Source organism: Lepidochelys kempii, chromosome 4 (genome assembly GCF_965140265.1).
Source record: "Lepidochelys kempii isolate rLepKem1 chromosome 4, rLepKem1.hap2, whole genome shotgun sequence".
Taxonomy (NCBI): Eukaryota; Metazoa; Chordata; order Testudines; family Cheloniidae; genus Lepidochelys; species Lepidochelys kempii.
This window is the reverse complement of record NC_133259.1, coordinates 104,341,950-104,486,128: the sequence shown is the minus strand read 5'-3', so window position 1 is coordinate 104,486,128 and position 144,179 is coordinate 104,341,950.

The following is a 144,179-nucleotide window of genomic DNA, read 5'->3' as shown; positions in this document are numbered from 1 at the left end:
AGTTAGGTTTGTCTATGTGCCAGACTCCGCAGCAGGACTGAATCTCCCATGATATACTGTGACCATGGGGTTACCCTGATGGACTCCCTCTCCTCACCAAGAAGGGAGACTGTGGTTTATCATGGGAAATTTAGTTTGAGAATAATGGGAGCATGAGGCACTCACATTACAACTCCTAGGAAGTACCACACTGGTATTTCAGAATCAAACTATTTCAGTTTTTGGTTGAAATATTTCATTCTTTAATATTTTTCCAAAAAGTTGAAATTTTCTATGTGTAAAAAAAATTAAAAAAACATTTTCTGGTCAGTTGTAGATCCAATATCTTGGGTTCTACCAGGAAACAAATGCTTTATTCCATTTGAAAGTAGGGATTCTTTGTTTCCTCTGAGCCCCAATGTCTCCTTGAGATGGCAAAACTTTAAATGTGTCCCTTGTCCCAGGCTGAACATTGCCTGGCTGAAAATCAGCACGGTGTACTTTTTGGAGGAAATTCACAATTTTGACAATAGTAGGCAACTCTTACCTAGAAGGTTTAAAACCAGCAACTCTACAAAGAATCGGAGAAGTCTGACGTATTAGAAGTAACCCCAGTAGTGACAGATTCCAGGGCGTAACAGAGCTGAGGTGGTCACAGGTACATAGTAAGTACCATTTATCACATTGTTCTGCAATGCTCACAATCACATACATGGTATGTGCTCCATCCCAGTTACATGATGAGCAGATTGGAGCATATAAGTTAATATATGAGTTTTTCAGATGTACATGGTATAACAAAAAATATACTTTATATTTTTAAATTAGATATTTACTAAAATCAATGAGAATAACCAAAATAATTGGGCTACTTTACAGTGTGTAAATGAAGATTAGTGTAGTGGTTTTGCTGGCAGACACTACTGGTCACTAAAGCTCTGAGAACTGCATATTCTAGAATGCTTTGAAAGAGAGTCCGATCTTCCATTAAGAGAAGTTTTTGTGTCAAAATTAGAAAGGGTATATGTTTAGTATTATTCCGAGGTGCTAAGAGCAGAGCTGTGAAAAATATTTGATGCCAAATTAAAATCTGCAGATTTTCCACTAAAATGAACTATTCCATGAGACATTTATAGTGAAAATCATTTAGTGGAAAATTTTGTTAAAGTTGGACATATCATTTTTCTATATTTAATTTTAAAAAATCTGAATGTCAGCTAAATTTATGAGGCAGATTTTCATGATGAATTTCAAATTCCTGTGTCACAGCTGGGTTTGCTCATCAAAGTGGAAATTCCATGACTGAAGTTCCTTGATATTTCTTTTGTTTACCCTGATTGGCTGAGCTAACCTCATGTGAACAAAAAGGTTAAAAAAAAGCCATTTTGACCTGTTTGTTCAGACGGACTATGGGCATTTTATATGCTCTTTCTCATTCAGAATAAAACCAGTAAGCTAAATTCTTCTCCCAGTTATTCTGTATATTGAAAAAAACTGTAATATTGAAAAAAAACTCCTGGAGATAACCAGGATTTTGAACTTGTGCAAATGACAGCAGATTTTCTTTAGGGTCTCTTATTTTTCCATGGCCTTGTGTTTCTTTAGCAACAACAGAAATACACATCACAGTTTTACCATAGCTATAAAAGCATGTTTTCTTTAGCAATTGTGTTTCTTTAGCAATTGATCACAGAGTCTTATGAGTGTATCTAGCCAACAGATTCCCAGTGGCAAATAAGAAGTAGTTTTCTACTACTCTTCAGGGGAAGCATTTTTTTTTCAACCTATACTGCGGGTGGAGAAGTGACTCTGCCCTGTGGTCAGTTTGAAGACATAAAAGAGGGGAACACGCTACAATTTGCCGAAGACGCCAGGCGGAAGATGACAGGTGGACTACAAACCCCTTGGTGGTACTTCCCCAAGAAGACAATTCAAGGTAAGGTGATGATGGGCCTGTTGCAGGAGGTGGGCTGTCTGGGGTGGAGGGCTGCATGCCCTTGTAGGCACCTCAATAGGTTTGGGTGGTTCTAGTAAGTATCCAAATTGTGACTGCTTTTCCAAACAAAAATCAAAACTTATTTGGGATTTCCCCTTATGAGATTAAATATGCTTTTGCTATGCTAAGGCTGGTTTGTTGCATGCTTTTATAGCTATGGTGAAACCGTGATGTGTATTTTTGTTGTTTTACTCACCTCATAGTATAAGGAGCAGAGACAAGCAGGAGAAAACTAGGCACTGGCTCTTAGGACAGTGGCAGATTGGCCTATGTAAATTCCCATCCCACACATGTACTCTTAATGCCTGATTCTCCAGTGCCTTGTAATCATTTTTACTCAAGCAAAAGGGGAGTTAAACACAGCACTACCAAATCCAAATGGTTGCATTTCACATCCACTCTGTACATGTGTATAAGACATAAGGCTGTGCAGCGTAAGGGCCTGAGTTTATTTTTTTAGTATGGCACGTGTCATTTGGCCTAATGGATAATGCTCTGAACTGAGACCCAGTAGAACTGGTTCTGCTACTGGTGGGATAATGGCACCTTTTGAAAGCACTTTGAAGTCTATGGATGAAAAGTGTTCTATAATAAGAGCTAGATACTATTATTCTTTATTAAATTTTTGCACTGTTTTATAGCTCTAGTTAATATACAGCAAAGAATAAAGCTGTATTGGAACAAGTCACTGAGAATGCTCATCCAATTGTTGGGGGTCAGTTTCTAGCACTGCTTCACAATTAATTACCAATTACTTTGCTTCAGTGACTGAACTAAAATTTCCAACTTTACAAAACAAAAATCCTTACAAAGCTGTTCCTTGTAAGTTTGTAATAGAATTATTTTTTTCCTATCCTTCAGACATTTCCCCCCATTCTTGTTTGTTCCTGTTTTCTTATGCAGGGGAAAAAAGAAGAATTCACAATCTGTGATCTCTCACCCACATCTTTTTTACACCCAACCCTACAAGCATATGATTTAAAAAGCTCATTCTTAAGAAAAAAGAAATGTAACTGGTAATTGAGATTTAAAAAAACTTTGTGAACTGAAAAGGACACTTTATATTACTTAACTCTAACTGACAAACTGCATTCTTTAATTCTACTTAGGAGCTTGCCTTCCTCATTAACTGGAAAAGAATCTGCTTGACATTTAAAGTTTCAGAGATACGCAACATGTTGCCAATACATTGTTCTTCAGTATAAATTAAAATATGTTAACATTACGTTAAACTGTCTAATGTTGAAATAAATGGTCCTCAGGGACTTTTTTAATGTGGTTCATGTATAAATAAAGAAACTCAGTATTTTCTTTTTTAACTGAACAAACAAATTTTCAGAATTAATAGAATATATTGTAACTGTTCCCAATTGGTCCATCTCATTGTCATCATATCCACATATATTGCAGAGTAAATAATGTCTTATATTTTCATGAATTCCATATATTTTTACTTTAATTAGGAATTTGAATGGGATGTAGGGGATTGGAGTTTGGTAGACACCGTAGGTTGCAAAATTTGCCTATTGGCCTTGACTTTGAACTGATAGATGCTGCCATCTTGGATGTTGTCTTTCATTGAAAGAACATACATTTGAAGTAGTACTTCCAAAAATGATGTTCACAGTATAGAATTTCTATCAGGTGTCCCAGATCTGTTTTTTAAAACGCCTGTACATCACTGTGATTCATATATCCAGAATACATCGACACTGAGATTTTGAAAGCCACATAACAGATTTAGATGCTAATTCCCATCTAATTTTAATGATAATTGGGTGTCCAAATCACTCAGGTGTCTTTGATAATCTCAACCTGAAGACCCACTGTGGAATGCAGTGTTAGGATATAGATATTCAGGTCTGTCTGTAAAGGCCTATACTCTAAGAATTTAGGTGTATTCTTATCACTTGGCTAGTTAGAGAGAGATAAAAGAAAGAATCAAAATCACTGTCTGCTGGTGTAAGGGCCTTCTCTTAATGTGACAGTCTGAGGCCCTGTTCTTAGGCTAAGGCCTTTGGCTAAGCAACAGGCAGCCATAAACTGAGAAGCGACCCGTCACATCCTCACATTCCAAACTAGTCCCATTGAAAGAAGGTGCTATTGGGCTGTTAGGAATACAATCCTGTCCTGATAGTGCCTATCACCTCCAGAGAAAGGGAAGTGCCTAGAAAATGTAAAAGGAAACTTAGTTTGATAGCATCCTGTCTGGCAAGAACTCACTTATCAATAGCTGGGATGTGAAATCCTCACTTCTGTATGGTTTTGTCATTATAGTTCCCACTTTGCTATTGTTTGTCTGCATAATCTCTGTCTGGTTTTGTGAGTGTTCCTGTCTGCTGTATAATTAATCTTGCTGGGTGTAAACTAATTAAGGTGGTGGGATATAATTGGTTACATAATCATGTTACAATATGTTAGGATTGGTTAGTTAAATTTCAGGAAAATGATCGGTTAAGGTAGAGCAAAGCAGAACTCAAGTTTTACTATATAGTCTGCAGTCAATCAGGAAGTGAGTGGGTGTGGGGGTGGGTGTGTGGGTGGGGGAGATGGGAACAGGGAATAGGGGTAAGAAAATTGGAATCATGTTTTGCTAAAGGGGGAAATGGGAACAGGGAATGGGGGTAAGGAAATTGGAATCATGTTTGGCTAAGGGCAGGAATGGGAACAGGGACACAGGTGTAAGGCTCTGTGGTGTCAGAGCTGGGAAGAGGGACACTAAGGAAGGAAACTGGAATCATGCTTGCTGGAAGTTCACCCCAATAAACATCGAATTGTTCGCACCTTTGGACTTCGGGTATTGTTGCTCTCTGTTCATACGAGAAGGACCAGGGAAGTAAGTGGGTGAAGGAATAAGCCCCCTAACATGCAGGGCCAACCTCTGAGAGCATGAGTATGACCATTTAAAGGAGACTGCTACTCCCAGAATATCTATCACTAAGCATGGGAGATGCTCCTTTTAATCAACTAAACCATAGACACACTTCTCAGAATTTAGCAAAGTATTTGGGTACAATCCTGTAGTCCTTACCAAGAGAACATTTTCTCTGAAGTCAATGGGGAGCTTTGCCTGAGCAAGGGCTGTATGGTCAGGTTCAGGCTCCCTGTTTGGGAGAAAATAAGTAGGTTGCCAGACACATCACTACCATGGGAGCTAACACAGTGACTGCTGCTACCTTAAATCAACACAAGATTAGAGGAAGATAATTACAAGTTAAACCCAAGACAAACTCAGAGCATCTTTCAAGGGATGCTGTCATAAAAATCTGACCTACCTTTTGCCAACTGTCCCATGTTGTAGGTCTTACCTTACGGATTGAAAAATGCAATTTCTTTCTTCAATACATCTTTACAGTGGCAAACAGAAAATAAACTTGTCAAGAGATTCCTTGCAATAAATACCCCTATACCCCTGTGCTATGACAGGAGATCTCATTTCAGCGCCAGCTTGTCTTCAGCAAGTGGCACAACAAGTCTGCCTTGACTGTGTGCTCTTCTAATTCCTGCTCCAATAAAGATCAGTGGATAAAATATGATACATGTTTGTTCTTCTTAAAGAAGAACCTTTCAGATTAAAGCAATGTCAAGAGAGAGCGAGGTGTAAAGAGAGATCCATGGTCCAGTGGTCTGAATTGCTACAGTGCCTGGCTGGGTACTTGATCAGTTCTGTTATGTGTAAACTTTTTTTTTTCATCTTTTCACATGTGAATAATGAATAAGAACGGTAGTTCATTGCATTATTCACATTTCAGAATAAAGGATATAGATCCAAAACTTCCCAAATAAATATCACAAACTCTTTAGGTTTTACCAAATGAAAATACAGCTTTTCAAACTCATCTTTACTCTTAATAGGACAAATTCTTAAAGTAGTGCTGGGCATCTGTAACTGCTACTGAACTAGGGGACTGGAACACATGACTTATGAGGAGAGGCTGAGGGGACTGGGATTGTTGAGTCTGCGGAAGAGAAGAATGAGGGGGGATTTGATAGCTGCTTTCAACTACCTGAAAGGGGTTTCCAAAGAGGATGGATCTAGACTGTTCTCAATGGTAGCAGATGACAGAACGAGGAGTAATGGTCTCAAGTTGCAGTGGGGAAGGTTTAGGTTGGATATTAGGAAAAACTTTTTCACTAGGAGGGTGGTGAAACACTGGAATGTGTTACCTAGGGAGGTGGTGGAATCTCCTTCCTTAGATATTTTTAAGGTCAGGCTTGACAAAGCCCTGGCTGGGATGATTTAGTTGGGGATTGGTCCTACTTTGAGCAGGGGGTTGGACTAGATGACCTCCTGAGGTCCCTTCCAACCCTGATATTCTATGATTCTATGATTAATGGCTGTTGCAGACTCCCGGTACATTTCAAGAATTAGTAAAGTTAATTTTGGGTTTCCTCTATGTCCTTTATTTATTCCTCTGTCATTTGCTGGAAGGAGAAAGCTTAAAATAGATTACTGTCATCTTGGCATATAAAACACAGAAAATGAACCCGTATTCCAAGAGTGTGCTAGAACAGTACCATGGTTAGACTCTGGGTTGGATTTACAACCCATTAACCTACTAACTCATGCAGTTTGGGGAGGATGACTACCTGTCATGGAGGCTGCCTCCTTTTTCTCCCCACAATGCTGTGTGAAGCCTGCATTATCCATGTATTGGTGCTGTGCTGCTCTTCCCTTAGTCTGAATTTAAGAGGGAAAATGTATGCTACAGTCTAGCTTCATTTGCAATATTAGTCAAGCACAGGCAAAGTCTAATGATCAGATATTTATTTATAGAAAGCCTAGCCCTAAGCCCATTGAAGCTTTGAATCAGACTCATATGGATACATTCAAAAATGTTCCATTATATACAGGTAATGCACTTGGGGAGGTGAGGAGAAAGAAGGATCATTGCACATTAGTTACAAATTCTTCACTCTGAAGTCCTGCTAATATCATTGTTACAGATGTCAGTAGGAGTCCCAAGGAGAATGAATGTAAAATATACCACTAAATATTTAAATACTGTATCATTAGATGTCTAATTTGTTATTTACTGTTATTTCTTCCAGTCATTTCAAAGACTAATTCATTTGCATAGTTTACTCAAGCACCTTTGTTCTACAGATGTCATGATGGACAGGAGCGCATAGAAAAAAATTGAATTCAAACTGCCCTGGCAGTATTATTTTCACAGTTGATGTGTTTGGTTTCTGTTCTGTTCTTTTGCTGCCCCAAGTATTGTCATTTGATTTGCAAAAACTGAGACTTCAGGAAACGGAGTGATAGAACTGGCTAGTATAATTTTATAAGAGCAGATTTACATAAAATGCAATTTATACAAAGAGTGTAACACAGCTGCAAACCCATGGAGGTTGCGTTACCTTTATAACTGTCTTGAATCAAAGGAAGGTTAATAACTATTCCTGTATTTGATGCCCATTGACATGCATGTGAGTCAGTGACATTCCTTAGATGATCTCTACCACAAGAATAAGAATCTTCCACAGAACTAAAAACAAATGGAACATTAACATATTCCAATTCAGACAATATTATTCCACTACGTACATCCAGCAACTGCTACAACAATAGGTTTCAAAAAGAAAATAAACTATCAAGCCAACAGCGTTATTTCAACTTTTCTCTTACAGATGCATACATATCTAAAAAGGTGCCAGGACTAGTGATTCAAATTCAGGTCCTAAAAGGATTTGAGAGCAACACCAATATACCCAGTTACATAGCATCACTTTATTTGTAATTTCCAGTAATTGGGCATGATTCGGGAAGGTGCTTCAAAACATGCTTAACATTACACATATGCCTGAGTCTCACTGACTTTAATGGAACTTAAGCTTAATGGGATGTTTTTCTGAGCTGACATCATGATCAGATTTTCTATAAAGGTATATTTCAGAAAAATGTTTATATCTAAATTTCCACAGTATTGTTTTGTGTTAGGTTAATTAACTTCTCCTATAAAGTAATTTTAGCTGCCTTGCACTAGGAATAGCAAGAGAAGTACATGTTTTAAAAAAAGGAACTGGGATGAATAGAAGGAAGTAGTAAATTTGAAGCATAATAGGTTACATTCACCGTGTTATAACTTCATTGACTTTAATGGAGTTACACTACAGATGAATTTGGGCTGTCAGTGGTCAAGTTCTGACTGCATACAATAGCATAATTTAGTAAAAGTTTATTAAATTTGCAGTTTAGGCATAGTCCCCAACATCACACTCTGAACGCTTTAGAGAGCCTCAGTAGCAACCTTGAAGCACATATGGTAAATTGCTTCCTGGAACCAACGACCTGGTTTGATTGTTGTCTATGTGATTACAAAAAGTAGACTGTTTTTGAAATGTTAAAGGTAAACTGTGAGAGCTGATAAGCTTCTTAAAATACTGTATAGATGGGCTATTGGTTTGATCTGATGTGTCAGTTCCTATGTTCCTGGAAATAGCTTTTCAGCATATGAATGCCAAAAAGAATTTGGCCTCCAGGATGGTGTAGAACTAGTTAATTTTATTTTAAGGTCTCCTAGTTCCGGAATATTAAACAGAACATCAATTTTAGCACATACATTTTAATGCATAAATCCAATATACTAAAGTAAGCACAATGACTTCACAATCTTACTTTTATGTCAATGGGGGTTGTGGGAACTCAGCTATTCCCAGAGTGAAATTTACAGTTCCTGCAACTTCTGTGACTGAGCCTAAGATTAGAGAGTTTAGAAAATAAATATAGAGCCCAAATATATTTTGAATTCATAGTTGTGCTTATTTTATTTATTGCATTTGGGCATCAACATCTATGTGCTCTCCCAAAAGTGATGATGTGATGTTTCTGATTCCAAAACTGTCCCTTTTTTGTAATCCAGTTGACAACTATCAAATCAGCCCATTCATTCCAGTGAGCAGTTTGTGTGCATATGACTTTTCCTGAGGCTTTGTAAAACATTCAGTGTTTTAACATTGGGGAATATGTCCACAGGGTAAAACTTAGCCCTGTGCAGAAGGCAAGTACAATGCCTGTGCATTAAAATCTATTTAATTCCACAAAGTGGGATTTAAGTGCTGCATAGCCCCTGTGCTGCCCCCCTGCATAGGGGTGAATTTCAGCCACACTGCAGATATTACTGTCCAAATTGACTTGAATGTGAGTTGATGGTGGGTTAGACTCTTTATAGAGATTAATTTGATCACAGATACAGAAGAATATCATCTAAAAATGTCGAGAGATCAATCAACAATGGTATGGGTTGAGAGTAGAATTCGGTACCTTTGTTATACCTTGGCTGAGATCTTGGTTGACCCTATCCTGTGCTCAACCCGAGAAAGTTTGTTTTCTTCCCATGTCTTGTATTCTCTCCCATCACAGCTCTCTCCCCCTCCCCCCTGCCCACCCACATCAGCTTACTTCCTGTGGAAGTGATGAGAAGCATCATTTTGGGGGTTTGTTTCAGCCAATATGAAGGTTTATGACAAAGATTTGCCACAGCCACTACAGTGCAGTAGACTGGGTGATGAAACCATTTTCTTCACAGTTGTCATATGTTTTATTCCACAAAGTAAGTTTGCTACAAACCCATGAGCACTAGGATTTGCCCCTGTGAAGAACTTTATGATTTATGTCATCAAATTTGCAAGTTGCCCTAGAAGCCAACAGAGCTACTTTATCATTTTTGTTTCCCCATGGTAAATTCCAAATGTGCCCTTGCATTGCTGTGACCACCTGTTCTCCCACACCTGTTTCAATTTATAAACCATATGTTGCAGTCACAGACTAGAACCACTACAGGCATGATGTACTTGCTCATAAATATTTCATAGACTTGCTGCTCTCTGCACTTCAAAATAATTTGAAAGCATTAATTTTGCTGAAAATCTGAACAGAGACTGGATATTCATTCGTTGTTACCACTATTTGTTAGGCAATGAGGTATAAAGGTTGCTGAATCATAAAGTAACCCATATCAATAGTATTGTGGCCAGGTATTAGCACTATCATTTTAAAGTGAAACCTCTCTCACTGACAATTTTTTAATTAAGATTGGATGTTGTTCTAAAAGATATGGTGTAAGAGTTATTTGGGGAAGTTCTAGGGCCGGTGTTATCCAGGAGGTCAGACTAGATGATCACAATGGTCCTTCTGCCCTTGCAATCTATGAATCAACTGTGATCTATGGTTAAAAAACCCCCACAATTGTATTATCTCTTTCCACAATGTATGTGTGTTTAAGCAAATTTGATAAATAATTTATGGCAATATATTACCATAATTGAATAAAAGATGAGCACAATGAGCAATCAAAATAAACATTTAGATGATGGGCTACATCCGTGACTGGTATAAATTGGTACAGCTTCATTGACTTCAATGGAGCTATAGTGATTTATGTCAAGTGATGGTCTGGCTCGTTGTCTGAGAATTTTGAATAAAATTCACTCAGCCTCCTCTGATGTAAGAACTGTGCAGGGTTTGGGATAGGATGAACCCTTCCTCCTGTGGGAAGACTGGGGGATACAATAGGGCCGTTGCATGGCTGCTATTCCACCTCTAAAGCTGGAATAATAACGATACTGTCATATATAGGCCTGATCCAAAGCCAAAGACTTTTACTGACATCAGTGGACTTTGAATCAGACCCTGTAGGTGGGCTTTCAGAGAATGGATCTCATAAGTGTGGATTCCATGGCCCTCCCCAGGCGCATCTCTGCACCAGCCTGTTCTGGGTTTTTCCGGGAATATACAGGATGTGCTGAAGCTCCCCTGCATTTACTCTTCATCTGCAGCCACTTCCTCATGGTAGGCCTAAATGGCCTTGTGAAGGCCTTCTATGCTTGGTTGAATTGCATCCATTGTAAAGTATTTGGAGCAAATGGAATTGTTTTCAAAATTGTTTGTCATCACATGCACTCACAACTTCACTTTTTACCCTTTATAGGGGGTTTGGAATGTGTACCACTACCAAGGTAGTGTATCATCTTCAGAGATGTTTGTTAATGCAGAGCTGAATGTTTAATTAATGTTGTCAAGGTTCCTCCCCCACTCTGAACTCTAGGGTACAGATGTGGGGACCTGCATGAAAAACCTCCTAAGCTTATCTTTACCAGCTTAGGTCAAAACTTCCCCAAGGTACAAAATATTCCACCCTTTGTCCTTGGATTGGCCGCTACCACCACCAAACTAATACTGGTTACTGGGGAAGAGCTGTTTGGACGTGTCTTTCCCCCCCAAATACTGCCCAAAACCTTGCACCCCACTTCCTGGACAAGGTTTGGTAAAAAGCCTCACCAATTTGCCTAGGTGACTACAGACCCAGACCCTTGGATCTTAAGAACAATGAACAATCCTCCCAACACTTGCACCCCCCCTTTCCTGGGAAATGTTGGATAAAAAGCCTCACCAATTTGCATAGGTGACCACAGACCCAAACCCTTGGATCTGAGAACAATGAAAAAGCATTCAGTGTTTTACAAGAAGACTTTTAATAAAAAATAGAAGTAAATAGAAATAAAGAAATCCCCCCTGTAAAATCAGGATGGTAGATATCTTACAGGGTAATTAGATTCAAAAACATAGAGAACCCCTCTAGGCAAAACCTTAAGTTACAAAAAAGATACACAGACAGAAATAGTTATTCTATTCAGCACAGTTTTTTTCTCAGCCATTTAAAGAAATCATAATCTAACACGTACCTAGCTAGATTACTTACTAAAAGTTCTAAGACTCCATTCCTGGTCTATCCCCGGCAAAGACAGAATATAGACAGACACACAGACCCTTTGTTTCTCTCCCTCCTCCCAGCTTTTGAAAGTATCTTGTCTCCTCATTGGTCATTTTGGTCAGGTGCCAGCGAGGTTACCTTTAGCTTCTCAACCCTTTACAGGTGAGAGGATTTTTCCCCTGGCCAGGAGGGATTTCAAAGGGGTTTACCCTTCCCTTTATATTTATGACAAATGTCATAGATAAATCAGAGTAATATCACATTCTTTATATTTTATTGTCGAAAGAGCAGCAACTGCTAACATAAGATCAATTATATTTGTAATAGCTTGTATGATGAAAAATTCACAGGCTGGTGGAGGTGGAGCTCATCTTTCCATAGTCTCTCCCTTTTTCTCCTTCTTCACTTCTCTTTTTCCTCTTCCCTCTGCTGAGCAGTTAATTGTTAGGTGGTAGGATTGTGACATCAGAAGTAAGACACCTCTCTTTCTCTTTTTCCTTCTCCCTTCCCACTGGTTTTCCTTCTCTCACCTCCCACTCTCATCCTCACAGACCTTCCCACTTCCTTTTCATACTGCAGCTATAATGGTTGAAATGAAATCAGCAGATGTGGTAGTCCCAGGAAGCAGGGTACATTAACAAACACTGAGGAAAGTACAGATATACTGCCTTTGGCTATTTCAGGAAAACAATTAATTGCTAGAACCATGCACTCAAACGTCAGTAATTCTCAAAAATTTGTCTGTTCAACTCTAACTCAGTCTCCTTGTATGACCAGACATTTGGCCCACTACTTGTCAAATAATAATTTATTAAATACATTACAAATTAGAATGTATTATGCAGCTTTAACTACCATCCCCATACCAGGCTATACTGTTCATTTCATTTTGCAATTGGCTATTACTTTTCACCAAGGGTTTGATTGTGATATTATGAGTGTAGTCGGAAGTATGGGGAGCACACTGCTGTATGACCTCTGAGTAGTCCAGGACAGAGATTATCTCCCCGCTGCACCAGGCAGGGAGTCTATCCATACCTGTCACAATGTATGCTCCCTGGTGTGCTGGTGTAAGTACACCACTGGGTATGTTGGGAGGGTAGAGTTAACACTTTGCCCAGTCCTACCCATCTGTATGATTTGAGGATGCAGTGGCTCTATGGATTCTGCTTCTTCCTACGTGCAAGATGCAGCAGTTGAGCACACCATCAAAATGGAGAAAGAGCCTGGTTTACATCCCCTTTCTACCTTAGAACCATAGGCAGAATGGGCCACAGTCTAGCCCTAGCTTTGTCATTAACATGTACATCCAGCTGTATCAAACTCTTGCAACGAAAGCTCATCTGCAAAAAGCTCTACTTTCTGATATTTTTCACTTACATACTCCAGTGAAAGATTGCACGGTGTTATATTGGGAGTAGGTGGGGAGACATTAAGGGTATGTGCACCCTATTAGCTAGGGATGTAATTCCCCTGCTCATGTGCATATATTTGCCCTAGCTCTCATTGATCTGGCATGAGCATAAAGAGCAGTGTAGCATGGCTGAGCTGTACTGCGTACAAACCGGCCTGATCTGGTCAGTAAGTACTCTACGTTGTTCAGCTGGGCCTCTCTTGCCACTGCCAGTGCTACCGTGGCTACACTGCTGTTTTCACTTGCGCTGGCTTGATGAGAGCTTGGGCAGGTATGTGTAGGTGTCGCCTTAGCGGAGGCCTACACTGCAGCTGGGAGTGTGTTTCTCAGCTCAGGTAATCAGACACATGGTAGCTTGCTAACAATAGCAGTGTAGCGGGGGGTAGCACAGGTGAGGCTTGGGGTATGTAGAGGTTCAGACAGGTTTGCGCTCAGGCAGCCGAGCTGCTGCCCCTGCTCCCCCACACCCATTTTTCCTGTGGTAGCTTGAGCATAACAAGCACATGCCTGTCTACCAGAGCTGGGAAGCATGCGCCCAGCTGCAGTACAGGCATTCCCTAAAACTCATGTATCTTGAAACTGAAACTTACCCACTGCAACTTACAAGTTCTGTGGGCATTTTTCTTCAACAGCACAGTCGTTACAAAGCAGCTGAGGGCCAGACTCTAATGCCGTTACTCATGGAGAGGGTGCTACTCTACGTTAATGGTACTACTCAACATGAGTAGGGATATCAGCATCTGACTCAGAATTGGTAATCCCTTGATCCAGTGCCATTTTTAACTGATTTACAACTAAATCAGTCAGACTTTATAGAAAGGGTGCATTTATAAGAGGGGTAATGTTTGCCAGATCTATAAATAATGTCTTCTGAAATAGAATTACAGTATATAAAAAAGCAATTTCTGCTTGAAGTGATGAGAATACCTAAGAGATGGATTCAGACATTGCAATCCCCTCCTGATGCCACATTAATGGAAAGTCTCCCTAAGCAGGCTTGGCAACCTAAAGAATAAAGATATGTCTGGTATACGTAACCCACACTCAGATGGACAATGATGGGGTGAAGGGTTGGATCTTGCACTACTGAAGTCAGTGGAAACTTTGCCATGACTTCAGTAAGTGCAGGATCAGACCTTAAATCTCATTGCTGGTGTGAGAAAAGAGATAGCACCCAGCCCTGCAAATACTTAATGAGCTGCCAGGGCTGGAGATATCGTTTATTAAGAGGAAGGAAGAAAGAGGGTGAGAGAGCTGTTGGCTAGTAACTTCTGATCAGAACAAGCTGTACTTCTGCCGTGCTGAGCATAGAGTTCTAAGAACTGGCAGAGCTGAAGTCAATGGGCAAGACATGTTTCTCTTTGTTTAAACAACTTTGCAGACAAGGAAACTTTTTTAATTTGAATATTCTACTCTACCAAGAAGGAATGATTCTCTGACATAAAGAAGTCACAAATTAAATAGACAAGACAGATAAAGCCTGGGAATGGAAGCAGAGAGGCAAACAGAGGTGAAGTGACTTGCTTGCAGCAAGGTCAGTCAGAGGCAGAGCCAGGAAGGCTTAAGTGCTCTCTGTTTGATGCGCTTGAGACACCTACGGTTTGTCTTGATGTCTGATTTGTGTCCATTTATTCTTTTACGTAGGACTGTCCAGTTTGGCCAATGTACATGGCAGAGGGGCATTGCTGGCACATGATGGCATATATCACATTGGTGGATGTGCAGGTGAACGAGCCTCTGATAGTGTGGCTGATGTGATTAGGCCTATGATGGTGTCCCCTGAATAGATATGTGGACACAGTTGGCAACGGACTTTGTTGTAAGGATAGGTTCCTGGGTTAGTGTTTTTGTTGTGTGGTGTGTGGTTGCTAGTGAGTATTTTCTCCAGGTTAGGGGGCTGTCTGTAAGCAAGGACTGGCCTATCGCCCAAGATCTGTGAGAGTGATGGGTCATCCTTCAGGATAGGTTGTAGATCCTTAATGATGCGTTGGAGAGGTTTTAGTTGGGGGTTGAAGGTGATGGCTAGTGGCGTTCTGTTATTTTCTTTGTTGGGCCTGTCCTGTAGTAGGTAACTCCTGGGTACTCTTCTGGCTCTGTCAATCTGTTTCTTCACTTCAGCAGGTGGGTATTGTAGTTGTAAGAATAAAGTTACAACACAGTGGCTATTCTGGAGATAAAATGAAACAGTGCAATGACTAGTATTTTTCTTATCTTTCTAGTCTAGCATACCAACCACATTCACGTGTCCTCATCAAGGAAAAGAGCCACCTTTAGTGACAGTTAAGAATGTACATAAGAACAGCCGTACTGGGTCAGACCGAAGGTCCATCTAGCCCAGTATCCTGTCTTCCGACAGTGGCCAGTGCCAGGTGCCCAAGACGGAAGGAACAGAACAGGCAATCATCAAGTGATCCATCCCCTGTCGCTCATTCCCAGCTTCTGGCAAACAGAGGCTAGGGATACCATTCCTGCCCATCCTTGCTAATAGCCATTGATGGATGTATCCTCCATGAATTTATCTAGTTCTTGTTTGAACCATGTTATGGGTTCTTTGCTTTTCTTTTCCCTGAGGTTTGGGACTAAATCCACAATGGTCTTTTCTTACCTCAATCAAACAGATACATGTTATCGAATTTATTTTATAATCAGTGTTTCTGGCAGTATCATTTCAAAGAAGATAAAGGAGGCATGGGATTAAATAAGTAACTGCCAGAGAGGGAACTTGACTGAGAAAATTAGGATTATTTGTATTATATCAGATAGCTAAGTCTAGATGCTGATTGGCTCTTAATGCAGGCCTGTAATGTGTGGCAGGGGGAGGAAGAATTTTTTGCACCCTTTGTATGGGGTGCAAAAAATCAGCCAGAATTACAACCCTCATGTTTTGGGGAACACAAAACTATTACTGAGTTGCTTCGGTTCCTATGGAGATCAGTGCCCAAAAGGGGAGGGGTAAGGGATACTAAGCAGAGTCACCACTATCAGGCACCAAGGAATTAAAAAAAAAAAAATAACAGCAGGTGATTTATATTTAAATAGTAAATAAACATCTTTACTTCTGTCGTTCTTAAATCCTCAGGGGGAAAAAAATCCTTTTTATGCCCTATTTCACAAAACAGTTGGTTACTTAACTCAAACATTGGAAGGGGGTTGAAAAGAGGACTTAGAATGAAAGTTTATAGTCACCCTTAACCATAGTTACCACGTACACTTCCATATTATAGGCACTTGTCTGTATTATCTAATAAAGGTGATTCACTGACTGACAGTTAATATCAACAGTCTCCGTGAGCTAGGATTTTGAAGTTTGGTACATTTTTTTTCATTATGGGTTGCTGCATATGAAAATCTCCCCAGTTTGACCTTTCCATCCGAGGTCACTAAAAGGTCATTAGTCATTTTCATCAGATTTCAAGCATTCAAGTGCACTTGTTATGTTGGGTATGAGGACCCCAATATGGAGGAATGAAGGGCATCTGAGATCACAAACCATAGTTAAGGCTATGATTTTGTCATGGATATTTTTAGTAAAAGTCATGGACAGGTCACGGACAATAATAAAAAAAAATCACAGAAGCGCTGTAGGGGGGGCACTGCCAGGGGAACTGTGTGTGGGGGGGGGCTGCCAGTGGCAGAGGCTGGGGAGCTGTGGGGGCAGCCCCCCCCCCGCCCACAGCCACTGAGCAGATCCGGGGTACCTCTGCTGGTGGCAGCTGGGAGCTGTGGGGGGGCCCCGGCAGAGCTGCTGCAAGGCAGACCCCTGCCAGTGGCAGTGGCTGGGCAGCTCAGGGATTGCTGCCAGTGATGGCGGCCAGTCAGTTGCAGAGGAGACTGGGCTGCCCCAGGATTCCTCTGCTGTCAGCAGCGGCTGGTCAGCTGCGGGGGCCCCCAATGTCATGGAGGTTGCTGGAAGTCATGGATCCCGTGACTTCTGCAACCTCCATGACATAATCTTAGCCTTAATCATAGTTATATTTCAACCAAGAAAATCTTCATAAGTAAGTTTAATGGGTAGGTGGCTGAAATTTAATTTTTTATGTTTCAAGCTGCTGATTAACAGATGACAGGCCTGACTCGCCTCTCACACTGTTTTCAAACTGGTCTAGTTCCCTTGATTCCAGGCCTGGGCATTTGTGTATTTCATGAGATTGAATTAGATCATTGGCTAATAGGAATAAAACACAGGTAAGTGACCTCATCTTCCACACAATCAGTATAGGACTGCCGTAAAACAGACACAATTGATAACATGTTGGGATACAAATATATCTTGTCCCCCAGTTTCACAGAGTTTAAAGGTATGGTGAATCATTTCATTTCACTTCACCATACATTGAAACATGTTAAGCACTGTTAACAGGGGCTATAAAGCTTAATATTTTGAATAAGGTATCAGTGCTGAAGGTAAAAGGATCCCTGTAGTGTTCCAAACCACTCTCTTCCATTATAATCATACATAAAAAGTCAGAGCTTGTTAAGGCAAGCCAGTCCATTACCAGTGTTATGCTAGTAGCTACATGTGCTAAAAGAGAAGGCTGTGATAAGTTAATATCATATGTGCTCCAGTTTTGAAGAAATTGTTGCAACTGAAAGAACACCTACACAGTGTGCCCAGATAATGCAGTGATGAGGGCATTAAAAATGTATTAAATAAGTGTGTGTGTGTGTGTGTGTATTTGTATTGTGACAAAGTTCCTCCTCTGCCTTGGTGGGTCCTGCACTAATTGGCGGATTTGCTCGTCTCACAGGTTCACGGCAGCCCTCAGTTTGGCCACTTTCGTGGCTCAAATCTGCCGTTCACTCAGTTAGCCTCATCACTGGCCAGCATGGGGAAAAGGAAGAAGAACAATCCCCACAGTCTCTGCTGATCCACCTAGTGGATCAGGGAACAGGCCAGAGACCTTCCCCTCTGGTGGAACCCACAGTCCAGGTCAACTCCTTCAGTATCAAGTAGGGAGTTGCGGGGATGGAAGGATGGGGGGAACCCGGGCCCGCCCTCTACTCCGAGTTCCAGCCCAGGGCCCTGTGGATTGCAGCTGTCTACAGTGGCTCCTGTAACAGCTGCATGACAGCTACAACTCCCTGGGCTACTTCCCCATGGCCTCCTCCCAACACCTTCTTTATTCGCACCACAGGACCTTCCTCCTGATATCTGATAATGCTTGTACTTCTCAGTCTTCCAGTAGTACTCCTTCTTACTCTCAGCCTCTAGCACCTCTTGCTCCCAGGTCCTCGCACGCACACCACAAACTGAAGTGAGCTCCTTTTTTAAAAACCTAAGTGCCCTGATTAGCCTGCCTGTCTTAATTGATTCTGGCAGCTTCTTGATTGGCTGCAGGTGTTCTAATCAGCCTGTCTGCCTTAATTGTTTCCAGAAAGTTCCTGATTGTTCTGGAACCTTCCCTGTTACCCTACCCAGGGAAAAGGGACCTACTTAACCTGGGGCTAACATATCTGCCTTCTAGCACTCTCCTGTAGCCATCTGGCCTGACCCTTTCACACTATGTTCCACACCAAGAAATGTTACCGTTAAGATTTTTTAAGTACAATTCAAGAGAATCCTTTTAATTTTATTTCACAGATTATTTCAATGGTATATATTCTCTTGCATTGCACTTAGCATCCTTAAGTGTAATTTTAAATTTGTTCTTGTTTTGGGACTTCCTTCATTGTTATTAACTCTCCTGTTTAGCTAGTGGTGGGCTCAGCAATCCTCACCTCTCTGTTTATCTCTAGTCTTCCTCATGCTCCTAGCAAGCTTGTCATATGGGGGCAGCCTCACGTTGGCTAATTGGCTCTAGCTTCTTCGTCTTTCTCCTTCATCCCTATTGGGCTCTAAGAATCTCTCCTTAATGGTGACAGCAAAACCATTGAAACTGGCTGGAGCCCCTGGCTGCATCTTGCAGTAGCTACTAAGAGGTACTGCTCCTGTACAGCATTTTTCTCTGCACACAGTCTGACAACTGCAGCAGTTGCCTGTAGCGGTCACTCCAAGCATTTGCAGGCTGTGACTCAGTGAATGTGTATTGGAAGTTGAGGAGTCTTAATGGCTTTATGAAGGATCCATAGTTAAAACTGAATTGAGTTTTGCACTTAAATCAGCGGTTCAAACTCCTGGCTATGTATGAAGAATACAGCATGTACTCCTACAGCATGTACTCATTGAGTATGGTATGAATATCTTTAAATGTTGCTGACTCATATGTATATCTTTACAAACTTGCTTCCATAATGGGGTCTGTTTAATAAATATGACTATCAATAATTTCTTTTTTTATAACACACCCAAACTCTGATTTTTCAGAGTATTTTATGACTGAATATGTAGAGAAACTGTACATGTGCCAATACGGGAGTCTAAATTCTTATTCCTAGGGGTTTTTCTAGAGCCAGCATGGACCAGTAGATAATGTAGTCTGACCTCCTGCCTAACACTGGTTATAGCATTTCATCCAGTTGCTTCTTTATTGAACCCAATAACTTGTGTTTCACTAAAACACGTCTTACAGAAAGGCATCAATCAACAAGTGTACTCTGTGCTTGGAAACATGAGTAGCAATTTTTTTAAAACAGTGCCTATCTTTAATGAACTAGTATGGAGAAACTATGTCTTTTAAACTTATGAAATTTTCAGAAAAAATCTTCTAACTAATAGCAGAGAGATTTTCAGACAACTGAGATCAAAAGTTGGAGTGTGTCTTTGTGCCAAAACAAGGCTTAAAAAGAACTCTAAATACAACCTTAATTATGGAGTCAGTTCTGTGTTTCCATAATTATATAAACAGTTTTAATAAAATAATTTGGTATTCATTAAATTACTAATACTCAGTAGAATTCTTTTGTATTAAAATGAAAGAAGTATGCAGTTCCTTAGGAATTTCTTTGCATTATATAGCTATTAGTCATCCATTATTTTAAAAGGGTTATTGCATATTTTTCCTGTAGTGTTCATTTGTCAGATGAACCTGTAGCTAGTGACTTGAATATTAAACCACCTATCAATAAAAAAAAATACTTTTTCCCCCCCAGGAAAGCTGCATTCCAATTTTATTATTTTGCATGAAGTATGCAGTTTTGAACAGCCTATATTACTGCAGTATAACTTTGCGAATTGTAATATTTTGGTATGTGGCACTGATAAATATTTTTGTAATTGAAAAGCTGCTGTGTAGCTATGATGGAATAGCTAAGAAAAAGTAACACCTGTGCTTTTATATAATTTTCAAAGAAACTTGATCAGTAGTAAACATGACTCATAATATCTATCACTGCATGGAATGACTATTTTGGGAGGTTTTTATTATGTTACTTTTTATTGAAATAATTATCATTTCAATATAACTAAATATTTGGTACAGTTCTATGGATAGTAGAAATAAGGCCCACTTCTCAAATTTAAATAATTAGCTTTAAGTAATTAGCTGGAGTTAAGTAATTAACTAAATTCTGCATTTGGATGCTCACACTAGCATGTAAGCGCGCAAATACTCACTTTTAGCACCTAAAAACCCATTTGCATACCTGAATGCAAATTTGGGTGGCTAATTTACATGCCCAAATGTAAACATTGATTTTATAGTGTATCTAATGTAAGGGCCAAATCCAAACCCCAGTGAAGTCAGTTGCAGTCTTTCCATTGACTTCACTGGGGTTTGGATTTGGCCCTCTAATACTATGTACTTTATGCTTGTATAAAATATAGTTTTATGCAGCAGGGAATGGAGTCATATTATTGTTGTTATTATTTTTTTTGCATTTGGGCTGTTTTACGTATGGCTAGTGAAAAGTGTTTACCAAAAGTGATTGTACTTGGGCTCCCCTCTAAAGAGTGCTTGACCTTGCGGTATTGCTCAATGAACACATGATCTCTCTTCCCTGTCCCAGATACAACCTTTAGTGCTACAACCCTGGCTAGTTTATAGACTCATAAACTTTAAAGCCAAGAAGGGACCATCACGATCCTATAATCTGACATCCTGCACATCACAGGCCACAGAACCTCACCCATCCACTCCTATAATAGGGCCATAACTAGGGCCCTACCAATTTCACGGCCATGAAAAACACGTCACAGACCGTGAAATAAACCCTGCCCTATGAAATCTGAGCTCCCTGAAATCAACAGGGCTGGGGAGAGACAGGACTTGTCCTTCCCCTGCACAGCTCTAATGGGGGGAGATCAGACCCACCTCCACAAGCAGTGCTGCAGCAGCCCCAGAGCTGGGCTCTGGACTGCCAGGAGCTTGGAACACCTGAGATCCAGGGCTTCCGCTCCCTCTCCCCCATGGCTCCTGTCTGGATGCTGCTCCTCCTCCACACCTCGTGGCTCCTGCCAGGGCTATGGGCCACCCAGGGTCCAGGTGGGGCTTGGGCTTCTACCTCCTGTGGCTCCTACCCAGGCTCAGGGACCTGGGCTGGGGGCTGCCACTCCCGCACAGCTCCAGCCCCTGTAGCTGCCTCCTGTCCAGCTCAGGGCTGCCCCCTGCCCTGTGGCTCCTGCCAGAGCTTGGGATGCCTTAGCTCCAGGGCTGCTCGCACCCACATGGCTCCTGCCCAGACTCAGGGACCTGGAATGGGGGCTGCCACCCCACCCACCACAGCTTCAGCCCCTGCAGCTCCTGCCCAGGCTCAGGGATGCTGTCCCCCTCCCTTGCTCCAGCTGGGACTCGGGGTGCCCGGGCTCAGGGCTGCTGTCCCTGATGGCTCCTTGAATCTTGACTTCAAATTATAGAGAATCCATCATTTATCAAGTTCAATCCAGCAAGTGACCCATGCTTTAGAGGAAGACAGAACTCACGAAGGATCTCTGCCAATTTCACCTGGGTGAAAATTCCTTCCTGATTCCAAATATGGTGATTAATTAGATGCTGAGCATGTGGGTGAGACCCACCATCCAGACACCTGGGAAAGAATTCTCTGTTGGAACTCAGAGCCTTCAGCATCTAGTGACCCATCTCTGTCCATTTAAGATAATTGCCTATAGCAGTCACAGACGGGCCCTATGCCATTGTGGGCAACCTCATCATCCCATCTCCCTCACACATTTATCAAGCTCAGTCTTGAAACAAATTAGATTTTTTTGCCCCCACTACTCCCCTTGCGAGATTGTTACAGAACTTCAGTCCTCTGATGGTTAGAAATCTTCATCTAATTTCAAGCCTAAACTTGTAGATGGCCAATTTATACCCAGGCTCCATCTCCCTTTAACTTTCTTTGATTAGATCAAGGAAAAGGACCTCTGATTTGGTAATCAGTGGTGGAAGCATTTTTGTTGTTGTTCGACATCTGGCTACATGAGTGAGAGGTGCCAGGAACATTCTTTCTTTGTGCTAGCAATAACACCAAAAGAAACAAAATAACAAGTAAAGCCTTTACTGTGTTGTGTGCAATGCAAACTGCATTCAGTCAGTGCTGAGGATGGTTATAAGGCACGGATCTTAAGGCTTAATGGATACTGAAATCCAAAAGGGATATTTTTATTTTGTGGTTGTGTTGTGCTTTGTTTCTTTATATTACTATTTATATGTAAGAACAGCAGGGAGATGGATTTGGTGCTCTCTGTTCCCTACTAGATCCTTTAAGAGGTAGTGCTGCAGGGCAGTACTATTTTCTTTCCTATCTAACTTAAAAATATTCTTATTGTTCTTCTGGGGCTGCATGGTCCCATTTCAGGCTATCAAAGGATAATTTGTAGCAGAGGCCTACAGAAACACAAGCAGTTTAAGCATGCAGATCTGTGACAGTCTCCCTCTCTAAAATGATAGACTGTAAAAAAAAAAAACACTCACTAAAAGATTTTGCTAGAATAGGCTTGCTGATGAGTTGCACTGCTGATTTTGGACAGGTTTGACATACCATGACAGAACCTCATAGGTTCTATTTTTGTGTTGGTTTGCCCTACTTTGGATAGGAAGAGATGTCCAGGTCTGGAAGTTCTGGCCCAGAGAAATGTACAAACATAAAAAACATATTTTGCCCAGGCAGACTGTTTTTTTTGCTTATAGTTGTGAAGGAGCAGAGAGACTGCAGCTGGGCACAGCAGGAGTTAAAGAACACCTGTGCAGTAAGCTAGCCCTGCTCTGTTATACCTGCAGCCATTTCCAGGCCTTGAAGGGGAGAAAAGAAGGGAGACTGGCTCAGTCAGGGGTGACTGGCGAAGAGGCAGGAGCTCTCTGTATGCCTGCCTGAAGACCTGGAGGCTCAGCCTAGGCCTGTACTGAGCCCAGAACTTGGGGAGACCCGTCGTGACCAGACCACCTGGGTATCCAAGCAGGAAACCCAATGCACCACCCAAGATGAGGACCAGTGTTTCAAGTGTGGCCATTCTGGAATGCAGCTTTGGGAAGATCTGGATTCCGTGAGCACGAGCATGCCCTGGGGACGAGCAACACTGACCATACTGCTGCAGGTAAATGGGAAAGAATCATAGAATATCAGGGTTGGATGGGACCTCAGGAGGTCATCTAATCCAACCTCCTGCTCAAAGCAGGACCAATCCCCAACTAAATCATCCCAGCCAGGGCTTTGTCAAGCCTGACCTTAAAAACTTCTAAGGAAGAAGATTCCACCTAGGTAACGCATTCCAGTGTTTCACCACCCTCCCAGTGAAAAAGTTTTTCCTAATATCCAACCTAAGCCTCCCCAACTGCAACTTGAGACCATTACTCCTTGTTCTGTCATCAGCTACCACTGAGAACAGTCTAGATCCATCCTCTTTGAAACCCCCTTTCAGGTAGTTGAAAGCAGCTATCAAATCCCCCCTCATTCTTCTCTTCCGCAGACTCAACAATCCCAGTTCCCTCAGCCTCTCCTCATAAGTCATGTGTTCCAGTCCCCTAATAATTTTTGTTGCCCTCCGCCGGACGCTTTCCGATTTTTCCACATCCTTCTTGTAGTGTGGGGCCCAAAACTGGATACAGTACTCCAGATGAGGCCTCACCAATGCCGAATAGAGGGGAACGATCATGTCCCTCAATCTGCTGGCAGTGCCCGTACCAAGGTTCCTCCCCCACTCTGAACTCTAGGGTACAGATGTAGGGACCTGCATGAAAACCTCCTAAGCTTACTTTTACCAGCTTAGGTTAAAACTTCCCCAAGGTACAAATTAATTTTATCCTTTGTCCTTGGAATATCCACTGCTACCACCAAACTCTAACTGGGTTTACTGGGAAATGTAGTTTGGACACGTCTTACCCTCCAAAATCCTCCCAACCCTTGCACCCCACTTCCTGGGAAAGGTTTGGTAAAAATCCTCACCAATTTGCATAGGTGACCACAGACCCAAGCCCTTGGATCTGAGAACAATGAAAAAGCATTCAGTTTTCTTACAAGAAGACTTTTAATAGAAATAGAAGTAGGTAGAAGTAAAGGAATCACCCCTGTAAAATCAGGATGGTAGATAACTTACAGAGTAATTAGATTCCAAACATAGAGAATCCCTCTAGGCAAAACCTTAAGTTACAAAAAAGACACACAGACAGAAATAGTCATTCTATTCAGCACAATTCTTTTCTCAGCCATTTAAAGAAATCATAATCTAACACATACCTAGCTAGATTACTTACTAAAGTTCTAAGACTTCATTCCTGGTCTATCCCCAGCAAAAGCAGCATATAGACAGACCCAGACCCTTTGTTTCTCTCCCTCTTCCCAGCTTTTGAAAGTATCCTGTCTCCTCATTGGTCATTTTGGTCAGGTGCCAGCAAGGTTACCTTTAGCTTCTTAACCCTTTACAGGTGAGAGGATTTTTCCTCTGGCCAGGAGGGATTTTAAAGGGGTTTAGCCTTCCCTTTATATTTATGATAGCCCGTACTTATACAGCCCAAAATGCCATTGGCCTTCTTGGCAACAATGGCACTCTGGTGACTCATATCCAGCTTCTCGTCCACTGTCACCCCTAGGTCCTTTTCTGCACAACTGCTGCCGAGCCATTCGGTCCCTAGTCTGTAGCAGTGTATGAGATTCTTCCATCCTAAGTGCAGGACTCTGCATTTGTCCTCGTTGAACCTCATCAGATTTCCTCTAATTGGTCTAGGGCCCTCTGTATCCTATCCCTACCCTCCAGTGTATCTACCTCTCCTCCCAGTTTAGTGTCATCTGCAAACTTGCTGAGGGTGCAATCCCCACCATCCTCCAGATCATTAATGAAGATATTGATCAAAACCGGCCCGAGGACCAACCCTTGGGGCACTCCACTCAATACTGGCTGCCAATGAGACATGGAGCCATTGATCACTACCCGTTGAGTCCGACAATCTAGCCAACTTTCTATCCATTTTATAGTCCATTCATCCAGCCCATACTTCTTTAACTTGCTGGCAAGAATACTGTGGGAGACCGTGTCAAAAGCTTTGCTAAAGTCAAGGAACAACACGTCCACCGCTTTCCCCTCATCCTCAGAGCCAGTTATCTCGTCATAGAAGGCAATTAGATTAGTCTAATTAGTGATGGGACTAGTTGATTCAGGGTGTTCCCCGACCCTGGTATGAAGAACAGCGGTGCCTAATCCTGGCTATTGGCAGATCCCCCTCACACCTGAGTCCAGGGGAAAAAAGTGCTTTCTCTGCCCCCTTCAGGCTTTTCCAGTTCCAGACCATGCCATGTCCTTTATGGTACCATGGTTTAGCTGATGTTCCAAGTACTCTCTTAGGCTCAACAGAAGACCAGTCCAACCCCATAGGTAGTAAATCCAGCTGTGGGGTGTAGGGCTACCACACAAGGCACTAATCCCTGTGACACGTCAGGGCTAAGCTGCGTAGACTGAAGAGTTTTCCTGGTTGCACATGCAGGAGTTGGACATTGTCTGCTGGCTGTATGTGTTGGAGGCAAAAAGCCAGAAAAAAGGAGTTGTGTGGTCCTGAGAGGAGGCAAAGATACAGAGCACTGAACTCACTGTATTGGCAAGTGTGGGAAAGTCTGAGCAAGGAAACTGCCTGCTGTTTGTTTCTACTGTATTGAGGGACACTGTGTGAACAGGTGCCAACTTTTCAGAGTTCTGGGGGAGGGAGAGGTGCTAATAGGGAGGCTGCCAAGCACCCACCATTTTCCCCCATGGGTGATCCAGCCCCAGAGCACCACGGAGTCGGCACCTATGACTGTGCATTAGTTATAATCAGACAAGATCACACCAAGAATATACCCGACTCGTATCCCCAATTCCTTATCCTAACAGAAACAACAGGGGTTGTACTTGGGCCAATGGGGCAACAAGGGCAGTTTAAGTAGTGTTGTTAACTATTTCATTGTTGATCATTTTAGCAGAAGCTTTCCGCTAATGTAACCAATTTATTTGATGACCAGCAAACTTTATAATATGACTGTCTGAAGCAAACAGCCACTTCAGTAGAGTCCTTTCAAAGAGAACAAAATTCCCCTACCAGAGTCAGCGTGGCAGGTCACAGACACAAACTTGAAAATATAAAACTGAATACCATCATTCCAGACTAGGATGAAGATTTTTCTGCAATTCTCTAACATTTTGGCACAACTGGTGACTTAAGGACAAAGTTTTAACTTTAATTCTTTAATTTTTGTGGATTAAAAAGATTAAAAAGAAACAAGCAAACTAATATGCAGTTCTAGGTGTAATTGGGTGCTACCAATAGTGGGTATTCTTACATAATCTTAAACTATCATGAATACTGAAATGCTAGAATGTGGCTTAAGGACCATGTTTTAGCTTTAGCTCTTCTTTCCCTTGTTGTTATGAGTATAATCACACCACCTTATTTGAATTGTTTGCTATGGTTTAATCTTAGAAAACTTCTGTCTGGGAAAAAAATACATGTTAGCTGTGAAATCCTCTTTTGTGCCTACAGACTTTTTAATCAATAGCTGCAGATGCATTTTCTCTTTTCTTTGATACAGTACTGCTCTACTTGTCTCTCCCTCTGGACTGAAAGCTAATCCTTTGTGGTAAACAACAGCAGAAATTAAAATGCAAGTTGTTGTTTCTGAAAATTTGGGTTTAAGTATTTAAAGCTAAGCACCCAAAGACTGAGCTGTCTCAAACTAGAGGCGGTTTCTGAATACATTGGTGTACAGTAAGTGAATTGTCCAAGGAGACACAGAGTCTGGCAGAGCTAGGAAGAGAACCAAGATTGCTTGCTTTAACCACTACATTATTCCTCTGTCCCTGCTAGAAATAGGTTTCTGAAGTTACTGAACAATTATAGCAATATTTTGGAATGCAAAATGAATAATTTGTGTATACCATAGTGTAGGGAGCCAGGGTGGCTTCCCTATGAACCAGAGGGTAAGGAGCCACTCTCTCAGCCTGAGTGGGCGAGGCCAGACCAAGCTTACGCCAATCCCTGGAAGGGGAGGGGTGGGACATGAAGTACAAAGGGTGAGGCCCTTTGCCCAGTGAAGAGAGCACCAGGGAGGGAGACAGACAAAGGCTGCTGGTTGCTCCCTCGCGATCCTGCTGCTGACCAGGAGGCCCTGGGCCAGGAGAAACCTGACCGGGAGGAAGGCCTGTGGCGACCAGGACTGCCAGCCGCTGAGTACCCGGAGGACCTGGAGGGGCTCGGCTGTAGCCCGGGCCAGCGTGAGCCCGACACAGAGGGGGAGCTGGAGCTGCCAGCAGCTGAATACCCGGATGAGCTGGAGGGACCAGAGAGACCTGCTTGAAAGACCGGGTAGGAAGTAGCCCAGGGGCAGAACTGCACCGTGGGGTGGGTGTATTTGGTCAGCGGGCGCGGATGGCCCCCTGCTGACCGAGCGGCGGGACCTTTGCCTCCCGCCGCTGTCAGGGCCCTGGGCTGGAACGCAGTGGAGTTGGGTGGGCCTGCGTCCCCCTACCCCGGCCAACCCGCCTCGGGTAGCAGAACTGTGTGCTGCAGACTCGTGCCGGCGCTCCCCTGCCCGAGGGGCGCGCGGCAGACTCCGGCCAGCACACCTTTCTCACTAATTCCCCAGCACCCGAAAGGTGTGACTAAGGGCTGCCAGTGGGACCATAGCTCTCCATCGCCCCCTACGGGCTCGGAGGACCGATTGAAACCTGTCACACATAGATTATATACAATGCCGAATTCTATATTAATCTCTGTGTTTCAGACAGTGAAAGGTAACACTGTCTGAAAAGGCTCATCTTAGTAAGAATGAAATGGGTAAAATGAACATGCCAGATTACTGTTCATTTCTGGATTACTTTAATTTGCAAGCCCTTTTATCTAACAAATCTATGTGCAGCTATCAACAGACCAGAATACACAATGAATCTCATAGTAGGATTAAAACACTGATTCTTTAGCTCCAAACAGTTTCCTACTGCTTGAGATAAAATAGATCTTCACTAGCCAGCACTCAACTTCCATGAGAATTGGTCAGTTAATGACTAAAACTACAATGCAAATTCAGTAAGGATTTTTGTCCCTTGTGATGTGCAAAACTCATTTAATAAAAGTTACAATAAACGCACATTGTGTACCCTTTATAATGTTGCTTCTGAACACTGGTTGTGCTATGGTGCTTATTTTTGTGCAATTTTCCATAATAAAATATGAGCCTTGCTAGGTATGTAAGGAACATTTTTCCCTAGGCCAAAAAAATTATTTTACTGCAAATCTTTTGGTAGTGATAATACCATTATTTGTATTTCTATTTTTTGCTCAAAGATTAGCTTTCACTTCAAAACTGGAGGCTAGTTAAACAGTTAGTCTATCAAGGGGAAGAGAAAATTAATCTGTAGCTATTGATTAAAGTGTCTGTAGACACACAAGAGAATTACAAAGGTAAATATATATTGTTTCCAACAAATGCTTAACATGATAAAATGACAAAGAACTACATTCAGATAGCATGGTGTGATTTATACCCAAGATAACAAAAAATTGAAAAATGAAGGTTGAACCAAATGCTCAACTTGCATTCATGTAACAAATCCTAATGACTTGGGTGAGTGAGGTTTACCTCAGAGGGTAAGGACAGAAGCAAGACCATCACATGGTGTGTAACATTATCCAATATGGATCCAAACCTAAAATGCTGCATGCTTCTTAGAAAGCTCTTAGCACCCTAGACTAGATTCATAAAGGGACTTAGACATGTATCTTGTCACTGTTTTTCGATTATAAACTTGTTGGGGCAAAGAATATCCTTTGATTTATTTTTGTACAGCTCCTAGCACAATAAAGATCCAAACTGATTGGGCTACTGCAGTACAAATAATACAGTAATAGTAATCGCTTCACTGTGGTATTTATTTTTCATTTCCTGGTATTGTGTATCTTGTGTCAGTTACTCTAGAGAAAGTTCTGATCCACATCATAAAAACATACCAAATAACTGATAACAGCCATTTGGTGTCTTATAGCACAGAAATATTGACAGAATTCACTGCCCTAATTCTCACTCCGCTCAGAAACAAGATGCTCAACCCTGAGCATCTTAAATTCTGTACTGACCACAACTCCTAACTAGGTTATGGATTCACAGATTGATAGTATTTTTTTTTAAGGCCTGAAGGGACCATTATAATAAACTAATCTCACCTCCTCTATAACACAGGCCATAGGACTTCACCAAACAATTCCTTTTTCAGCGAGAACATATATCCTAGAAAAACATCCAAACTTGATTTAAAGACTACAAATGATGGAGAACCCACTACATGCCTAGGTAAATTGTTCCAATGGTTAATTACCCTCACTTTTAAAAATGTGCACTTATTTCTAGACTAAATTTGTTTAGCTTCAGCTTCCAGCCATTGAATCCCATTATAACTTTTTCTGCTAGATTAAACAGTCATCTTCTATTAGAAATTTCTTCCCCATCTTGGTATTTATAGGCAACTGATCGATGGACACTAGCTATATGCCACATTTATCCAACAATAGAACTTCAAAACCTGTAGTCTACATTTTAATTAAAAAGTTTCATTTTATGAGGACCATTTAAAAATATTTCTAGTCCATTGGATCTTCAGTGTGTCCTTGCTATGACATTATCTTAGAACACTTTTGTATTCCTAAGAAAGAATAACTTAATATTCACCTTCAGTCTTTGTTTGACACTGAATCCTGATGCACTTGACCCCAAAATATTGATGAGATAGTTATCTAGCTTCTTGTAACTCAGGTTTCTCTATTCAGGTGATGCTGATTGCCATTTAAAAGCCTTGCACCATAGCATTGTTGACAAACTGTAAGCACTAACTGATATCATGTGGAATTGAGGAGTCAAGAATTGGATTGACTTTCTATCGGTCTGAAATGGGAGAGAATTCATCATAGGCTGTCCGTCAAAGGCTGCATTACTGCCAAAAGAGCCCCCGATGAAAGGGTCAAATGCATAGTGCTTTGCTTTCATTATCTTTATCTCCTCCATGTGCATACACTAGACAACACCCTTGCCAAAGAGCTGCCTGCAAAGCTTCTACAAAAGAAAAGTAAGGTTTTAAAGGGCTTCTAAAAAAAAGAGTTGAACTTACAGAGAATTGCAAAATGTTCTGCTGTAGTCGTTGGCATATACTAATAGATGTCTATGGAATGTTATCTATTTAGGCACCCGAATCAGCTCTTCGCTACCTAAAATAGGTATATAGGCATCTAACTGTAGGCTTCCAAATTTAAATAATTTATAACTAATTTTCAATACTTTGTTGAGTTTTGGGCCCGTTACAAACATTTTTAAAAAACATCAGTCAGCAGTGCCCATGGTTGATGTGTATTATTCATATACACCAACAGTAATAACTGCCATTCCCAGGTTAATTGCCCCAACCTACAAAACATGGAACATGTCCAAATGGTTAGCTAGATATTAAGAAAATGTTTGGCATGAAATATGAGCCTTACACTAATCCCAAAAGCCAGCAAATTCAGACCCTGACAGACAACCAGAGGGAGGTTTCAGAGTAACAGCCGTGTTAGTCTATCTTCGCAAAAAGAAAAGGAGTACTTGTGGCACCTTAGAGACTAACCAATTTATTCGAGCATGAACTTTTGTGAGCTACAGCTCACTTCATCGGATGCATACCGTGGAAACTGTAGCAGACTTTATATACACACAGAGATCATGAAACAATACCTCCTCCCACCCCACTGTCCTGCTGGTTATAGCTTATCTAAAGTGATCATCAAGTTGGGCCATTCCAGCACAAATCCAGGTTTTCTCACCCTCCACCCCCCCACACACAAACTCACTCTCCTGCTGGTAATAGCCCATCCAAAGTGACAACTCTCTACACAATGTGCATGATAATCAAGGTGGGCCATTTCCTGCACAAATCCAGGTTCTCTCACCCCCTCACCCCCCTCCAAAAAAAACACACACACACACACAAACTCACTATCCTGCTGGTAATAGCTCATCCAAAGTGACCACTCTCCCTACAATGTGCATGATAATCAAGGTGGGCCATTTCCAGCACAAATCCAGGTTTTCTCACCCCCCCACCCCCATACACACACAAACTCACTCTCCTGCTATATTACCACATCCTGTGGGCATACCATAGATTTATATAAGGATAACATATATTCTCCATCTTATTCTCTATCCCCTTTTTAAAGATTCCTAACATCCTGTTTGCTTTTTTGACTGTTGCTGCACACTGCGTAGACGTCTTCAGAAAACTATCCATGATGACTCCAAGATCTCTTTCCTAATTAGTTGTAGCTAAATTAGCCCCCAACATAGTGTATGTATAGTTGGGGTTATTTTTTCCCAATGTGTATTACTTTACATTTATCCACATTAAATTTCATTTCCATTTTGTTGCCCAGTCTCTTAGTTTTGTGAGATCTTTTTGAAGTTCTTCACAGTCTGCTTTAGTCTTAACTATCTTGAGTAGTTCAGTATCCCTAGTAAACCTAGGGACCATCAAAGGCTGTCATTTAAATGGTCAGGTTCCAAATCACAGAGGCCTTAAAGTGGATCCTGAAGAATGAGGTACAAGTGTAGTGTGCTCATATCAATCTGCTCAGTTAATGATGCAGTTTGCCACATTCTGCACTGGATAAAACATCTGATTGCTCTTTTAGGGTAGCCCAAGCAATAGTCAAGCCTGGAATGATATGTCTCTAATAAGGTCAGGCTAAAGGCCATGATTTCTTGGCTAGCTACATGTGTTAAAAAAACTGAAAGCAATTTCAGTCACCATTTCTCTCTGGGAATCCAGGAGTAGATGGTAGTCGAAAAGCATCCAAGATTATGAAGCTCTTAGACAGGGGAAGGACACACTCAGTTAAGTCAGTCACAAAGTGCATCAAATCCTGTAGTTGTTTCTCCTTGCAAACTAGTATTGTCTCTGCCTTATCCAGATTAAGCCAGACATAGAAAGAAGTACTTAACAACCCTATATAGTTTTATTTATTTTCATTTCTTTTGTCATGTGACTATGATTTTTCCATTATTCTTCAAAAAATGCTACCATCAAGTTTAGACAGCTGAATAGTATTCAATTTTGTTTGTTCTGAGTCTCATAAATCCTCAGCTAACCTCATTTATACCAAAACCTATTTGAAAAACTTTACCAATAGGGCTTCAGAAAAATATTTGGAATCCATCTGATGATGTTTTTATCCTCCTAACTGATAATTTTATCCTCTAAACTTTTTAATCAGATAGTAGTGATATTTCAAATTTATCTATCTCCAGGCTGCTAGTGGTTCCAGATGTAGTACTGACCAGACATATGGTATAAAAAAAGTTTTATTTTTCTCAAATAACTCATAAGACCATAAGAATGGCCGTAATGGGTCAGACCAATGGTCCATCTAGCCCAGTGTCTGTCAGATGCTTCAGAGGGAATGACAAGAGCGGGGCAATTTTGAGTGATTCATCCCATGTTGTCCAGTCCCAGCTTCAGGCAGTAGGAGGTTTAGGGACACCTGAAGCATAGGGTTGTATCCTTGACCATCTTGGCTAATAGTCATTGATGGAACTATCCTCCTTGAATTTGTCTAAATATTTTTTTGAACCCAGTTATATTTTGGCTTCACAACATCACATGGCAATGAGTTCCACAGGTTGATTGTGCATTGTGTACTTCATTTTGTTTGTTTTTAAACCTGTTGCCTAGTCATTTAATTGGGTTTTTGTGCAGGGATAAATAACACTTCCCTATTCACTTTTTTCACACCATTCATGATTTTATAGACCTCTATGATATTCCCCATTAATCATCTCTTTTCTAAACTGAATAGTCCCAATCTTTTTAATCTCTCCTCCATACCCCTCATAATTTTTGTTGCCCTTCCTTGTACCTTTTCCATGTTTTATTTCCATATATGTAGCGACCAGAACTGCAGGGTGTATTCAAGGTGGGAGTGTACCATGGAATTATATAATGGCATTGTGATATTTTCTTTTATTATCTTTTACTTTCCTAATGGTTCATAACATTCCATTAATTTTTCTGTTTTCTACTGCCTCTGCGTATTGAGTGGATCTTGTCATGATGACTCCAAAATCTTTCTTGAGTGGTAACAGCTAATTTAGATGCCATCATTTTTTATGTGTAGTTAGGATTATTTTTGTCCAATTTGTAATACTTTGCACTTATCAACATTGAATTTCATCTGCCATTTGGTTGCCTGGTTAAGTGAGATCGTTTTGTAACTCTTTGTAGTCTTCTTTGGGCTTAACTATCTTGAATAATTTTATATCCTCTGCAAATTTTGCCACTTCACTGTACACCCTCTTTTCCAGATCACTTGTGCATATGTTGAAAAGTACAGGTCCCAGTACAGATTCTTGGGGGACATAGCTATTTACCTCTCTTCATTGTGAAAACTAATAATTTATTCCTATTTTTTGTTTCCTGTCTTTTAACCAGTTACTGATCCATGAGAGAACCTTCCCTCTTATCCCATGACTGCTTACTTTGCTGAAGAGCCTTTGGTGAGGGACCTTGTCAAAGCTTTCTCAAAGTCTAAGCATACTATATCTACTGGATTACCCTTGTCCACATGCTTGTTACACCCTCAAAGAATTCTAATAGATTGGTAAGGCATGATTTCCCTTTACAAAAGCCATGCTGACTCTTCCCTAACATATCGTGTTTATCTATGTGTCTGATAATTCTGTTCATTACTATAGTTTCAACCAATTTGCCTGGTATTGAAGTTAGGCTTACCAGCTTGTAATTGTCAGGATTGCTTCTAGAGCCTTTATTAAAAATTGGTGTTACTTTAGCTGTCCTCCAATCATCAGGTACAGAGGCTGATTTAAGGGATAAGTTACGTACCACAGTTGGTAGTTCTGCAATTTCATATTTGAGTTCCTTCAGAACTCTTGGGTGAATACCATCTAGTCCTGGTGAGTTATTACTGCTTAATTTATCAATTTGTTCCAAAACCTCCTGTACGAACACTTCAATCTGGAGAGTTCCTCAGGTTTATCACCTAAAAAAATGGATCAGGTGTGACACATCTGAGGAACTGTCCCAGATGAAGGTGTCAATTTGTGTCTCATCCTCTACAGTGAGGACTGAACCAAAGGAATTCAGTTTCACTTTATTATTTTTAAGCATATCTAGTGATTGTAGAAGTCTGCCATTAATAAGACACTTTGTGACTCATTTAGGGCTTTGTGCTTCAAATTGATTTTCAGTTTCCTATAGAAATCAATTTTTAATGTGTAAACAAAAGAGAGAATTTGAAAAATAGAATACATTATTTTTAGAAATAAAGATGATAAACTTACTGTGTGGGAGGTGATGTGACTGGCATTTTCTTGAGCGGGGAATTCAAACTTCTTAATTTAGTGTCACACCAGATTATAATTCATGAATACTATCTGTGAATTATAGTGTTGTCCATTAGTGCTGCTATGGTCATTGGTCTATCAGCTTCTTTCTAGGGCTTTAAAACTTAGTTATTGAAATTCATTGTAGTTTGAAACTTAGCATACCTCATGTCAGCTCATGCTTTTTCTTGCGGTTGCTTGCTTTTTTTGCTATTCAAAATAATCTGTGGCTACTTTCAAACTGATATAAACAAGAGAGGTCAAGTTCATAGAATCATAGAATCATAGAATATCAGGGTTGGAAGGGACCCCAGAAGGTCATCTAGTCCAACCCCCTGCTCAAAGCAGGACCAATTCCCAGTTAAATCATCCCAGCCAGGGCTTTGTCAAGCCTGACCTTAAAAACCTCTAAGGAAGGAGATTCTACCACCTCCCTAGGTAACGCATACCAGTGTTTCACCACCCTCTTAGTGAAAAAGTTTTTCCTAATATCCAATCTAAACCTTCCCCACTGCAACTTGAGACCATTACTCCTCGTTCTGTCATCTGCTACCATTGAGAACAGTCTAGATCCATCCTCTTTGGAACCCCCTTTCAGGTAGTTGAAAGCAGCTATCAAATCCCCCCTCATTCTTCTCTTCTGCAGGCTAAACAATCCCAGATCCCTCAGCCTCTCCTCATAACTCATGTGTTCCAGTCCCCTAATCATTTTTGTTGCCCTTCGCTGGACTCTCTCCAATTTATCCACATCCTTCTTGTAGTGTGGGGCCCAAAACTGGACACAGTACTCCAGATGAGGCCTCACCAATGTCGAATAGAGGGGAACGATCACGTCCCTCGATCTGCTCGCTATGCCCCTACTTATACATCCCAAAATGCCATTGGCCTTCTTGGCAACAAGGGCACACTGCTGACTCATATCCAGCTTCTCGTCCACTGTCACCCCTAGGTCCTTTTCATCTGGCTTCAGTAGACCATCTGGCTTCAATAGTTACACCTGGGATGAAGTTTGCATATTTTGGTGGAGAAGGAGAAGGGTCTGTCCTGTTGAATCAGTTGCACTTTGGATTAAATCTTAAAATCACTGGGTGAGAGAGAGCAAGCAAGAGAATGACTCTGTAGCCTGGTGGATAGGTCACTTGCTTGAAAGGTGGGGGAAGCAGGGTTTAGTACCCTGTACTAATGACTGTTTTATTATTTATAGAAAGTGCAACAGTTTCAGCAAGAGAAATTGAGAGACACTTCCCTCCTCCCAGTGGTTAGAGCACTCTCCTGGCAGGTGGGAGACTATTGTTCAAATATTTTCTTCCCTTCAAGCAGAGGAGGGAATTGAACCCATCTCTCCCACATCTCAGGTGAGTGGGGTAACTACTGGGCTAAAAGTTATAAAGTGGGTGGTGGGCGGCTGCTTCTGCTACATCCAAAAGCAGCAAGAAACACCTTAGGCAACTAGCTACAGGGAGAGGGTTCATAGGTGAAAATCCCAGAGATAGGTGCCTCCCTCCTGCCTGGATTTAGGCGCTTAACTGCCTGAGAGGGGCAGGATTTAGGTCACACCCCTCTCCTTGGCATCTCCCATTGGCTAGTTTAGGCAGCTCCTTGCTCAGCATGCTGGCTTTTGTGAATCCCATCCTGTAGGAGCCTGTATCTCTCCATTCATTGTATAAGGAGCCTCAGTGCCTAACTCATGCTTTGTGATTCCTGGTAATTTGCTTAGGTGTTCCTAGTGTGAACATCAATTTTCTATTTTGATATCACTGTAAATTCAGGTTCCTCTTTTCAATTCTTTTTCCACTCTTTCCCCTTTATTCAGTCTCCAGCCTTGACTAATTCACATTTCAACAATACTTTTATAAAATATTTTTTTGTGATGTGCTACTCTATACTTAATATAACTGCAGTGGTGTTGTCTCCGAGGCTTGCAAAAATTTGAATGCCTGTATTGGTTAGATGCCCTATCTTCGTTGCAATAATCTTTCGTTTAGGTTCACTATTCATTGGCTACCTTGGAGGCTCATCATGACTAAAGCTGAACCTATTGGGTGAACGGTAATAAGGAATCATATGAACACAGCATGCCTTGCTTTCCAGAGTTCATGAAATGGGTGAGCAGTTTGAGGCAGCTCTAAATTTTACATGGCCCTGAGGTGTGTGTGTGTGTGTCTCTGTGTGTGTGTGTGTTTTAAGATTAACCACACTACACAATCAGGCTGAATTTAAATAAGTGTTCTAAACTCATACATTCTCTAGCCTGTGTGTACTTGGCACTTTAATGAACCAAAAGAAAATGATCTGAAGCAGATGGTTTGCTTGATAATGTTTTTGTTCTTCTCTAAATCAAAGAAGAAAAATCACCAGCATTAATGAAGCCTCCTCACCGATAAGTCAGAATGTATAGTTTTAATTATAATTATCGCATGGAGTTGGCTTACTTCCGTCCATTGTGCTGGAAAGGTTCAGATTCAGAAGCATTGTTTCCCTGAGTTACGCCTACTTTAACATCAACATTTTAGTAAAGTTTTCCTCCTTCTCTTCTTAATTATCTTCATAAGATGTGCAGATTCTCTCACTGTTTCCATCTCTGCCTATTCTCACCTTTATTTACAACTTGTTTTTATGACAAACCCAAACTCTTAGGTCTCATTAAAGTTTAAAGCATTAAATTGAAGCTAGATCTACAAAATGTGTATCTCTGTAAATTCCTTCCTATAAATTTCAAAAGAAATTGTGACGGGGCAAGGCCAGATGGCTATGGAAAAGTAGTGGGAGATAGATATATTAGCTCCAGGCTAAACAAATCCCTGGTACCAGGATAAGTGAAATGGCAGCTGCTCCAGGTCAATCAAGACACCTGGGGCCAATTAAGAACTTTCCAGAAGGCAGGGAGAAGGCTAGGTAGATTGGGACACCTGAAGCCAATCACGGGCTGGCAGAAACTAGTTAAAAGCCTCCCAGTTAGTCAGGTGGGTGTGCATGTCAGGAGCTGTGGGAGGAAGTTGCACTGTTGGAGAGACTGAGTAGTACACACCATATCAGGCACAAGGAAGGAGACCCTGAGATAAGGGTGAAGTGGAGCTGGAGGAAGTGAGGGCTGCTGTGGGGTAAGTAGCCCAGGAAATTGTACATGTTATGGTTCTAAAAGGTCAGCTACCATAGCTGATATTATTAGGGTCCCTGGGCTGGATCCCGGAGTAGAGGGTGGGCCCAGGCTCCCTCCCACCTTTGCCCCCTGATTAATCATTGAGACTGGGAGACAACAGAGACTGTGCAAGGAAGGATAACTTCTCCTCACCTCCCTTGCTGGTTTATGATGAAAATGGCTCAGTAGACTGTGACCCTTGGAGAGAGAAGGGTTACGTGGAGGGTCACAGTGAGCCTCTGAGACTAGCAAAATCCGCCAGGAAACGCGGGACCCATGGAGGCAAGGACAGAGCTTTGTCACAAATGAAATTAACCTCACATTTAGATGGCATGAAGTACAGCTCAGTAGGAGGGATAGGGTAAATCAGAGACATTTATTGACACAACTGCATAAAAAATCCATTTTTACGTCAAAAAATCCATTGTGCCTAGGATTATTTGCTATCTGTACCTGCTTTTTCTTTTAAAAATATCTTATTGTTTTGGCTGGTCATATTTAATGAAGCAGGTAGAAACTTCATTGTGATCAGCCATGGAGAAAAGCTGTACATTTGTTATTTAGCATGGCATTTTGTTTCTACAAACTTACTAACTTGACTTCAGCTATGGCACCACAAACTGGCCCCACAAAGAGCAGCTCAAAGGAAGGAACCCTAAAGAGAGAATTTATGACAAATCTTGATAATATTAGTAAGTCAGTTCTAGACTCCCAGAAATATCAAATGCCATTGTTAATGCTTAATTCTGTTTCCATTGCAGACCCATTTCATGTACAAGGTAGTATATGTTAAGGAATGATCAAAGCTTTAAAACAATTGTATTCATTCTGTGACTAGCTCTACTGGGACTATGCCCAGAGTAAGGTATAGCTCACTGTAAGTAAGATAGCAGAGACAGGCCTTGAATACAAACATAAATGTTTCTAGCTACAATTTTTTTTTAAGTGGCTAGTGTTTTTGTGTACATCATAATTTGGATTCCTAATAAGACATGCCTTAAATGGACCTAATTTTCAGAAAGTGCTTAGTACCTACTCTCTGAAAATTAGGCCCCTTGGAGATATTACAAGTTGGACTCCCAAAATCACTAGTTATTTTTGAGAAACTTAGCTTTAGTCATTTTTTTAACATATGCGGTTAGCTTATTTAGAAATGTGGTCACCATGAACACGCAGTTAACCAGTACAACCATTTGATGCAGTAAGGTACGACTAGCCACAAGAAAGGAGTAGAATTGGTCCATTTGCTAATGTCTGTTAAAAAAAGATGTACTATGCAAGACACGTCAGTTTTGTGAGATGTCAGAGAAAATGTGCTCTCATTCATTTTACTTTCCTAGTTTTTAAAGATTCAAGCCCCACATTTCTCTACTCCAGGTTTTATCAGTTATGTGCCCATATTTTATACTGCATAGAGATCAATAGACAATTTGGAAAGTGTTTTATAATTTATTCATTGGATATTTCAGGCATACTGAAGGCATAATACACACAAGATCAAAAAAGCCTATATTGGTATTGATCTATATTTTTGTAATGATATCCAGCCTATTAGGAAACCAAGTAGTATAGACTTTGTGAAACCAGCTCATCACAGAAGACATATTGCAAAAGGAAATCCTAATGAAGCATACATTTGAACGTGTTTGGTGTGAACAATTAAGAGGATTTAAGTTTTTAAAATGTACAGACAGCAACTCAAAATACATTTTAAAACCCTCCAGGTTTTGAAGGCATTTCTCATTTTGTTCGAGGCAATGTTTGTGCAAATGACCTAGTTACTCATCCAAAGTGGTTCTCCTGTAGGATTCCTATAGTATAGTTTAGCTAGCAATCTGGAAAGTATCTTTGTATTTGGAAATGAAAAGTCTGGTGATGAAGGCACTGGAGTTGGACTTAGGCAATCTAAATTTAATTCCTCTGCCTCAGACTTAATTTGTGTCTTTATGCCATGCAATCTATCCTTGTCACAGTGCCCCATCTGCCCCAAAGAACTTTGTCTTACCTATTACAAATGTTTTCAGGCAGGGACTGTGTCTTACAATGCATTTGTACAATGTCTAACAAAATGGAACCCTGCCCTTTTTGGGGGTCTTTAGGTGTTACTGTAATACTACTAATAATTAATAATAGGGTTGTTTAGTTGCATTTCTCAATACAGAAGTATTCCAAAGAAAGATTATTTCAGCTACAGGTGAAGAGAACTATGGTCAAATTTTGACTATTATTTCAAATAAAAATCAGTTCACTTTTAAAACTGCTGGGGAAATGAGTTAGTTTCTTAAACCTAAACACTTTTCTCCCATTGCATGTCAGCCACAGTATGGCTCTGTGTGACTTTAAGGATCCAATCTACCAAAAATTAATAAATAAAAGCCCTTGCTGAATAACACTTTGGGAACTTTTCTTTTTTTCAATTAGTTGCTTGAGAAGATGGCAGTAACAACCTTCGCCAGAGCCCTTGGCTATCCTTAACTATAGAAAGTGTCACAATAAAAGAGATTGATATCAAGGTCTTTGGGATACTTATGCAGTGAGATGCATCAACAAGTAGCCATCAGATGCATGGTGTTTGTCAAAAGCAGTGTTAGGTGAGCTACAGAAAGTTGGCCAAAATAAAAGTACTTTGCATTTTACTGTTGTTAGTAGCATAATACAGGGCTGACTTTTCCAAGCAAGGAACAAGCATGGGTTGATTCACCCCAACCATACCCGCATGTCTTAAGAATTGTTGCTGTCTGTAGATGGAATCAACACTAGAAAACCAATGTTATTACCAGAGCGTTTTATTTACTGCTCAATGGGTTGATGGAAGTAAGGTCTCTGTCTCTAGTGATCTCCCTCTCTGCCTTACCAGGTTTTGTATTTTCCTCCTGAAATTCTCTGTCCATCAAAAAGCAAAACAAAATAATAATTAAAGCTTAGCAAGATCATCCAGAAATTCAGCCATTTTCTGAACAGCTTTATTATATTTTTTAAAATAAGAATCAAGGCTTACTATAGGTAACAGCTTTAGGGGAAAATGAATCCTGCAGAAGGACTTTTAAAATAATAGATAATTTTGGTGTTCTCAGATAATGCTGCTCAAAAGCCAGACTAATGTATTACTCCAACATTTCAAGGCAAATGTTTTTGATCAATTCCTGCCTTCCCATCCATTACTGGCAGTAAGACAGGTTGTAATGTCACCTCAGTGCCTTCTCTCAATAACAATCTCAGGAATGAATGACAGGAAGGACTGCATACTACCCTATCCCAGGCTAATGGACACACAGATGATAATATGCCACAGGGAGGAATTGGTTGTGAATCTGAACGTGGAAGGCAACTTGGGTGAATGTGATCATGAAATGATAGATTCCATGATCCTAAGGAAAAGAGTCAGTGCAGTAGAATAAGGATAATGCAGGTCAAAAAAGCAGTCTGTAGCAACTAAGAAAATGGTATGTAAGATCCCATGGGAAGAATATCTAAGGGGAAAAGCAATTCAGGAGTGCTTGCAGTTTCTCCAAGAGGCAATATTAAAGGCACCACAGCGAACTATCCCACACAAAGAAAGATAGGAAGAATAGTAAGAGGCCAATTAGGCTGCATCAGGAACTCTTAAGTGACCTGAAAATCAAAATGGAATCCTACAAAAAGTAGCAACATGGACAAATTACTAAGAATGGGTACAAACAACAGCACAAGCATGTAAGGGCAAAATCAGAATGGTTAAGACACAAAATAAGTTACACCAAGTATGGGACATAAAAGGGAATATAAAGAGGTTCTATAAATACATTAGGTGCAAGAGAAAGATGAAGGAAAGTGTAGGTCTACTTCTTTGTGGGGAAGATGAGCTAATAATGGACACCAAAAGGCTTCAGGATAGATTGTTGGTGACTAAATCAAAAGGATTGAAAAATTAGCTCTTTTTATCACTCTGAGTATTTGCCACATTGTTCTTCAATAATTATACCTCATGTGGACAGAAACTGATGGTAGTCTTTTGTGTTCCTTCTGATTTGTGTCTTGGGTTTATTTTAGTGACTTCATATGCTGTTCAAACTCTCTTCATGAAAGGGAAGCAACATCTACTCTATCAATATGTAGCTCTCCCAGAATTCAGTAATGGGGACCATCTCAGAACTCCCACGTCAGAGGGTCTTGGATTTCTCAGTGGCATTTCTGTATTTCACATGATGTTTCTCCTTTTAAAGATATCTCTTTACTTGTTAGAACTTGCCAGCATCCAGAGCCCACTGTCTTGCAAAACTTCCCCTAGAAATTCCATGTTTGCTGGATGAAATTAGGAACAAAAGAATGGTCATGTTACAGCAAAGCAATGGACTGTCTAGTCCAGTATCCTGTCTTCTGACTGTTGTCAGTGCCCAGTGCTTCAGAGGGAATGAACAGAACAGGGCAATTATGGAATGATTCATCCAATCCCATTTTATGGCAGTTGAAGGTTTAGGGTTGCCTGGAGCATGGGGCTGCATCCTTGAACATTTTGGCTAATAGTTAATGATGGACCTACCCTCCATGAACGTATCTATGGTAAGACTGAGATTAGCTAAAATGTACTGTTTGCTGGTCAAAGTTAGCTAAAATGTGTTAGCTGACCCTGACCGCTTTTCCTAGTCTAGCTCACCCTAAATCACAAGCTTATATACATGTCTCTGCTTCACCACCTCATTGTCCATGATGGGTTACATATCTTTTGATCCTCACTCCTTCCCCCAACAGTTTACCAACAGAAACACAGCTGTATGACACACAGTCTTAACCACACAGTCCACCAAATAGCTCTTGTCTTCTGTTGCTGATCACTCTATCATTTATAAAAAAGAAAAGGAGTACTTGTGGCACCTTAGAGACTAATAAATCTATTTAGTCTTTAAGGTGCCACAAGTACTCCTTTTCTTTTTGTGAATACAGACTAACACGGCTGCTACTCTGAAATCTATCATTTATTAATTTTATTAATTATTTGTATTATCTTAGTGCCTAGGAGCCCCAGTCTTGGACCAGATCCCCATTGTGCTAGGCATTGTAGAAACCCATAGCAAAAAAGTAGGTCACTGCCCTAAGCAGCTTTATGTTTAGTTTTCTATAATCACCCTTAAAGACCACTGTAAATGTCTCCATTCCTGGTTTACTATTTGATTTGCATCACTCTAATAACAGAAAAAAGTTTATTACTTAATTTTATTGTTAGGAATTGCATCTGAAGATGTTTTATTTCTAAATGTCAGATGTTATTTCGTGAAGTAGTTTTGGCTGATGTATACAGCATGAACGTAACATAGTGATGGAATGTTTAGAGTGAGTCTGACATACTGATGGCATATCTGCATTGAGTGTGTTATAAAACTAAATAATATAGTTTGAGTAGATGGTTATACTCGCTGATATGATAGAACTACTGTATATCTAAACCAGGGAGAGATGCAGATAAACAAAGTGGTGCTGCATCATTTGTTGAGTTACTATGAAATATCACATTCAAGCACTAGTTCAGTATCATCCCAAAGCTGATGTGAAACAAATCTCTGTGATTGATTTATGTGGTAAGGTTTTTATTTTCATTCGTGTGGCAGTCTATAATCTTCAAATTGTAATGAGAATGGGCTCTGTACCACTTCTGTCTTTGTTACCAGTATTACCATAACAATGGATTACTATTAGGACATCCATTCATGAGAATGGATTAATTCTGTGCAATCTTTGCCCTGTGTCATGGGGAAAAAAGACTTTAGAGTGAGGGTGAGGTCTTATTTTATGTTCAGCTAGCAATAAGAATGGGCCCTGTCTTCTCGGATGTAAATGTTGCCATAGTTATCCATGTCTTCATCATTTCCAGACTAGACTACTGCAAGGTATTGGGCTTGGGCCTGAAAGTGAAGGCCAGGGCATAGTGCTTGAAGGAACATGCTAGAGAAAGCACACATCCAGTGCACCCCCCTCTGCATGCATTTCCTATCCACTGCCATATCTAGTTCAAAGTACTGGACCAAATCTTCAAAGTTATCAGTGAGCTGGGGCCAGGATAGCCAAGCTGTGGCTGATGAAGCTCACAGTTAGAATATTTTCTTCAGATTGCCCAAGAATTCCCTCCCGACAGTGATCAAGCAAGTATTGCCACTTTAAGGACTCAATACAAAACCCACATCTTCATGCAGGCCATACTCAGTAACTGAACCTGAAGGATGGGGGAGGGTTGATCTGCCTAGAAGACTACCATGAGTAATTTTGGAAGGAGTATAGTCCAATGGATAAAGCACTGCACTAGGATCCAGATGATGTGCGTTCTTTTCCTGGGTCTGGCCTGCTGTGTGACCTGGGTTAAGGAATTTCACCTCTCTCTTTTCAGAGTAACAGCCGTGTTAGTCTGTATTCGCAAAAAGAAAAGGAGTACTTGTGGCACCTTAGAGACTAACCAATTTATTTAAGCTCATGCTCAAATAAATTGGTTAGTCTCTAAGGTGCCACAAGTACTCCTTTTCTTTTTACCTCTCTCTTTTGATTCCCATACTTTTGGCTATCTTGTCTATTTAGACTGAAAATTCTTTAGGAGTCAGGGACTGCTTTTTTACAATGAGCGTGCACAATATCTATCACATTGTTCAGTCTTGGTTGGAGCCTCTTCTGTAATACAAAGAACAGCAATAATGGTAAATCCAGCTCAGGATAGCTGTGAAAATCTAAAGACTGGTGAGGAGTGTTCATTTTTTTGGGAAGAAAAATGTTATGATCCTTATTTCCTTGGCAATGGTACTGAGATTTTACATGGATGGAATACTTAGAATTGTAGTGTGTGTGTTTGTGTGTGAGAGAGTGTGTGCATACTTTTAAATATTTTCCACATTGATTGGTTGTGTGTTCTACTTTTCCATTATGTGTAGTTGCTGAAATGGCTGAAAAACAATGGTCAGCAAATAAATAACTGAACAAATTACAGTTCCCTCAGCTGAAAAGTGTGGAGTACCCCAGAGACAAACCAAAGGAGACAGACATGTTCCCACAGGAGATATGAAATCCTGTCTGCCTTTTTAGATTTTCTTCTCTGGGGAGCAAATCCCAGCAGCTGCTTTTAAAAGTTGAGGTCTAAAAGCCTTTTTCTTGCTGGAAATGTTCAATGAAGCATATGTAATGCTCCAGTGTGCATATTAAAGCTAAAATAAAGCTTTTTGGAACCTTTGGAAATAGTCAATGAGCCTTGCTTCTCAAACTGAGTGAGTTCAAAAAGGTGCCCACGGAGTAACATGTTGGGATCTCAGTACTCCTGCTGCAGGATCTTGCTGGATCCGCCAGTCTAGCCTAAAGTGGTAGTACTCTAGAATAATTTACAATTATGTCTGCCAGAGTACATGAAGGATTTGAATTCTGTTCCATAAAGAACAGGAAATGTGAAAAATATCAGTCCACCCTTGCAACAATAATAATAGTTAATGATGCAAAACCCAGTCCATTTTCATGACAATGTTAGGGTTACTTTCTAATCCTGAGAGATATAAAGTATTCCTTTTCAGATACTGAGCTAGTGCAGAATGAAGTGACTAATTGCTTAGCAGTACTCTCTGGGCCTGATATTCCAAAGTGCTGAGCACCTGAAGATCCCATGTAATGCAAGTGAGGATTTGAATGCTCAGCACTCTCTACATGTCAGGCCCTATATACACTCAGTGATCTAGACTGGTCTCCATCTCAATTTCTGGTGCACTTTAATGTGTTAGTTTTCATTTCTAATGCCCAAATGGTTTGAGATCCAGTTAACTGAGAAACCAACTCTTTCCCTGTGTGACATTGAGGTAATTGAAGATGCAGTCAGTTAAGGGCCCTCAGTTTTGAAATTTGCTTCTTTGCCTTGGGCTGACAGAGCCAATGGCTACTGACGTTCACAACCTGTTGCAGATCTATTTGTTTTCCCAGGCTTTTGAGGAGAGGATTTCCTAAGAGGATGGTAAATGAGGAATTCCTATCTGTGGAATTAGGCTAGGTGAGGAGGGTTCTAGCCATCATTTATTTAATAAGATATGTAATTGTTGTTAGCATATTGTACCCGGAGCTTTGGATGTGTGCATTTAAAAAAAACCCCACCTTAATATATAGACATAGAGATCAATACTGTATCTTACTTGTGAAGTACAATGTATTTTGTTTTCTCCTCAGATATTTTACTATCTCTTAGCTAGGGGGTAAATGTATGTTGTACTCCTATTTTTATTTCTAATGTTTTTTAATACTTTCTTGTAATAGCTTGCACTTGAATCAATGGAACTACTCATATAATTAAAGTGAAGCATGCACTTAAGTGCATTGCTGACTTAGGTCATAATGCCCCTGATCCAAAGCCCACTGAAGTGTAATAGGAGTCCTGATACAGTAACAAAGGTTTTGCATATAGAATAAGGGTTTCATACAGTCCAGCATCCTGCACTCACAGGGTCCGTCTACACAGCCCATGGCAGAGAGTTTCAGAGCCTGGTTCAACAGACTTAGGCTCACAAGGCTCGTGTTACAGTGCTAAAAGTAAATGTGTAGACATTGTGGCTCCCCCTTTTCTTCTTAGATTACCCCTACGCAGCAATTAAACACCCACAGCTGGTCTGGGGAAGTTGACTTGGGCTTGTGGGTCTTGGGGACTTGGGCTTGTGGGACTGTGAAATTTTTCAGGCTCAGGCTAGAGCCCAAGCTCTGGGACCCACTGAAGGAGGAGGGTCCAACAGCCCGGCTGCCAGCTTGAGCCCTAACATCTACACAGCATTTTTAACCCCGCAGCTTGAGTCCCATGAGCCTGAGTCAGATGTGGCCATGCTGTGGGTCTTTTATTCCAGTGCAAACATACCCTTAAAAGTTTACATTTCTCTGTTCCTAAAGGCCTACATTTTTTTTTTTCAATTTCATGGCCACAATCTCTTGCGTGTACAGAAAATTGGCACAGATATTTCACCCTGAACTAAATATATTTAGAAGCTTAACGACCACATTGCACTCACAGATGAGATAAATTAGGACTATAAATTGGTGTAATTGTGGCCATTAATAAGTAGGGCCTTACCAAATTCACAGCCATGAAAAATGTCAAAGACTGTGAAATCTGGTCTCCCCCCGTGAACTCTGGTCTTTTATATGCTTTTATTCTACACTATACAGATCTCATGGGGGAGACCAGCATTTCTCAAATTGGGGTACTGATCCAAGGGAGTTGCAGGGAGGTTACAAGTTTATTTTAGGGGGGTCACGGTATTGCCTCCCTTACTTCTGCACTGCCTTCAGAGCTGCACAGCTGGAGAGTGGCGACTCTTAGCCAGGAGCCCAGCTCTGAAGGCGGTGCCCCGCCAGCAGCAGTGCAGAAGTAAAGGTGGCAATACGATACCATTCCACCTTTCCGCGCTGCTGCCTTCAGAGCTGGGTGGCTGGAGAGTGGCGGCTGCTTACTGACGGCTAGCTCTGCAGGCAGCAGCACAGAAGTAAGGGTGGCAATACCATACCATGTCATCCTTACTTCTGCTCTGCTGCTGGCGGAGGCTCTGCCTTCAGAGCTGGTCTCCCAACCTGCACCTGCTGCTCTCCAGCTGTGCAGCTCTGAAGGCAGCGCTGCTGCAGAAGTAAGGGTAGCAGCACTGCAACCCCCATTACAATAACTTTGCATCTCCCACCCCAACTCCTTTATGGGTCAGGACCCCTGCAATTACAACACCATGAAATTTCAGATTTAAATAGGTGAAATCATGAAATTTACCATTTTAAAAATTGTATGACTGTGAAATTGACCAAAATAGACTGTGAATTTGGTAGGACCCTACTAATAAGCATCAAATACACATTTTCGGCCAGATCCTCTGTCAAGATTCATCCCCCACTCTGAACTCTAGGGTACAGATGGAGGGACCTGCATGAAAACCTCCTAAGCTTACTTTTACCAGCTTAGGTTAAGACTTCCCCAAGGTACAAATTGATTTTATCCTTTGTCCTTGGAATATCCACTGCCACCACCAAACTCTAACTGGGTTGACTGGGAAATGTAGTTTGGACACGTCTTTCCCCCCAAAATCCTCCCGACCCTTGCATCCCACTTCCTGGGAAAGGTTTGGTAAAAATCCTCACCAATTTGCATAGGTGACCACAGACCCAAAACCTTAGATCTGAGAATAATGAAAAAGCATTCAGTTTTCTTACAAGAAGACTTTTAATAGAAATAGAAGTAAATAGAAGTAAAGAAATCACCCCTGTAAAATCAGGATGGTAGATACCTTACAGGGTAATTAGATTCCAAACATAGAGAATCCCTCTAGGCAAAACCTTAAGTTACAAAAAAGATACACAGACAGAAATAGTTATTCTATTCAGCACAATTCTTTTCTCAGCCATTTAAAGAAATCATAATCTAACACATACCTAGCTAGATTACTTACTAAAAGTTCTAAGACTCCATTCCTGGTCTATCTCCGGCAAAGCAGCATACCGACAGACACAGACCCTTTGTTTCTCTCCCTCCTCCCAGCTTTTGAAAGTATCTTGTCTCCTCATTGGTCATGTTGGTCAGGTGCCAGTGAGGTTACCTTTAGCTTCTTAACTCTTTACAAGTGAGAGGATTTTTCCTCTGGCCAGGAGGGATTTTAAAGGGGTTTACCCTTCCCTTTATATTTATGACATTGCTGGAAATCTGTGTAGTTCCACTGACTTAGATTTATACCATCTGAGAATTCATACCTACCTTCCAAAGAAGTGCACTCAGTATATTAGATCATACTTGCAGTAATTTAATGCTTAACCTAAACTTTTCAAATTACTTCTGCATGTCTGGTATGCCAAATAATTTCCTATGTTTTTATTACAGTGTGAGAGTTAAAATATAAATATAAATATAATATTCCCCAGAAAAGGAACAGAAACAACACATACAAGGACAATTCTGAGCTGGTGTAAATCAGCATAGCTTCACTGATGTAAAAAAAAAAAACTATTCTGATTTACACCAGCAAAGGCTTGGACACAATCATCTACCCATTCTGAAAGCATTGTGCGGAACTCTGCACAATTATAACTGAGAGAGCATTTTTCTGGCTGGCAAAAGCCTGGTTCTTCAGGAGAGCAGTTTGGCTCTCATATGTTCAGGTAGCTTTGCACATTTCTAGTAACCCAGGCATGACATTTGAACATCAAGTCTGACCTGAAAGTTGAGGGAGAAATACTCTTTAAATAGAATAGATTTATTGCAGAGATGGAAGATGAGTAGAGCTGCCAGCTGAGAGAAATATCCGTGACGCTCTTTCTGGTGTTAAGATGCTACCTTGGACTTGCAGATTGAGAAGAAATAATAAAGTGCCTTGGCAATATACTATTTTGATGTATATCTTATTCTGGAAAGGAGCCAGTGTTATTTACTCTCTTTCTGTTTGTTGTCAGTATCTTAGCACTCAACATGAACTTTACTCTAGCAAACTGTCAGAATAAGTTATTTCTAGTCTGTAATGAATGCTTTTTTAACATGGTGTTATTGAAAATAACAGGTTTCAAATGTGTGACCGTATGGTATACAATTCATTTTATTCTCCAGCAATGTCCTTAGGAGAAATAAGGGTAAAATGAGTGTGAACAACATACTGAAGCAGAACCTAAACTGACAAGGCTAAAGATAAAACTTTATACATATACGTGTGTGTATACACGTGTGTGTACACTATATCTCTATAATGTGGGTATATGTATAAAAAACTGGGCATGTTTAGTCTTGCGACAAGAAGACTGGGGGAGGAGGGGAACCTAATAACAGTCTTCAAATATATTAAGAGCTGTTATAAACGGACAATGATCAATTGTTCTCCATGTCCACTGAGCAAGTTAGACAAACTCCTGTCAGGGGTGGGCTAGATATACTTCATCCTCCCTCAGAATGGGGGAATGGACTAGGTGACTTCCAGAGGCGCCTTCCAACCCTGTATTACTATGATTTTATTATTATCTCTGTATACAACAATGTTGAGACCACTACTGGAATACTGCATCTGGTTCTGATGTCCACACTTCATAAAAGATGTTGAAAATTTGGAGAGGGTGCACAGAAGAACTACCAGAATGTTTCAAGGAATGGAAAAAAATGCCTTACCATTGCGAACTAAAAGGTACAGCTCACTTTCATAGTCAGCTTTGTTTTTCACTTTGCCAAGTGGAAGAAGTCCAAACTCCCTCATGATTAGATTCTGTAACCCTTACTCATGTTGAGATGTACCTTACTCCACAAATAGTCCAGTTGAAATAGGATCTGCCCTATACACAGGGCTATGCTTAAAAGCCACAGTCTTGCGCCATAGGACTACTCGGGCTCTAACCAGTATAGGTATAATAAGCAGAAGTATATGCACATTGTATTCCAAATTAAAGTGCATCAAATACCTCAAATATACTCCTCCCCCGCTTTTCTACATTCTAAACCATTTTACAGCGCTGCAACTTTCTGGCTCAGGGGCATGAAAAAACACGCCCCTGAGCGCAGCAAATTTCAGCGCTGTAAAGCACCAGTGCAGCAGCGCTGGGAGCCACGCCCCTCGTGGAGCTAGTTTTTCTAGAGCACTGGGAGAACTCTCTGCCAGTGCTCTGCGGCGACTACACAAGTCACATTAAAGCTCTCCCCCCCCCTCGCCTTTTCTGTTATGGCTTTTTCAACAATAAACCTAAAGTTCTCGTTTACTCTTAACAAGTTAAGATACAAGTTAAAACTTTTGTTTTATCTGTGTTTGGTGATTGCTCTATTAATTAGTCTGTCACTGAGCCAGTCCTTTCTCAGCTAAAATATCTTCTGACTTCAACAGGAGTTTGGCCTTAATAAGGACTGCGGGATTTAGCCCATTGATTTTATATGCAGACACCAATGTGTTCTTTCCCATTGAGTTTTTCAAGAAGTCATGCTTGGAAAAGAGACACTTTTTTAGTCAACAGGCTGTGAAAGCCAAAGTATCTTCTAGTTTCTACTAGTTAATTTCTTTAAAAAAAAAAGCCAAGTATTCAGATTCTCCAATTAAATACATTAATAGAATGTACTTAAACAGAAATTGGAATCTCTGACTGGAGTGTGAAGACCCTTATAAAGCTAAGCATTTCATTTCCAATTATAATACTTGGGAAATAGTGATAGGAAAATGTGCTGGCTTTTACACACCAGAAGGAACAAGTCAAAACTGACTTTCTTAAAGTTTTTTCTTATCATAGCTGTACACAGTGTTACCGTCTGACCTATCGTGTTGAAGATGTTCAGGCTGTTCAGCTGGTAGAATAAACCACAGTAGCAAGTATGAAATGAATTTCATATTGAAAATATGTTGATAAAATGTTGGCAGGTAAAAGATGCATGTGACACGGAAAGCAAATGACTTTGAAAATACCTCCTGAATGTTCATATTTTGAGTTAACAAGTAGTTTTGTGAAGTTTCCTCTGTAATCAGGAAACTGCACGCCTTGCAAATTTTGTTAGGAACTAGATTCCTAGAGCCAAATAAATAACTTACAGAGCCTAGGAAGTGCAAATAGATGGCACTTTTGCAAAGTTTCTTATTTGGGATATAACCATTCTTTTAATCAAAATCTACCTTGGATGTGCTCACACGCCTCCCATTAAAGTCTGTGTATCTGAGGGCTGAATATAGCCCTTAATATTTAGTATTGTGCGTGAGAATGAATGTTTGCAATGCTGACATTATGAGAATTATGTCAAAGTGAGTAAAATGTTACAACATATACAGTATTTTTTAACCTTTGACTGCAAATCCATTATCTGTCAATGTGATTTTATACCATTTATCTCAATGGCACATACACTTGAGAAATGGAATGAATGTTATAATGCTGTTAGATAGTAAATAATACACTGTACAGTATGGTAATGTGTTCAAATGGGGGAGACCTCCCAATAAAGCATGTCCACCTCCAGGTCCATGGAGATATTCTGGATGAGTCAGCAAAAATTCCTCCTGAGGCTACCATTACTGTGCAGCCCTTAGGGCTATCCAAACAGATAATAAACCATTGGGAACTGGCTATAATGTTGTGTCATCGTAAAACTCCTCTGTTCCAGATACAGTGGCCTTACTTTATGGTCCAAAGTGAGAGGATATGGTTAATCAGTCAGCATAATACAGGGGATTATTAAAGTACAGTACTGTACTAAGACAAAATCAGTCTCGATGTTTCTGTGGGAGGCAGAGGACATGGGCAAAAAAGATACTGTACAAAACAAAGGAATAGAAGCTCAAGGGACATGTTCCCATTCAAGGCTTCATAGCCCCACCTAGCCTCTTTTAGTGCTCTTATGCCCACCTGTACCTACCATGACTCCATGCCCCCAACAAAAACCCATGCGCTAGGGGGCTTCCCAGAGCTGAGCATGCAAGTTGGAAGGGTGGTGCTCACTAGCAGCACCGGGGTGCAGGAGGATAAGGCAAAAGGAAAACTCTGATGCCTCCCTGCTTTCTCCCCGGACAGACCTCCTGTGGCTAGTCAGAGGAAAGCCCTAATTCTGTGCACCACAGGAGTCCAGGGGTAAGAGCAGGAATGCAAGAGATAATACTTCCACCCTGCCTTCTCCTCCAACAAATGTTCCCTCTAATTTTTGACAGACTGTGCACAAAAAAATCTTCTGTGTAAATTTTTGACAGGCCATGTGCGCAAAATATTTCTTCTCTGCAAATTTTTGTGCTTCTGTGCAAATTTTTGTGCGCGCGGTATTTCGCTGTGTGCGCAGGGTTTAGGGTCTGTGTGCGCGTGCACACATGCCCAGCTTAGAGGGAACAGTGCCTCCAACATGCTTAAACTGCTCCTGAGTGCCTGCCTCCAAAATCACAGTGTCTAATGAAAGGGGCTTGGGTGATCATAATGAGAAGGGGTCTGTGGAGAGGGCATTGGAAGAAGAGGGCTTGAGGGACAAAAAAGGGAAGCATGAGGACATGAAGGGGAATGGGCATGTTACTGTGTGCCAAAACCAGAGGAGTCTAGGTGGGATAGTCATGCAGAATAGCACAGGGCTGCAGGAGAAGGCTGGAGGAAACACTACACTATTTTGCCTTGTCCACACCAGTTAACTTCCTGTGGGAGTCCTACTGCTGCAATCCACAGGATATTACTATTAAAAGATTTCAGGATGTTTTCAGGGAGGGGTAACTGGATGAAAACGGGGATGTGTAGGGACAGTAAATTTCCTGTGAGCATTTTAAGTGCCATAGAAGGAGAGAGCCTTAGTAGAAGTCTTAGTAGACTGCCTTCCTAACCCTTTCTTCCACAGATGGTCGTGAACCGTCCATTCAGGAAGGCTAGCCTCCTGCCCCACCCCTTCCGCCCCTCCCCTCACCCACTGGAGCCAGAGATGCCCCGGCTGGGCCAGCTGAGCCCTCGCTGAGGCCTCCACCCCTCAGTCCTGGTCAGCTGGCTGGCCTGAGCCACCCCCAAACTGTCCCGAGCCCTGGCCCACCAGCCACCCCAAGCTGCCCCTAGCCCGCCAGCCACCCCGAGCCCCTCATAGAATCATAGAATCATAGAATATCAGGGTTGGAAGGGACCCCAGAAGGTCATCTAGTCCAACCCCCTGCTTGAAGCAGGACCAATTCCCAGTTAAATCATCCCAGCCAGGGCTTTGTCAAGCCTGACCTTAAAAACCTCTAAGGAAGGAGATTCTACCGCCTCCCTAGGTAACGCATTCCAGTGTTTCACCACCCTCTTAGTGAAAAAGTTTTTCCTAATATCCAATCTAAACCTCCCCCACTGCAACTTGAGACCATTACTCCTCGTTCTGTCATCTGCTACCACTGAGAACAGTCTAGAGCCATCCTCTTTGGAACCCCCTTTCAGGTAGTTGAAAGCAGCTATCAAATCCCCCCTCGTTCTTCTCTTCTGCAGGCTAAACAATCCCAGCTCCCTCAGCCTCTCCCCATAAGTCATGTGTTCCAGTCCCCTAATCATTTTTGTTGCCCTTTGCTGGACTCTCTCCAATTTATCCACATCCTTCTTGTAGTGTGGGGCCCAAAACTGGACACAGTACTCCAGATGAGGCCTCACCAATGTCGAATAGAGGGGAACGATCACGTCCCTCGATCTGCTCGCTATGCCCCTACTTATACATCCCAAAATGCCATTGGCCTTCTTGGCAACAAGGGCACACTGCTGACTCATATCCAGCTTCTCGTCCACTGTCACCCCTAGGTCCTTTTCCGCAGAACTGCTGCCTAGCCATTCGGTCCCTAGTCTGTAGCGGTGCATTGGATTCTTCCATCCTAAGTGCAGGACCCTGCACTTATCCTTATTGAACCTCATCAGATTTCTTTTGGCCCAATCCTCCAATTTGTCTAGGTCCTTCTGTATCCTATCCCTCCCCTCCAGCGTATCTACCACTTCTCCCAGTTTAGTATCATCCGCAAATTTGCTGAGAGTGCAATCCACACCATCCTCCAGATCATTTATAAAGATATTGAACAAAACCGGCCCCAGGACCGACCCTTGGGGCACTCCACTTGATACCGGCTGCCAACTAGACATGGAGCTATTGATCACTACCCGTTGAGCCCGACAATCTAGCCAGCTTTCTACCCACCTTATAGTGCATTCATCCAGCCCATACTTCCTTAACTTGCTGACAAGAATACTGTGGGAGACCGTGTCAAAAGCTTTGCTAAAGTCAAGAAACAGTACATCCACTGCTTTCCCTTCATCCACAGAACCAGTAATCTCATCATAAAAGGCGATTAGATTAGTCAGGCATGACCTTCCCTTGGTGAATCCATGCTGGCTGTTCCTGATCACTTTCCTCTCATGCAAGTGCTTCAGGATTGATTCTTTGAGGACCTGCTCCATGATTTTTCCAGGGACTGAGGTGAGGCTGGCTTTAGGGGAGAGGTGGAGTGAGGGCAGTGCTGCTGGCTTTAGGGGAGAGGTGGAGTGAGGGCAGTGTCTCAGGGGAAGAGCAGGAGCAGGGCCTCTGGATGGAGCGTGGGCAGGGCCCTGGCCTGGATGCCCTTTTGGCAGCAGCACTCCAAAGGCAGCAGGTGGGCGGTGAGCCTCCAGAGGCTGGTGCTTTGCATCCTGTTTGCGGAGGCTTAGCTTCCCCTGGCCTATTATACCTGCTACCCATGCTTCCTTCCCTGTAATTTACCAATCTTTTTAGAGGAAAAATTTTCCTTTTCCCCATTGATAAGCCTTCCTAGGTCTAGCTTTGCAAGAAAAAGTGAACTTCCAAATTCAAAAGTCAATATGTAACTTTTGAAATCAAAGTTTAATCAGCACGCACAGTTCTGGGAGTCCAGTAAATTAGGTTCTAATTCTCTCCAGCTTTCTAGACTTTCACTACAAGATGGCAATAGAAGTTAGACTTCTTGAAATCTGGTGAACACCTCTATTTCTAGTGTGTCATAATTTGGGAAAAAAGAAAAGGAGTACTTGAGGCATCTTAGAGACTAACAAGTACTCCTTTTCTTTTTGCGAATACAGACTAACACGCTGCTACTCTGAAACCTGTCATAATTTGGGAAGTCCTTTACAATTCACTGCAATTTTTGTAGAAAAATTCTGCTTTGGCCCTAGATTTCAAGGAGTTATTACTTTTTTGGTGGATTTCAAATGTGGGCCACAACTGGGCTTATAATATAGTTGGATATTTGGCAAGTGAAATAAAATTTGGCCAGCTAGTATATGCTACAAAATTCCTGTGAACTAGCAGGTAAACTTTGCCAAATCATTCAACAACCTTCTAATCTTCATTGTTTTTACATAACACTCCATGGAAATAGGATGTTTGGTAAAGCATTTTTAGATGAGAAGACTATGTCTATTTGTAGCCTGAGATGAACATAATTTTTTCTACTTCAAACCAGAGATTGAAAACTACTACTCATGTTTACCATGAAACATGCAATATAAAGCACCACTGTAAATGATATCTACCCACTTTCTGAGGAATATTTTTTTTCTGGATAGGTGACTAAATGATCATTTATTTTCATTATCATTACGTTAAAAGCCAAGTAGATATTGTGCTAAATATGCATGACAATTTTACAAAGTTGCAAGTCAAAATTCAATTGCTTTACACTGGTATATGGAATACTATTTTCACCTTCTATCCCTAATGGCCTAATGCCTACCCAGTTATTTCCCATTTTGCATTTGTTCATTTGAATTTTCCATCCTATCTGGTTGTGTAGCCACATCTTTATTTCATCTTGTTGATTTCAGACCAGTTCTCCAACTTGTCAAGGTCTTTTTGAATTCTAATCCTGTCCTCCAAAGTGCTAGCAACCCCTCACATGTTGGCCTCATCTTCACATTTTATTAGCATACTCTCCACTCCATTGTTCAAGTTATTAATGAAAATATTGAATAGTACCATACCCCGGATAGACTCCTGGGGAAGCTCACTAGATATATCCTCCCAGTCTGACAATGAACCAGTGATAACTACTTTTGAGTACAGTCTTTCAACCAGTTGTGTGTGCACCTTATAGAAAATTAATCTAGACCAGAGTTCCCTAGTTTGCTTATGGGACTGTTACGTGGCACTGTGTCAAAAGCCTTAAAATCAAGATATATCATGTGTCTACTGCTTCCCCTATGCATTAGTACAGTAACTCTGTCAAAGAAGGAAATTAGGTTGGTTTGACAAGATTTGTTCTTGACAAATCCATGTTGGCTATTATTACTAGGGCTGTCAAGCCATTAAAAATTAATCACAATTAATCACATTAATCAAAAACACAATTAATTGTGCTGTTAAACATAATAGAATACCACCATTTATTTAAATATTTTTGGATGTTTTCTACATTTTCAAATACTTGCAGAATCCAAACCCCACTCACAAACCATGAAAATCCATCCAAATTTTAATACATAATCAGAATGTACCTCAAAGGCACAAAACCCAGAAGTCACTTAAAGAGCAAAGTAAAAAAGAGCCCCAAATTTATTATTTTTAAAAACATCTCATGGTTTTGGGTGCCTTACTCATCACTACCAAATGCTTGCATTTGGCAGTATTGGAATCAGTTTAATACGCAGTTTCAGCTGATGGAAATTGAAGTAGGTTCATTTACTTCACCAGAGTTACACTGATTTACAGCATGAGCCGGTCCAATCCATGAATATCCATGAAGAAGGCTGAGGTGTTTAATGCCTATTTTGCGTTAGTCTCCACTAAAAGGGTTAATTGTGACCAGATGATCAACACAATTAATATTAACAATAAGGGGCAAGGAACGCAGGCCAAAATAGAGAAAGAACAGATTAAAAATATTTAGATAAGTTAGAAGTATTCATCTGATGAAATTCATCCTAGAATACTTAAAGAACTGGCTGAAGCAATCTCAAAACTGTTAGCAATTATCTTTGGGAACTCACGGAGGACTGAAGAGGGCAAACATAGTACCTATCTTTAAAAGAGAGAACAAAGAGGATCTGTGGAATTATAGACCAATCAGCCTAACTTCGATACCTGGAAAGACACTGGAACAAATTATTAAACAGTCAATTTGTAAGCACGTTTAGGATAACTGGGTGATAAGTAGAGCTGTTGATTAATCGCAGTTAACTCATGTGATTAACTCAAAAAAGTAATCACAATTAAAAAAATAATCCTGATTAATCACAATTTTAATTGTACCAATAAACAATAGAATAAGAATTCTGAAAGTGAGAACAGGCATTCATATGGCACTTTTGTAGCTGCCATTGCAAGGTCTTTATGTGCCAGATATGCTAAACATTGGTATGCCCCAATTTGTGACTGAACTCCTTGGGGGGAGAATTGTATGTCTCCTGCTCTGTTTTACCTACATTTTGCCATATAGTTCATGTTATAGCAGTCTTGGATGATGACACAGCGCATGTTCATTTTAAGAACATTTTCACTGCAGATTTGACAAAACACAAAGAAGGTACCAATGTGAGATTTCTAAAGATAGCTACAGCACTCAACCCAAGATTTAAGAATATGAAGTACCTTCTAAAATCTGAGCAGGACGAGGTGTGGCACATGCTTTCAGAAGTCTTACAAGAGCAACACTCTGATGGAGAAACTACAGAACCTTAACCACCAAAAAAGAAAATCAACCTTCTGCTGATGGCATTTGGTTCAGATGATGAAAATGAGCATGCATCTGTCCACAGTGCTTTGGATCGTTAACAAGCAGAACCCATTGTCAGCATAGACACATGTCCTCTGGAATGATGGGTGAAGCATGAAGGGACATATGAATCTTTACCATATCTGTCACATAAATATCTTGCAACGCCAGCTACCACAGTGCCATGTGAACGCCTGTTCTCACTTTCAGGTGACATTGTAAACAAGCAGTTGGCAGCATGATCCTGGGGCTGGTTTTGTTCAACATCTTCTTCATTAATGATCTGGATGATAGGATAGATTACACCATCAGCAAGTTTGCAGATAACACTAAGCTGGGGGGAGAGGTAGATATGCTGGAGGATAGGGATAGGGTCCAGAGTGATGTAGACAAATTGAAGGATTGGGCCAAAAGAAATCTGATGAGGTTCAACAAGGACAAGGGCAGAGTCTTGGAAGAATCCCACGCACTGCTACAGGCTGGGGACTGACTGGCTAAACAGCAGTTCTGCAGAAAAGGACCTGGGGACTACAGTGGATGAGAAGCTGGATATGAGTCAACAGTGTGCCCTTGTTGCCAAGAAGGCTAACGGCATATTGGGCTGCATTAGTAGGAGCATTGCCAGCAGATCGAGGGAAGTGATTCTTCCCCTCTATTCGGCACTGGTAAGGCTCCATCTGGACTACTGCGTCCAATTTTGGGCTCCCCACTACAGAAAGTATGTGGATAAATTGGAGAGAGTCCAGCAGAGAGCAACAAAAATGATGAGGGGGCCTGGGGCACATGATTTATGAGGAGAGGCTGAGGGAACTGGGCTTATTTAGTCCGCAGAAGAGAAGAGTGATGCAGGATTTGATAGCAGCCTTCAACTACCTGAATGGGGGTTCCAAAGAGGATGGAGCTAGGCTGTTCTCAGTGGTAGCTGATGACAGAACAAGGAGCAATGGACTCAAGTTGCAGAGGGGGAGGTCTAGGTTGGATATTAGGAAAAACTATTTCACTAGGAGGGTGGTGAAGCACTGGACTGGGTTACCTAGGGAGTTGGTGGAACCTCCACCCTTAAAGGTTTTTAAGGCCTGGCTTGACAAAGCCCTGGCTGGGATGATGTAGTTTGGGATGGTCCTCCTTTGAGGAGGGGGTTGGACTAGATGACCTCCTGAGGTCTCTTCCAACCCTAATCTTCTATGATTATATGATCTCCTTCTAATGTAAACAAACTTGTTTGTCTGAGTGATTGTGCTGAACAAGAAGTAGGACTGAGTGGACTTGTAGGCTCTAAAGTTTTACATTATTTCAGTTTTGAATGCAGTTCTTTTTGTACATAATTCTACATTTTTAAGTTCAACTTTCATGATAAAGCGATTGCACTACAGTATTTGTATTAGTGAACTGAAAAATACGATTTCTTTTGTTTTTTGCAGTGCAAATATCTCTAATAAAAACTAAATATAGAGTGAGCACTGTACACTGCAAGATGTTTTTTGAATAAAGGGAACAGCTAATTAAATTTAATTGGGTTAGCCTAGGTGGGTTGCTAATTAATCTAGGCCTGTGTGTTTCTGATGCACAAAGTGAAGGATATGTTTGGGACTGAGAACACTAGCTAATTCTCCAAGTTAAGATTTTTGAACAAGAGAATGCACAGAAGCACAAGGTTTAGAGTAGCTGAAGGTAACACACTGTTTTAAAGCTGTTGATGGTTGATGAAATGCAAAGCAGTTTGCTGGAAGATTTGGGTCAGGCTAAGAACTGGGGAAATAATGGAAGCAATGACTTTTTGGTGTACATTTTGTGAACTCACTCTTGAATTTGCCTATTTTCATGCCCTTTGTTCTTCCCTTTCCCACAAATGTTCATCAGAACTGGCTTTTGCTCACATGAATGTTTGATGAATCAAGCTGGATATTTTGTAGAATAAGGCTATTGGAGAAGGGCTTCATGACTTCCTGGTTTCATTCTCACCTAAAATATCAGGAAAACATACTTTCTCAATGCATTATGATTTTTCTAGTGCTAGTTGAAACTGGGTAGTGCAGAAGAGTATTAAAAGTTAAAACCAAAGCAAAACCAGCCAACCAAAACCAAAAAGAATCCCCAAGGTTTCCTTTTTTAATCTTAAAAAAGATGTTTAGTTCAATTCCTGCCCACTTTATTTCAGAATCATTCAGATGAGTTTTATAAAAGGAAGGGAATACATTGCTAAATTGCTTTGAGGAACAGCTGAACATGGATAAACTATAGATCCCTAAATATACCATAAATATATATGACATGTTGAGAAATGTTTTAATGAACTAAAAAAGGTCTACCAGTGAGTGGGTCAAAGGGAAACATACAGCAGCGTAGTCCACTTTGAAATGATAGTGGGATTCTTTTCTTTTTAGATATACAAAAAACAGTTCAGATGAACATTTGTGGGAAAAGGAAGAAGAATTCAATCCACAGTGTTGCATGTCTTTGTTTTAAACTCCATGCCAGTGTTGCATTGTTCATAATATACACCCTGAATTCCAGGTTTGGCATCTGGCATTATGTGAGGTATAATTGGATTTAGTATAAACAATTAAAATTGAAATTTTTGCTTCCGAAGCACTTCAGTGCAGCTTTTGCGTGGAAGGTAGTGTTGAGCAGTTTGTTTGTACCTGGAAAATCTGGCATGACAGGGCTTCATAATAGAGCCAGTTATCATGTGTGCTGTTACACATAGCCTTCCAGACCCCAATTTAAACAGAAACTAGTGACAATTCCGTCTGAGAAAATCTCCATAAAGCTTAGAAGCCATATGTGAAGACCTTCATGCTTACCGAGGATAAGACAAGAAATAGGGACTTCTTGTTAAATAAACATTTGCTTTGAGGCTGTAGAGATTAACTTTCAAACTAAAGATAATAGCACATATTAACGCCACCTTCCAAAACTGCTTGCCATCTGTCATTAATATTTAGCAGCATTTGTTAAATCTGTTGTATTTTATATTTTTAAAGAAGAAAAAATTACCTACCAGAAGGCTGTTTTGAAATGAATGCATTCTATTTTCAGTACAATAGAGCAGAATATATTTGGTCTCTCTCTCTGCATGAAATAATAGTTTTCTACAGCACTGGTGCACATAAGCTGCTTGATAAACTTTCTTTTTCATGGTCCATCCTATATATGTACAGCTTCATGACTAAAGCATATTTCTGAACATATTAATCAAGTATCACACCTTGTTTTCATATCTTTTTAAAAACATATGAACAAAAAAATTACCCAGTGTTTTTTCTCTGACAACTCATGTAATTAAAATGTTCAAAATACTGGAGAGTTCATATTCAGAGCTTCCCTGGGAACTTCTCAGCCCACTACCTAGCACATCCTGTTAGATAACACAATTATTACAAAAGCAATGTCCTTCCCCATCAAGTTATCTTGCTTTCAGCACAGAAATCCAAACACTGCTTTATATATCAAATCTTGCTTTTCATATATTCGTAATAAGTTATCCTACAAAAGCTTATTCTTTAAGGATTATGATAAACAGGACTGTGACAGAGTGCAGAGAAACAGCAGCTGATCACTGTAAATCCATTTAGTTTCTATGTAGAAAAGCCTTATTGAGGGAAGCTGGGGCTAATTACTAGATCAGTCTGAGGAGGGGGAGAGTTAAGGAGGTAGTAAATCCATTAACTGGAAGAGTACAAATGTGCACAAGAAGAAAATGCAAGGGCAGAGAAAGAATGTGAGCAGAGAAAGAATATGAGCATGAGATGCTAGCAAGGCCAGGATAAAAGGAGATTGCTGCATGGAGAGATCTGTTCCCTCTCTTCTTTCTGGTAAAATGGGATGATGTTGGTTTCTCACTGTAGAATTGCTATACAGGAGTGCAAAGGGTGATGGCTGAGATAACATACATAAACTACACACTGGTGTTTACAAAGCAGATATTAGAGTCACTTGTATGAGAAAACAGGAATGCAGTGCTGCATCCTCATTTTAGCCATTTCTCAAAATTTAGACTAATTGACTCAGCTTTCTTTCTGTGTGTGTGTGTGTGTGTATATATATATAGATTCAGACCTCCTCTCTCAAAATATATCCATGCACGCTAATAATAATTCTTCTTCTCACTTTCATAGAACCTTCCACCAAAGAGTCTCAAAATGTTGTTTGTTTTTTTTATCATGAGGGGCCTTGATTCCTTAACACTTATTCTCAGTGCATAGCTAATGAAGCCAGTGGGACTAGTGAGAATAAATGCATCTCAATTTATTAGTTGCAGAATTGGGTTTCAGGCCTGAATCTGGGAAAGCATTTTCATGGGGGAAAATATGCCTGGTCAAAAATTTTTGGTCAGTAATGTTGGTTTTCTGTAGAAGATTTCAAACCATATTGAAAATTTTCATTTTGATTTAAAATGTCATTTTATTTGGGATTCTGGAAATTGAAAAACTGGTTGTCCGGCTTATTTTTTTTAAGTTGGGAAACAGTTTTTTAGAAAGCTTAGACTTTAATGTTTCTGTTGGAAAATTGAAAATCTAATTGAAAGTAACATTTTCCCATGACCAATATCAATTTCATGTAAATGTATACACCTAGGAAAAAAAGAAAGCAGGCCATACTTATTGGATGGGGGATCTTACTCTGGGAATCAGAGAATCTGAATAAGATTTGGGGTTGGTGGTGGATAATTGACTAAACATGAGCATAATTTATATAAAATTAAGACATTATAAAAATTAATAATGCAAAAATCGTGGTTCCCTTTTGCAAAAAAAAGTGTATTAAGCAAAACAAAAACAACAGAAAAGAACCTTAATTTAAAAAAAAAAATCCTAAAATTTAATATTTATAAAAATTTAAAAAGCTAGATAGTTTTGCTAACTAAGTCCTGGGAGAAATGCCTCCTGGCACACCGTGGGAGCTGGTGGACATTTCAGCAAGTTACTGGCTAGCAGCCCTGAAGGCATCTATAAAACTGAAGTACCCGAAGTGGCCCCCGAAAGTTCTAGTCATCACAAAAAACCCCGCCAAAAATAAAAACCATGAATTAAAACAAAAATCCTAGTTACAACCCTCAATCCCCCACTCCAAAGGCAGTATAAGTATCCAAAGGAAAAGCAAAAGCTGGACTAAAATAATAATCTCTTAGGACAAGGCGTTTTAGTGAAACAGGCAAGTCCCAATCACACTGCGCTATGGCTAGGCCTTAAAAGTGATGGCAAAGCTTGTAGTGGATTTTTAACCCCTTAATCGGGTAACCCCGCTGATCGCCCCTGTTGTAACAAAATATTAAAAAGTAATGGGCTCTAGGAGGGGCCAAGTTTTTTTTTATTTTTAAATTTGCCAATATTTTTTGGTGTCCCTTTACATCGAGACAGCTACTTCTCAGACACTTCTGATCCCAAATGTGCCACTTGGGTATGCCACCCCAGTCGCCACTTCTCCTTTTTGATGCTCCATTTACTTACTTATATTATTGTTCTTGTTCCTCTTCCAAGCCTCCCTTCCTCTTTCCCTTTTCAACTCCTAAGCTATCAAAAGCTTTCAAAATGGCCACCCGTGTACTTCCTCTGGGAGTACTACAGTTCACATTCAACATGGATATATATTTGCATGCGTAGTAATGAAACTTTGTTTTCTGCAAAAATATTGTGTAAATATTGTAAAACTAATGTAGTTGCAATGAAAATAACTTGTTCAAATGTTCAATAAAAGCGCCCCTGAAAACTGGCAAAGAATGGGGGAATAGATTATTTTAAAGAATGAATTTGTCAGACTTGTCATATATTTACATTTTTCTTAGCAAGATCATTCAATCTTTCCTGCTTTTATGGGGGAATAACAATGTCTTCTCTGTCATTAGATTGTAATTCTGATATCTAAATGCAACTTCCCTTCCTCAGCTGCCCTTAGGAATATCTATAATGTATCTATATATATCTATATTTGCGCAACATGAATCGCTCTAAACTAGCGATGAAATGATGACAAGATGAATCAGAATATTGGCTCGTGGTCTGGTCAGTTTTTTTTATGTATTTCTCATAGAATAAGTTTATCTGTTTTACATTTTACCCATTTCTGTAGTAACTGGGCACTACCTGGCAGCAGTAATTGAATAATTGGCTACGACATGCTTTCACTAATGCCCCATTTTGAACAGGAATTGAAAAAAACTGAGTTGAATATTAGAGGAAAGTGGTATGAATGAGAAGAATTTGTCACAATAAATTAGGACTCTGAGAAATGCCAGCCACAAGATATAATCAATAAAACCTCTGGCTCATTCATATTCAAAGAAGAAAAGTTATGAATCATCTATAATAAGACATCAGCCAAACAACATGGGATGTGAAATGCTGACATCATTAGGAAAGACTGGAAATGAGGCATGAATGTGAATGTCGTCTGTGAGGAGATGTTAAATGAATGCAATTAAATAATCTATTTTTCTTCTACCCAAGCTGACTGGGGCTTCTCCAATGTGGTGGTGGCTGGGGGGATAGTTGTTTTGTTTCTGTGGATTCTTAACACCAAAACTTATATGGGAATAAGGAGAATAGAGAGACCATGAGAGGAGCACTTCAGACAATCCCACCCCAAACTATAATAGGAAAGGACAGCTGAAACAAAGCAACACACTTCAAGATGGAAGCACCATGTTGTTACTCATTGTATGTGACTTGTCTTCAATAATATAACATCAGTCATGTCCATTCATTTATACCCTATACAGAGTTTCTGCTCCTGTGTGGCTAATATATTTGATCTAAACAAAGTTGATTTTTTTATTTATCTTTATCATTTTTTTTATTTATTTTTAAAATAAATTAATTTTATTTTCCTATTTTATTCCCATTTAAAAGAACGGCTTCTCTTTAACTTCTTTGTAAATTGTAAGAACTCTCCTTATTGGTGTCTTGCCATGTGATCAATTAAAACACCCGTCGCACAAGCAGTTTTGACAGACAGAAACTATAAAAAAGCAACAGCTAAACAAATGCTGAAGTGAAATAACCACTACTTGAAAGAATCCAAAAGATCCTGCATGTGCACTTCTCCTAATGCAAGGACTCAATTTTCTCTTCAACCATTGATTTTGTTTTACTACACTACAGCTGAAATTCAATGTTTTATGTTCCAGGTATAGGTGTGTACATTTCCACTTGAAGGCGTGCACAAAGCTGCCTAAATCCTGCTGCTGCTCTACAGCTTATGAGCTGCTCAGTGACTTCAGTCAATCTGAATCCCCGGCCGAATTCTTGAATTAGGTTTTCCCGCACTTATCTCCCCAGCAGAGCCCAATCACATAGGCATTTGTTGAGCATGCCTGCAGGATTGGGCCCTGCATAAAAGGGAGAAGGTATGTACATTTCTAGAATATCCTGGTGGAGGGTTGCTTAGCTAGGATGTAGACATATCAGGTTCAAATCCTTTCTCTGCCTCAGTTGGTGCAGGGACTTTAAGCTAGGTCTGCTATAGCCCAGGTGAAAGCCAACTAAAGGGTATTCTGGGGTGACCCTCTTCTCTTGGTGCTGGGACTTGAACCTTACCCTCTCACATCCAGCTGAGTGGCCTAACCACTGGGCTTCTGCGTAGTCTGCAACACACATGCACACGTATACCAGCCACCATGATCCAACAATCCCTGACCATCTCACCCTCAGTTGCCATTTGAATGGGGTCTGAAACAGTAGGTATACTCTGAGCATATTTACCAGATTACGCTTTGCAGGCAAGATAGATGGGGGAATACCTCATATGAGAATCCTGACAGAGTTTAGGTGTGAGCAGGGCTCGAGCAACTTGTTAGCTGTGTTTCCCGCCCAATAGGACTCAGGCAGCTTTTATGCATGCCTACTGGTGGTAACCAAGGGAATGTTAGGTGCCAACAAGTTTACGAAGCAACTGAGCAGTGTTCTGTGAACACCAGTGGTGCCTAAATTCGGACTTAAGCATGTAAAGAGGCAGTAAGGTGCCTAAGTTCCCCTTGTAAAGCTATCCATGTATAAATCTAGCACCAAGTCAGTTTTGAGAAATGAGACTTTGTCTCCTAAATCAGTTAGGCAATGCAATGCTGAGCAGAGCAATGCTTAAATATCTGTAAAAATCTTCATATTTTACTAATCTGTTCATCTTGTAAATGTAAGCAGAGTCAGGATGAGCTCTACTGTGACATCTGGTGATGGAAAAGAATTTCAGGGGCTGATCTCATTTGCATAGGCAACCCACCACACCTAGATGGTCACTTTGGCTGCTGTAGGAGCCCCAGTTTCTCTGTTATTGGGGCAGGAAGAATGAACTGTTATTATCCTGATTATGTGAGTCAAGGACAGTGGAATTGTGCTTGGCCTTTTGTTATGATGGAGGGACTCGCCATCAACTAAGCACCACTTGCTAGGCAAGGGTCATGGGTTCCAAAACCTAGTGAATTGAGAGAGGCTGGGGACAGATATTAGTATGTGGTGGTATGGGTCCCCCAGTGAGGGTCTGAAATCATCAATTGCACCCTCTCTCTCTACTGTAGAATATCAGAGCAAATTTTGATTCTATTAGGAGTCTAGCTGCAGGCTGCTGAGCTGAATTCACTTTGGGCTAATGGTGCACCAGCACTGAGGCTTCCCTACTACAAGCTGAAGAAATCACTAAAGAACTAAAATTACTAAGTGCTGAAGTCACTGAGCGCTGTGTTAAGTGGCGGGAGGGCTGAAGATATATTGTGGGATGGCTGGAGCGGCTTAAAGGATGGCTCGTAGAACGGAGCAGTTCTGGCAGAGCGGAGCGGAGCCCCACGGAGAGATGGGGCAGTTGGCTTCAGACCATGTAAGGTGCCCCTTAACCCCCACCCCACCCAGGCTGGAGGTAAAACTCTGCAGATAAACTTTTGAACTCTGGGGCTGCACTGACTTTTGGGTTGTTGACTTTTGGCACTTTGGGTGACTTTTGGGTTGCTGGACTCAAGAACCAAAGGGAAAGGACACGGCCCAATTTGCTTGGGGTGGGTTTTTGCTCATGGTTTGTGTTATGAATCCTGTTAGTGGTGTCTCCCCAACATAATGCCACATTGATTCTCTCTGTTATTAAAAGGCTTTTGCTACACCCAGACTCTGTGCTTGTGAGAGGGGAAGTATTGCCTCTTAGAGGCACCCGGGGGGCGGTATATATTTGGGTGGGGGCTTGAGCTGGTTTTGCATTGTTTTATTGGAACGGAACCCCTAGATACTGAACCCGACCCTTGTTGCTGCCAACTCTGATGGGCAGAAGGGTTACATAAGTATTTATATCTTGAATATGGCCATTGGATTTGCAAATAGATTCATGCTATGAAAATGCTAAGAAAACCAAGGATGAACTCCTGGCCTCACTGAAGTCAATAGAAGTTTTTCTATTGATGTTAATGGAACCAGAATTTCACCCCAAATGTTTTAGGAGTAAATAGAACTGCCAAAACCAAGTTAATATTCTGAATATGATCCTTACATTGTGCCAATATGCTATATAAGCAGTAAATACACAGATATAGATTTATAGTTTTAAACAGGGGCTACAAATGTTATGAACTTAATTAAAGGGGGTCTGAGAAAAACTACTTTGAAGTTCCTGTGGACCATTTCCTAATACCAACCAAATGCCTATTCTTAACAGGCCTAGAACATACGATGGCACTGAAGTCACCATCAGCTGCTCAATCAACTGGAAATTGCTCTGCACCAAAAGTCCTCAACTAGCCATTTTTGGTGTGTAAAAATGAGCTGTATGTAGGTAGCTTTGAGCCTGCACTCACCTGTAAGTCCCATGTCCTTGTCAAAAATGCTGCTCTTATCATGTGGGCCCCTCACTAAAACCCTTCAGCTCAGATATAGGATAGAAATGTAAGCAACCAGTACTGTCAAACTGCAAAATACTTCTGCCATGACTGTGCTGCAGCATAATACTTAACCTTCAGCTAACTACACACACAAATTTCTAGAGTTTATTTCATTAAAATAAATTTTCTTACTGAGATCCTCAGTTACCCTTTACTAATTTATCAGTATATCATGTCCTTCTGCCTAGCTATTCATGTACATAGTCAAATTGCCATGGAGAGAAATTAGAGCGGGGTGGAAATTTTCCACTAGAATGTTTTTCCATAAGAAAATGCTTATTTGTTGAAGTCAAAACTTTCTATGGGAATGTGTTGGTTTTGAGGAATCGTCTTTCAGAATATATACAGGTTTCAAAACCTACCTGAATTCCTTCCAGCTAGCCCACCTGGCACCTCAGTATCCAGCCTGGGTGGACAGCCTGGGAAGTCAGGGATCGCAGGGCTTTCAGGGCTTCTAGGATCTCCACTGTGGAGGCCAAGAACCAAGAAGCGCTGGGAGCTACGGCCAATTAGGAGCCTCAGAGCTTGGACCCCCAGGTGGACTTTTGTTTAGAAAATTATTTTGAAACATATATTTTTTTAATTCCTGCAGAAGGGAAATTCCAACTTTCAGCCAGTTTTAAGAGAACTGCTTTCCTAATACCCAAATCTATTATTAGTAACAGCCCTGAGCATATCAGCACAGACCACTTCTCTGTAGCAACAAAGCCTTTGCCACAGTTAGAAATGGCCCCTACAAGGATGTGGAATGCCTGTAATTGGAGGCTTTTAAAAACAGATTAGACAAACAACTGTCAGGGATGGTCTGTTTACTTGGTCTGGCTTCAGTGCAGGGGCTGGACTAGCTGACCTCTTGAAGTCCCTTCCAGCCCTATATTTCTATGATATATCAGCTATTAACTAAGGCCTTTACATCCTGGTCCCATTCTTAGGTGGGTTTTTTTTATTCCCCAAGATATATTCTGGCGAATGGAAGTTGATCTAAATAGCTGAATTAACCCAGTAGAACTAATCCCATGACAGTAGAAAGAGCCTATTCCACAAGTCCCACCAAGATTTCATTGCTAGAGATGCAGACAGCTATATTGTGACCTCATTTTACACAGGATTTGGCTTTTGTCAGGGTGCAGAAAGAGGGAAGGTGAAGTGTGTCCATATTGAAAGTCACCTAATGATACTATTTGCTAAACTGTTTTTTTAAAGTTACCTTTTTAGTTTTATTTTCTTTTACTGGGGTTAAAAAGACAATTTTTCTCTTGTTTTGAAAAGAAAAGAGAAATAAAAAATTCATCAGTAAAAGTCATTATATAACAAGAGAAAAAAATAAACCCATGTAAAAAAAGAAAAGGGGATTTTGCTTATTTTGGAAAAAACATCTAAGACAATCTTAATGAAATGTATCTTTTTCCCATGAGTATTGTGGTCTAGTTATTCTGAAAGTGTTGCTTACGACATCTGTTATAAAAAGGTCCCCATAGTGGTATCCTAAACATCAACATGAATTTTCCTAACAAAATAAATTAAGCTATTATTTGCCCATATGTAGCTATTTACTATATTTGCAATAAAGTGCACATTTATCTATATATACTCATTTGCAATAATGCTGGAAGGGTGACTTAAAAATGTAAGCATCAGGTTTGAAATATCTAGACTTCTAGAGCCACAGGTTCAGGTTCAGACAGGACTGATTCAATCTATCATTCAGGTATGAACAAATTTAGTTCCCTGCAACTTATTCTGTCAGTGTGTTTGTCTAGGTAGAGGAGACGTTGAAAACAAAGGCCCTGTTTGCAGTGTACTATTTTATGACCAATTTTAATGCAAAAACAAGTTTGTTCTGGTATCCATGGTCAATATTTTCCTACTCCACAACGTGTATTTAAGCTGCTGACTGACCTGTCACAATAGATATACTGTATTTCAGAAGTTATATATAAATATAGTAAGGTGTGTTAGGATTCTTTAGATGAAAAAGTGCTATAGAAATGTACAATAAAGGCCTGATTTCAAAGCTTATTCAAGTCAATAGGAGTCTTTCCATTAAATTAATTGGACTTCGGTTCATATCCTAATTGTATTTGCTATAAGTGTTCACCACTGACATTGTTCCTCTCTCCTTCTAACATGATTTAAACATATCTTTAAAAAAGGGAAGAAGGAAGATCCTGGGAACTACAGGCCAGTCAGCCTCACCTCAGTCCCTGGAAAAATCATGGAGCAGGTCCTCAAAGAATCAATCCTGAAGCACTTGCATGAGAGGAAAGTGATCAGGAACAGCCAGCATGGATTCACCAAGGGAAGGTCATGCCTGACTAATCTAATCGCCTTTTATGATGAGATTACTGGTTCTGTGGATGAAGGGAAAGCAATGGATGTATTGTTTCTTGACTTTAGCAAAGCTTTTGACACGGTCTCCCATAGTATTCTTGTCAGCAAGTTAAGGAAGTATGGGCTGGATGAATGCACTATAAGGTGGGTAGAAAGCTGGCTAGATTGTCGGGCTCAACGGGTAGTGATCAATGGCTCCATGTCTAGTTGGCAGCCGGTATCAAGTGGAGTGCCCCAAGGGTCGGTCCTGGGGCCGGTTTTATTCAATATCTTCATAAATGATCTGGAGGATGGTGTAGATTGCACTCTCAGCAAATTTGCGGATGATACTAAACTGGGAGGAGTGGTAGATACGCTGGAGGGGAGGGATAGGATACAGAAGGACCTAGACCAATTGGAAGATTGGGCCAAAAGGAATCTGATGAGGTTCAATAAGGATAAGTGCAGGGTCCTGCACTTAGGACGGAAGAACCCAATGCACAGCTACAGACTAGGGACCGAATGGCTAGGCAGCAGTTCTGAGGAAAAGGACCTAGGGGTGACAGTGGACGAGAAGCTGGATATGAGTCAGCAGTGTGCCCTTGTTGCCAAGAAGGCCAATGGCATTTTGGGATGTATAAGTAGGGGCATAGCGAGCAGATCGAGGGACGTGATCGTTCCCCTCTATTCGACATTGGTGAGGCCTCATCTGGAGTACTGTGTCCAGTTTTGGGCCCCACACTTCAAGAAGGATGTGGATAAATTGGAGAGAGTCCAGCGAAGGGCAACAAAAATGATTAGGGGACTGGAACACATGAGTTATGAGGAGAGGCTGAGGGAACTGGGATTGTTTAGCCTGCAGAAGAGAAGAATGAGGGGGGATTTGATAGCTGCTTTCAACTACCTGAAAGGGGGTTCCAAAGAGGATGGCTCTAGACTGTTCTCAATGGTAGCAGATGACAGAACGAGGAGTAATGGTCTCAAGTTGCAGTGGGGGAGGTTTAGATTGGATATTAGGAAAAACTTTTTCACTAAGAGGGTGGTGAAACACTGGAATGCGTTACCTAGGGAGGTGGTAGAATCTCCTTCCTTAGAGGTTTTTAAGGTCAGGCTTGACAAAGCCCTGGCTGGGATTATTTAACTAGGAATTGGTCCTGCTTTGAGCAGGGGGTTGGACTAGATGACCTTCTGGGGTCCCTTCCAACCCTGATATTCTATGATTCTATGATCATGGAGCTATTCTGAAGCACAGGTTGGAGACCATGGAGACCATTGGTCTTGGAGACCATGACTAGTTCAAATGGAGAGTGTGCTAGGCCATATAATGTCTTACTGTATCATTTAAAAAAATATAGGTAAGTTGTATTTAACCTTACCAATCTCATCTGCAAGACAATTTCACTGTTCCTCCTTTCCCAAACTGCCTGACTGTTATTATTCATTACTGTTATCATGGCTGGACACTGTTATTACACACCCAACAATTAAAAGGAATAAATCATTGGAATAGGGGGTGGGGGAATATAATGTGCATGGTGCAACCAAGCTTTTGCAACAAGAAAAAAGCTCAACACTTTCAACATTACTTGGAACCATCTAGCTGTGCAGTGGTTAACGTGCTTAACCATGTGATCTAACCATCATTACTCTTGTCCTCCCTTCCTTTTCACTGCTATTGGTATACACATTGGTCACATCATTGTTACATAAAATTGATATTTATTTGGGGTGTGACTGTGTCTTTGTGACTCTAGGCATCCTGTGTTCACACCCTACCCACAACTGCAATGATATTTGAACAAAAATATGCCTTATGAGGTATCATTTAAAAACTAACAACACACTGGTCAGTCATATCATTGTAAAATGTATGTGATAATGCTGTGTGGGGAATTATAGATATTCACTGATATTATGCTTTGAAGTCCATGATAAAAAAGTGTTTAAACCAGACATGTCAGGGGGAGTAGATAAACACCTCGGCTGTAGCCAGATTTAATGGGCTACTCATTTGTATCCAAGGCTGCAGGAAGAGAATGCTTACATTGTAAAATTGCAGCAGAAAGCACCATATTGGAACATACATCAGGGGACATAGGGTTGCCAACTTTCTACTCACACAAAACTGAACACCCTTACTCTGCCCCCTACCCTGCCCCTCCTCCGCTGGCCCACCCAGGCCCTGCCCCTTCTTTGATGCCCTGCCCCCACTTATTCCATGCTCCCTCTCTCTGTCATTCACTCTCCCTGCCCTCACTCACTCACTCATTTTCGCCGCGCTGGCTAAGGGGGCTGGGGTGCGGGTGGGGGTGAGGGCTCCAGCTGGGGGTGTGGCCAGAAATGAGGAGTTCAGAGTACAGGGGCTCCAGGCTAAGGCAGTGGATTGGGATGCGAAGGGTGAGGGCTCCACCTGGGGGTGTGGGCTCTGGGGTGGAGCCAGAGATGAGGGGATTGGGGTGCAGGAGGGTGCTCCAGGCTGGAGAGTGGAGCTGAGGGGTTCAGAGTATGGGAGGGGGATCAGGGCTGGGGCAGGGAGTTGGGGTGGGGGCGGGGCTTAGGGGTGCAGACTCCAGGCAGTGCTTACCTCAAGCATCTCCCGGAAGCAGCGGCATGTCCCCCCTCAGGCTTCTATGTGGCTGCCTCGTCCTTTGGCACTGCCCCCGCAGGTGTATTGGCCATGGTTCCCGTGATTCCACCCCGTAGGAGACAGGAGACTGAATCCCTTAAAATAAAGGCAGACTTTGAGATCTAAGGAGCCACAGAAAAACTTTGGATTCTCCATCACCTGAGGAGACAAGGAAAACAAACACCTTGGACTTTGGGGGATCCTACCTAAGAGTTAGCCAGATATTGTTGAGAAAGGAAGATTAGTGAGGAAACTACCTTGAACAAAGACTGTAGCTTGTTAAGTTAGGTTGTAGTCATTAGAAAGCTTTTTTTTACTGTTGTGTGTTTGTAAACATTTCTAACTTTATTCCTTCTAAGTTGATATCACTTAACCTATGTCCTTTTGTTAATAAACTTGTTTTATTTTTACTATAAACAAACTCAGTGCTGTGTTTGAAGGGAAGGGTGTGTTTACTCCAGTTAAGTTGATAAGCTTTAATGTCCAGACTCTTTAAAAGAGCTGTGAACATGATAGCGTCTGTGAATATACCGTGGAAGGAGACTATGCATTGCAAAGATACATTTCTGAGGAGCTTGCAGGCTGGAGGTCATTGATTGTTACCTGCAAGGTTTAGGCTGGGAGAGCCTTGAGATGTTTGCTGCTGAAGATCACAGAATGGTGTGGCAAGGAGCTGACACATATCCAACCTCCAGCAAAGCTCATTCTTGGTGAGGCAGAGAGGTATCACAGTGGCTCACAGCTTTGAGTGTCCCAGCTGCATGTTACAATCTTCCAGGGTGTTTGTATGGCACCTAACCCACCCAAACTTGTGTGCTCCAGTAAAAACAATAACCATAAATAATGGATGATGTAGTCAAGATTATCTACCATTTTTGATTTGTGGTACATACACGGGGAAATAGTTTGCTTAAATTGCAGGATTTTACCAATTTATAGGGTGCAGTTTTAATTTCACAGTCCTAATGAAATAATAATATTTGAAACCACATGCATTTGTAGATAACCAAGTAGTAACCATGTGCAATAGATAGAAGGATATGAAACCATTCTGATCACACCCTTCAATCACATTTTCATGTATTCACATTACCTGCCAGTACTTTTTGTAGCTTAGGTGATTGGTTGCTCTGTGGGAGACTCTTCTGTTCAAAGATTTTTCTCAGTTGGGTGGAAGACACATCTCATATTATGAAAACTCATTTCCCCACACTCATAATTTTTCTGCCTAGACAACAAAACTAAACTCCTGCAGCTGACAGGGCTCTATGCTGAGGATACCACGGCAACTTCTTTTGTATTTGCACTACCACCTTTGATCAAATAAAACAGTCCTGAGTTATTAGATGCATGTGGGCATCACCACACATTTTCAGGTAAGATTCCTTAAGAAAACGCATAATAATAGAAATCCATAAAAGAAAGAGCATTACACTACTGATGCTGAATAGGAAAGAATTGCTTGGCTAGCAGTCCAAATACAGGAATGAGCATTTTTACAATATCTTCTGTGAACCTCATCAATTTACACTGAGTGCTGTTGGCAAAACTGCAACTACAGCAAAGACAAGAAAGAAGCCAACATGTTAAGGAAAAATGCATTTCAGAACTTACTGTCAGCTTCCCAGCTAGATCTCAGATTCTTTTGTAGAGATAGTCCACTTGGTTAAGATTGCTCCCCTATTAGGAAATATATTTGAATTAAATTGCTGAATCATTGCCCCAAAGGATACCTGTTATAGTTATTTTTTCATATGAAAAAAGTGTTGGGATATTATATTTATTGTTAGATTTAAGTAGACAGCACACTGTTGTCATTTGGGTAAGGTCTCTTTTGGCAAGAGAACGCGGAATGTGTAATAATTCAGTATCTGAGTATCTGACTGCAAACTTTTTCAAAGAATCTATAGACACATTTATAAACATGACATACATTCTGTTTTACAACAGGGAAAATATAATTATATAAACTGAAAGTATACTGCTATTAGAAATTTATTCCACTCTTCAAACCTTCATAAAACTCATTAACACTAAAGGGATTTGCAAACGCACATTGAGAGGAGAATACAATTTTTATTTTGCAGTGCTTTTGAGACAACTCCTTTGACACAAAATACAATGCAGACGACTTAAAATTTTAAGACTTATGTTCAGGTGATTATCCATTATGATCCCTGAGATCCCCGTGTGTTGCTGTGGCTAAGAGGGCTAATGCAGTCCAGGGATATGTAAATAGGTATTATTAAGAAGGTACAGGAAGATATCATTACTTCTGAATACTGTACAGGTGAGACTATTACTGGAATATTGTGTCCAGTTTTGGTGTCCATCCTTCAAATAATATGTGTATAGGGGCGGTGGGGGGGAGTGGACGGAAAGAGTTCAGAAAAGAACTACAAGAATAATTCATTAAGAGGTCACTAGATAACAATCTCTAAGGCTACATCTATACTAAATTCCACTTTCGGTGGCACGTGGGCTATGTGTAGCTACACATTGCAGTGAAAGCAGGAAGTGTCCACACTGCAGTGTCTAGCTACATGTGCCAGTGAAGGCTCTGGCCAGGGCTGTGACTAGGTGGGGCAAGCAGGGCAGCTGCCCAGGGTGCACAGACGGGAGGCCAGGCGGCTTAAGCCAACCCCGTGTGATGGGTAGGGTTGCCAACTATCTAATCACGGAAAACCAAACATCCTTGCCCTGCCACGTGCCCCACCCCTTCCCTGAGGCTCCACCACTGCCCTGACCATTCTTCGAGTCCCTGCTCTGCTCAATCCACTCCCCGCCCCCATCCCCGGTGCTTGCTCTCTCCCACCCTCACTCACTTTCACCTGGCTGGGGCAGGGGGTTGGAGTGCAGGAGAGGGTGTGTGGTGCAAGCTCTGGGAAGGATTTTGGGTGCAGGAGGGGACTCTGAACTGTGTTAGGGGGTTGAAGTGAAGGAGGGGGTGAATGGTGCAGGCTCTGGGAGGGAGTTTGAGTGCTGTCAGGGGCTCAGGGCTGGGGCATAAGATTGGGGTACAGGAGGTAGTGTGGTCTCTGTGAGAGAATTTGGGTGCAGGAGGGGGCTCAGGGATGAGGCAAGAGGTTGGGGTGCAGGACGTGGTGAGGGGTGTGGGCTCCGGCTGGGCGGCACTTACTTCGGGGGGCTTCTGGTCAGTGGTGCAGTGGGGCTAAGGCAGGCTCCCTGCCTGTCCTAGCCCTGCGCTACTCCTGGAAACGGATAGCATGTCCCTGCGTCCCTAGGAGTGGGCGAGGGTTCCTGTGCGCTGCCCCCGCACGGAGTGCTGACTCCACAGCTCCAGCTGGTCAGGAACTGTGGCCAATGGGATCTGTGGGGGTGGTGCTGGTAGGCAGGGGCTGAGCTTGTGGATGCAGGCAGTGTGTGAGCCTCCTGCTCCACCCCAGGGGCCGCAGGGACGTGCTGGCTGCTTCCTTGAGCAGTGTGTGGCCAGGGCAGGCAGGGAGTCTGCCTTAGCCCCACTGTGCTGCTGGACTTTTAGCGCCTAAAATCTCCTGGTTTGGCTTTCATAGCCTCCAGAAGATAAGGCCTGATTCCAGGAGGCTTCCAGTGAAACCAGGAGGGTTGGCAACCCTAGTGATGGGACTCAGTGGAAACTCAGAGAGGGAGCACCATCTCAATACCCTGACTCACCTAAGTTGGCCACCTAGCCTGTCTGGGTTGGGGAGGTGCATCGCCTCTGAGAGGGCTAAATATGCTTGCTCACCCCAGGCACCAAAATGTCTAATTAAGGCTCTGGCTCTGGCAGTGGCAGGCAGTGTGGGAATGTTTCAGCAACTCCCTGCCCTAGCCTGATACTCAGACCCCTCCTCTTACATAATCATGTTCCTTGATATTTTTCTTCCTATGATTAATATTTCTTTCTTCCTTCCTCCATTTATAGCTCCATGTCTGTTCCTCTCTTCTTCCATTCTCTCCCTTCCTTTTTGTCACATAATTCATCTTATCTGGAGGGCATCATATCATTCTCTTCCCTGCCTGGACTGGTGCTAAGAGAAGAAGCTGCAGGAATAGCTCTTTTTCTAATTAAAAAGATGGGTCAAACAGGAGACTCCTGGCTAGGACATATCTTTTTTTGTCAGGTACGACTGATGGCCTTCCTGAGAGCCCTAGAAATTTCCCATCTAGTCTCCAGCTCCTTCTGTTGTTTTTTCCACATCACAGTCTCCTTCTTGATAAGTCATGGGGAGATCCTGCATTTCTGACTCATGGCATCACTACTCACCCCAAACTCATGCAGATAACAATCTTATACCTCGTGTCACAATCAATTTCAATGCATTTTATATATATGTATCATAGATTCATAGCTTTTAAGGTCAGAAAGGACCATCATGATCATCTAGTTTGACTTTCTATGCAACACAAACCATAGAATGTCATCCAGTAATTCCTGCAGCAAGACCATACCTTGTTGTTGTGCTAGACCATGTCTTGCAGAAAGATGTAGCCTTTCTGACTTCAAGGAAAGACTCCAGCAGCTTCTTGCTGCTGGTGGACAGATGTTCTGGTGGGAGGGGTTGGGGAGGAGGGAAGAAGTGTAGCAGCAGGGAAAGGCTCTATCAGCAGGGAGCTGCCAGTCTTTCCCTGCTGCCTGAGTCTTTACCTGTAGTGGGGAAAGATTTATTTCAGGATACAGTTTCCATCAAATATGGGCTGTAATTGTTTCATGATGCCCCATAAGAGTTCTGGTGTGGGGTGGTAGGTGACAACTAGAGGTGTGCAGTCAGTGGCTGGTTGGTTTGTTTTCTGTATTGAAGCAGGTTTTCCTGAGATATTGGGATGTCCCTTTCCATGATGCAATCTACTACTCTGGTGAAGTTTCCTTGCTTAGGGAAGGCAGCTTTAAGTATGTTTATAAGTGTATTTTGGACTTTCTCTTTCAGAGCAAATTCTGTGGTATCTGAGTGCCTGGCTGTACATAACTGATTGTTGATGGGTCTACGGTGGTTGCTAGATCTGTGGCGGTAAGCATGGTGATCTATCAATTTCTTCTGTATAGTTTGTTTGTATAGTTGTTTGTAGCATTCCATTGTTGAAGCTAATTGTGGTGTCCAGGACATTGATGCTGGTGTAGAAGTGTTCTAGAGAGGGTTTGATGAATGTGAATTATATTTTTAAAAACTCACCATTTCATGAATCTGTTATAAACTATGGGCTGGATTCTCCACAAAGAAACTTAGGCGAAGTGAAGCTGAGCATCACCACTAACTTTTAGGTTCTGAGAAAAATCACCGATTCACAGAGCCTGAGTTCAGTGCCTAGGGCCCCTATACAATGAGTGGGGAAAGACAAGCACCTCAGAATGGGACTCACAAAAGCCAGCATGCCAGGTTTCGTCTTGCCTAAGCTAGCCAATGGGATGTGCCAATCTAGGGTGGGTGTGCTAAGCCCTGCCCCAGAGATAGGCACCTAAGTCCAGGCTGCAGGGATGCCTCCCTGTGTTTGAGATTCTCAACTGCAAACCCTCTCTTGATGTTAGGGCCTGTGCTATTTTGGCAAGGGGCTAGGGTGGGGGGAGAGACCAGGAGAACCTCCCTCATAGCTTCTTGACCAGTGGTTATAGTACTCAGCTGGGAGACCCTCAGAGTTCAAGTCTCACCTGTTTGGATAAATAATTAAAGGGTCATTGGAGGAGGGGGATTGGATCGTAGGTCTCCCATCTCCCAGCTGAGTGCTGTAACCACCAGGTGATAGAGTTACTGTCATGTTGCATGCTCTCTCTGTCTTGTCCATTGATTATTTATTTATATACAGTCGAACATCTTCAGCAAGATGGACAGAGGGAGCCCCATATCCGGTGGTGCAAGTAAAATCAATTTATTACCGGTACCGGGGAGGGGGTAAAAAAACTTCCCCAAGGTACAAATTAATTTTACCCTTTGTCCTTGGATTTCCACTGCCACCACCAAACTTTATTTGGGTTTACTGGGAAACGTAGTTTGGGCACATCTTTCCCCCCAAAATCCTCCCAACCCTTGCACCCCACTTCCCGGGAAAGGTTTGGTAAAAATCCTCAGCAATTTGCATAGGTGACCACAGACCCAAGCCCTTGGATCTGAGAACATTGAAAAAGCATTCAGTTTTCTTACAAGAAGACTTTTAATAGAAATAGAAGTAGTTAGAAGTAAAGGAATCACCTCTGTAAAATCAGGATGGTAGGTACCTTACAGGGTAATTAGATTCAAAACATAGAGCATCCCTCTAGGCAAAACCTTAAGTTACAAAAAAGACACACAGACAGAAATAGTCATTCTATTCAGCCCAGTTCTTTTCTGAGCCATTTAAAGAAATCATAATCTAACACATACCTAGCTAGATTACTTACTAAAAGTTCTAAGACTCCATTCCTGGTCTATTCCCGGCAAAAGCAGCATATAGACAGACCCAGACCCTTTGTTTCTCTCCCTCCTCCCAGCTTTTGAAAGTATCTTGTCTCCTCATTGGTCATTTTGGTCAGGTGCCAGCGAGGTTACCTTTAGCTTCTTAACCCTTTACAGGTGAGAGGATTTTTCCTCTGGCCAGGAGGGATTTTAAAGGGGTTTACCCTTCCCTTTATATTTATGACACGCCCCCCAAATCTCAGCTAGGGTGAAACACTGGCTGGGATTTCTTCCTGGAGCTCTAGGAAAAACAGAGTTAATAAGACACATGCATCTCTACATATACTACCAAGTACATAAAGACTAACAATATTTTCCACATCTCAAGGACGATTTTAACCAGTTGATTCTGGGAAACTTTCACGGGAGAGTGCATCAGCCACTTTGTTAGAAGCTCCTGAGATGTGCTGGATGTCGAAATCAAAATCTTGGAGAGCTAAACTCCACCGAAGAAGTTTTTTGTTATTTTCTTTGATGGTGTGAAGCCACTTCAGTGCAGCATGGTCGGTTTGCAGGTGGAAACGCCGTCCCCAAACGTATGGGCGTAGCTTTTCCAGAGCGTAGACAATGGTGTAACATTCTTTTTCAGTGACTGAGCAGTTGCTTTCCCTCTCAGACAGTTTTTTGCTGAGAAACACTACAGGGTGGAATTCTTGATCAGGTCCTTTCTGCATTAAAACTGCTCCCACACCACGCTCGGACACATCTGTGGTTACTAGGAACGGTTTGTCAAAGTCTGGGCCCCTTAGTACAGGGTCAGACATGAGTGTCGCTTTAAGCTTATTAAAGGCCTTCTGACACTTTTCGGTCCACTGAATGGCATTTGGCTGTTTCTTTTTGGTTAGGTCTGTCAGTGGGGCGGCGATTTGGCTGTATTGCGGTACAAATCGTCTGTAATAACCGGCCAAGCCTAAGAAGGATTGAACCTGTTTCTTTGACTTTGGGACAGGCCACTTTTGGATAGCATCCACTTTGGCCTGTAGGGGGCTGATAGTTCCTTGACCCACCTGGTGTCCAAGGTAAGTCACTCTGTTTAGGCCTATTTGACACTTCTTAGCCTTAACAGTTAGTCCTGCCTCCCTTATGCGCTCAAGGACTTTTTGTAGATGTTCCAGGTGGTCTGCCCAGGAATGCGAAAATATGGCCACATCGTCAAGGTAGGCGACTGCATATTCTCCTAATCCTGCTAGGAGACCATCTACAAGTCTTTGGAAGGTGGCGGGTGCATTTCGCAGCCCGAAAGGGAGTACATTAAATTCATACAGCCCGAGATGTGTGATGAAGGCTGACCCTTCCTTGGCAGATTCATCTAGCGGTACCTGCCAGTACCCCTTGGTTAAGTCCAAGGTAGAGATGAACTGGACCCGTCCCAGTTTCTCCAATAGTTCATCTGTGCGTGGCATTGGATAGTTGTCTGGGCGAGTTACAGCAGTTAGCTTACGGTAGTCCACGCAAAAACGTATTTCCCCATCTGGTTTGGGAACTAGAACCACTGGAGATGCCCATGCACTTCCAGAGGGGTGGATTACACCCATCTGTAACATATCCTGGATCTCCCGTTCTATAGCAGTTTTAGCTTGAGGAGACACCCGGTAAGGTTGGACTTTAACTGGGCGAGCATTACCTGTGTCAATGGAGTGGTGTGCCCGTTCAGTCAGTCCTGGGGTGGCTGAGAACGTTGGCGCATACCTAGTGCACACCTCCTTGATCTGCTGTTGCTGCATACACCCAAGGCTCATGGAGAGGTTCACCTCTTCCACACCACCAGCACTTTTCCCTTCGTAGTAGACACCTTCAGGCCACTCAGCGTCATCTCCTCCCTGGGCTGTAAACTGACAAACCTTTAATTCTCTGGAATAAAAGAGCTTTAGAGAATTAATATGGTACACCTTAGGCTTTCGGTTGGAGATGGGGAATGCTATGAGATAATTAACAGCCCCCAGACGCTCCTGGACCGTGAATGGCCCTCCCCACGATGCTTCCATTTTATGGGCCTGGAGCGCCTTTAAGACCATGACCTGGTCCCCTACTTTGAAGGAACGCTCTCTGGCATGTTTATCATACCAGGTTTTTTGCTCTTTTTGAGCATCCTGTAAGTTTTCTTTAGCAAGGGCTAAAGAGGTTCAGAGGGTGTTTTGTAGGTTGGTTACAAAGTCCAGAATGTTAGTTCCTGGAGAAGGTGTAAATCCCTCCCATTGCTGCTTCACCAACTGCAATGGCCCCTTAACCTCACAGCCATATACAAGTTCAAATGGGGAAAACCCTAAACTGGGGTGTGGTACAGCTCTGTAGGCAAAGAGCAACTGCTACAACACTAGGTCCCAATCATTGGAGTGCTCATTTACGAATTTACGAATCATGGCCCCCAAAGTTCCATTAAACTTCTCTACCATGCCATTTGTTTGATGGTGGTAAGGGGTGGCAACCAAATGATTTACCCCATGAGCTTCCCAAAGCTTTTCCATAGTTCCTTCCAGGAAATTAGTCCCTGCATCTGTGAGGATATCGGAGGGCCAACCTACCCTGGCAAAAATGTCTGCTAGTGCCTGGCACACACTTTTAGCCCTGGTGTTGCTTAGAGCTACTGCTTCTGGCCATCGGGTGGGAAAATCCATGAAAGTCAGTATGTACTGCTTTCCTCTGGATGTCTTTTTCGGAAAAGGACCCAGAATATCCACAGCTACTCACTGAAATGGAACTTCAATGATGGGGAGTGGCTGGAGAGGGGCTTTGACCTGGTCTTGAGGTTTTCCCACTCTTTGGCATACTTCACAAGACCAGACATAGGTAGAAACATCCTTGCCCATTCCCTCCCAGTGGAATGACCCCCCCAAACGGTCTTTGGTCCTGTTCACCCCAGCATGGCCACTAGGGTGATCATGGGCTAAGCTCAAGAGCTTGGCCTGGTATTTAGTTGGAACTGCCAACTGTCTCTGAGGATGCCAGTCTTCCTGGTGTCCACCAGAAAGAGTTTCCTTGTGTAAAAGTCCTCTTTCTACAACAAACCTGGATTGATTAGAAGAGCTGAGAGGCGGTGGGTTGCTCCGTGCCGCCGTCCAAGCTCTCTGGAGGCTTTCATCTGCTTCCTATTCGGTCTGGAACTGTTCCCTTGATGCTGGAGACATCAGTTCCTCATTGGATTGTGGACCTATGGTTGGTCCCTCTGGAAGCGATGTAGGAGATGGGGCTGTTTCCGTTGACTGTGAACCGCTTTCCGCTGGGACACTATGTTGGGGTTCAGGCTCTGGCTGAGCCTCTTGTGTAGGGTTATGGGCTGCTGCCGGTTCAGGTTCGGTGGGGCCCTCTGGTGTTGAGGTTGCAAGTACTGGATTCAGTGCTGGCAAATGGTCTGGTGCTGCTTGTTCCACTGGTTCCGGTTCTGGGACTGGTTCGTCTGGGTCTCTGGGACTGGATCCACTACTGCTCTTGCAGACATTGGCCTGGGGTCCAGGTCCATCACCTCTGACCGGGTCCTGATAGAAGTTTCCGGAACAGAGCTAGGCCTCACGGCTTGTTTAGCCTGGTTACGGGTGACCATTCCCACCCTCTTGGCCCGCTTCACATGATTGGCCAAGTCTTCCCCCAACAGCATGGGGATGGGATAATCATCATAGACTGCAAAAGTCCACGTTCCTGACCAGCCGTGGTCCTGGACAGGCAACTTGGCTGTAGGCAAATTGAAAGAGTTGGACTTGAAGGGTTGAATCGTCACTTGGATCTCTGGGTTGATTAAATTGGGGTCCACTAAGGAAGCATGGATAGCTGACACTTGTGCTCCAGTGTCCCTCCACACGGTGACCTTCTTCCCGCCCACACTCACAGTTTCCCTCTGCTCCAAAGGTATCTGGGAAGTATCTGGGCCTGCGGACCTCTGGTGTGATTCCGGTGCAATGAACTGTAATCTGTTGGGGTTCTTGGGGCAGTTGGCCTTTACATGCCCCAGCTCGTGACATTTAAAACATCGTCCAGCTGACGGGTCACTGGGGTGAGGTGGGTTGCTGGAGAATGGGGTGGTGGGACAATAAGGTGTCTGGAGGGTTCTTTGGGAGGTAGGTGGGGCTTTGGGGGGGCCCCCGGTAATAGGGTGTGGTCTGGGGTTGTCCCTTCTGGTCTCCGCTCCCACTGCGACCAGTTTTCTTCTTCCGAGCCACCTCCACCCATCTGGCTCTAATCTCTCCTGCCTTGATTACAGTTTTGGGCTTCCCATCTAGGATGTATCTTTCTATTTCCTCAGGAACCCCCTCTAAGAATTGTTCCATTTGCATTAGGAAGGGCAAATTTACTGGAGATTCAACACTTGCTCCTGATATCCAGGCATCCCAATGGTTCACAATGTGGTAGGCATGTCGGGTAAATGACACGTCTGGTTTCCACCTTAGGGCTCTGAACCTCCGACGAGACTGCTTGGGTGTTATCCCCATTCTGACTCTCGCCTTGGATTTAAACAGTTCATACTTGTTCATGTGTTCTTTAGGCATTTCAGCTAAGGGTCCACTGAGCTGTGGCCTCAGCTCTACCATGTATTGGTCAGTAGAGATGTTGTACCCAAGGCAGGCCCTTTCAAAGTTTTCTAGGAAGGCCTCAGTATCATCGCCTGCCTTGTAGGTGGGGAATTTTCTGCGATGGGGAGTGGTACCTGGAGAAGGATTGCTAGGGTTTGTTGGTATATTCTGCTGAGCCTTTACCTTCTCCATCTCCAGTGCATGCTTCCTCTCTTTTTCCCTCTCCTCCTCCACATGCTTCCTCTCTTTTTCCTTCTCCTCCTTCTTCAGCCGCATGAGTTCTATCTGTCTTTCATGTTCCCTTTGTTTTTCCTCAGCCTGAAATCTGGCTAATTCTAGCTTTTGTCGAGCCATGGATTTTGTCATCCTAACCTCTCTGTTTTTAACTAACTTTACACCCGAGGTTTAGAAATAAACAAACAAAACTTGGCTGGAAAATTTTGCTGTGCTGGAATAGGATACCTATTCTCTGATAGTGATTGTCAGCCTACATAAAAAGACAATTCCCTTGTCTCTGCTCTGGCCCCAAGTCAAAGCAAAAAACCTCCAACTACTTGGAAATCTGCTTACCAGCAGCCCAAAGGAAAAAAAATTCCTTTTCAAACTTGTGCTCCTTGTAAAAAAAATCAAAATCCTAAAAAAGAAAGCCCCTTCCACTTTTGTCTCCAGGCAAATGGTAGAACACCCCCCCCCATTTACTTTTAGGAAAAAAAAAAAACCTTCTGGTTTACCAAGACTGTGAATTTCCCTGCAGGAGGTTAAGTACCCTGCCTCCAGGCAAAGAAAACCTGGAATTCACAAAGATAATCCCCTTTGGTCTCTCCTCTGGCCCCAAAGCAGAGAAAAAACAAGCTGCTTTCCAGCAGCTCCAAAGGAAAAAAAAGATTCCTTTTTAAAATCTGTATTTCTAGTTCAAAAAATCTCAACTTTATCTCAAAATGATTTCAGGTTAATCCCACCACTCTGCCACCATGTCAAGGTTCCTCCCCCACTCTGAACTCTAGGGTTCAGATGTGGGGACCTGCATGAAAACCTCCTAAGCTTACTTTTACTAGCTTAGGTTAAAACTTCCCCGAGGTACAAATTAATTTTATCCTTTGTCCTTGGAATATCCACTGCCACCACCAAACTCTAACTGGGTTTACTGGGAAACGTAGTTTGGACACGTCTTTCCCCCCAAAATCCTCCCAACCCTTGCACCCCACTTCCCGGGAAAGGTTTGGTAAAAATCCTCAGCAATTTGCATAGGTGACCACAGACCCAAACCCTTGGATCTGAGAACAATGAAAAAGCATTCAGTTTTCTTACAAGAAGACTTTTAATAGAAATAGAAGTAAAGGAATCACCTCTGTAAAATCAGGATGGTAGATACCTTACAGAGTAATTAGATTCAAAACATAGAGAATCCGTCTTGGCAAAACCTTAAGTTACAAAAAAGACACACAGACAGAAATAGTCATTCTATTCAGCACAATTCTTTTCTGAGCCATTTAAAGAAATCATAATCTAACACATACCTAGCTAGATTACTTACTAAAAGTTCTAAGACTCCATTCCTGATCTATCCCCGGCAAAGGCAGCATAAAGACAGACCCACAGACCCTTTGTTTTTCTCCCTCCTCCCAGCTTTTGAAAGTATCTTGTCTCCTCATTGGTCATTTTGGTCAGGTGCCAGTGAGGTTACTTTTAGCTTCTTAACCCTTTACAGGTGAGAGGATTTTTCCTCTGGCCAGGAGGGATTTTAAAGGGGTTTACCCTTTCCTTTATATTTATGACAGAAACACTGAAACATTTTGTTTCAATAATGATGAAATGTTTCATGTTTATAATGTTGAAATTATAATATAATAATATAATAATATAATTAATATAATATAATTAATATATCATATAAAAGCTAAAACAAAGTGAAGCAAAATGAGAAAATCAAAATGAAACATTTTTACCATATCAAAACAGAATGTTTCAACATTATGACAACCAAATATTTTAACGTTATCAAAATGAAATGACTAAGTTGAAACTATTTGTTTTGACAGTTTCCCTTTGCAAATGTTGTTTAAATTGACACAATAGTCTCACAATATGTTTTGATTTCCACTAAACTGTATTTTTGACAGAAAACTGTTCCATCAATTATGTTTTTGACCAGCTCTTATGTCAACCCAAGCAAGTCATATTAGCATGTTTTCCTGAAATTTATGGGCAAGGTCTTGTTCTAACATCTAATAAACATCTTTATCATTCTGTTTTTAAAGACAAATGTATCAAAGCTTGACGTCAGATTCTCAGCTGGTGTTTATCAGTGCAGTTGCATTAAGGAAATCACACAACTCTGGTGAATACCAACTGAGGATGAGGCTCTTGGGGCTAGATCCATAAAGGGATTTAGGCACCTATTAGTATATTAGGAGCTTATGCCTAAACTTTAGTATTTAAAAATACCCATGCCTAGCCCTTTAGGTGCCTAAAGTCCCTAGGCATCTAAGGTTATGCCTATACTTATAGCATCATGGAGAGTACATACACTGTATGCACCCCAACCCCACCAACATGGCAGTGTAGATGGAGAGACACTATTTAGACATGTAGAGTAAAGATCTGCCAGAACCCTAGGTAAATAGCCTACATGGCTCTCTACATGCGCAAGCAGTACTCCCATGTCTACACTGCTGTTTTGAGCAGTGTGGTGTCCCGCTGCTTCCCTGTTGATGGAGCCTTTTCCCTCCATAGGGAAGGGCTCTGGTGGGCATGGGGAGGCAGCGGGGAAAGGCTCCAGCACCTCCCCTGCACACTGCCATGTGAACATAGCCTACTTTTCACTGTGGCATGTAGCTATATATATGCTACATGCTGCTGCCAATGTAGACAAGGCCTAAGTATTGTGTGCTCAAAGGCTCCCTATTGAATTGGGCCCTACACAAAAAGAGAAAGAGGAACTGGTGCCACCAGAGAGAGTTAGAATGACTCTTTTGTCTAGTAGTTAGTGCACTTTCCTGGCAGCCTCAGCTTCCAGTCCTTGCTCTAATGACTATTTTAAGTATTCTATAATGTGAAACGGCTTCAATAGGTGAAATTGAGAGTGCCCTATTTCAGAGTGCCTGATACACCAGTCGCTAGAGCACTTATGTCTGAATATGTATTTTTTTATTCATAAGGTTTAAGTCTACACTTGCCTCTTTCACGTGCTGTGATGTGTACTGATATCAGTGTTCACTTTCATTTCCTGTACACTTTAAATTGTGTAATCACCTATGATTTTCCACTCCCTGATTTAGAACAGGTGTTCAAACCCAGGTTTCCTGTATAAGTGCTATTCAACATATCCATCAACGAAAAAGGCTCTTAAGCAAAGTAAGCAGTCATGAGGTAAAAGGGAAGGTCCCCTTGTATATCAGTAGCTGGATAAAAGATAGGAAACACAGGATAATAATAAATGGTAAATTTTCACAGCAGAGAGAGATAAATAGCAGGGTAACCCAAAGATCTGTAGTTGGACCTGTGCTGTTCAACATAATCATAAATGATCTAGAAGAGGTGCGAACAGTGAAATGGCCAATTTACTCAAGATAGTTAAGTCCAAAACAGACTGCAAAGAGTTACAAAGGGCTCTCACAAAACTGGTGGTGGGGCAAAAAAAAAAAAAAGAAAAGAAATTCAATGTTGATAAATGCAACATCATGCACAGTGGAAAACATAATCCCAACTATACATAAAAATTATGGGGGTTAAATTAGATGTTATTACTCAAGAAAGAGATCTTGGAGTCATTGTGGAAAGTTCTCTGAAAACATCGGCTCACTGTGAGGGGGCAGTCAGAAAATCTAACAAAATGTTAGGAACCATTAAGAATAAGATATTTAATGACATAAAATATCATAATACCAAGATAAAAATACAATCCCATAAATATAATTCATAATGCCACTACAGAAATCCATAAACTAGCTAGAGAAAGGGTAACAAGAAATCATTCTACAAAAATACATTAGAAGCCAAAGGAAGACCAAGGACAGGTCCATTACTCAATGATAAGGTGATAAACAATAACAGAAAATGTGGAAATGTCAGAAGTGCTAAATGACTTTTTTGTTTCAGTTTTTACCAAAAAGTTTAGTAGCAGTTGGACATCTAACTTAATAAATGCTTTTGAAAATGAGATAGGAGCAGAGGCTAAAATAGGGAAAGAACAAGTTAAAAATTACTTAAATCAGTTGGATGTCTTCAAGTCACCAGGGCCTGATGAAATACATCCTAAATATTTAAGAAGCTGACTGAGGAGATATCTGAGCCATTAGTAATTATCTTCAAAAAGTCATGGAAGACAGGAGAGATTACAAGGACTGGAAAGGGCAAATATAGTGCCAATCTCTAAAAAGGTGATAAGGAGAACCCGGGGAATTACTGAGCTTAACTTCAGTACCAGGAAAAATAATGAGCAAATAATTAAGCAATCAATTTGCAAACACCTAGAACATAGTAAGATGATAAGTAAGAGCATGGATCTGTCAAGAACAAATCACGTCAAACCAGCCTAATACCTTTCTTTGACAAGTATCAAGCCTTGTGGATAGGGAGGATGTGGTAAATGTTGTATATCTTGATTTTATTAAGGCTTTTCATACTCTCTCGCATGACCTTTTCATAAACAAACTAGGAAAATACTACATAGATAGAACTACTATAAGGTGGGTGCACAACTGGTTGGAAAACTATTCCCAAAGAGTAGTTATCAGTGGTTCACAGTCAAGTTGGAAGGGCATATCAAGTGGGGTCCTGCAGGGATCTGTTCTGTTCAATATCTTCATCAATGATTTAGATAATGGCATAGAAACACTTATAAAGTTTGTGGAGGATACCAAGCTGAAGGTGTTGCAAGTGCTTTGGAGGATAGGATTAAAATTCAAAATGATCTGGACAAACTGGAGAAATGGTCTGAAGTAAATAGGATGAAATTCAATAAGGACGAATGCAAAGTATTCCACTTAGGAAGGAACAATCAGTTGCACAGCTACAAAATGGGAAATGATTGCCTACGAAGGAGTAATGCAGAAAAGGATCTGAGGGTCATAGTGCATCACAAGTTAAATATGAGTCAGCAATGTAACACCATTGCAAAAAAGCAAACATAATTCTGGGATGTATTAGCAGGAGTATTGTAAGGAAGACCCAAGTCGTAATTCTTCCACTCTATTCTGTGCTTATTAGGCCTCAGCTGGAGTATTATGTCCAGTTTTGGGTGCCACATTTCTGGAAAGATGGGCCAAATTAGAGAACAACAAAAATGATTAAAGGTCTAGAAAACCTATGAGGGAAGCTTAAAAAAAATGGGTTTGTTTAGTCTGGAGAAGAGAAAACAGAGGGGACATCATAACAGTTTTCAAGTACATAAAGGGTTGTTACAAGGAGGAGGGAGAAAAATATTTCTTTTTAAGGATAGGACAAGAAACAATGGGCTTAAACTGCAGCAAGGGCAGTTTAGATTGGACATTAGGAAAAACCTGAGCTAGGTGAACATTGGAATCAATTGCCAAGGGAGGTTGTGGAATCTCCATCACTGGGGATTTTTAAGACAGGTTAGACAGAAACCTGTCAGGGATGCTCTAGATAATACTTAGTCCTGCCCTAAGTGCAGGAGGCTGGACTAGAAGACCTCTCAAAGTCCCTTCCAATCCTACAATTCTATGATTCTATGGTATCCCACACCTTGAATACTGCATGCAGTTCTGGTTGCCCTGTCTCAGTAAAAAATTGGAAAAAGTAAAGTGGAGGGCCACAAAGATAATTAGGGAAATGGAACAGATTCGATATAAGCAGAGATTAAAAAAAGACTGGGACTATTCATCTTAGATAAGTGACGACTCAGGGGTGGAGGGATATGATAGAAGTCTATGAAATCGTGAATGGTGTGGAGAAAGTGGATAAGGCAAGTTATTACCCCTTCAGACAACACCAGAACACGGAGTCACGCAATGAAATTAATAAACTGGAGGTTTAAAACAAATATAAGGAAGTACTTCTTCAGACAACACACAGTCAACCTGTGGGACTCGTTTCAGGAGGATGTAGTGAAGGTCAAAAGAATAACTGTGTTTTTTAAAAAAAGAATTAAATAAGTCAATGTAAGATAGGTCCAGCAATGGCTATTAGGCAAGATGGTCAGGGCTGCAACCATATGTGCTGGGTGCCCCAAAACCTCTGACTGCCAGAAGCTGAACCAGGACAACAGAGGATGGATTACTCGAAAAAGTGCCCTGTTCTGTAAATTCCTGCTGAAGCATCTGGCACCAGCCTCTGTCAGATATTGGGCTAGATGTACCATTGGTATGACCCAGTATGGGCATTCTTATGTTACAGTTGGATCTATAAATAGATGGACTTTCTTTATAAACATCAGATAATTAAAAGCTTTATTTAATAGTGTCCTATTAACTGCTCTGGGATTTTACGAAGAAAGAAAAAATTGAGAAACATCCATCTGTAACAACAATTTCCTTAAAGAAAGGGGCATGAAGGTGCCTGCTAGTCAAGGAGTTATCTTCATTTGAGCCTCCCCTGGTCTTAGTGAGCAAGGCATTAACTTCCGATCAGCTTCCTCCATCACCTTGCACATATTTCAGGGGGGAGAACTACTGCCTTTTTCCTGCACCACTGACATCCCTGTGAAGTGTTCCAATGATGTGAGTGAAAATAGACCAGGCCCCCACATTAGAGGGGCTGTTTGGAAGACAGAGTGAAGAAAATCTATTTGAGAAGGTGGCATGTGAACCAACATAGAAGAGTCATAGAATTGGGCTGAATCCTAAACTAGAGAGATTTTCCTATTTATTTTCTAGTTAGGTTAATTACCTTCTTCTATTTCCTTGTTATAAGGACTAGCCCTTGAGACAGAGACTTTGCTGACTGCATTTTTTTCTGCTGAATCAGTCTACTGGCTTACATGCTTGACAGTATATTCAGGGTGATGGGAAATATACCCTTTATCTAACAAAAATATTCTGCTTACCAAAGTCAAACTAAACACAGAAATTGAGAAGACAATCCAGAAGGTAAAGGAGTCCAATTACATATAGTTAAATGTAGGTCTGTGACATTTCAATTAACTAGTTATTGTGATACTTTTGCTTTCATGAAATGATACAGCCTTAGGGCATATTATCAATAGTGCTATATCAAGGCAAACATCTGTGTATGTTGTTAATTATAGAGGACTGTAAGTATGCATGGCACTTTACAGAAGTGAAAGGTCAGATCTTCAGCATTCATAAATTGGCTGAGGATTTGAACCAAATATGCCCTCAGAAACTGACAACATTGGGTAACACTTGAAGTACAACAGAACATTGACATAGGTATGATTAGCCAACATATTAGGATACTGCTGCACACGCACTGAGAACTGAGATGGTAAAAACAGACTCCAAGTCATAAAAAACCCACTAGTTTTTCACTATATACTTTCATTTCATAACATATCATGATAGTTTACTAATTTAGTGTATAGAATGTTTTAAATATACTAACAGTGGGGGAAAATCATCAGTAAATAAGGTAGAATATGAATTTGGGCCAGATATTTGGTCATGGTTTAGCTTCTATAGAACCAGAAAGGACCCGTAAGGCTGACTTAATGAGCCCCCAAGATATTCTCCAGCCATAGACAGTGTACCTGGGAGAAAGGTCTGGGGCATCCCTTTATCTGGTGATCCCCAGCTGCCTAAACAGGACCTTTGGGCTGTGAACAGCTCACATAAATTAGAACAATCATCAAGCTGCTGTAATTCATTGCTGGGGGCCTGGGCCAGTGCAGATTGACTCCTGGGTTGAGAGTCTCCAAAAGCTCCCAAAATATAAGCACATCTAAGCCAGACTGGAGGATCTGACACAAAGTAGTATTTAAACAAATAGCCAGTAATAATAATATATGTAGGAAAAAGCTGTCCTGAAAATGGGTGGAAAGGCTTTCCTCTGAAAAAAGTCATATTTATGGAGAAAAAAAAAAACAACCAAAAACCTATTATCTCAAATTGAGATAAAAAGTCAAAAATTTTCCAGAAAAATTCCGATTCAGGAGAACTGAAATGGAATTTTCCAGCTTGCTGGCTGCCTGTCTGAAAGGCTCTTGTCAAGGTATCTTCTGCCTGCAGGGAATCATCATTTTGATTTCCCTGGCAGAATTTTCTTGTAAGAAATTTCAATTTTGCCAAAAGGGCATTTTTCCATTGGAAAATCATTCTGTAGGAAAATTCATGATCAGCTCATAGATATGTATATGTGTGTTTCTTTTTTTTTAAATGAAGGTAGCATCTTGCTCTTATGATTGAAATATAAACTAAGAAATCAAAAAGAAAAAATGCATACTTGACTCAAATATGCAAAAACACAAAACAAAAGCCTCTTCAACAATGCTGTATAAACGGTGTGTGTCCTGAAGGCTATATTCTCATCTCAGTTACATCCAGAGCAATGTTCCCTCTAATTTTTGACAGGCCGTGTGCGCAAAAAATTTCTTCGGTGCAAATTTTTGACAGGCCGTGTGTGCAAAAAATGTCTTCTGTGCAAATTTTTGTGCACGCGGTGTTTCGCTGTGTGAGCGGGGTTTAGGATCTGTGTGCACGCGCACACGCGCACAGCTTAGAGGGAACAGTGATCCAGAGTATTGTTGGGGTAACTCCACTGAATTTCTGAAATGACTGTGACTTTACACTAGCAGAAATGACAATAGATGTTGGCTCTAGATCCTTTCTTGAAGTTATTCCTCCCTACAACTAAAGCTGATCTGACATTTATTGCTAATCAAAAATTACCAAGAGGAGGATGCTCACCATCTTCATCATTATTCATTGGGATATCTCTTTTGCATTTCTTGAAGTTAGGATATTTTTTGTTGCCTTACTACTTGTGAAATATTAATTGAATAAATTATACAGTGTTCATCTACTTGTTAATCTTATGCCCTGTTGTTACTTGAAATGAAGAGTCTCTAATGCCACCCTGTTGCATATTCATATAGGTCATATTAATAATAGAGTTCAGAATTTACACAAACAAGTATTGTCATGGCATAAAGTTTGTAAATACTAATGAATTGACTGGAATCAGAATACTAATAGCCTAGAAGAAAAATAAATATATAAATAAGGAGTTTCTTCTCCTTGTAACTTTTCAGTTTCTTGGGTTTCTTCCATATATGCACAGACATTACATGTATGTTGTATAAGCAGTAACAGTGCATTCAATGCATTCCTATTAACCTTTATTAGGAATGAAAGTTAGAAAAATTAGAGCATTAGTTAACTTTCCTGTCTAGGCATATGGCAAGCATAGGATTATTAACAATAATGCATTATCCTCAATTATGGTTTTTGATGGCTCACAGAGATTTCATCTGAGGTCTATGTGTGTGTGTGTGTGTGTGTATATATATCTCTGTCAGATCACACTGAGTCTACAAAAAATCTCACTTACCCAAGTTTTGTTCATCTGAAAATTTACATGGAACAGCTGCACACGATGAGCCAATAATTTCCTGTTTGTCTTAGCTTAATTTGTCCATTAGAAACATTCACCCCTCTGTGAGGGCAAAGATTGTTCATCACCTTTGAGAATAAAAGGTATATGAGAATATATCTATTAGAGTGTGTCTCTATGTATAGCTAGTTATATCTGCATACATACAGATATAGATATGGCTAGATATTGATGAGCAAAATTAGTTTATAGAGTGGCAGCTATTAAAAAAAGTCAGAGTTTACCCAGGAGCATGTGAGATGTCATTCATTCTTCCAGCCCTTAGATTAGGAAATAACTTTGATATCTGCGTTGCTTTTGTTGGTTAATATTGCCCTTTTAGCGGCAACCTGTTGGTGTATGTGAACAGTGTGTAGTATGGCCATCCTAAAATGATCCCAGTTACCATATCACACCACTACTTCTTAGATTAGCTGTCATCAAAAATCACAATATCATTATAAAGCAGCATCTATTAGTTTATATATAGAAGTGCATGGCAAGTATGTAATCTGGCAGAAACTTCAGAAAACATGAAATTAAAATTCTAGTTTGTCCAACACTTTAATCATGATTTGCTCTTGGTAAATCCATGCGGGCTGCTAGTGCTCACCACCTTATCCTCCAGGTGTTCGCAAATTGAATGTTTTATACATTGTTCTAGTTATTGGTCAGGTTGACTGGTCTATAGTTCCCTGACTCCTCCTCCTTTCCCCACTTTTTAAAGATGGGCACTATGATAGGCTCCTCTATCAAAGAGGGCTGCACAGAATATACAGAACTGATGATTCCACAGCTTCTGCCATTTAGGTGAGGTAAGGAAAGGGGTAGGATTGCTATTTAGACAATTACATTGCAAGAAGACTGTAAATAGGTTTTAAAAATGCAATAAATGTGCAAGTTGCACAATATATTTTATGGATATAAACCAATATTATGCCTTTATTAATCTTTATGTTTAATTCATGGCTTAATTCTAGGCCTTATTTGTTCATATTAATTATTTGAAATTTTAGTTGTAGCTCAGTTATGAAGAGCTACAGTGCTTTCCTGCTTTATGCTATTTAATAGGTATTTAATACACGCTTCTCCAGAGATTTGAAACTAGCCCTTATGATCATGGAGTATGAGATACAGAATGATATGTGGGGTAATAACTCTTCTGCTTAATGAATCATTTCAGATGATCTCTAGATGATCTACTTTTCATGAATTATTTACCAACAACTGAAATTGGGTACCTAGTATCCTCATAGATCGCAGGTAGCAAGTCTGTAAAGCAGTTTCTCCTAAAAAAACTTAGTGGTCATTTTTTACTATATATAGCTTTGATGGTATGCTGAAATAGCAGCAACTAATATAAGTGGTGTTATGGTCTATTGTCATTAATACTAAAGTGGAATATGTTATTGAATTATATTTTTTTACTTTCAGTTCAATATGTGTATCCTTTGGGTGGGCTAGAGTTTATTTCACTGCCCTTCTCCTAGTGCCTAAAAACAATTCCCATGGAAAAGCACATGGAGTCCCAGAATTCAGTTATTGAGGATTTTCAGCAAGGATTACACAGGGTCAACCTCTCCACAATTAAGCCCAAAAGGAATTATCTTAATTCTTAAGTACCAACTATATCAAATATAAATAAATAACAATTTCTACAACATAACATGGCAACTTTTTATAATCCACATACATTATCTTCATTGTTATATGTAAGAATAAATAAAGAAAACAAATTTAATCTAAACAGGTTAGTCCCCACAGAAACACAGTGAGAAGTAACTCAAGAGTTCTGTATTACTGGGCAGGACACCACTCCTTGATGCCTGTCTTAGGGCCTGATCTATTGCCCACTGAAGTCAATGGCAATGTTTCTGTTTACTTCAGTAGATGCTGGATCAGAACCTTATAGAGTTGCATATGTTACCAAACATTTTGACTACAAGTAAGGCCTTGAGATGGCAATTCCATGTGACTCTGGGAATATGGGTAAATGGAGTCTAATAACAACAACTAACTGCTCTGGGATATCAAGGGAGAACATACACTTAGATGGTAGAGGACTTATGTATCTCTTACTTTAAACACTTAAAATATCCAGAAGGTAGCCTTAAAAATAATCTAAGAGGGCGCACACTAACTCCACTTAGGAATTTGTCAATGCCTCAGTTGAGCATTCTATTTTTATATTTAGTGTTAGTTTTTCTGAAGTAGAATGTTATCCACAATAAAAAGGAGGAAAAACATTTTTAGTTGTTGCACAGTTCAATTTTGTCCACTAGAAACATTTTTTTTAAATGTATAATCATAATCATTACATACAAGAAGAACATTCTGATTCATGAATGACTGAAAACTGTCTTGTAATCTGTTAGTAAGTTTATATTGTTTCTCTCCTTGAGGTCAAGTATATTGAAGACTGCGGAAGATTACCCAGTTAGATTGTAGACATTATACAAAAGACTGCACCTGATTGACTTAGAGGTTAATACTATTATTCTGGAGTTCTAACTTCCTTTACCTTTTAGGGTATTAAAAAAACCAACAACATTTAAATTACATCTAAGGAGTTAACTGTCATAGTGGAGAAATTTCCAGATATTTCTGATAAAAACATGCAGCATGTGTGTGACAATAACTACATAGATTTCATGCTTTGGTGAACATCAAGTCTTATTGTCCTCTGAGGTGTAAATACTGATCTCAGGTTTCACTTCCATTAATATTTACCTCTTGTGATAATAAATCTGGATGTTCCCTTTAATTTATATAGAGGTCAATTCACCATTGTCCTGAATCTTTTGTCATTTACACCAGTGCAAAGACAGGGCAAAATACCACCATTCTGATTTAGTAGCAGGTTACACCTACTATGTGCTAATGTAAATGACAATGAAAGGTGCAGAACAATGGTAAACTGGGTCTCCAATATCTCTCTATCATGTATTTCTTTCTTAGAGCTTGTCATAAATATAAAGGGAAGGGTAAACCCCTTTAAAATCCCTCCCGGCCAGAGGAAAACTCCTCTCACCTGTAAAGGGTTAAGAAGCTAAAGGTAACCTCGCTGGCACCTGACCAAAATAACCAATTAGGAGACAAGATATTTTCAAAAGCTGGGAGGAGGGAGAGAAACAAAGGGTCTGTGGGTCACTCTTTATGCCGTCTTTGCCGGGGATAGACCAGGAATGGAGTCTTAGAACTTTTAGTAAGTAATCTAGCTAGGTACATGTTAGATTATGATTTCTTTAAATGGCTGAGAAAAGAATTGTGCTGAATAGAATAGAACTATTTCTGTCTGTGTATCTTTTTTGTAACTTAAGTTTTTGCCTAGAGGGATTCTCTATGTTTTGAATCTAATTACCCTATAAGGTATCTACTATCCTGATTTTACAGAGGGGATTTCTTTACTTCTGTTTACTCCTATTTCTATTAAAAGTCTTCTTGTAAGAAAACTGAATGCTTTTTCATTGTTCTCAGATCCAAGGGTTTGGGTCTGTAGTCACTTATGCAAATTGGTGAGGCTTTTTACCAAACATTGTCCAGGAAGTGGGGTGCAAGGTTTTGGGAAGTATTTGGGGGGAAAGACATTTCCAAACAGCTCTTCCCCAGTAACCAGTATTAGTTTGGTGGTGGTAGCGGCCAATCCAAGGACAAAGGGTGGAATATTTTGTACCTTGGGGAACTTTTTGACCTAAGCTGGTAAAAGTAAGCTTAGGGGGTTTTCATGCAGGTCCCCACATCTGTACCCTAGCGTTCAGAGTGGAGGAGGAACCTTGACAGAGCTGTTCTTCCAATGCAGTTTTAATTATATCTTCATTTTCATCTTAAGAGGTAGCCTATTTAAGTCCAATTAGTGTGATTTGTGACCACTGTTTTCAGTCCCCAATCCAATTTCAAAGTTCACACAGTAAAAAGTAACTAGCCTTGGGACAAAAGTTTCTTTCATTTTGAGGAATAATAGTTGTTCTGCAATTATTATGAATGGTTAACCTGCTTTGAAATCCCTTGGTCTCCTGTAGCTGATCTCATGAGTAACTAAAAGGCCTTTTTCCAGTAAAAGTGCTTTAAACGAATAATTTTCATAGTCTCACTAGAGGTTTCTGTCAAAACTTTTAACAATTACAGTGCCACATCCCAAGTTTACTAGTAGATTTGTACCGGGAGTTTGGCAGTGTTAATGGTTGCATTCCTTTCATGACAGTTGAAATTAATGGGTACAAACAAAATCTTCAAGAGAAATGAAAGTTGAAACTACAGCTAAATGAGCTCTAAGCAGAACAACATGGAAAAAAATTCTACAATGTAATTAAGAATTACAGCTGCTTGGCTGGTTCTAGGTAATTGTTTCTTCCCCTAGCAGAAGTATTCAAAGCTTTCCTATTTCCAAAGTAAATTACATTTGCCAATCCTTTTTCTCACTGCAGTTAAATTTCTTAGTCTTTCAAAGCATAAGTCATACTTCCAAAATAATCTCTTTATGGCATGTAGGTCATCCATGAGACAGATCTCTTAATGATTCTTTCTTCTTCTCCCTAGGTTTTAGTAAAGCAAAGTTGTTCTTAGATGGATTACACCAAACAAGAGGAAGCATGGTTTTCCTAACTGTTACCAGACTCACGATGACCTGACATTTATCTACCTGCTCAGTGGTGAGGGCATAAAAAGAATTCTACAGAAGTGGTAATTTATAGCTGGAGACCATTAGATTTTCAGAACCAGTTGTATTGCAGCTTCTGTCTTAAAACCCTTTTAGTCTTTTGTGGCAATAAAGTGATGCCTAAAATACTAAGAACTATTTTATATATGAAATTATGTATTCTTGGCTGCATTATTTATTTTTTATTTTATGAGAAATGTTTCTTTTGTTTTGCTCATTCAGAGCAATGATGGTATGCAGTGTTCCTTGTTGCAAGAGAGATCTATAACTGTATATAGTTCATATAGAACAGAGATGGGCAAACTATGGCCCGCGGGCCACATCTGGCCTGCAGGACCCTCCTGACTGGCCCCTGAGCTCCTGGCCCGGGAGGCTAGCCCCCGGCCCCTCCCCCGCAGCCTCAGCTCACTATACTGCCAGCGCAATGCTCTGGGCGGCGGGGCTGCAGAGCCGCTGCTGCCTGTCCTGGTGCTCTGTGCTGCAGGGTAAGGGGCTGGGGGCAGGGAACAGGGGGGTTGGATAGAGGGCAGGGGAGTTCAGAGTTCAGGGTGGTGGTCAGGGAGTGGGGGTGGGGCAGTCAGAGGGTGGGAAACAGGGGGGCTGAATGGGGACAGTGGTCGGGAGGGCAGTCAGGAAGGAGGGTGTGGTTGGATGGGGCAATGGGGGGCAGTCAGGGGCAGGGATTCTGGAGGCAGTCAGGGAACAGGGAGAAGGGGTGGTTGGACAGGGCTGGGTTCCTAGGGGGGCAGTCAAGAATGAGAGGAGGGGTTGGATGGGGTGGAGGGGGGCAGTCAGGGGTGGGGGTCCCGGGGGCTGTCAGCGGACGGGGAGCGGGGTAGGGGGTGGATGGGGCAGGAGTTCTGGGGGGACTATTAGGGAGTGAGAAGAGGGGGGGGTCAGATAGGGGGTGGGGGCCCGGACATGCCTGGCTGTTTGGGGAGGCTCAGGCTCCCCTAACTGGTCCTCCGTACAATTTCGGAAACCCGATGCGGCCCTCAGGCCAAAAAGTTTGCCTGCCCCTGATAGAGAAGGTGCCAGTAGATGATACTCCAGAATATGTACCAAAACTCCTTCTTGAGTTTGTAATACCAATGAAACATCTTGTTCTACACTGCAAATGGTGTTCTCTCTGCAGCTTTTTACATCAGCGCCTAACAGAGCGATTAAGCCTGTGTGTGTGCTCAAGTGATCATTTAGGTTAATACTTGTGGTTATTGATTTGCAGTGATCCAAGTACTCAGGTTCTATTTTCAAGATCTGAGGCTTTACTGATTTTTCAATCTCATGTACCTTGTGAAGTCATTTACACCTTTGGGCAAAGTGGATATAAAATGCTACCACTAATGCTAGTGAGTAGATAATTCTGATTTGGTAGCATTTTATATCTTGTTTCACAGGTATATAAGCAAAAGGAAATGTTTGGGGGGGTTGGGATTTTTTTAGGGGTTGTTTTTATTTGTTTGTTTTTAGACCAAAGCAATTGGCAAGACTGAGACATATTCATGAAATGTTTTGGTGTCACTGGATCTGTATTTTTCACCAAAAACAAGTTTTGCTAAAAAAAGTTTTGTCCCGCTCTACTGCCCACAGCAAGATCAGAGCCTGCTAATTATCAACATCGTAACAGAGTTGCTACTTTAGCACAAAGGGTAGGTGCTTGTGTTGCAGGTCTTAGGATCTAGCCCCATAAATAACCACAGGTTTCAGAGTAACAGCCGTGTTAGTCCGTATTCGCAAAAAGAAAAGGAGTACTTGTGGTACCTTAGAGACTAACCAATTTATTAGAGTATAAGCTTTCGTGAGCTACAGCTCACTTCCTCAGATGCTTATACTCTAATAAATTGGTTAGTCTCTAAGGTGCCACAAGTACTCCTTTTCTTTTTATAAATAACCACGAGGGTCTACATACGTGTCTCCACACTTTCATCACAGCAGGATGTAACAGTAACTCATATAGAGAAGAGGTAGGGAACACATTTACAGGGAAAAGTGATGGATGAAAGTCCTATAAACCTCTACTCAAACTGGCAATGGCAGAGATGCCTCCTGACTGCTTTGTAGAAAGGGACCCCAGGACTACAGTTTACCCAGGTGAAGGCGTACATGATGGGGGGCAACTACTGTAAAAAGAAAAAGAGTAACCATATTTAAATAGCTAAAAGATCACTAACATTAATAGCAAGAGTCAGATTCTCTCCCATGGCTGAATTCTACTCAGCACATGGAACAGGAGGCCATCTGAAAAAATTCATGGTATTTATGATAGTGTGAATCTGGTGGCCCCAATGCCTCCCACACATTGCATAAAGGAGTTGTGACTGCTATTCTAGCCTTTTTTACTGAAATAGTGTGTGTGGCACTCCTAGGCTGAAGGGGCAATTTTGCTCTCTACTGTACTTGATCCATATAAAGCCCTATATCTCAAGAGTGAAGTAAGATCACCTTCTGTTCTCAGTTCATTGTCTTTATGTGAAACAGGCTTCTCAGATATGAGGGTGATCTTATGTACTTCATGTTAGCTAGGCATAGCTCATAAATAAGTACAATGACATGTCTTAAGCAGAGCTGGGTGAAATCTTTCACGTCATTTTTTTTCCTCACCAGAAATGCAGATTTTGTGACATCAAAACATTTTGTAAATTCATGTCAATTTTTTTTTGTTAAAAGAAAAAAATCTAAAAAAAAATAAAATTGAAGAATCAAAAATAAATCCATTTTCACATTTTGAAACAAAACATTTTGGGGTTTTTTGGTTGAAAAATGACATTTCATTTCAAAATTTCCTTTAGTTTTATTCACCATTCAAAAACATTTTAAAATGCTCAAAATCAAACCAAAATTTTCCAGGTTGTATGAAATGTTTCATTCATAAAAATATGATCCTAATTTTTAAAACTTGATTTTCTGAAAATTTCATTTTTGGCTTGACCAGAAACAATATATACATATATATGTTTCTGAATTGCCTATTAACACTAAAGCTGTGTGACTAATAGACTTTTTGGTTCAGGAAATCTTACTTTTGAATTGCTGCACTTTTTTGTAGGTTTTGTCAGATGCTTAACAATATTATTTTTAGGGCACTTTTGTGTTTTAACCTTTTGCATCAGAAGCTCGATTTACCCAATGCTGTAGTCACTTCTGTCCATATTCACTAAAACTGCTGGTCCACAATTATTTTGAGTGAACTGGACTTCTCAAAACATAAAGCGAATAGTATTGACTGGAGTCAAGCAAAACAGAAGCAAGTGCTGAGTTCATCACTTAAGTCTGCCAATGCTGCTCATCTGTGATCTGGCTGTTCCAACACTGGGTGTCTTCTAAGCACAGACTGTGGAAGGGGAGAGTGTTTTTTTTCCTAGATTAAGAACACAAAAGTAATTTTATGTAAGTTCTAAAAGCATCTTTAAGTCCAGGACTCTAATGATACTTTTCATTGACCCATTGCATTCTGTAGTCCCTGTTCTGATGCTTTGGAGCCTACATATGAAAAATGAGCAAATCTATAACATTTGAACAAGTCCAATGAGTTGCAGGAATACTACTCAAATAATTTGATGCAGATATAAAAAGGGAATTATTCCAAGCCAATTAGCTCAGTAACAATCTGTGTGACCTTGAAATAAGGGGAGCTGTCAGAACAGTACAAGCTTGAGTTAAACAATTTTTGCTATGGACAGATATGCAAGTTGTTTTTTAAAGGGAAAAATCAGACAATTCATAACATTAATATTACAAGTAAAAGGGAGAAGTCAAGTGAAAAAAGGGGATATTCAGGCTTCACTGACCAATGTGCTTTATGTTTAGTACACCTGCAGAACAAATACTGAAAATATGCACAATGCAGGTAGTGTAAAGAATCTCAGATAATAACCATCAGCTTTATTTACACAGTATCCTTGAAAAACATGTCTCAGGGTGCTGTACAATTAACCATAGAGTTATCAATTTTAACAACTGTAAGCTTAGTAAATATTATAGGGCAGATACTGTCCTGTGCCAAGATCCATGTGGTATAGAATATGTGTGGGGCATCAGGGAGACATAGGTCTGATTGTCTCTAGTTCCATCAAAAGTTAGTGCAGTCCCCTAGGGCTCTAACTTAGACCAATTGGCCATGCCCCACTCCCCTCTGTGGAATATTTGGTAGGTGAAAATTGTCAGGGGAAGGTTGTGGGTTGGACAGAGGGCTAAAAAGATTGACAAGGGAGCAGCAAGGTAAGTTGAGGGCCATCTACAGAGGCCAAGGAACACCCCAAAGATTCATTTAAGAGTCGAGCTGGTTCAGAATTTTTCTGATGAAACAGTTTTTTGTCAGAAAGTGCTGATTCATGAAACCTGAAACTTTTCTCACAAAAGGGGTGGTTTTGCTCATGGTGGAATTCCTTCTCAAAATCAGAGAGTGAGAGAGACTCGCCGCAAATAGCCTGCTGGTTATGGCACTCAGCTGGAACAGGGGAGAACTAAGATTAAGTTCCTGCTTGTCCTTCTTCAGAACAGGGACTTGAACTCAGGTCTCCTACATCCCATTAAGCCTAAGAGACAGAGCAAACAATTCTATAGCCTAGTGGTTAGGGCACTCGGCTAGGATGTGGCAGACCCATGGTCAAGTCCATGTTCCAGAGAACATTATTCATGCAAAGTAGAACAGCTCCAACAGGAGAGATTGTGGAAGACTTGCTACAGAATAACCAATAGCCTGGTTCAAGTCCCTGCTCTGAATCAGGCAGGGCAGAGACTTGAACTGGGTTTTCCCATGTTTCCTGACTCCCACGTGAGTGCTTTTCAGACTATTAGCCTTGTAGGGGTGAGTCTCATGTTTCACAAACGTTTTTGAAAGGTCCACATTTTGTCCCACTGAGAAATGGGAAAACTTTTGAAATTGTGGAAGTTTTTGTGGACTGGGAAAACCATTTCCCAACCAGCTGTGCTCTAGCGTCATTTTCTCCTACTGTAGTTATCTTTGAGCACATCCGATAAGTTCTGATCTTTGGAAGGCATCAGGTCAAGTCTCTCACCTCTCACATCTTCCTTTTCATTCCAGATTAGTCTCTGTCAGTCACCACATACAGCAACCTGTCCCATGCATTACTACAGCCAGTGTCATTAGGAAAAATATCCTCACCCTTCCAGCTCTGTATCAATAATGGGATGACAGGTGAGCAGGCTAGATCCCTAAACCTTTGAAGGACCTTTGTAGGAAGGGAAATATTGACAACTTCTGATATTCTTTGTGTCTGAGGTTGTTATCCTAATTTCTTCTCCAGTTCCTTCAGAAATTCCCTCTGGTTGAGACTCCTATAGTTTACTCATGTCTGGCCCTTACTTTTCCTTCTGTAAAACTAATAACACTTACAATCAACCCCAGTCCCTCGAAAAAGCACAGCAGGAGATAAAGCTCTTCTCTAGTTATTCTGAAAATATATTATACAGCTGACTTCAAAGGATATAGGGCCAGATCCTCAGCTGATGTAAATTAGTGTTGCTCCATTAACTTCAGTGCAATTATGCTAATTTGTATGAGCTGAAGATCTGGCCCTATATCCTTTTAAACAAACTTGTGTTTCAAAATGTGTAATATTAACTAATAAATACCTCTGGCATTTGGAAGTATGCTAAGTATTGCACCACTTAGTCCTGAATCCTTTTTTAGTGAAGCACTTAAGCTTAAAGGTATGACTGCTTCATGTAAACTCCTGATTCATAGTGGCAATCCTTTCAATGTATGCACTATAGCCAAAATATCTAATATTAATGAATAATAAAAATTTAACTGATGACTAAAATAGGAAAACTGCGCCTTTTGTGGAGAACAAGTTCTAACACAGCTGCATGCAATGTATGGAAAGGGTAACTTAACATTGGACTATAGGATTCAGGTTTTATTAAAGTCATTAAAGCCCCATCTCTTCTTACTGCAGTGAAAAGGATCAAACACACAGCCTCCTTTCGTCTAGGAGAAACGAAAAAAAAAGTGGAAATGGTGCTTGGATCTGTGGTCTAGAGGGTTGATGGACAGGTAAAAGAGGACTTGGAAGCAAGAAGAAGAGAATATATTAAGTATCAAGAGACTGCAGGGGAGAGTGTGAAGGACAAACACTGAAAATGAACTGCTCCTGTGCTGATAGTTTTGACTGTAACAAAGATACATGATGATATTTAATATAAAAAAAATCATTTCAAAAATTAGCTTGCCTTGCTTGTGTGTTTGAAAGACACAGTAGTAAATTTCTGAGTTTCCTGGCTTTTTTCTTACTCTGCTGTCTGCCTAAGAATAATATTTATCTTGAATGGGAAGCCTTGGCAATCAACCCGCAAACAAACAAATACTTAAACAGGAATGACATACATTAATAAGGAATATGTGCTTAGGAATTTGGATGGAAACTTTAAATCACCATTCAACAAAGTTATAATGGAATTTCAGAAATTACTTTATTTTTTCCTTCTCATTTGGAAGATTCTACTATAATGTATTTATAACTGTGGATTCTTTTTTTAGTCCTGATAGATCAGGATGCTACTGTATTATGCTGTAGAGTTCATTTCCTACTATGATCCCAGCTATTTAGCAGCAGAACTATTTTTTAAAATCTATGGCTTGTGTATCAGATTCTCCTAAAAGACAACACAATTTAAAGTTATTGACCTTCTACAAAATAAAGCAGGTCCCATTTATTAAGCCCAGGCAGGCAGAATGTACAGCATGTATTACCCCTTATGCCAGATGGAACAGGAGAGCTGACTGCCTGACCAGCTCACCCTAGACACAATTCTGCCACCTGCACTCATACTAGGGGATTGCTTGTGGAATAAAATACAGTGTGAACAGAACTGGGACATGCATTATTATTTTAGTAATTATTACAGGAACGAATAGTATCTTCCTACTCATTTCTTGCTTTCTTTCACCTAATCACAATGACTTTAGTAGTCACCATCAGCTCAAACAAGATTAGGTACCATGTAATTGGGAACACAACAGTTAGCACCCAAACATGAATTTATGAGGCCAGTTTCTGCCCTCAGATGCACAAGTGTAATTCTAGAATAATTCCACTGAAGTCACTGGTGTCACACCAGTGTAAATCTGAAGCAACTGTGGGTGAAATTTGGTTAATCTTATTAGTAACAGAGTATGTCTAGTACAGAGTAACAGAAAAATCTGCAGAGGAATAAAAAAGTGGTAGAAGGCCTGGAAGAAATAATTTACTTTGGCATGGGAGGTGGGGTGGAAGGAAAGAGGAAGAGAAAAATATGTTGCTGTTATTTGGTATGAAGACAGTTAGCAAGTCTCCAGCTTTTTATCAAACGGGGTAATCCTCCATCCTGATGGCATTTAGGGCTCTCTGAAGGTAGCCCTCTGTCTCAGAAAGAGTTACATTAGGAGTGTATTACGTGGGAGGAACATATTGAAAGTCTAGGCGTTACTTGATAACCTGATGGGGCTCTGCCAAGTCTTTTTATTTAATCCTGACCAGAGATAAAGAAGAAGGCTATTGTTGTTTTCCTTTTGCAGGAATGGAATTTAGGCCCTTAGCTTATACTGTGTTAAGAACATATTTTTTCCCCCTTGAGGTTCAAGTAAGGAAGCTGCAAATCTGTTTTTGACCTTGAGCATTTTCAAAACTTCTACAATAATTGAGTTCAAGTAGTTAAAGTCTAGGGCGCAATTTCCTCTAAAATGAAGTCATGCTTTCAAATAGTGTTAAAGAAACAACAAACTAAAACTCATTTTGTTAGGACATGCTGGAGCAGTAGCTGAAAAAGAAAAGCAAAACCCAGGAATGACAGATTTAGAAAGAGAAACTAAATCTTGGGGTTATTTTGGTTAAGAGTGTTATTATGTCAAGATGCAGTAGATGGTGCTGATGGGCTGGAAGGCATAAATTCATATTTTCGGGTCGTATTCTGATGAGGATCGTTTATGAAAGGTGAGTGTTCAAAAAGACACTATTTTGTTTAAAAGACTCTAAATTGTATTTATGATTCAGAAATCATTGTTAATTCATTTGATATTCATTAGGAATTTATGAGGATATCATGCTATAGGTGCTTCCATAAGAGATCCATTGAGGTAGAGTTCAGGATATTGGTGTGTGTGTGTGTGTGTGTATATATATATATATATATATATAAGCATAAATGGAAATGGGAAAGAATTCTTTTACTCATGGAAGAATCTGGGTATAGATTTTACAAGGATGTTGCACAGTACATTGATTACAGTATTAACTCTATTAGTGCTGTGCATGTGTGCTTATTGCCATTCTTCAGCACATTCAGCTGATTCATTCTGACAAACTGAGCTCTTCCATATTGCAGGGCCATAAAAATGCTGAAAACATACTGCTGAGCGAGCCAGTCTGTAACAGCAATACTGTATGTCTGCTAGAGTCCCGTCAAATTCATTGCATCCCCTCAATTCCACAAAGACAACAGGGGGAAAATAATTCCTCATCCGCACCCACTAAAAATCTGGGCAACTTGTCTGGAGATTTATACATACCACTCAATGAGATTATATCCAACCCAAACACAGAAATTGTGTTCTGAAAATTATAAATAGATACATAGTAATAAAACAATTATAATACATATTGTAGCAATTATTAACGCACACCTGGAACACAATATGACAGATCTTCAGCTGCTAACTTCTAAGGAAGGAGAAGGTTACCTCAAAAGTAGATACCTCATAAGTAAAAAAAGAATAAATCAGCAGGACTCAGAAAATATTTATCTCCAGCAGCACTTGTATTCTCTCAGTGAGGGATGTAATGTATGTAAAAGATGGGAAAATCTGGTGAGTTTGGGAATTTTAAAGAAACTGGTAGATTTTTTTTCCCTACCTAATTTAATAAACTAAGAGCCTCAAAGACCAGCATACACTGGGGCTAAAATGTTTCTTAAATTTAAAAATGTATTACAATACATGCATGACATACCATAACAGTGTTCCTAATTGTGGCTGTATTGTCACTTTGCTCTCAATTCACACTTATTCCATGGCCCCTCATTTTTTTGGGCATGATCTGGGATGGGAGAGAGTAGAAGATTCCATGCAGGTGTTTCACAAGAAAGCTTATATATAATGTGCCTATGTGAATAGCTCAGTACTGCCAGCAAGTGTCAGATCTATTCTACCTTCTTTACATCTCCTTAACTGGGATCCTGAATCTTCACACAATAAGTGAATTTTCCTGTTCACCCTACTGTGCATTCATTTCCTCATCACCTACCTATTCAGCACACACGTGGGAGCTTCGTTACAGAGCCCTGGAGGCTATTTTCACCTATTGGTTATCTTCTTGTTACTGGTGAGGCAGCAAAAGAATTGCTTTAACTCAACAGAACTCACTCTAGTAGCACCTTATCCAGACCATCCGTGTGGCAGGACTCACACAGCAATGGATTCTTTGGCACTGCTCTCCATTCTGCCTGCCCCTACTTCACCTCATGCTGGTATCGCAGTTGCTAACTTTCAAGCAGTAAATAAGCACCCCGACTTTCACAATAAGCCAAAAATCAAGCCAATCCCATTTCAAAACAAGGCTAAAGCAAGCCAATCCCTAAGAACCCCAACGCTGTGATTAGATCCCCCCAGCATGCAGTCTGGAACTGTGGTGGGCCCTCTGTGCACCCTGACTCTCACCCCTGCTTGCCCCTGCTTTCCTCCTTCCCTGCTTGCTGGGAGCCGATAAAAAAAAAAAAAAGTAACAAGCTACAAGCCAAAAACTAGCCAGCAAGCAACTCACAAACTAATTAAGCCAAAACCAAGCCCAGTGTATACATTTTTTTCATGGGTCTGGCATGTCTGGCTGGTGTTCATGAAGCTACCACAAAGCTAACTGCAGCAACCACTCCTAATCCTATCCACTCATACTCAACACAGCTGAGCCACACTAGTTCTGTTGCTAGAGGGTCTTCCATAGTCATGTAAGAGCAGATAGGACTTAAACAGGATTTAAGTGGCACACAGGGCCTGTTGTAAAAGGGTGGGGTTTTTTTTCCCTTCAGTGCATAGCAGTTTGGATTTTGTTCTAAGTTTATTATGCATGTTCTTGAGCCTGACTCTATTTTATTTTTTTAGAACACAATTATTAAACAGGTCTGTTGGACTAGGATTCAAGAGACTTGCTGTGCCCTCTTAGATGACCTGGGGCAAGTCACTTGATCTCTTGGTGCCTCTGTTTTTATTCTCTGGAACATGGGCGTAATGATGTTCACCCTCCACTGTACATGTTTTGAGATATATGGATGAAAACATGGGCTGTGATTCTGACAACAATGAAGCACAATACACAACTTTACTTACAGGAGTATGCCGATTGACTTCAATAATGTCCCCACATGCCTAAAGTTAAGCATATGCATGTTTGCAGAGTTAGAGTCTAATAGCTAAATATTATTAGATTAGGAAAAGGCTACATAATTATATTTCATCTACACTTTCCTTCTGACTTGGTGTGTAGGTGCCCCCTACATTTTCAATTACATTTTTTCACCCCAGTGATCACAGGTAAATCAAACAGCTCCTACATTTGTTTGTACATATGAAAGGAGAGATAAAGGCAATGCACTGGGGAAGATTTTGCTCTTTAAAACTGTGGCAAAGCCATTTCTGGGGGATGAACCTCCTTAACGAGAGGTAGCCAAGAAAGCCTAAAACAAATTTCTCTCTTTGACCCTACTGTTAGTTTCCTTATCTGTTTTTAGGAACATATTATTATGCTTGTGCACATATTAAGAAGATAATTTGATTCAAATGTATTTAGATTTCTTTCTCCACTCTCTTTATTCAGTTAGATGTTTTATATTTAAATTAATTAAATACAGTAGCAGATGCTGAGTCTGTCTGTGATGTTGTCTCTTTGTCAGCAGTTTACTTATGGTTTTCCCATTTAATTAAATGGGAAACAGTGAGTGGTTTAAGCACCACTATGCAGCGAACGTAGGACAAACAGCACGTGCCACTGTGTATAAAATCTACTTATTGAACATAATTAATATACATATACATATAGCATGTGTGTGTATATGCTGTTGAGAATTATTTCCTTACCATTGTGCTGTGTAATTCTTGTTATTTTTGGACACTCTGACTCCTTATCTTGAGTTTTCTTCAGTTTATTTACTGAATTTTTAGTCTGCTTGTTCTGGTTTAGGAATCTCCTGAGTAAGCAGTTTGAAAATTCAGTAAACAAGCTGAAGAAAACTTGAGATAAGGAGCTGAAATATCCAGAAACAAGAGCTGTAGAGCACAGAAGGCAGAACTAAACTCTGAACATCATGGATTTTGCACAGTGCACAAAACACTTCTCCCTATACTGTAAATAAATTCTACCACACAACGATTACCATTTTTAGCCTACATATAAATAAAACGTGGTGTAAAATATACCGGTAGGTATCAAGAGAAAGTTGTGCCTAAACACTGGACATCAGCTGTATCATTGGCTGCATATTTATTAACCTTTTCATGTCACATCCTTTGCCATTATATGTAGTCTACATCATTGTCCCACTCCCATTGCATCTTAGGATTTGCACCTGGATCTGTTTTTTGTCCTGGAAAACAAACAGTGATGCTATAACATTACATTGCTATCTTCTGAGGCAATATTCTATTGCAAACTGTGATTTCCCCCCCTCTACCCAAGAAAAGGCTCAATATGTTTATTTCCCTCTGGAAAAACTGAGATGGTGGCAATCCTAACATACCACTTGGGTTTTAAATAAGCATGTGACCTACAACAGTGAAATAGCTTCGTCTCTATTCACTAATGCATTCTACTCATTCAGGCAAAACCTCAGCTTCCTTGATCCTGGCCCAACTAGGGGGCAAAACTGCCTATGTTCACAGGGAACGCTGTTCCAGGCACAGACGAGGAGAAAAACTGTGCTCATATCCGACCACTTTCCATCCCCAGTATTCTCCCTCCCCATCCCTCTATGCCCTCTGCTTGTGAATGGCCTTCTCCTTAGTAACTTCTGCCATCTTCAGCAGCCTTTTGATATCTCCGCATTAACTGTTTCTCATTTTGGATCTCAGCTGAAAACATCCCTTTGCTCTCCTGCCAGTACTTTTTATTGTCTCTCTCTTTCTGCTCTTGTATATTGTGAAGCTCAGTAACTCTATAGTGTGAAACTGAATATTCTCACTTGCGAGTAGGATTGAAGACCCTGGGAGTTTTGCCAGATTTTCATTAAAATCTGTAATATAAAGGGGAAATTAACTTCACCCACATAAAAGCCAACTAACAATTGGTGATGTGCTGTGGACTGGCATCAGGGAACAAAGGTACATCATTGCCCATCTTGTGGCTGCTATTCCAGCCTGTAGACATGAGAAGTGTCGAGGGCCCCTCGCGATCACCTGAATGAAAGGCCTGGTCACTGGAGCTGCATAAATATTACATTCTCTCCCTTGGCCTATACTGACTTTTCAATTGCTGCCCTCTACATTTACTTTTTTAGAATAGGCTACCCTGTCCTGCAGTCATTTCTCAGGATCCACCCATGCATCCCCAGTCAAGCACCATAAAGGAAGGGATTAAATGGTGCAGAGGGCCTTGTCTTTAGGTAAATTTCACCTAACGTGAAAAATCCATCACATTTAACTCTGATTAGGCCAAGAACACTTCTGGGAGTAGGCATCACTCTTTCAACTCTCATGTAAGGGAAGAATACTTTGGAACACATCAAAGATGTGCTGGATTACACAGAGGCAATTTCAAATGAGAGAGAGGGAGAGTAGTGTTGGTAGGTTACAAGCACATTCTGTATACCATTACTTGGTCACTGTCTTGCTATTTACTTAAACATCTCTAGTCCAGATTATCCATGTACTATTTAGATTTTGAGAAACTAAACAATGAAAGGTAATATCATAGCCAGAGTTTTAAGATTTACAGTACATTTTTCAGGCATTTTTACATTGCCATAAAAACTATTAACTTTGTTCTTTCTTGGTATTAAAGCTTGGTTTGATAAAAATTATGACAGACAACAAGTCTGAGCATTCATTAGTGCAGATGTGTATTTGGGGCTGTAAAAGCTACATAAATGGCACAATCATGCATAAAAAAATGAGACTTGTTTCTCCATTACTCATTATGAAGAAATACTGTCTAATGGGAATAAACTGGGTTAGTAAACTGCTTCTCTAGCAATTTACATTCACATCTGAATCCAGCTGCGACAATAAGATAAATTGTACACAAACACTTTCAGATAGCAAAATTACAGGCAAATTAGATTTTTCTCCTTTAAGATTGTACAACATTTGTAAAATCTCTTCTCTAGTTCGATTTATTCTCTTTGTTTATTCTTTTAGTTCAAGAAATTTAAAAAATAAATTGCTTGTTAGCAAGAATTATAAAGAAAGAACAGCTCTCATATGCAAATGAGTTGGTATTTTAGCCATATTGTATCCAAGTCTTTTTAAAAGCTTTGAGTATTGTCACATAATTCAGTCTAGGGTAAAAAAAACAAACCAACCTTTCATGTTAGAATATGATTTCTTGTAGCTCCAGTTTTGGAAAGTTAGAAAAATTACACTTTCATACATGTTAAAGAAATGGTAAGTGGGAGGGGAGTAGACAAGTACGCTGACTATAATATCTCATAAGAAAGAGTGTTCTCAAAATATTTTGTTAATAATTATAATAATTTATTTTTAAAAACTTTCCAAACCAGAGAGGCAAGAGGTGATAGCTGTGTCGATGGGGGAAGCTCTCCTGTTGACATAGAACTGTCTACACTGGGGGTTAGATCGGTATAACTCTGCTGCTCAGGGTTGTGTATTTCTCATACCCCTAAGTGATGTAGTTATATCGATGCAAATTTGTAGTGTAGACCTGGCCTTAGTCTCACTGAAATTCTTAAATGAGGAGCTACTGCACACAGGATATACCCCCAGCAAGCAAAAACATAACAAATTGTCAAAACTTTACAAGGTATCACAAAGCATGTGTTCACAGAAATAGCCTAAGAAAGTATAAATGACCAAGATTATGAAGTCTGTTGGAAACCAGCTGCCTGGGGTGAGCTGGGAAAGCATATGTCTTCCTGAGGGGTGGAAAAATTCAAACAACATGCAGAGCTCATATTCAAAAATCCTTTGAATTCCCAGATCAGGAGAAAAATGCTATTAGCTGCCAAGCTGAGTTGGAGAAAGGTAGAGACATTTATAGTAGCTGGATAGCTATGGTGGCTGTTGAGCAAAAAAGATCTGAGGCCATATTACAATAGTTTGATGAATATGACATCTCAGAGCTAACCCAATTGTTGACACTGTGGGACAGAGCCTCAGGTGGTGTAATTTGATGTAGATCCGTTCATTTAAAAGGCAATACATGATTTACATCAGCTGAGAATCTGACCCTTTAAATGATATAGCAGAGCACAAGAGCTAGGGCAATCCACACACAGCAGTTTGATATATAGTTAAAGTTAATATCTGAAGACTGTACATTTACTGACATGTGCGACATGGATTATATGGGAATCAAGGTGAGTGAGCTCATATCTTTTATTGGACCAGCTTCTACTGGTGAAAAAGACAAGCTTTTATGCTTACACAGAGCTCCCTACAGGTCTGGGAAACTAACTGAGAGTGTTACAGTGTAGTGGGGCGGCTGCCTCACTCCATGAGGAAAAGGGGTAGAACAGGCCAGAGAGGCTGTACAGACCAGCAGCCAATCATCAAGGGCCTGTGGAGAGCCAATCAGGACAAAGAGAGAGGCAGCAAATCAGGGCCAGGCTGGGCCCTATATAAAGGCTGACTAGCAAAGGTGAGGGAGTCTCTCCATGACTAGCAAGGGAGGAGGACTGGCTCCTGAGGTAAGGAGGTAGCACCTTGGACAGAGCAGTGCTGGGCAGGTTCGGGGGAGTGGAGAAAAGCTTTGGCCCAATTACCTGCCAGGCTGTGGCCCCTGCTAGAAAGGGTTGAGAAGGTGCATGGGGCTAAAGGGGAAGTGGCCCAGGGAAGATAAGAGGAGAAGGAGGGCAGAGAGAGGCTGCTGCTTGAGGGTCCCTGGGTTGGGACCCAGAGTAGTGGGTGGGCCTGGGTTTCCCCCTTTTCCCCTTGCACTGCACCTGGCCACAGAGGAGTGTGGCCAAGACAGACTACAACTTGCCCCTGAGGTGAGGGGCTAGACTTTGGGGTTATGGTTGGCCACTGAGGCAGATGCTAGCTGAAGTACTGTTATCTTCCCCCTCCCTCTGTCCCCCTGGAAGGGGGTGAGAATGGAGTAGGAAACACTGCTAGAGGGCAGTGTCCTGAAGAGGATGCTGCCAAGTGGGGAGCAACATGGGTCCCAAATCAGCAGAGCAGACAATGGGTGAGACACCATGTACAGAAGGCGCTCTGCAGCTGACAAGAGCTAATTCCTGGAGTAACCAGCAGGAGGCGCCAGCGGTGGTGAGTCCTGACCCCGTTACATACAGATTGTTTAGTAGAAGTAGTTAACACATTTTGATGGACCATTAAAGGTGAAATGGCTCGTTAACACCCCTCCAGCCATAGGGCAGAAGTGAGGGGAAGCAGGGGGGCAGGGAGGAATGTTAGTGGATTATAGATTGCTGTAATAAGTTATAAATCCAGGGTCTCTATAACCCACTAATGAGCCCCCCTCCCCACTTTCTTCCTGACAGGGCTACAATGACACTGCATACATGGATTATGAGCCATTTCAGATAAATTTTCCAAAATCTGTGAAGACTGGAAATGAGCTTAATTCAAATAAAACAGTAAACTTTTCTGGAACCATGAAATGGCACAAGCTCCAGTAAAATCTTTGTCAAAGTGGAAGTAGTGCATGGAGCAGCAAAGCTCAAAACTTTCAGTCGACCACAACAAGAGATTTAGAGATGTGGATTTGAGCCACTAGTGATAGGCCACTAATGTAGCTGCACTGGTACAAACCCTAGCATAGACAGGGTAAACTGTGCTAAGCCACAATTTATACTGGTGCAGTTTATCCTGATTTCAAGTAGGGGTGAGCTCCATGAGAGAAAATAGTGGCTTTGCTTGCCTACATTAGTAGGTTTGCATGGGTGAAGCTACACTGGTGGCTATCCAGTGATGGATGAAATAGGGGCTAATCCCCAGTAGACAAAGCCTTATTTTAGATTCCCTTGGACTTGCACCCCTTTGCCTGAATCTGGCTCACAGAATCTAAGCTGGTGTATTAATGTGCCAAGGGTCTAGAAGAGATGTGTGGAGCAGAAAAAAGCAACTGAGAGGCGATAAGGAAAAGCTGCAAGTTAAAGGTGGGTGTAGCATGTGGGTTTTTTGTTCGTTTTTTTCTTAAGAATGTCTTGTGGATCAAAGAGCTGGCAGATATGGAAACAGAAAGTGAACAGAAGAGACTGTACAGTGGTGACCAACATTCCAGAACTAAAGGGGGAGATCTCCCCTTTGTGCCTTTCATGGCAAATGCCACAGTGCTTATTCCCAGTGAAGTCTATGACCATTTTAAGTGAAAGGATTTGTTAAAGATTTTCTAGATTTACCTCATGTGGTAAAACCTTTAAAAAAAATCACTGAGGCAGTGCTGGATGCTTAAACTCATTTATATATATTAGAGTGAATAATGTGTACTTTTCCCAGTGGGATTCTACCTGGACACTAGAAGTCTACCAGCATGGAACTCCTTGCCAGAGTGGTATCTTAAAAAATTGTACAACACCTGAAACAAGGGGAAAAATTGAAAATTGACAAAACAAAAATCTGAATTTACATCCTGGTATTCAAGAATAATAGTTTATCTAGATTATAGTCATGTTACATCTTCCACACAGGCAGGGGTTATAGGCTTTGAAATAAAAATGAAAAACCATGGCTCTGGAATTGGTCTAGTCTGCCAGGCTCATATTTAATTATGGAGGCCAGAAACAGGAATAAGATCTGTCTCAGATGGCCAAAGATGTGGACTACACTGCATCTGAATTACCTCAGGATTTAACATCAGAAGTTTCTGCCACATATGGGGAGGGGATATTATTTTTTTCTAGTGTAAACTTTGATGTTCTCCTTTGCTCCCTAAAAATTCTCGCCACTGTTTGTGTGATGGGGTTTGAATGGTGTACGAAATACTGTTGCAATATTAGAGTATCTTTGACTAATCCTGTTCATGTTGGAAAAATGTGCTTCTTTACCTGAAAATAGATTTTCAGAATGTTTGTGTTCAATACAATTTGACAAGTAATTTTCAGGAAAGAAAATGATTCAATTTTAAATGGTTTTCTCCCTCAATCCTTTACTTAATAATTTTAATACTGTGCATATTTTTAACTATTTTTGGTTTGGGCCTGAGGTAACTTTTGTTGTAGACAGGAGGAGGGAACTAGGTATTTATGCCCATGCTTAACCCATGGTTGTATTTTAGGGAAAAGGTTACACAACTGGCCAGTATTCGGGAATCTATTATTGTATATTTGTATCACCATATAATCTAGGTTTCAGAGTAACAGCCGTGTTAGTCTGTCTTCGCAAAAAGAAAAGGAGTACTTGTGGCACCTTAGAGACTAACCAATTTATTTGAGCATGAGCTTTCGTGGGCTACACCTCACTTCATCAGATGCATACTGTGGAAACTGCAGCAGACTTTATATACACACAGAGAATATGAAACAATACCTCCTCCCAGCCCACTGTCCTGCTGGTAATAGCTTATCTAAAGTGATCATCAGGTTGGGCCATTTCCAGCACAAATCCAGGTTTTCTCACTCTCCAACCCCCCCCACAAATTCACTCTCCTGCTGGTGATAGCCCATCCAAAGTGACAACTCTTTACACAATGGTGCATGATAATCAAGGTGGGCCATTTCCTGCACAAATCCAGGTTCTCTCACCCCCCTCCCAAAAACCCCACACAAACTCACTCTCCTGCTGGTAATAGCTCATCCAAACTGACCACTCTCCAAGTTTAAATCAAAGTTAAACCAGAACATCTGGGGGGGGGGGGGTAGGAAAAAACAAGGGGAAATAGGCTACCTTGCATAATGACTTAGCCACTCCCAGTCTCTATTTAAGCCTAAATTAATAGTATCCAATTTGCAAATGAATTCCAATTCAGCAGTTTCTCGCTGGAGTCTGGATTTGAAGTTTTTTTGTTTTAAGATCAAATCCAGACTCCAGCGAGAAACTGCTGAATTGGAATTCATTTGCAAATTGGATACTATTAATTTAGGCTTAAATAGAGACTGGGAGTGGCTATTTCCCCTTGTTTTTTCCTACCCCCCCCAGATGTTCTGGTTTAACTTGGATTTAAACTTGGAGAGTGGTCACTTTGGATGGGCTATTACCAGCAGGAGAGTGAGTTTGTGTGGGGGGGCGGAGGGTGAGAAACCTGGATTTGTGCTGGAAATGGCCCACCTGATGATCACTTTAGATAAGCTATTACCAGCAGGACAGTGGGGTGGGAGGAGGTATTGTTTCATATTCTCTGTGTGTATATAAAGTCTGCTGCAGTTTCCACGGTATGCATCCGATGAAGTGAGCTGTAGCTCATGAAAGCTCATGCTCAAATTGGTTAGTCTCTAAGGTGCCACAAGTACTCCTTTTCTTTTTTCATATAATCTAGAAAACCCTAGTTATGGACCATGGCCCTTTTCCTAGGTGCTGAGCACTTTCAACTGCCACTGAACTAAATGAAAATTTTGTCTGAGTAAAGTTTTAAGAATGGGCCTCTACACTAGAAACTTGGTTATTTAAGGCCTGATTCTGATTCCCTAAAGTCAATGTGGGAGTCGTGGGTTCTCAGCACCTCTAGTGATCAGGCTCTTAGCTGTTCAAGCTGTATTTTGTCAATTTTTCCTCATATTTATTGGTATAAAAGGGACAGACAAAATACATTTATTTTAATGCTGTAGAAACTGACCAATTCATAATAATCAATAAAAATAAAATGGGTAGAAAAGTTTTGATTATTTCCATACCTTCATAGATTCTAAGACCAGAAGGGACCAGTGTGATCCATTAGTCTGGCCTCCTATCTAAGATAGCCATAAAACTTCCCCAACATAATTCCTGTTTGAACTAGAGCATCTTTTAGAAAAGCATTCAATCTTGATATAAAATTTTCAGTGATGGAAAATCCACCACAGCCCTTGGTAATTTGTTCTAACGGTTAATTGTCCTCAGTGAATTTGTCTCTCTTCAGCTTCTTGTCAGTGGCTCGTGTTACACCTTTGTCTGCTAGATTGAAAAGCCTGTTATCAAATATTTGTTCCCCAGGTAGGTACTTTTTATAGGCTCTTATCCAATTACCCCTCAACCTTCTAGTTACTAAGCTCAGTAGATTGATCTCCTGACTCCTTGACTCTATTACTAAAGGCATGTTTTCCAATCCTTAAGAATCTCCAAACAATTTATGCAAATCAATCCTAAAATCTGCTTTAACTTTTTTAAACTAAAGGCCCAATAGTACAGGTGTTGTATGCTTTACATTTTCTCCTGAAACTTGAGAAACATGGACTCCATTGAAAAGAGCAGGTTGAGGCCCTTCAAATATGACAATATTGTGACTGGTGCTGCAAGAGCTCTCCAGGAGATAAAAGAATCAGCCCAGTAACTTCTCCCTCACATCTCAGATGTCGTCTGGCAAGTGAATGGATCCAGGAATATTCAGGGCTTTAAAGACTATCTGGAATTGTACATAGCAATTACCTATTTGCTCTGGGAACATGTTTCAAACTAATGCAGTATAATCAACCATTATTAGAGTCAAGTACACAAGGCTTGGGTACTACAAAGGTGCTCAGGGCCTGATTCAAAGACTACTGAAGTCAACAGGAGTCTTTATATTGACTTCAGTGGGCTCGGATCAGGCTGTCTGATACCACAGTATTTAAAAAGCTGGTTGAGGAGCTTGCTTGACCATTAACATTGATTTTCAATTTCAATAAGTCTTGGAACAGAAGTTTGGAAGAGATAATATTGTGGCAGTATTTAAAAAGGGTAAAGGAGATGACCAAGGTAGTTATAGGCCTGTCAGTGCGACATCATTCCCCGGCAAGATAATGTAGCAGCTCACACAGGACTCGATTAATAAAGAATTAAAGGAAGGTAATATAACTAATGCCAAGAAAAGAGATCCTGTAAAAGAAATTATTTTTTTGATGAGCTTGCAAATTTGGTTGATAGAAGTAATAGTGTTAATGTAATATACCTAAACTTTTGTAAGGTTTTAGCCCTGGTATCACACAATATTTTGATTAAAATTAACATGGCACACATTAAGTGGATCTCAAAATGTAACTACACTCAGGAAATCATCAGAGTGGGATTCCTCAGGGATCAGTTGTTGGCACTATGCTTTTTAACATTTTTATCAATGATCTGAGAGAACATAAAATCATCACTGATAGTTTTCAGATGACCCAAAAATTGGGAGGGTGGTAAAAAAAACGGGAGGAGAATAAAAATATTTCTTGAGCATGCAGGTGAAGGTCAAAGCACAATTGGAGTTGCAGCTAGCAAGGGATGTAAAAGGTAACAAGAAGGGTTTCTACAGGTATGTTAGCAAGAAGGTCAGGGAAAGTGTGGGACCCTTACTGAATGGGGGAGGCAACCTAGTGACAGATGTGGAAAAAGCCAAAGTACTCAATGCTTTTTTTGCCTTGCAGCAAAAGGGGCAGCTCCCAGACTGCTGCACTGGGCAGCACAGTATGGGGAGGAGGTGAGCAGCCCCCAGTGGTGAAAGAACAGGTTAAGTACTATTTAGAAAAGCTGGACATACAAGAATCCATGGGTCCAGATCTAATGCATCTGAGGGTGCTGAGGGAGTTGGCAGATGTGATTGCAGAGCCATTGGCCATTATCTTTGAAAACTCGTGGCAATCAGTGGAGGTCCTGGATGATTAGAAAAAGGCAAATATAGTACCCATCTTTTAAAAAGGGAAAGGAGAATCTGGGGAACTACAGACCAGTTTGCCTTCCTCTCCTCCGAGTGCTTCAAAATGGATTTCTTGAGGACCTGCTCCATGATTTTTTCAGGGACTGAGGAGAGGCTATCAGGAACAGTCAACATGGATTCATCAAGGGCAAGTCATGCCTGACTAATCTAATTGCCATCTATGATAACTGGCTCTGTGGATATGAGGAAAGCAGTAGACGAGATGTATCTTGACTTTAGCAAAGCTTTTGACACTGTCTCCCACAGTATTCTTGCCAACAAGTTAAAGTATGGATTGGATGAATGGACTATAAGGTGATAGAAAGATGGCTAGATTGTCAGACTCAACAGGTAGTGATCAATGGCTTGATGTCTAGTTGGCAGCTGGTGTCTAGCGGCAAGCCCCAGGGGTCAGTCCTGGGACTGGTTTTGTTCAACATCTTCATTAATGATCTGGATGATGGGATGGATTGCACCCTCAGCAAGGTGACAGATGACACTAATCTGGGGGGAAAGGTAGATATGCTGGAGGGTACAGATAGGGTCCAGAGTGACCTAGACAAATTGGATGATTGGGCCAAAAGAAATCTGAGGTTTGACAAGTACAGAATGCCATGCACTGCTACAGGCTGGGGGTCAACTGGCTAAGTGGTAATTCTGAAGAAAAGGACCTGGGGATTACAGTGGACAGGAAGCTGGATATGAGTCAGTGTGCCCTTCTTGTCAAGAAGACTAATGGCATATTGGGCTGCATAAGTAGAAGCATTGCCAGCAGATTGAGGGAAGTGGTTATTCCCCTCTATTCAGCACTAGGAGGAGTGGTAGATACGCTGGAGGGGAGGGATAGGATACAGAGGGACCTAGACAAATTGGAGGATTGGGCCAAAAGAAATCTGATGAGGTTCAATAAGGATAAGTGCAGGGTCCTGCACTTAGGATGGAAGAATCAATGCACCGCTACAGACTAGGGACCGAATGGCTAGGCAGCAGTTCTGCGGAAAAGGACCTAGGGGTGACAGTGGACGAGAAGCTGGATATGAGTCAGCAGTGTGCCCTTGTTGCCAAGAAGGCCAATGGCATTTTGGGATGTATAAGTAGGGGCATAGCGAGCAGATCGAGGGACGTGATCGTTCCCCTCTATTCGACATTGGTGAGGCCTCATCTGGAGTACTGTGTCCAGTTTTGGGCCCCACACTACAAGAAGGATGTGGATAAATTGGAGAGAGTCCAGCGAAGGGCAACAAAAATGATTAGGGGACTGGAACACATGACTTATGAGGAGAGGCTGAGGGAGCTGGGATTGTTTAGCCTGCAGAAGAGAAGAATGAGGGGGGATTTGATAGCTGCTTTCAACTACCTGAAAGGGGGTTCCAAAGAGGATGGCTCTAGACTGTTCTCAACGGTAGCAGATGACAGAACGAGGAGTAATGGTCTCAAGTTGCAGTGGGGGAGGTTTAGATTGGATATTAGGAAAAACTTTCACTAAGAGGGTGGTGAAACACTGGAATGCGTTACCTAGGGAGGTGGTAGAATCTCCTTCCTTAGAGGTTTTCAAGGTCAGGCTTGACAAAGCTCTGGCTGGGATGATTTAACTGGGAATTGGTCCTGCTTCAAGCAGGGGGTTGGACTAGATGACCTTCTGGGGTCCCTTCCAACCCTGATAGTCTATGATTCTATGACTGGTGAGGCCACATCCAAAGTGTTGCATCCAGTTTTGAGCCTCCCACTACAGAAAGCATGTGGACAAATTGGAGAGAGTCCAGCAAAGGGCAACAAAAATGATTAGGGGGTTGGGGCACATGACTTAAGTGGAGAGGCTGAGGGAACTCTATTTAGTCTACAGAAGAGAAGAGTGAGGGGGGATTTGATAGCAGCTTTCAACTACCTGAAATGGAGTTCCAAAGAAGATGGAGCTAGGCTGTTCTCAGTGATGGCAGATGACAGGACAAGGAGCAATGGTCTCAAGTTGCAGTGGGGGAGGTCTAGGTTGGATATTAAACACTATCCCACTAGGAGGGTGGTGAAGCACTGGAATGGGTTACCTTGGGAGGTGGTAGAATCTCCATCCTTAGAGGTTTTTAAGGCCCAGATTGTCAAAGCCCTGACTGGGATGATTTAGTTGGGGGTGGTCCTGCTTTGAGCAGGAGGTTGGACTAGATGAACTCCTGAGATCTCTTTCAACCCTAATCTTCTATGAGTCTATGATAATGAAGACAGATCACTGATACAGAGTGATTTGGATCACTTGGTAAACCAGGTGGAAACAAACAATATGCATTTTAATATGGCTAAATGTATACATCTAGGAACAAGAATGTAGGCCATACTTGCATGATAGGGGACTATCCTGGGGAACAGTGACTGTGGAAAAATTTGGCGGGGATGGTAGTTGATCATCTGAACATGCTCTCCCAGTGAGATGATGTAGCCAAAAGGGTTAATGAGATCCTTGCATGCATAAACAGGGAATCTCAAGTAGAAGTAGAAAGATTATTTTACTTCTGCATTTGGCACTGGTGTGACCACTGCTGGAATACTGGGTTCAGTTCTGATGTCCACAGTTCAAAAAGGATGAATGATAAATTGAAGAGGCTTCCAAGAAGAGCCAGGAGAATGATATAAGATTAAAAACTGGTCTTATAATACACTTAAGCTAAAACTACTAATCTTAAAGGGACAGTTAAGGGGTAACAATTACAGTTTGAGTACTTATATGGGGAACACATTTAATTATGGGCTCTTCAATCTAGCAGAGAAAGATATAATACAATCCAATGGTTGGAAGTTAAATATAATCAAATTCAGACTGGAAATAAGGTGTAAATTTTTAACAGTGAGGGTAATTAACCATTGGAACAAATTACCGGCACCAGCAATTTTGAAATCAAGCTTGGATGTCTTTTCTAAAAGAGATTCCCTAGGAATTGTTTTTGAGAAGTTCTATGGCTTATATTATACCAGAGTTCCAAGTGGATGCTCAGAATGGTCCCTTTCGGCCTTGGGATCTCTGAGGATTCTGTAAGCACATAGAGAAACAGCTTGTCCTAGTAGATCTATCCTGATGAAGTTATGCAATATACCACCTATTTATGAAATACATTAGACATTTTAATAATATATTATACAAAAATAGAAGAAACTAGACAAATTGAGTCCCTTGTAATTTATACTTTTTTTATATACATAATATAAAAATAAATAAAATTTGGTAGAATAAAGGTTGAAATGGCACTGTAGTTAGCAAAGACCTGATTTGGAAAGAGTGAAATGTATAGATTCAGAGCTACCATGTTTGTCTAAAATTTAAAAATCTGATTTGAACAAATTGTCATTTTATCTTCCAAAGAACACATTGCCTCTGCAGTGTGAAATACCCATATGATCTGCACTGTCAGATTTTATTATTATTGTGACAGCTACTGTAGCATATACATTTTAACTAATGAAAAAATGTCATCTATCTTTTGGAGCTAAGTGTTCAAAGTGCATCAACTATTCAAGTTTGATCGTTCGTCAGAGCATTTGAGAGGAATTTCATATTAAAAATACAGTGTATATGAAAAACCTTAACACTTCCACCCATTGCCACATTTTCTAAACTATTCCTGGAACACTTTCTTGAGGAGAACTTCTAAAAATGTTTCCCTTCCTAAAGGAATGGGGGGGGGGGGAATGTAACTCAAAACAAGCACTCAGAGTTCTGCAAGGCAGGCCTGGATCCTCCAAGACTAGGCCTTCAGGCCTGAGCAAACTGTCTCTCTCCATGGCTCCCTGAAGTGAATCCAGCCAAGCCACACTCTTGAAGGAGACCTGTACCCTACCCCTTCTTGGGGCAATCTGCTCAGTGAATATTTGCAGTGACACTAAGCAGCCTTTTCAAAAACAGAACAGTTTATTAGGCAACTGGAACACAACATTGGATAGTCTCTAGGTTAGCATAGAGAAGCAAAGGTTAGCACTGGTCCATACAGGCCAAACCAGTGGAATCATCCAGCTGGAGTGATGGTGGTTGTGATACAGGAAATTGAGAGTCAGGGTGTAAAGCAGAGGGAAATGGGAACTCTTAAAGGCTTGATGTGGGATGGGGAGGGAGGGAGTGGGAACAGCACCCCTGATGCCAGCAGAAGTCTGATAATTAAATCCTCAGCTTGTTTTCAAATCAAACCTCTCCATTGCTTGGATAGGTAATGCTGAGTGAGTCAACAAGAAACAAGGACATTTACATCAAAGCAAAAGCAAAGGTTTTATTAAAGGGAAAAGTATTGCCCCAGTGTTGAAAACAGGTTATGTGAAGAAACCTATCATCCTATGAAATTAATGATATTTTCAAAACTTTCCTCTTGTTCTAGTTGAATATGGAAATGAGCTTTGGACAAAGGAAATGCAACAGTTTTAGTAGTGTTTATTTTAACTTTTCCAGAGGCTATTACTAGGTGATGTTATTACATTTGGTTTCTGTGGATCCTTATTGTAAACTGGACAATTAATGAAAATTAAAGGAAAGGCCAAAGAACCTTGCTTCACTTATCTCAGATTAAGACTTTTCTCTTATTTAAAATAAATTATATTTCCTTTGTGCTGCAAGCTTGTTTTTTTTATTCCAAATAACAGATGAGCTGTTGTTTACTTGGATTCTATTACAGAGCTTAGCTCCATTTCTTCTATGAAAAAGCCTTAGAGGAATGGGGCATCGGCTCTACTATGAGCTATTAAAACTTTCACTTTTTTTCTGGGCTGCAGTAACAGCTTTTATTTACTCTATTACTACTTCTTTGCATATATAAATATTTTATTCGGCATTATATGGACACAATTTTCCACCTTTTCCCAATAAACAGCTAAACTAGGGAATTTTTTGCCCTAGGGCTGCACTGGCTGCAATGTGTTGCTGTAACACCCCAAGGGAAGTAATGAAGATATTCTATATCAGACAGAAAACCAGAGGCAGAATGTATTCTGAAGACCCCCTGTACAGGGTGGGATGAGTGACAGATGGCACTCTTACATTTCTTTAAGAGGTACCTCTCTTTACTCCACTCCACCTGGTTGTTCAGCTTAAACTAATGTCTACTCCTTGTCCTTTTCAACCACTGTCTGCCCCAGCAAGGAGTAATCAGGAAAGAGCCTTGATGAGTTCCTGAAACCAGGCACTAACTAACCTTTATGCAAGTATGGCAAACACATGAGAGGGAGACATTACTCCCTCCCAGATCGTGCACACTTGCATCCTTGTATGTGCATTTGAGGATCTCAAGCACAACCGAGAGTACAACTGCCCTTGATTCCAAATAAGTATTTTCATCATATGTTGTTCATCAAATTGTAGAAATTGGGGCGAGAATTTCTTTGATCCACAACTTTATAATCCTCTAAAATAATGAACAATGTGTGTTGTTTATACATTCAGGCTGCTTGTTGCACATTCTCCTCTAGATGTTTTCCAATATTTTTGCCACTTACTATTGGTCCACTATTATAATAGGATGTTTCCGTTACAGAATGGTAATTGTCAGGAGGAGCTGTTCTCTCCCCCTTTTTTTGACAATTGGCACATTTGCTTTCTTTCAATTTTTCAGTATCTCCTTAGCATGACTTTTCAAATATAATTGGCAGCTGTTAGATATATTTATTAGTGAATATCTTCAGTGTCCAAGAGTACATTTTTTCCCTGCTCCTTATCAGCAATTTTTTTTTTTTTTTACAATATGATAATTATCTCCAGAGTTCTACAGGCAAGGACTCTACTGAGGATGCTCCCCCTCCAAGCCAGGAAATTCCCTTTTTCAGAACCAAAAACTAGAGAGACCCAATCTATTTTAATTGCTATCTGAACCAGGAGAGAGGCAGTCCTGCAGACGATTGGAACCCACACCATTTACTATTTTAAAGATCATAGCCCAGAACATGATTTATACCCAAAAGCAAGTAATTCAAGTCTCAGAGAGCTGATGTTATATGGTCATACATAGTGCACACCTCTAGAAAGCCAGGCAGATACATTGTACTAGCTGGAACTGGATGGCTTTTAAATGTAGCCCGTCGTGGAGGACCTTTTAGTAGGGCCAGCCTGGTGAGTTGAGAGCTAAAAGATCAGATATTGATTGGGAAAAGCACTATCATGACTAGCTCCTACTTGCCATACTAATGACATGGCCCCAGTTCATCACATGCCCTACTCGACGACTTGCTCTGCTCTCGGTGTTAAAATTCCCTGCCTTCCTGGGGTGAGAATACAAAACCAAGGCCCCATTCTTGCAAAGTCCTCTAACTTTAACTACATGAGCAGTCCCAATGAAGCCAATAGGACTACATGCCCTTAAAATTGGGTACATGCCTTTGCAGGAATGAGACCCAAGATTGTGTCTAATCCCTGTGAACCTGTCATATTTAAGTCAAACAGAAGTTATTGGGCTCAGTACAGGGGTAACTGGGTGAAATCCTATGGCCTGGAGATCAGACTGGATGAACGAATATCCGCTTCTGGCTTTACAATCTTTGAGTCCATGAAAGGTAGGGGAGGAAAGGCTCTTTGTGCCTTCTTCCCCCTTATTGTACAAGGACATGGGCTGAGATATTTAAAATTGTGTATACATTTTAAAATTTGTTTTCTTTGAAATTATAAGATAGTTGACTGTTTCCGAGTGGTTTGGTACCTTTATGCCTTAAGACTTTGAATTTAAAAAAATGTTTGTTTTTCCCCCGTGAAAATTTTTACCATGTTTCTTTGAAATATGACAATTTGACAAAGAGATAACAACATGTTAAACACAAACTGTAAATGCAGAGGCTTACAAAAATGGCCCATGCAGTGATTATTCAAAGCAGCAAAACCCTATGTACTCTACCAAATGAGCAATAACAATCTCTATATACATCGCTATAAACCCTGCAGCTACTTTAAGAGAAAAACTTAATGTCTACCACAGATAATTCATGCTGAAGGATAGCAGATGTGACAAGTGGGTAATACCCTACACAAAATGCCTAACCAGTGATCACTTTTTTAATCTTATAAAAAACATTTAAATAGCTGAAAGCTCATTTCTTTTCTTTGTTTTAAGAAAGTAAGTAGATGTGTCCCCATATTCTATAAAGGCAGTACAATGTGGAACATAAATTGTACTATTCTCACTGTTGTTGCAGATCTTGCTTCCTTTGTTTTATGTGAATTTTCCTGCAGGAGGTTAACTACCCTGCCTTTAGGTAGAGAAAACTCCAGCTCAAAAAAGAGAAATCCCTTTGTAAAAAAACTAACACCTCTGTCTCCAGGCAAATAGACAGAAAACCCTCTACCTGCTCTCAGCTTAAAAAAAACAAAACAACCTCTTTAGGTCTGTGCTTTTGGTTCAAAATAATCTCTGGTTCAGAATGATCCCACTGCTCTGCCATCATGTCAAGGTTCCTTCCCCACTCTGAGCTCTAGGGTACAGATGTGGGGGCCTGCATGAAAGACCTCTAAGCTTATTCTTACCAGCTTAGGTTAAAAACTTCCCCAAGGTACAAACTTTGCCTTGTCCTTGAACAGTATGCTGCCACCACCAAGCATGTTAAACAAAGAACAGGGAAAGAGCCCACTTGGAGATGTCTTTCCCCAAAATATCCCCCCAAGCTCTACACCCCCTTTCCTGGGGAAGACTTGATAAAAATCCTCACCAATTTGCATAGGTAAACACAAACCCTTGGATCTTAAGAACAATGAAAAATCAGTCAGGTTCTTAAAAGAAGGATTTTATTTTTTAAAAAAAGAAAGGTAAAAATTATCTCTGTAAAATCAGGTTGGAAAATACTTTACAGGGTATTCAGATTCAAAACACAGAGGATCCCCCCCGGGCAAAACCTTAAAGTTACAGAAAACAGGAATAAACTTCCCTCTTAACACAGGGAAAATTCACATAAAACAAAAGATAAACTAATCCACCTTGCCTGGTTTATCTATACTGGTTGCAATATTGAAGACTTGGATTAGGATGGGTTGGAAAAGATGTATTTCTGTCTGGCCTCTCTCAGTCCCAAGAGAGAACAAACACGTAAACAAAGAGCACAAACAAAAGCCTTCCCCCACCCTCAATATTTGAAAGTATCTTGTCCCCTTATTGTTCCTTTGGGTCAGGTGCCAGCCAGGTTAGCTGAGCTTCTTAACCCTTTACAGGTAACAGGATGTTGTCTCTGGCCACGAGGGATTTTATAGCACTGTATACAGAAAGGTGGTTACCCTTCCCTTTATTTATGACAATAGTCAATAACACTTCTCTACAGAATGGCTGTTTACTGATCTCTGCTTGGATTTTTGTCTACCACGTTTCTTGTTTTGGCCGTTCTGCCCATAACAGTCATTGTAGTTATTTTTTGATCAGTCATCACACAGACTAGCCCAGTAATAGTGGTTTGTATTATATGTGAAATCTTTAGCTGAAATTGCAGGCTCCAAACAGTTTTGCCAAATGCAGCTTTGTGTACAATACTCCTTAAAAATGGGGGGAAAAGTGTTTATAATGGGAAGTGTTAGGCAACCATAATATGGTGGTCACCACCACTCCCCATATAATTCATTTAATCTTTTTTTCAGTATTTCTCACATTTTGTTTGAGCAATAGCCATTAATATTCTGTTATCATTGATCTCCCTGGTAACGGATTATTTTATTAAATGCATATGGTAGATGTGCCTAGATGCCAACAAATTTGGAGCCCAGCTGTGTGAGTTGTTGTACACAATGACACTTCCTACTCCCAAAAGCTAACTGTTTATAGCCAAGACAACAGATGGGTGAGTGGGCTGGGGAAGGGGACAGAAAGAGACAGGATGTGTGCAGTCCTTAGAAAATCAGGACACTAATCAGGATGGAGTGGATTGGCTGTGTTATAGAAGGAGTGTTGAGTTATAAGGGAGAAGACTTGAAGGTGGTGGTCGTGCCTTATACACTCCCCTATATGTAGTTGAGGGCTTTTCCCATAGGGGAGTGTGTGTCTGTATGTCCACCTGTCTGTCTCCACCTAGGCACACAAAATACTCCACGAAGTGAAGTGAGGAATAAAGGATTTGTGTTTACTTTATTCCTCATCTGTTGAGAAGCCATGGGTGAGTTTGCTGGTGATTCCAAATTAATAGCAATAAAAACTGCATATCTGTGTCACCTCCTTTACAGAAAATCTACTTCAGAAATGCTTTACAGAGTTTTAGAAATTTCCTTGGGGTTTTCCTCCCCCCCCCTTTATTTTTTAAAATTTCACCAATTCTAATTCCAGGCTTCCTTTTACACGGTGAGTCCAAGTGTACTAGGAAATATTGCACCACCTGTTTCTCGAGGTCCCGCCTACATTTCTATGATTCTTTCAGCTTAGCTCTCCTTTACTGGTGTCTAGGTTACAAAGCCCAAGGCACAGCTGTGGTGATGGCGACTCATCACTGCTTTCTTAACTCCCAGCAGTACCCCTGCATAATAAAGCCGTTTGTATACTATTAAGCATTGCCTATGTGAGGATAGGATATACACTATGAAGTTACCATGTGCACATTTCTTACATATTTGACTGTCCAGTTTTATAATTTGTTCTACCAGTGCAATGAGTTCAGTGTCCTTTTCGCTCACACAGATTTGTCCTTCTGGGTTTTTGTAAACAATGTTGTAAAAGGAGGGTAAAGTTTCATGCTTCATTTCAATTTTTGAAGCTTTTGTTGGCTTGTGTCACAACTGTAATACTTGAATATAGGCAGGTTATATTTAACTGAAAATATGACTATTTTTGACAGTTCATTCATTTCAATGGATTATCTTTTCTCAGCTGAATATAATCAATTGGAATAATTTCTAGATTGATTTTTTTTTAAAAAGAGGCATCTTTTTGTATGTTTAATAGCGATCTTTAAAGAAGAATACACACCATGTTGGGCTTTAAAAAAAACTGACAATATTTATCAAGCCACAAAAGAGCTTATGTAGCTTTGTGATTGTGGACAGGGAAGAATATGAGAAAAGGCAAAGTTAGTGGGAAAAAAAAAGCTTTAAAGTAAGCAAAAATTACATGTCAGTCAGAGACATTAAAGCTGGATGTTTTTAAACTCCAACTGCTAAGCCCTGGGCATGAAACAAGAAACTGATGAGGTAGGCTGAATGGAATGCACACAAATGCTGGTGTTTAGTATCTTTTCTAAAGATAAAAATACAACTGCTTTCTTTAAAATAAATAAATAAATAAAAATCAAGAGAGAGGTTTCAAATGAAATAAAAGAAGCCATCATATGGCACAGTGTGAACCAAAAATATGCTGAAATCCATACATGCAAAAGGAGAAATGTGTCTAAAATCAGATATTCCCTTTATTTTGCAAACACTTCTTACTGTGTTTTAAGGGAGACTGCCTCTACATGGAGTGCTGAAATACACTTCCTTTTATTGAATAAAAACTCATGGGGTGGTCGTGGGTGGCTGACTGGGTGGTATTCAAATGAAGCAGGTTTGACATCATACAGTACAGCATATTAAAGGTCAGAGGATTTAATTCCTGCTTGCTGAGTATCAGATATGATGAGTCTTGGATCTCGATGAATAGTTCTGCCGTGGTACATTGACTGAAAAAGTTCATTATTATAATGATCAGTGTATTGTACAATTAATTATCCCATCGACACAAAATCAATTTTATTGCCTTAGTCTGTGGGGTTATATTTATTTTTATATTACAATATATTAGATGGCAATGGCTCCAAAACAGCCAGTTCAGTCTATTTATTTCTACTTTATTCTTCTGTGAGTTGAATTAGTGTTTGTAAAAGTGAGCGAGTAATTGTACTGACTAGACACATAGGTGCAGAGGAGCCATGTGTTCCCCTCCAGAAGTAAAAAGTAAGGAAGAGAAAAAATTACCCTCCATGGCTCTTTCTGGACTATACTTTCCATCACATGCTCCCCTTAGGGTAATGGTACCAGCAACACTGGGAAGCAGCATGAGACACAGTCTCCAAAATTCAGTTTAGGCTGAGATTCATGAGAAAACACACAGGAGAACCTGTGGATCTCTGCCCCAACATATTGGTCCTTCTCTATTTTTCCCAAGACCTTTCCAACTTCATGGTTGATGCAGTTGCTGTGCTGCCATTAGCCTGTGCTCTTTAGCTCCTCTTATGGGAGGTAATGGAGCTCACAGTAGAAGTCAGTGCTGCTTTAACAGTCAAGATCTGCTGCTTTTTCTGGTAGTCTGCCAGTTTTAAAGGGAAACATGCCATCTATGGCTGCTTCCTTATCTCTGCCCCCCTTGTCTACACCTTCATATCTAGCTCCACTCAGGTTATGAACACAAAACATTAGAACTGATTTATCAGAAAAACAACACACTTTGAAATGGTCCAGGCACATCAAGTTGTGCCCTGGGCCAACTTACGTCACTGAGTGATCTCATTACTGTTAACTTGGTCCTCCCTCACCTTTTCCTCCTATTGTTTGTTACACTTCTCTTCATGGCAAGGCCTGCACCTTCCTGTGTGTTTGACAGTGCCTTGTACAATGGGGTCTTTAGACTCCACATTAATGCAAACACAATCAAACTGCCCATTTATAGAGTGCAATTTCTAATGATGCAGTGCAGACTCCCTTTTTCCACGCTCCCACTCCACTCCATTTCCATAGAAATTTGGCAGCTTTCCTCCCACTCTCATGGTACAGCCAAAGCAGAGCATAGCAGCTTACTAAAATTGCTGCTGTGTCCATTTCCCTATATGCCATAGTTACTGAACTTCTGTCAAATCAAGCACACACACTCCTCCTCTTCGTAAACGCTTCCCCTTTTAGCTCCTTTCCATTTCTCCCCTCCCCCTTTAAGACCCTTCCTCTACATTCCCTCTTCCTCCCCTCCCCTCCTCAACATGCTCTTTCCCTGCCTAACATTTTTTTCTATATTTCTCTCCTTCCATTTTTCCCATCTGAGCCTGATCCTTTCCTTCCTTTCCTCCTTTGCCCCCCTCCTTCCTCACTCTCCACTTACTTGCCTTGGCCCATCCACTATGTTGTCTTGCTCTCACACTCCTTTATCCTTGTCCTATATGGGCAGAACTACTACTAGAGAGTCAATCTCTGATCTATCCCAAGATATCTTCACCTCCATTCTCATAGCCAACAACACCCATCCTCACCATTCTCTTTCCCTCATCTTACCCCATAGAGCCTTTAGTACTTCATCTTCTTCTCCTGCCCAACATCTATCATCCTTTCTCATACCCCCCTCTGTAGATATTACTCTTTTCTTCCTTCTAATACTCCATATTGATACCTTAAAAGGCAACAAACCTTCCAGTATAATGCCATAATCCTCAAGGTAGGGACAAAGAGGTAGGATAGAACATTTTAATCAAGCAGAAATTAGGAAGAAACTACAAGTCAGCAGAGTGACTGTTAACAGTTCAATGGAATATTTAAAATAGACACCTTGCCCATGCTTTTATTTTAGCTTTTGGCCAAACATTTTCTATGAAAGTCCTGTCATTCTGTCCAAACCATACTTTGAGCACGAAAACTTAGTTGCTTACAAATTAAAAGTCTTGGCTATAAAAACAATCCCTTTCCAACAATAACTATAGAAACTCTCTTCAATGCCATTTATAGCGAAGGTGTTTATTTGTAAGGACATTAAAAGAAAGACAACCATTCTGTATAGAAAGAAATTAAATATTGTATTTTATGGCACAGATGTCCTGCACTTTGAGTCCTCTTGGGTGCATGTGGTAATAGAAATTAGAACCTGGAACAGATCAAGGATGATACATTAATGATTAGTTATAGCCAGAAACAGTTTTTATAGGTGGTACGCCCTGAATGTGAACAAATAAATCACAAAATTAGTTCCAGAATGCTTTCCCCTTCATATAAGGAGAAAACAGTATTTTCACTATGACATTAGCCAAATCCTAAATCCTTAATTTTTACTCAGTCAACTTGAGTAAGGACCACAGAATTAGACCAGATAATAAAATAAAATAATAATAACAATAAAGAACAAATAACTATCTAAGCCAGATAAAATATAGACTAGAGTTCTTGCTACAGCACCAACATAATGGTAACTGTTCACTTTATACCTTTTGAACTGAACACTCATAGTACAAACTGGTGTAATGAGATATTTCAGACAAATGTAAAATACAAACACAGAAGTTACCCAAGTATCTTGGAATAACTGCTATAAGTTTTGTTCTTCAGTACCCTGAAAAGAACTACCATTGTAAGATAATCAATATTTTCTGACAAAAGAGAATGAGCAAAAAAACCCCAACAAAAAATCTGAAGTCCTTAAAGTTGTCCTTTATGTCAAAAATAAATATTTTATCTACGTGAAAGAAGTAGTGTCAAGGTTCCTCCCCCACTCTGAACTCTAGGGTACAGATGAAAAAACCTCCTAAGCTTATCTTTACCAGCTTAGGTCAAAACTTCCCCAAGGTACAAAATATTCCCCCGTTGTCCTTGGACTGGCCGCTACCACCACCAAACTAATACTGGTTACTGGGGAAGAGCTGTTTGGACGCGTCTTTCCCCCCAAAATACTTCCCAAAACCCTGCACCCCACTTCCTGGACAAGGTTTGGTAAAAAGCCTCACCAATTTGCCTAGGTGACTACAGACCCAGACCCTTGGATCTTAAGAACAATGAACAATCCTCCCAACACTTGCACCCCCCCTTTCCTGGGAAATGTTGGATAAAAAGCCTCACCAATTTGCATAGGTGACCACAGACCCAAACCCTTGGATCTGAGAACAATGAAAAATCATTCAGTTTTTTACAAGAAGACTTTTAATAAAAAATAGAAGTAAATAGAAATAAAGAAATCCCCCCTGTAAAATCAGGATGGTAGATATCTTACAGGGTAATTAGATTCAAAAACATAGAGAACCCCTCTAGCCAAAACCTTAAGTTACAAAAAAGGTACACAGACAGAAATAGTTATTCTATTCAGCACAATTCTTTTCTCAGCCATTTAAAGAAATCATAATCTAACACATACCTAGCTAGATTACTTACTAAAAGTTCTAAGACTCCATTCCTGGTCTATCCCCGGCCAAGACGACTACAGACAGACCCAGACCCTTTGTTTCTCTCCCTCCTCCCAGCTTTTGAAAGTATCTTGTCTCCTCATTGGTCATTTTGGTCAGGTGCCAGCGAGGTTACCTTTAGCTTCTTAACCCTTTACAGGTGAGAGGAGCTTTCCCCTGGCCAGGAGGGATTTCAAAGGGGTTTACCCTTCCCTTTATATTTATGACAAGTAGAAAAACAAAAAAAAAAGCATTCAAAGTTCCAACTCTCACATCCTTCCATGATATGACACAAACAATAGAATTCAAAGTCTGTGAGAAGTAAAAGGTCTAAGTTCCATACTCCATGGAGAGTGTTCCTGTGTCTAGGTTCCATGATGGCAACATAATATTGCCATTGTGCTTGGATTGATGTGCTCCTCTAAATTAGTGACATGAAGTACCATAAACCTCAATAAAAATGTGACTACAGTAAAATTTTATAAACATAATTTAATATAGCAGTCACCATTAAAAAATAATCAACATTTGCCAGCAATTGGGATTGGCATCTGAGGTTTCACAGTGCATTATAAATGCACAGGAAATTGGTGATCTCTGATTCCAGCTGGGAACTGCTGGCAAATGTTTATTGTTAAATGTCAAGCGCAGTATTCAAACATTTTGCCTAGTTTTGATGTGCTCTCAAGCTTTTGTTTCCAGTGTGGAAAAAAAGCACTGCAGAAATATGACATATAGTAATTTCATGGAGGGCATAAAATTCACCTGTGTCATTAGCGGAATGCAGGAAACAGTTTCTATGAGTTTTAATTCAGGCAGGGTTGTATCCTTTTGGGATTTATTTTTCACAAACATTTGAAAAATCACATTTAATCTCAAGAAAGTTAGCTGGAAAACAAATTTCAAATTTGCACAGGTGAACAATGAGTACTAATGCTAAGTAAGTCTTAAATACATATATTGAATATTCAGGTCAGAAATGCTTGTACACTCATCCATTTATGAAACAGAAATGATACCATGTGGTTTATCTGACCAATTATAACTAAAACCACAGCTCAAGTAGCAAATATCTTAATATATTGCAGTGAACTGTTTGTAAGTAAACCATAAAGGAAATAGTCTGAAAAAACATTCACTGAATTACTTTAGTGACAAATACATTTGAGGAAGTCCTGATCTGCAAGTAGATATTCTGTGAGCACCAAAAGAGGCAAAAAATTTTGAATAAGTTATTCATTGTGGAAAGTGTATTTGGTTGTAGTTGACAGTATGCAGTGTTGTTGTAGCCATACTGATCCCGGGATATTAGAGAGACAATGTGGGTAAGGTAATAGCTTTTCTTGGACCAACTTCTGTTGGTGAGAGAGCCAAGCTTTCAAGCTTACACAGACCTGAAAAAGAGCAGTATCACAGCTCAAAAGCTTGTCTCTCTCACCAACAGATTTTGGTTCAATAAAAGATTTTACCTCGCCCACCTTGTCTTTGTAGTTGATAGTGTAATTTAATGCATCCACCCCGACATTACTCAAGCACATATTGTCATTATTAACTATTAATAATAAAATTTATATTGAGGTAGGATACAATTTTCAATATTGCCTTACTTCTCTTTCCAGAAGTGACCTAGGCACTTACAACTAGATGTGCAAGAGGACGTAGACCCCATCTTGGAACAGCTAACTTTTAGACACCGTGCTGCCTACTGGAATCGACAGCCCTGAGTTAGGCACCTAGGCTCTCTAGACAATGCATGAAAAGAGTTAGGTGTCCAAGAATGGGACCCACAAAATCCAGCAAGCTGAGCAGGGAGACAGTAGGAAATGCTGAGGAGTGAGGCCTAAAGCCTCACCCCCCCAAGGGGACTTAATCATCTAACCCAAGCTGTAGGAATGTGCCTCCTTCTGCTCAGGATCCACAACTATGAACCATCTCCTGGAGTTAGGCACCTCAGCCCTTTCTCACCAAAAAACAAAGAGAAGGTGGTGCTGCCATCCCTCTTATAACTTTTTGCCCATATCTATGGGCTATGGTGTATTGTGAGGTGGTTCTTTTCCCCAGTCTCTCCTGTTGACTCCGTTATGTTTTGTATGTATGAATGTATACATTAAATAAATAAAATAAATAAATAGTCATTGTTCCAGAGAGAGGGATTGAGTAAAACCCAGTGATTAGGGCATCCCTGAGACGTAGAAGACTCAAATTCAAGTCCCTATGGCACATCACCATTTGAACGTGGGTTTCCCACATCTTGCGTGAGTGCTCTAATTATTGGGCTGAAGCTTATCAGGGAGAAAGATACCACAACCACCTCCTCATCTGTGTTTTGGGCAAGGCCTGAACTCATAGTCATGCTCTGAGCATACCTACCAGATTAGGCCCTGCTGACAAGACTCCTAGTCTGAGTATCCCAACGGGGCTTAGATGTCAGGACTTAGGCAGCTGTGCTCATGCTCAGCACCAAAATTTAGGCACCTCCAGGATTAGGCAGTTGCTGAGTGGGGATTTTGAGAATCTTAGGCAACTATAGGGTCAGTTAGGCACCTAAATCCCTTTGTGGATCTAACTCTTAGGACCCGAAGTCCCACTGAAAGTTAATCAGAGTTGGTGCCTACCGTCCTAAGTTCATTTTGAAAATGGGACTCAGGCACTTTACATTTTTTTACCCATAATGCTCGAGACTACAGCTTGTTTGGGGGCCTATATTGCAAGGCACTGGAAAAATGTATATATATACATGACAGTCCCTGTCCCAAAGCACTTTTCATCTTAAAAAGACAAGACATAATATTAGGCGGTTGAGAGAAACATACAGGCCTGAATGAAGTGTGGGGGGAAATGAAGAAAAATAAATATCACAAAGTAATGACCAAATTTGGCACGGCATGTAGTACATAGACAGGGCAAGTTTCTTTTGCAATTATTGTGCTATAAAAATGTAGAGAAAATGACTCAACCAAATAATCTTGGTTAAGATTGCCAAAGTGACCCCAAATGTTTCAATTTAGCTTTCAAGGTACACAAACCAACCAACCCTGTCACGAGATAAAATCCTTTCCTTCCCAGCCAAATCAGAGACAACTAGATTTAACTTTTTTACACTTCTGGAAAAGGGAGAATATGAACAACAATATGAATGCTCCCCCCTTCTTTTTTTTCCTTTTAACACTCAAATTACTTGTGTATCTGATCACCAGTTTCTTTTTACTTGTCGTCTCTGGAAGAAAATACATATTGCACAGCTTTTTGTTTGTTTGGTTTTGGTAACACTTTCACTTGAGAGTCAGCAACAAAGCACAATGAAACAAAATTATCTGACGTTATGTCAGCTTGTCTAGCCATCTGTCATGAGAGAAAAGTTTGCTATTGACGAAGGGAAAGGTACGATATTTTACCATCATAATATACTGTATGCTGTATTTCTGCCTGTACATTAGTTGGTTATTTGATATAATTTTTCTACCCTTTCTTTCTCTGTAATTTTAACAGCAGAGCAGGGCATAGTACATAGCTCTCAAGTAAGATGTCCTTTTCTTAAAAAATCTTTTCCGCTGCAATTATCAATCCTTTCCCTTTCTCTTTTTCAGTTTCACCTGCTACCTCTGTATATAAAAATGTAGAGAAAATGACTCAACCAAATTAACGTGGTTAAGATTGCCAAAGTGACCCCAAATGTTTCAGTTTAGCTCGTTTCTCGTTGCATAGTCCTAGCAGTTGGTAATTCAAAGTATGTATTGTTCCCTTTAATGTAATTGTTTATTTTATTACTTCATATTAGAAGTGCTACTGGTTTTCTCTTTTGCTGTTTCCTGTCAATTAAGAAACTTACTTTAGGAAAGCACATAAACCCAAATATAATCTACTCTTCTAATTCCAAGATTAGCAGGTGGGGTGGAGACATTCCTAAATTTTCTTTAGGAGTTCTCATTTACTATATACTTTGCCCCATGTTCCATTTAGGAGACACAATCTGTGCTACTGAGCAGTAAATAAATCAGCCATTTTAAAGTGTGTTTTACACAGACTCACTATGACCATCACTATCATAAGGATGATGTACTGCAGTGTAGTGATACGGTATCATAGGTGATGTGTGTATGTGTGTGATTGTAACATTTAACACAATGAATCAGAAAGTTTCTTGATTGTTGTGCAATGCTGCCACCATTTAGAGCAGTGTGTCCCCAAATGTGTCATGTACATCCTCTAAAAACCTGGGGGATATGAGAGGGGGAGATGGTACAGACAGATTTCAATTACTCTCCAGTCTCTGGGCTCCTTGGTGCACTCCCACAAACCCAAACTTCAGTTTCCCCCCACTTCCACCACATTCAAGGCAAACTTCCGCCACCTTTGCTATCATATCAACACCCTTGCCCACAAAGATGAACATTTTTGTTTTAAAAGCACGGAAGTTGGCTATTTATAAGTTCAACAATATTCCTCCCTGTAGTCATGAAAATGCACAGACAGAGTCCTTTGCTCTAACATCAGTTCTTTGTGAGTTAATACAGAGTACATCTACACTGCAAAAAATATCCTGTGGCAGGGAGTCTCAGAGCCTCTGTCAACTGACTCGGGCACACAGGGATCATGCTACATGGCTAGTGGCTAAAGATATTCCTGCTTGGGCAGGACCTAGGCTCTGAGACCCTCCCTCCATGCCGGGGGGACAAAAACACCACATTACCTGAATTACCACTGAATGCATTCGATGAAGTGAGCTGTAGCTCACGAAAGCTTATGCTCAAATAAATTTGTTAGTCTCTAAGGTGCCACAAGTACTCCTTTTCTTTTTGCGAATACAGACTAATATGGCTGCTACTCTGAAACCATATTACCTATGGATTAACACTTTTCACAAAGCGATCTCTCTATATCTGACCTATCAGTCCTCATCCTCACAGGAAATCTGCACAACACTTTCATAAGATGAGCCTGGGATTTTAAATTCATAACTTTGCTAGACACTAAAAAATATGGCTTATTAAAACAGTCTAACTCACAAACAATCGCCTCAGCATTTCCTTCCTATCACTGGAGGGGTGTTAATGGGCCACTTCATCTTGAATGATCCCTTGAAATATGTGTTAACTACTTATGCTAAACAATCTGTTCCATCTTGTGTTTATCTATGGCACTCTGAGTGCATTTCCCAGACTGAAGAAGAACTCTGTGTAGCTCGAAAACTTGTCTCTCTTACCAACAGAAATTGGTCCAATAAAAGATATTACCTCACACATCTTGTGTCTCTAACATCCTGGCACCAACATCACTCCAACAACACCACATATAAAAATTGGGAAGCATTTTGTATCAAAATGTTTAACAGTTTAGGAATGGGCTGGTTTCTAAGGACTTTGGTGGTCCCGTGTGGAGCAGCAATTTCTAGTCATTGGCAAGTGGAACTAACACACACAGGTTGAAAAATCTAGGTTGGCATGATTACTGATGTATTTTGCCTCTGCTCTTATTGGGAACCTGCTTCTTCCTCAGCAGGTTTCCTGTTACCCCCCTGCCTTTCCCAGTAATCAGTTCCTGGCACTTTTAATCCTCCGAGTCAGCAGCAAGAAGGTTTAATGCATCATTAAGACAGGGGCATGGAAGAATTAGTTCACTGCTTATAGAATACACAGCAAGAGCGGGGACAAAAAACAGAAAGACAGCGGGGATAGAGTGTGATGTTCTTTGTCATCACTGGCCCTCAGTGGCCTAAGGAGGTGAGATGGTTCTTGTCCAACTTGCTCTGAGGAGATGGACAGGAGAGAAATAGTGAGATGGGAAAAAGCTAGCTCTTGGCCCTGTTATCTTCCTGCAACTCCCTTCACTACTATTGATCAGCTTGGAACTGAATGCACAGCTAGTCTTCCCTTCTCGTACTTCCTTTCTGCCTGTTTGTTTCTCTCATCCACCACTTATATCTTGCCTTTTAGATTGTCAGGTCTTTAGAGCAGCAACTGTCATTTTTAGTATATCTGTGAAGTGCCTAGCACAATAGGGTCTGATGTGTTTGAGGCACATATGTGGTTTTATAGGTTTATAAAGGTGACCCACAGTGAGCTATACAGGACCTGATTCTGAACTGATTTACACCAGAATTCTGTCAGAATCAGGCATATAGTTACCTGAGCCTGTGACTTCAGGCACTGTGTCACATACACGATCACCTTTTCAAACTACAGGACTGTTATGGCGCCAAACCCTGTAGTTCCTTCAGCACCTTGACTCCCATCAACTTCAGTGAGAGTCGAGGGTGTTCAACACCTTGTAGGATCAATCACGTAACACCCAAGACCTCACCATATATAATTCATACACATTATATTTCCCACCTGTGGAAAGAGAAATATAGTCATCCTCAACTCACTGCTGAATGACAATATTTCTGTACTGTATGAATCCTGCTTTGAACAATACATGAATGCTTCATTATAATAGCTATATCATATTAATGTTCTGCAATATTCATGAATTATGTTAGCAATGTTCTTCTCTATTAGTAAACATAAATGTATTAATATGCTAGCATAACGACTAATATAAAAACAGGAATTGCTAATACAACACAGGTCTCATTACATCTCTCAGTTTTTCTGTCATATTAGTTGTGACTTTCATTAGATAGTGATTTTGGGGGCTGCACAAATTATCTCTTTCTCATTGTAGAACATTGTTGTGGTGGCAGCTTTCAGTTTTATTCCAGGTTTCTTAATGCAGGGAACCTTGTTTAATTTTTGATGCCTATGAAAATAAGTTAATAAGTAAATTATTACCTTATTATAGTCTTATTTAGTTCCTTCTGTAAAATCAAATATTATGCAAAAATGTTCAAGGAGGTGGCATTGTTCATATTTTAATGTTTCCCTAGTAAGAACTCCTGCTGGTGCAGAGCTCTGTATGTAAATGACTTCTTTGAAATATGTTTTTTTTTCAGTAAATCATATCTGCATTTGGATTTGCCCATTTTAAAAGTACTGTACATCTAAAGTAACTTATGTTTTACATCTCTAATATAATCTCAGTAGCTGACTTTTGTAAAGTATTATATATTAATGTCAAAGTAGTTCAATAAGGGAGGAAGAACATTCTAGCGACTAAAGCACTGGCATGGGTTTGTGGTGATCTGGCCTCAATTCCTATCTCTGCTACAGACTCTCTGTGTGACACTGGATCAGTTGTTCTGTGCCTCTGTTTCCTACCTGAAAAACGGGAATAATATTACTATCCTGTGAGATAAATGAATTCGGATGCTGTCGTGGCCAGGGCAATGTTAGTAGCTAGATAGAACAGTCAAATAAAGAAAAGAAACCCCTCTGTCCTTCTATAAAGCACGATTTAATTATAGGCAGAGCTGGTAGCACAATCTACAGCTAAGTTTGCCTGACTTTTCCCAATATATATACATTTATGGTTTGTGAAATGTGCTGAAGTACTGGACACTAAACTCTTTTTGTATCTGTACCCACACAGCAGTACAGCACAGGTAGTGGCATTCTCAGTTTGCACCCACAACCCCTTCAATATGCTTCAATCCAGACCTGCAGTGACTACTTTTAAGGGTTATTCAGTCTACATGCTCTAGTTATTCTTGTCCTCTCTCAGCTAATAAGGGCTGAATAGCACCAAAGCAATATTGCTACTGTCACTGAGAAGTAGAGTACACAGTATCTTTTATAATTAGTATAGAGGATGGTGGCATTTTGTAATGAATAAAGGATTTGCAATGAAAAGAAAATGATACTGAAATTGATAATGATTACTATGGAATGAATTAACTACACCAAGAGGCTGGTGCTGATATTTAAACAGAACACTGGGGCTTGGTATTATCCTTGATTCTGAACTTTCCATCTCTTCCTGCATCCTCTCATCCTGAGATCATGCCTGACTGCTTCCTTTGTCCTCTTCATTCTTGTGCATCTTTCATGCCATTTCCTTTATGTGGGACAGCCTTCCAATTAATTTACATCACATTTTTTCCCTGTCCTCCTCCTACAACTGGGGAAATGAATTGTTCCAGCCACAGTGACTACTTGCTTGTACATATTATGTTGAACAATACTTCATTCATTCCTTTAGGCTGTAAGTTATTTAGGGCATTTTTGTTTGTTTGTTGGGTACATTTTAACTATTTTAAATTCCTATGTACACCAAAGACCCAATCCTCAGACAGTGGAAATTGAACTAGCTCCATTGACTTCAGTATTTCTGTGTCAATTGACACCAGTTCTGGATTGGATTCTTACAGTGCTAGCTGGATAAATAATGTCTCCCATGTCTGCAAATTTACCTAAAAATATGTCCAAAACTTTGCCCCTAGTATGCCCCTGGCTCAACTCCATGTATGGTGATTTTCTGATTGATGACTTTATGTATTCTTCTGATAACTATTTCAACTCCCTTCTATACATCCTATGAAGCCCTAGCTTTCTGGGCTCTAGAGTGCACAGAATGATATTGCCACTAGCGTGGATCCCTGCTCTTATGTGTATTCCCAGTAGATTTCACCCAAGGACCTAAATGAAGCAAAGCAAACACCAGTAAAACATACTACAATATTTCTGGAGAACCAAGATTAGAGGTTTGTTAATAAAAAGAAGAAAGATAGGAAAATACAGCTCCTCTTAATCACCCGTTCTTTCAGGCTACAGCTCAAAATTGCCACTTTTGCTCTTGTCTCTCTCCACACCATGACCTTGTAATCCTAATGAAAGGCAGGGGAGCCAGTGCAGAATCAGTGGTGTTGAACATTCCAGCCCTAGAATGTAGAATGAACTGCCACAGGAAATAAGGACCATCACAAATGTCATTGTTCCAAGTGCACATTGCTCTTAGTCTACCTGGCCTTCTCTAATATAAATTTATAACAGCATGTGCATTTAAAAACCAACAGACTAAACCACAACACTGCACACACAATTCTCGCACTGAGAAGAGGGTGAGAAGGAAAAAAACAATCAAATACTCCAGTGTCAAGGTTCCTCCCCCACTCTGAACTCTAGGGTACAGATGTGGGGACCTGCATGAAAAACCTCCTAAGCTTATCTTTACCCGCTTAGGTCAAAACTTCCCCAAGGTACAAAATATTACCCCCGTTATCCTTGGAATGGCCGCTACCACCACCAAACTAATACTGGTTACTGGGGAAGAGCTGTTTGGACGCGTCCTTCCCCCCAAAATACTTCCCAAAACCTTGCACCCCACTTCCTGGACAAGGTTTGGTAAAAAGCCTCACCAATTTGCCTAGGTGACTACAGACCCAGACCCTTGGATCTTAAGAACAATGAACAATCCTCCCAACACTTGCACCCCCCCCTTTCCTGGGAAATGTTGGATAAAAAGCCTCACCAATTTGCATAGGTGACCACAAACCCAAACCCTTGGATCTGGGAACAATGAAAAAGCATTCAGTGTTTTACAAGAAGACTTTTAATAAAAAATAGAAGTAAATAGAAATAAAGAAATCCCCCCTGTAAAATCAGGATGGTATATATCTTACAGGGTAATTAGATTCAAAAACATAGAGAACCCCTCTAGGCAAAACCTTAAGTTACAAAAAAGATACACAGACAGAAATAGTTATTCTATTCAGCACAATTCTTTTCTCAGCCATTTAAAGAAATCATAATCTAACACATACCTAGCTAGATTACTTACTAAAAGTTCTAAGACTCCATTCCTGTTCTGTCCCCGGCCAAGACGACTACAAACAGACAGACACAGACCCTTTGTTTCTCTCCCTCCTCCCAGCTTTTGAAAGTATCTTGTCTCCTCATTGGTCATTTTGGTCAGGTGCCAGCGAGGTTACCTTTAGCTTCTTAACCCTTTACAGGTGAGAGGAGCTTTCCCCTGGCCAGGAGGGATTTCAAAGGGGTTTACCCTTCCCTTTATATTTATGACATCCAGTAATGAAAGCAATAGAAGAATTTACATAGAATAAAATGTTCAGTAGATGTGTTCAAATTTGGTAGCTAAAGTCTCAGAATGTTCCATCTCTGAGCGTGTTCTTACCCAGAGTTGTGGGGGCTGACTAGAATTTTTCTTACAACTGCTCCTCCCAGCTGCCAGAGGCACTGTGGGGTCCTACTGGGATCCAGGAAGTGGATGGCAGAAGCCCGCCTACTGCTAAAGGACCTCCCTCAGCCTAAGGGGTGTGTCCACGGGACCTGGAAACCAAATAATTCCGGGGGGACAACTAATGAAACAACAGGGACAGGAGTGAGGTCGAAGGGTCAAATGAAGGGAACCTGATGGGGACACCGAGCAGAGAACCCCAGACAGTGCCCACTGCTCCTCAAAGGCATCAAGGTGCCAGGTAGTCTCTCCTGTGCTTTCCATATCTGCCCTTCAGAAGCCTAGGCAGCATGGAGGAGGAAGAAGCAATCTGTCTGGAAATGCAGAGGAGTGAGGGGCATGGAGTGGTGCAGAGAGGCTGTGGTAGAGAGTGGAATGGTAGGGAAAGGGAGAGGCTGTGTGGTGAGGAATAGGGAGAGAGTGAGCCACGAACAGACAACAGGGAATAGAAGAAAAGACAGAATGAAAGGGAGATGGGGAAGAACATGCAAAGACAGACCATAGGGTGGGGGATAGTGCCAGAGAGGGCCAGAGACAGCTAATGGGGAATGGAACAGGGGCAGAGACAGGCTTCAGGGAGATACATTGTTAGGCAGCAGGGTCAGAATGGGACAGGCAAAGAAGAATCTGTAGCCCTAGAGAACACTTTGTGGAACTTGGAGTAGAATCTAGGATTCCTGATTCTCAGAATTCCTCTGCTGTCAAAAACAAAGAAACAAAATGTATGTGATCATGTAATTAAAGACTATTTGAAAATGCAACTTTAATCCTGCCTTTTCTTAACTTTGGTTATTGACTTGAAAGCCTTAACTATCTTTTAATGTCAGCATAAGTTGTTGTTTTTTTAATGCAATAATAAATAGCAATGGAGGAATGAAATGGAAATAGTTGTTTGCACTCTTATTGTTATATATATAACAGATATATATATTTTTTAATTTGAAAATATCTCAGCACTACCTATTTTAGATGTGCCTATCTGCATCTTTAGGCACCCTAAATACCTTCAAACAATCTGGTCCCTTGTCTTTGCTTTGACCCAAATTAAAGTGGCAACTTGATTTATTAAAAGATATATGTTTCAACATCGCTTTGAAGACAGGATTGGAAGGGAGATTGATGTTATTTTTGCTTTGGCCTTTCTTAAAGAAGAACTATGTTAGATTTATTGCCCCTTGATGCCTTTTCTTTATAAAAAAGACTTCAGAAGAGGCAAGTTTTTGAATGCCAAACACAAGTCCCTTGCCTGGATAGCGTGACCAAACCTTTGGTACAGTGAGCCTAATATCATGGCCTAACAGGG